Below are 113,446 nucleotides of genomic sequence, written 5' to 3' on the forward strand. Positions count from 1 at the left end.
TTGGTGACAACAGCTGTGTGCAGATCAACAATGGATCATATATCGATTGTGGGAGAGAGTATGAGCGTGCAGCGTTTAAAGCGTGGAAGTACTGACCTTACTTTGAGTTTGATTCCATAAAAAGTGACAAAAACATTAGTGTCCGCTGTGCGTGGGAAGAAAACTTTTTACAGCGAAAAAAACCCCTAAACTTCCGAGCAAGCACCGAGTAGCTATGACGTAATGGGAAACTCACAGAGAAACTCACGGATTCTTCCACTGACCGCGGCACACCTGCACCAGGGTAACCCTCCGCCTACCCCACTCCTGCTTTACAGGTGAAAATAGAGCAACAGGACCGCTGAGTCTTTGACTTTATTTATTTTCTGCTGTGTTTTACTTGCATCTATTTGAAAGAGTGAGTGTAAACACAAAAAATATTTTATTTTATGTGCTGGAATGTGCAGAAAATAGGTTTAAATGTTAAACTAATTTCTTCCAGTCAGAGAATGTTGCAGATAATTAAATTTTTGCTTGATGCATAAAGTTAAAAGATTAAAACTAATAAAACAAGTTAAAAAAAGAGACTTTTCCATCTGATTACATTTTGTATGATGGATTATGCAGAAAAAGTAGAATTGGGCTGAAAGATCTATCGCTTTATCACCTCTTCAGGTTGTAAATCGTGTTTTTAAAAAGTAACTAAGTAATTAATTACTTTTGAAAATAAGTAATCAGTAAAGTAACGGGATTACTTTTTTGGGGAAGTAATCAGTAATTAGTTACTGATTACTTTTTTCAAGTAACTTGACCAACACTGGTTATTATTGGGCGATAACATGTCAAAATGCTCCCTGACAGCTGATATTTTTTGGGGGTGGCTTCCTAATGTGCTTGTGGTGATCCTCAGAACCTCAGATCCAGTTCAAAATTTGAATTCCCGCGTTTTTTCTACAGCTTGAGTAACATAACAAGGCAGTTATGTCATTTATCTGTGGCCATGTGATATTCTTAAACCGATAAGGGTCTCGACACAGGATTCGTTTGGGCACGCCCCCTTTCCTGGGCACAGGCCTTTGGGCATCACTACTGCATCTCTCATCTCCCAGTCCTGCATCTGGGTCCTACGCTGCTTGGCACACAGCTGGACTTGATGTAAATTTGTTTTTCACAATGGTTACAGTTAAAAAACCGGGCATTTTCTTTGAATTACCAAACCTTTTTTCTGTAATTTAACATATTTATTTTTTACAGTTTAAATCATGCTGACACATTTGTTTTCATTTACGACAGCAAATACTGTTGAATTTCACCAGACTCACATTCGGTAAAAATGGGCTGTATTTGGTAAATGACTCTGACATCCCCGCTGTAAGGTAATCATTTTACTTTAAGTCATCTTAGCTAAAGTAAATATGGATGTCCTCCAGTGCTGTCCCTCAGCCTCCTTGTAGAAACACCCATGGTATCGAGTTCACAAGACGCTCAGTAAACCTGACCTCTGACCTTCAGGTTGAGGTCACTCCGATTCCTCTGAGGTTTTTAGTAGATGCACCTATGGTGGAGATCCAAATCCCAGATCTAACCCAGATTGAAGGCCGGGTCCTCAGGTGGAAGCAGCCTCTGAATTTGGACACCCCCGCTGTTTCCGGGCTGGCCAATAATAACTGTCAGGGCTCTGTGTGCGGGCAGGCAGAGATGAGGATCCAAATGCAGGACTCGGAAAACGGAATGCAACTCAAAAACCTCAGCTTTATTGCTGGCAAGGCAAGAAAACAAAACATGAAGTGAGGACTGACCACTGAGACCAAAAAACACACAGGCATAATCTGATGGTACGACGCGACACAGAGCATGGGAAAACACAGGGCTTATATACACAGGGCAGTAATGAGGGAATGGGCAACAGAAGGGAGACACAACTGGGGGAGATCAGGGCTAACGAGACCGGGGGAACAAAGCTGCACACACTGACCTAAGACAAAGACTTTCACAATAAAACAGGAAACTCTAATAATAAACATCACCACAACAAGAGAATGAGAAAACAATCCAAAACACCAAGATAACTGAAACACAAAGTACCAGAGAAACATAAAGGATAATCCATGATGCAAAAGTACCAAAACATAATAAACTCAATTGCTGGGTCCAACGGACCCAGAACCGTGACAATAACGGTGACATTTAACGGATTTTATCCGATAAATAAACACTGTAAAATGTATTTATCACCCCAAAACAGCCCTTTTGAACGTCTCCCTAATTCTGAGGTCTCAAGGTTGGCAAGTATGGCCACAACACCTCACTCTTGGAGCACTTTTTTGCCACATGTATCGCAAACCATGTCTCAGCTGTTTGTGGAGGTAAAATACGTCTGCACAATTACGCTCAGCCATTGTTGTGAGTGCGCACCAAGGGGCTGCGAGACATTTATACAGCCGTATTTCGCACATGACTATGAAAGGCGGAAGAGGAAGTAGTTCCTTTGAATGTAGACAATCCGAATGTTATAGTTTCTTTCCACTGTGTTCCTGTTAATGATAAACTACAAATTTACTCTAAATTACTAAAATATCGATATTTTAATGTGAGAATCGATTCTAGAACATAAATGATTGGTATCGGAGGAATCGATATTTCAGGATCGATCCGCACATCACTAATAATTACACATTGATGTTGTAAATATAACAAAAACATTCTGTTTAATAGTTTACAAAAGTCCACTGTGATTGAAACAGAAAAATTGTGTTTTGGGGTTTACTATTCATTTCTGTAGGAATTTTACATGGTTTTTATGTCAATTTCACTGCCATTTTTTACAGTGTATCCAAAGCACAGTATGCATCTAAATGCATCCATCTATAGTACAGTATGGTTCTTTGCTGGGGTGACAGTCCAAATTTATTGTTTTCATACTATCAATATGTGAGACAATCATTTCATAATCCTCGATTCAAGATTAATCAGTGATTCCTCAAAAAATCAACAGTTTTACTGGTTTGTTCACATCAGGTTTTTTCCCCAGAGGTTTGAATGACAAATCCACAGTTGATGTAAACTTAATGAAAAGATTTGTTTCAGTTTTACAGCTTGACAGTTGTACTTAGCATGTTTAACAAACAAAGCCAAAATGAATAATTTAATCACGTTTGCATTCATGTTCATTTCACAATAATAATGATAAGGTCAAATATATGAGAGACTCATTTCATCCATCGAAGTAGATACAGTTTACACTAGTTTTTTTTGATTATTTTTTTACAGATTAAAACAAAATATTTGATTGGCGTTATTTTTGTTCCACTATTCTGAGCGCATGCAAAAAAAAATATTGCAGGTGCAAGCAGGGCTCTAGAGTGCGACCAATTTGGTCTATGCAACCATATTTTTCAGTGGTGCGACTAAAAAAAATATTTGGTAACAAAAAAAAAAAAAAAAAAATCTCTGCAACTCTGTGTGGTCAACAACAGACACACATTTTGCCCCTATCGTGGACTAAACCAATCAGAGATAGTCAGGGGCGGGACCTCTCTGATTGGCCGTGGTCCAGTTGAAAGTGCAGGTGGAAGTGGGAGGTGAGCAGCTTGAATAAAGCGATATTATTCATTAAATCCTGACTTTTAAATATAACCGTGTTTTGCCAGAAACGCCAGATTCTCAGATTAAAGCTCACAAAACCATTTCAACAACAACCAAACAGCAGATGAGAGCAGGTACACGGACTCCACACAAAGACGTAAACACAGACCCGACGCATCAGAATCAGCTTTGTCTTTCTCGGCTTTCTCACCCGACGGCCCGCAGACGGACAGGCTGTCGGAGCTTAGCGATCCTGATGCGTCCGGTCCGCGCTGTGTTTACATCTTTTTGCGCTGATTCTGAGCTGCAGGTTTTGTCTCTCCAACCAAAATCCACTGAGCCAGCAGCAAAAGAAGCAGCAAACTGCGCTTCACATTTGATCAATGTCGTCATGAATTCCCTCTGGGTTTCGCTGTTTTGCTTCCACCACGATAAAAATCACACTTCATGCACAGCTCTATCTCTCTCGGTACTTCAAGAACAGTTTCCCGTCTCAAATCTGTTTTCTGCATTATTCATTTGCTTATTACCCACCAGTCTACTGTTGTTCACAGCGCTGTCGGCTTTTTTTCATTTAAATGACCTTGGACAAGAAAGCATATTTTTTTCTGTTGTTCAATACTGAAGAAATTTAAACGTTTTAAAATTGCAGAATATCATATGGTTATCTGCTACAAAAAGGCAGGACAGGAAAATCTCCTTCATGTTTTTCTGCTGTGATGTTCACAATTCTGATGAAGTCTCATGTGTATCAGTGCTGATAAATGATCAGAATTATAACATTTCTGACTGTCTGAGGCGAAATTGAATCGAATCAGGACTTTGAGAACCGGAATCGAATGGATTATAGAAATCAGTGATTATACTCAGCCTTAGTGAGCAGCCTAGGCCTGACAGAAGTGGATGTAGCTGTGGGTAATAAGAAAAGATGAAAAGAATGATTGATAACTTTTTTGTAAAGTTAAGGCCTGATCTGTCTGAAATTCATAGCCAGCTCTGGCACGGTGCCATCAATCTCTGAACGCTGAAAAAGCAGCAGTGTATCCAGAAACACATTATATGCTGCAATAAATGCCCAAGTGTCCCCTCTCCCCACGGCCTTTCAGCGGCAGGAAGCAGCAAACAGGTCGTCAGAGGAGCCGATGTGATGATTAAGTTTAACATTTTCTACAATATTGACAAAGCACTTTAAGCACAAGATTGTTACTTAATAATTTAGAAATGAATATTGTCTGTATGGACTGCAACTTCCCCCCAAAAAAGTGCACATGTAAAACTGCGATGTTAAGCGATGCGGTTGAAAAATGTGAGTGCGCCTAACTTTTGTACCGGTACGCCTAACTGGCAAAAAGTTAGTCTAGAGCCCTGGCAAAAATCAGATTTTTTTTGCATCCAAGTCTGTGATTGGCTGGTTTTGTGGCACAAATATAATGGTGTAGAGAAAGAGTTGAGCGCGCACGGGCAGAAATGTTGAGAGCACGAGCAACACATTGCAAGTGAGCGCAAATGCAAAAACTGAGCGAGAGGGGCTGCTGGTGTGTGTGTGTGTGTGTGGATAATAGCAAACACTGAAATACATTTTTGCATGCAGCAGTGAAGTTTGTTCACTCAAATTTGAAGCGAAGGACACTGTCTCAGCTGAACTATGGACACGCATACACATACTGATACTGATAAGCACTCACTGACGCATCACCCGCCCTACCCCGGATCCAACGCCACCTCCAACGCTTGCCTCCCCTCTGATGTGGACATCGGGTCAGCTGGAGGCGCAGTCGAAGATTGCAGCGGTCCCAGATCAGATGTACACACTGGAACGCTTTCCCATGTTGCTGTCTGTGTTTATTGTGCTATGGTGATTGATATCTGTGCATTCCTGTATTATCCTTCTGTGTTACACATTTCAATGTTTTTTTTTTCCTCGCTACCTAGCCTGACCTGTCTCCCCAATGTGATGTTTGTGTATTGTATGTACGGTCGGTAAGGTCTGTCATCTCGGTTGTGGGCAAAAGACCTGCAACTGACAAATAAAGGCCATCATCATCATCTCAAATTTAGCTTTTCTTCGCTCAAAATAAATTTCTCCTCAAAATGCAACACTTGCACCTGCAAACTTTTTTTTACGTGCGCTCAGAATAGTGGCACAAAAATAACGCCATAGCATAGTGGTCGGGAGATTTGGAGTCAACAGCATCCATGACACACAACGTAACGTGCGATAATGTCTCATGCGCAAAAGCATCAGCTCTATTATATTTTCCTTTTTCCTTCGGGATTAATAAAGTATTCTGATTCTGATTCTAAGAGCCGTGCTTACAGAGCGCTTTGTAGTGAGTGAGAGCCGCTCCTCACTTAATTTCCTTTTGCTGCTCAGCTCTCACACAGTGGCTCAGCTATGCTCCAATCCCTCCGTATTGTGGCCAATCACATGCGAGGATATAGGATAATATCATTATCAATATCATACGAAGCAGCATCTGGCTGCAGTTTAAAGACTTTTTTGTCTTGGTCTCGTCTCGACTTTGTCTTGGTCTTGGTCTCAGTATCCTCTGGTCTTGGTCTTGGTTTAGGCGGTGTTGACTACAAGTCTACTGGTCAGCCAGGGCCGGACTGGGACAAAAAATTGGCCCGGGCATTGAGACCGGCCCACCAGGTATTATAGGAAAAACCATAAAGCCTTTGAATGAAAACAAACACTGCTGTGACAGTGATGTACGCTGTCTTGTTGGTATATATGTATGATCTGTATCACCTTCATGTTTCCCTCTCACCACATATCCAAACCGATATCATGACCAGCAGCTTTACAGCTGTGGCTCCAGCAAACATCAGCTGATACTAGAAATTAATATTAAATAAATTCCACCAACAGCTGATCAAGCTTAATAAATTTCTCCTCAAAATGCAACACTTGCACTTGCAAATTTTTTTTACGTGCGCTCAGAATAGTGGCACAAAAATAACACCATAGCTTAGTAGCCATCCTTGTTTCTTGTATTCATGCAACTCATGTGCTTCCTATTTTTCAGAAGTTATTGAATCAGCATGTTCTGTTGTTCAGGTGAGTACGCACATTAATAGCAAAATAGATGTCATTTTTATTACCATCAATTACATAGCATTGTTAAGGTAAAAACATAGATTTATACTTCACAGAAATTGATTGTAAACAGTTTTCCTGATCTGAAAGATGATTAAATGTGCAAAATCAGTGTTTTGTCTATTAAAGACTGATGACCCTGAGCTGAGTTCCTTACCTGACAGCCACCTGATTGATTACTTTGCTATCTCATTAATGTAAAGCGGTGACCTAGGCCCAATTGGAACTGCATAGTTAATATGCATTACATCAAATCAGGAAATCAGTAACTGGATCTTTACAAATCCAGAATCAAACCAGAATCAATTCATGACAGGGCACAGTTATTTCCCATCGTTGTATCACTGAGAGGTATGGTCGACTCATCGATGGTGAAGACCTGTTTTCGGAACTGTTCCCAGTCTGGCCTGCAAAGTGGCAGCTCTGCTTGGAAGTGCTTCCAGAACCTAGAGGCCAAGACGAGGTGATTAAAGTTCATACATTCACAGTAGCACAGTGTCCCTGTGGATGCAGCCTAAGTTACTGTTCTTTAGCTGTAACTGACACGGACCCTAAATACATCACATGCAGGTAATTATGAAGTTAGTCAAAAAAGAGCAGAATCAAGGATTTCCCATTTACAACATTACATGGTTGTGATAGCTAAGCTAAGAGTTATTAGGCTTGAAAATGGCAATGAATATTCTTAACAAAATAAACATGCTGTAACAACATGTGTGTCTGAGTGCTCCTCCTACATAAAGTAAAATACATCAAAATTATATTTTGCTAAATAGTATTGTGTATTTTGATCTGTGTGTATAATCAGATATGTGTATGTATGTGTGTAAATAAATCTGTGTGTATAGATATTTATCAATTCTTCATGTTTAGCTCAAAAACACTGAAAGTGCAGCATAGTTATTCGAACAATTTACAGCATGACAAAGAATCCGTGAGATTAAATGTCTGTACTTGTGGTGGTAGATGTCTGGGTCTCGGCTGACGCGGTTCTGAAAGCCGATGTACAGGTCGTCCCACAGACAGCCGTGCAGCACCACGTACCTCATCACTCCAATCCTGTTTTTAATCTTAGATTAAACGAAGCAGCATGAGCATAACAGCATGTAAATAAAGTATCCAGGCAGAACAGGAGTTTTTCAGATGTTAGATGACAGACGTGATCATTTCCTCACGATTCGTTGGGAGTCAGGAGGAAATCACTATTATTCACATCCTGTTATCTGTTTGTTTAGGGACTCACCTCCAAGTAGGCGTGCTCTCTGTCAGGTCTCTTTGTGGGGAACGATAGATCCAGAAAGTCCACCAGATAGTCATAACCGTCAGTGATGCATTCAAACTCGTCGTCTGTTTCAATGACCTACACGGAGACACACTCTGAGTGAGACAGCAATGCAAAAGAAAAACGAGTGAGAGAAGGAGATCGTTAACAGCTAGAAGGAAGCGAGGTGGTGATGAGGGATCAGAGCAGAGAGCTAGTTGTTTGTTTTTAGATTTCATCATTGCAGGATGTTACCTGCACGCGTATTATCAGCTTCTGCTCAGGTACTACAGAGGCTGCTGTAGCATGAGGGAAAGGGATTATCAAAAAACATATAAAATAAAATTTCTGCTCAGGTGTAAAAAAAACACGTATTTATTGCTTTAAAACACTGGAAGCCCGTCTCTATCATAGCATAGTTACAAGGAAGCTTAGCCTGAAAACGTCTCAGTTCTTTTGATTTTTGTTGAACTTCTACATTTTTCATTGGGTTTTATGGTTTACAAGGTTAACGGAAAGTAAAATGATGCACACATCACTACTATGTGCATGAAAAAAAAAGATTTCATTCATAATCACACTGCTCACTGCTTGGTGGACAAGTTCAGCACGGAAGATCTTTAGTCATACATCTGTCTGCTTCCCAGGTTTTTGGGGCTAATCTCAGCTTCACGTCACTGTCACAGCCTGATTGTGACATCACTGGTCTAGTCCAATCGTCTTTTTTAAGGCCAATCATCCTCCAATCCGCGTACTTTAAATCTCATCTGTTATTTCCCTTGCAGTCGCCTTCATGCAACCCACCTCCTCCCCATCTCAGCCTCTCCCATATTCTCAAGCTCCATCCAAACCTCCACCTTCATCTCCACCCAGACTCCCGGGGTGGTCCTGCCCTAATCCCTGTCACTGCTGGGATTACGTTCTGCTGCGATGGGCCCTCAGACTATGATGGCAAAATATCTTAATTGAATTCTGTACATTGATGAATCATGCTCAGTTCTTTCTAATGATCTCTCCTTATTGAACATCCATCTTATTGTCCAGCTCTTGTTGGCTTTCACGGGCCAGGAGGCAGGGCACATTCTGAGCGGGTTGTCGGTCCAATCTCAAGACGCACAATAGTTTTTATTTTGTTTTTTCTTAATGCTTTCCCCCAACCATATTAAAAAATGGACAAAGTAAATATTTTTACAGTCCTTTTTTGCAGGCTCGTGTGTTTTATTTGGTTTCTGGAAGCAGTAAGCAGAGAAATGCTCTTAGGTAGGAAAAGTCACGAGAACACAGTAAATGCAGACAAAGGTCAGATGTTGAGTGCAGAACAGTTCTTGACAAAAAAAAAAAAAAAAAAGAGTCAAACAGCTCTGCAGGAGAACATTTACCCGCACAACAAGGTTGTAGTTTTGAAAGCCAGCCCACGTGTAATAAAACTGGATCCAGCTCTGATGTTTAAATATGTCCGACTTGATGGCACTGTTCAGCTCATTCACATACAAGTCGAACTCCCAGCTGTCCTTGTAGAGTTTTGCACTGGCTGGTGGATTGATGATGGCCTCACTATGGGTGGTCATAGCAAACACATGTCAGCAGATAACATGGACATGCAGTCAGATCAGATGTTCTGATTGACATGAGCTAATTGAGCAGCTGTAGCTTGTTGTAACTCAGTAAGAATAAAAGTCATTTTATACAGTTACTGCACACATACAAACTATATAAAGATGAAAAAGACAGGCTGAAGCTACTGTCCAAAGCTTTTGAATTTTACATTGGCAGTGCAGACGGTGAGGATTTTTTCCCATCAGACTAATCTGTTTATTCACTGGCCTTTCAGCTACTGACATTACTGTTTAAGTGTCTGTGGTTTATGTAGTTGTATTACACAGATGGAATAAGAGTCTCTTTTCCACAGTGGCAAAGAATGGCAAACACAGATAAACATGTGAGCTGTTCCAACCTGCTGGTGGGGTCTCTCAGAGCGAGGCCCAGGTCCAGCACAGCACCTGGCTGCGGTGTCCAAGTCTTGATTGCTGGTGCCAGCTTATTAATGACTGCATTGAGGTCCTCTGCACTGTTTTTGATATTAGTATCCTTTATGTATCTACACCCAACACACAGTACAAACAGACAGAGAAGTAAAAGGACACATAAAGAACAAGTTAGGTCTCATGTTTGTTTAAATGCTACATCTGTAACTTAACAGTCATTAGCAGTCCCGTCACTGTCCAAAGTTTGGGCCACGACTGTGTCGTACAACCCTGTTTGCAGAAGAGTTGGGATGCTGTGTACGATGTAAATAATACTAGAATCTCAAAATCATGTTAATCTTATCCTTATTTATTAACATCACAAATGTATTGTGTAGAATAAGGAGGGGATGTTTTTCTCATTATCATTTAATATTTTAATATGGCATTATTAGTTCATTAGAAGTATATAACCAGCTTTGCATTAAGCATAAATTGAAGTTTTTGACCTTACATTATTCTTTGCATTACAGTGATGGTGATAACTTTAGTTTGATCTTTCCTTGCAGGTACCAGAATAATAACATGATTTTCCATTGCAGATGTAACCCTGATCATTCCATACACATTGCAGTTTGTTGCTTTTTCTAGAGTTGTGCTCAAGGTAATTAAAGGTTAAAAGCTACAGCCAGCGCGAGTCTGGCTGATCTATGGAGGGCAAAGGCTTTGAGCTTGGAAGGCCGCACGCGCTTACACAGCACTTATAAGATGTTATTCTTGGTGATTTTGTGCTTAGTCATGTTTTAATATGTTTTAAGTAGAAGTAGCTGATCCAGCAATATTCATTTAATATTATAGACTTGATTTAGAGCAATACACACTGATGGTCTTAACAAATGAAAGAGTCCTTGTAGCTGCCATGTTGTGTCTTAGCAGGGTACAGACGGTTCCAGGAGACGGGGGCAGTCAGCGTCTGCCCTCGGGAAGGAGACAATGTTATTCTTTGTGTTAAATAAAATTGTCAACATTGATTGTATTACACCTGTCACTATGCATGAGGGGGCGTTCTAATACCCTGATTTCATAAAACTATGGTGATGTGTTTTTTGAGATGAGATCTGAGACTGTCTGCATACAGTGTCCATCTCCCACGTGTGTGTGTGATCATTAAATCATCGTTTGACTCAACCCGACCGGACCAGTGTTGTTATTGTGGGTTTTTCCTCTGGTGTCCATCCCCAATATTTTGAACCTTAACATTTTGGGGGCTCGTCCTGTGGTATTGGGGTGGAAGTGTGAGGTGTGGACGGTCTGAGGTGGTCGAGCGGACAGGCACGGACCAGGGATCTGATGTGAGTGAGCTTCCCGGGTGCATCTAAAAGGTAAGGCACTGCCTGTTGAGTTGATTCCCAAATTGTGCCAAATTGGGCTGCATTAAATTAAAAGCCTACTCACTGACGTTGCTGGTGGGTGTCTGTTTTGATTTTGATGAGAATCACCGTGTGTTATGCAGTTAAAGTTGTTTAAGAGTATTTAATGAAGTTGAAGAAATATGAAAGTAATAATGTTGGGTTTGAGTCCCTGGATATTGAGCTGAAGGCTCAGGTAGTTTGGTAGGGAAATTAGGACAGAAACTGTTCCCAGAAGTAACAGAGACTGGTTAATAGTTTTACAAATTAGGACAGAAACTGTTCCGAGAAGTAACAGATACTGTTTGATTGATTACAAAAAAGTGAGACTGTCTTCGGTGAGACCCGTTATTTTAAATTTGTCGAAATTTGTTAGGTGCTGAATCTGTCAGGCCTGTCAGTGGTTGTAAATATAAGACGTCTTTGTAATATAAAATAGAGTTTTGTCTGAGCTTTGTGTGAGACTCTGTGTGACGCGCAGCTGCTGCGCTGCGAGCTATTTTTAGACGGTGTGAACATGCAAATGAGCTGCATTTGCAAGGGAGGGAAACGGAGCTTTTCACTTCCTGCCCAGAGTGTGTGTGAGCCTTATAAGCAGAAGGCTTTTTATTGCTGAAAGTTTGTAAATATGCTGCTGGTTTTGATGTTATAACAATGTAAATAGTTTTTGATTTAAAAAGAGTGGTTTAAATAATTTTCAGACACACCTTGCAAATGTGCTTATAATGAGTTGGCACTCGGCCTTTGAAGGTCAGAAGCTTCATTCGGCGTGACTGTCCGGACTGATAAAGTGTAGTAAATGCCTTGAGTGCAGAGGGTTAAATGCAAACAAGCTTACACACACATAGGTTATGATCAGAATAGGTCCCTAGAAGGCAAGGGAAAATTGGGACAGTGTAAAACTGTGACCAAAGCAGAAAAAGCTGCAGGCACTCATTATAATTTGCAAGGTGGTTGCGTGAATTAGGCAGACTAACAGAAGGAGAGGAGCTTGCGATTGGTGATTTTCGCGCCATTTCTGCGCGGTGTATGCTCGGTGGTGGGCTCGCAGATGTAGAGGCCATAGCTCGCACAACTCGCTATGCAAATGATTTGCCTTATCATGAAGTGCAATGTGCTTTGTCTGACGCAGTCCGTGAAAAGTACCCAACCCCTAACACAGGAGCCATACCTAAAATAATTTGGGACCCCCAAAACACACCTAGAGAGTTTTTAGAAAAAGCCAGAGATCAGTGGTTGTTAGAAACAGGTACCCATCCGGGTAGAGAAGGTGAGCATCGGGCGTGGTTTCGCTCAGCGGTGCTGGCAGGGCTGCCAAACCAGGTCATGGAAGATCTACAGAAAAACCCAGATTTTGCCGTAGCAGATTCGGTGCAGTGGGAAAGACATGTCTCGCATCGTTTACAGCTGGAGCAGGACAGGGCGAACAAGCAGAAAAAAAGAGTTGGAGGAGGCACAAGCGTCTCTACTCAAACTACAGTTGGCGGAGGCCAGAAACAAAGCCTGCGAAAAGAAAAAAGAGGAAAAAGAAAAAACAGAAAAAATGATGATAGTTGCGACCCAGCCTGGTCCTGGGCCTGAATGGCCAGACAGTGGCCCGGGTCCCTGCACTAATGACGGATGGCCCGCCAATGCACCAAGGCAGAACCAACCCACAGGGAATTGGGGAACCGGTGGATCGTACAGAGGGCGTGGTGGCTCAGCGGAGGGAGTACTAAGAGCTCGTGACACGGGGAATCTCAGCGGTGTGCCTTGGAATGTCTGTTAGAGGTGTGGAGCAGAGGGTCATTGGAACAGAAATTGCCCAGAACGTCGTCAGAACTATAAAAGACGAAACGACCAATCCCAGGCACGTGGAGCTCCGAGAGCAAGAGATGGCTATAGGGGAGCATATCAGGCCCCAAACCCGAGTGCAGCACCAGCCGCGCAGTATCCAGTGGCTGACTGGAGGGAGGACCAGTACTGAAGGGACCCGGAGGGACCAAACAGCATGGGGATGGCAGATCCCATGCTGTCAATTACTGTAGAAGGGACAGAATTGCCCTTCTTAGTAGACACTGGAGCAACATATTCAACCTTGAGAGCAGCACCAGACAGTGCAAAGTTGTCCTGCCACACAGCGAACGTGGTGTGTATTTCCGGGATCCCAACAACTCTGCCAGTGACTGACCCAGCTTTGACAAAGCTGGGCAAGCAGACTTTGAAACACAACTATGTGGTGTCATCGCAAGCGCCAGTAAATCTCATGGGCAGGGACCTGCTCGTGAAGTTGGGCGCCACAATCACATGTTCAGCAGATGGATTATCTGTGACTCTGCCAGGGGGCCAGCATTTTCCGTGCCTGGGAACAAATTCAAAGACTCAATATCTGCTTCAAGACTGTGAAAGAGCAAAAGCCGATATCTACTGGGGGAGACTAGTGAAAGAGGATGTTCTGAGGCAATTTCAGCTGTGGAGACCCTGGATAATGAGCTTGGCAGTTTACTCCCCTCCGCGCGACCCTTACCACGTTACCCTGTTTTATGAGAATGACGACACTTATCGTGAATTATTTCAATCTGATCTTGAGGGTCAGACGTGGAATGTGCAAACACATGACATCTACATTGGACCAGAAGGTGTAGCCGCGGCTGTGAAATTAACTGATGAACAACTGCCTTGGTACAATGTGGAAGAAAATTCAACCCCTCACATTACATTGGCGGTCCACCAAGGTCATGGTGCAGGTGATCTAGGTCCAATGGTCAAGTGAGCACTGGACGACACAGGGTGGCAAAGAACCCAAATTCCTAACTTATCTTATGCTCCAAATTGTAAAACCTATCGCATAACTTGTGCCTGTGAGGGTACGGTGATTTTGGAACATAAAGAAATTTCAAAAACACATGGTGAGGAGTGTGTAGATCATCCTCACGCAGTTGCTGGACTGTCGAATCTGCCTGACAGTCTATGGTCAAAAGGGCCCACGGATGTTGGCCTAGCTAAGTGTCCTCCTGTCGTGTTCCAGCTGAAATCAAACACACCAATCAATAGACCACAGTATAAACACAAACCTGAAGCAGAGGAAGGAATTACAGAAACAATAGAAGGCCTGCTAAGGGCCGGGGTGTTAGAGCCCTCTCACTCACTGTGGAACACACCAATTCTACCAGTGGAGAAACATGGAACAGGAAAATAGAGCATGACACATGACTTGAGAGCCATTAATGAAATATTACTCTCTACTACTGCACCGGTACCAAATCCGTACAAAGGTTTATCAGCTATCACATGTGACCAAAAGTGGTTCACGTGTATTGACCTGGCAAATGCATTCTTTTGTCTTCCTCTGCATGAGTCATTCAGAGATATTTTTTTCATTCACATACAGAGGCCAACAACTCAGATACACACGGTTGCCACAAGGCTTTGCACTTTCTCCAGGTATTTTCAATAAGGTGCTTAAAGAAGCCCTGTCGTCATGTAATTTGCCTGATGATTATACATTAATACAATATGTTGATGATCTTCTCATTGCAGCCCCGTCAGCAGCGGATTGTACAGCGGCGTCGTTCGTTGTGTTGAATAGGTTGGCGGAATGCGGCTTTAAAGTAAGTAAAGACAAGCTGCAGTTAGTTCGCCCTGAAATGACCTTTTTGGGCCGGGTAATCGCACACAAATTAGTGGGTTTGATGAACACACACAGAGACCAAATTCTGACACACCCAAAACCGCGAACTGTGAGAGAAATGCTTTCTTTTCTTGGTTTAACAGGTTACAGCAGGCAGTTCATTCCGGATTATGCAGGTAAAACTGCCCCTTTAAGGGGCCTAATGAAGCAAGTTGGTGTTCGAAACTTTAAGGCTGAGTTGCCTTGGACGCCTGAAGCTGAAGCCGCATTTATTAGGGTGAAACAGGATTTGTCAAGGGCCTCAGATTTAGCCACACCCAATTATGATGAGCCATTCTATTTGGATGTTTCTGAAACATACTCAGTTGTAAATGGAGTGTTGTTTCAGAAAAAAGGGGGGGGGGGGGGGGTAGAGATGTGCTCATGTATGTAAGTGTAAAACTACATCCAACAGAAGCAAAGCACCCTACATGCACACAACATGCAGCAGGGGTCGCTAGAATTATCCAAAGAACAGCACATGTAGTGAGAGAACACCCACTAAAAATACTCACTACACATAGCATAGTGGCATACGTGAATTCACAAGCATTTTGTATGTCACTAGGGCACAAAAGAGACTGAGCAAAGTCTTAGAGGCCCCAAATTTGACATTTACACATGAAGGAATTAACATGGCAGATTTAATGGGTGTAGGGGAACCACAGGACAACCACAGGCCAAAAGAGCACAGATTGAGGAAAAGATTAGAGAGGACCTGAAGGCCGAACCCATACCGGGAGCTGAGGACTGGTTCACCGATGGATGTTGCCACCGAGACGAAGGAGGACTGAAAGCAGGGTATGCGGTGGTTTGCAGAGTAGAAGGAGATTATCAGGTCAGAGAGTCAGGAAGGATTGAGGGAAAGCAGTCGGCCCAGAGAGCTGAAGTGATAGCCTTAGTTCGAGCTTTGAGACTAGCCAAGAACAGGAGAGTGAACATCTACACCAATTCGGCAGAGAGGAAACCAGAGAGCAGACGAAGCCGCGAAGGAGGCCGCAGGCTACAAAGGACGGAGACAAATGATACAGGTAACTCCAGAAGAGGAGATATCTGTTGATCTGATTGAGGAAGTCAAACAGGCCCAGGAGGAGGCATCCCCAGAGGAAAAGGGGGTGTGGAAAAACAAAGGAGCCTGGCAGGATGGACATTTGTGGAGGGGGCCAGACGGGCGCCCCGTGCTGACAGCCAAAATGGCAGAACAGAAGGTGGATGAAGCCCACGGACTCGCCCACGTGGGGAGAGCCCAGATGGAAAGAAATTTGTGTCATTGGTGGCATCCTGAGCTGCGAGGAATGATAAGAGAGAAGGCCAGGATGAGCTTAATCTGTGGGGCACACAATCCTAAGCCAGCAGTAAAACCGGAAGTGGGTTTTACACGATATGAGCTGCAAACCGGGAGACAGTTTCCGGCACCTTGGACGGTGGGCTCGGTTGAACGGGACAAAAAGGGGAACCGGTCCCACGCAGACTACTGGAACGAGTTAAAGGCGCTTGTGTCCAGTTTCACAAAACAGGCGGCTGGTGAAGGGCCCACAGGAGAAGGAGAGGTCCCAGACGCGAAAACAGTGTGGCTGAGAGTCATCAAACGAAAGTGGAAGGAGCCCCGCTGGACTGGTCCATATGAGGTATCGGCTCGGACGGCGACAGCGGTCCAACTGAAGGGGAAAGGCGACACCTGGTATCACTGGACGCAGTGCGCAGCCGCGCACGAGGGCTTGGTGGGGAAGGATCAATCTCCACCCAACACAGGTGAAATTGAGCGGCAGAATAAACCCTCACACCTGTGCAACGGGCCGACCGGTGGTCTACCCGGAAGGTCGAAGAAAGAAGAGCAGTCAAGGAGGAGATCGCCGCGCCAACGAAAAGGAGCGGTACCACACTGAACACCTAGAACAAGAGAGAGGCTCTGATAAAGGGCTTTGAACTTTTTACTACACCATAACATTCACATACCACCATGCCATCACAACAATTAGACACTGGTGATGAAAGAAGAGTTTCAAAAGCCATCACAATGTTCAAAATTATTATGAGTTTGATGTCAACTATGTTGCTAATCATGGCTATTTGTTTTTTGATTTGTTTGTTGCAGACCGACCCGGGAAACCAGTCTGAGCACGGAGGCCATGCCAGTCCGGCGTTGTTTGATACACCAATTACATCTCGCGTGATCTATAGTGATTTAAAGCTGCGGGCAAGAGTGAAGCGCGAGGTCTCTGGTAAAAAGGATGAGTGTCTCAGCACATATGGTGGTTTAGAATTAGATTATGTTATTGGCCCCACAATTTCTTTTATGTTTGATCTGTGTGATGTTGTTAATTGTAGGGACGTCGGCAGTGCCTGGAGGGGATATAATGTGTGGCTCTGTTGGGATTATTCAGTGAGTACGCACTGCGAGAGGGGAAATCGTCCATATGACAGCTGGTGCCGTAATTGGGACCAGGTAAGGGGTTACACTGGGCAAAATTGGGAACCGTTAGAACTAGGATCAGAAAACGGGCTTAAACTACAGAGGGATTTCAGCCCCTCTGGAAACGCGTTAACCTTATCATTGGGGAATTGGCATCGCAAACAATCTATGTATTTGGTTCTGGGGGTGGAAATAGCGGGGGTTGATCCAAAAGGGTTAAGAACGCAAGAACGTAGATAGGATCAATTATGTTCACTATAATGTACTGAGGCTCTCTAACCTCACCAGAGACGGCATGGAGGGGTTGGCGGAGCAGGTGGGTCCGACCTCGTTAATGGGAGTGCAGAATAGAATGGCCCTTGGTATGTCGTTAGCGGAAAAAAAGGGGGCGTTTGTCCTATATTGGCCGATCAGTGTTGTAATTTTATTCCAAACAAGACTGCTCCAAATGTGTCGGTAACCAAGGCTCTGAAGGGCCTAAAGAGCCTTTCTGAAACTATGCATGATCACTCCGGTGTTGATAGTCCGTTGGAAGGCTGGCTGACCTGAGTGTTCGGACGGTGGAAGGGGGTTATCGCTTCGGTCATGTTTTCTTTGTCTGTTGTGGTGGGTATTATGGTTATTTGTTGTTGTCTCATCCCTTGTGCCAGAAGAATGTTCAAAAGTATGTCTGTGAGGACAGTGGACCCTGGAGTCCTTACTCCAATGTCCATGATGCCAATGATGCATGTAGAACTGAATGTGTAGGCCAAGGAGGGACACAACTGTTTGTGACCTCTGGATTCTCCAGAGGTCAACAGAGGGAATTGTAGAATAAGGAGGGGATGTTTTTCTCATTATCATTTAATATTTTAATATGGCATTATTAGTTCATTAGAAGTATATAACCAGCTTTGCATTAAGCATAAATTGAAGTTTTTGACCTTACATTATTCTTTGCATTACAGTGATGGTGATAACTTTAGTTTGATCTTTCCTTGCAGGTACCAGAATAATAACATGATTTTCCATTGCAGATGTAACCCTGATCATTCCATACACATTGCAGTTTGTTGCTTATTCTAGAGTTGTGCTCAAGGTAATTAAAGGTTAAAAGCTACAGCCAGCGCGAGTCTGGCTGATCTATGGAGGGCAAAGGCTTTGAGCTTGGAAGGCCGCACGCGCTTACACAGCACTTATAAGATGTTATTCTTGGTGATTTTGTGCTTAGTCATGTTTTAATATGTTTTAAGTAGAAGTAGCTGATCCAGCAATATTCATTTAATATTATAGACTTGATTTAGAGCAATACACACTGATGGTCTTAACAAATGAAAGAGTCCTTGTAGCTGCCATGTTGTGTCTTAGCAGGGTACAGACGGTTCCAGGAGACGGGGGCAGTCAGCGTCTGCCCTCGGGAAGGAGACAATGTTATTCTTTGTGTTAAATAAAATTGTCAACATTGATTGTATTACACCTGTCACTATGCATGAGGGGGCGTTCTAATACCCTGATTTCATAAAACTATGGTGATGTGTTTTTTGAGATGAGATCTGAGACTGTCTGCATACAGTGTCCATCTCCCACGTGTGTGATCATTAAATCATCGTTTGACTCAACCCGACCGGACCAGTGTTGTTATTGTGGGTTTTTTCCTCTGGTGTCCATCCCCAATATTTTGAACCTTAACAATTGCATCAAACAGAGAATAAAACTTTAGTTTAAATGTTTTATGCTAACAACACGTTTCAAAAATGTTGGCGCAGTGGCAACAGGAGACTGGAAGAATGCTAAAACAATAAAACACCTGCTAAAACATTTTAAACGAATGATAAACTGAACTACTGTCAGTTAGAAACACAATTCAGTACAACAGGAGCAGCTCATGAAGGTGGAGTCGTGGTTGCAGAGATAGACTGTAGCTCATACAGATAAATAGGCACTAAATACAAAGAGGATCCCAGATATAGACTCTGTTTGATCAGTTATTGGATGGAGTTGCCCAGATGAACTACACATCAGCTTTGACCTTGGTGCTGTGCAAACCTCGTTACTAACTCTACCTGTCTGACGGATGAGCCTCCACAAAGTATCCAGCGAATGGGCAGTAGATCCTGGGCTGCAGGGACTTCGCCAGTGTAGCTTTGTAATTCAGCAGCTTCTTCCTCTCATTCTTGATAAACTCTGCCTTCCAGGAATCTGGAAACAAATCAACATTTGCTTCATCTCAGCAGTTTGGTGCACTTTGACACTGTTGATCACAACATGTGAGTTAAACAAGTCAGTTCCTACGTGGCTAAAAGAGCTACATGTGTCTGTCAAAAGACTGTAACTGAGACACTGCTGTGTGCGTGTGGAGCTAAACGCTAACTAAGCTAACCTAGCTCAGGCTCACCGCTGTATTTCCCTCCATAGAAGGTCATCGGGAATCCAGAAGCTCCTCCAGCGAAGTCGGTCATCATCACATCCACATGCTGTGGCAGCCTGCCGCCGTTTGGTCTGGTGCAGTCCACAGTGTTGAGGATCATGTGACCTGCAATCAAAACTGCGTTTTATATCCTAATCAGACTTATTTTCACAGCATCAGTAATAATATTATTTGAAATGACACCTTTGTAGTCAACAATGATGCAGGTGTCCATTTCAGGATGTACACCATCCATCAGGATCATGAACCTCAGGTGTTCATCAATCTGAGTGAGACAGGAAGAGCCATTTTACTTCATAATCATATTTCCCCCAAAATGAATTGAATTGAATCATTTTACAATTCAACATTTTCCAAACATGCTTATTGTAAATACTCTTGACCACATGATGGAGGTGTGACTTACATTTTGCCAAACACCAAAGGGAATGACTTTAATGTTGGTCAGCTTCACTTGGCTTTGCTTCAAATACCTGTCACAGCAGAAGAACAAACTCACTTTGTACCAGATTTATTTCCTCTGTAATTTATGGGGAAGATTGAGCTCCACGTCATTACTGACCAAAACACAGGCCTGGATGTGTCACCAACATATATGGGGACATCGGGCCTTCTTTCTGCCAAGACCTTCAGTGTGGGATAGCTACAAAGCAAACAACACGTCAGCACGCCACCGTGTCAACATGAACAGTATCCAAGGCTAAAAGTTAAACTCTTTGTAGATTCTGAAGTTTCTAACCAGAAAGAAACTTTTATTTAATATTCCAAAAACTGCTTTTGTTTCTTTTCTAGTCAGAAGTGACATTTACAGTGACTGTGTGGAGTCGTGAGCCACTCCTCTTTCTTCATATGGCTCTTCACAGAATGAGCTTGTTGTTAATTACAAACAATTACAGGAATACAAATCCTGTAATGTTAAAGGTTTGTTATCCTACAAAGTGGAACAAACTGGAAATGTATTTTTGAATCTCAGTGACAGTTGTAATTATATTCTATACTTTTCAATAGAACTATTTGCATGATTTTATTTGTCTTTGCTAATAATATTCTGTTACGTGCACAGTCACTTCTAAGGTTTTACATATCACAACATCATAAAGGAAGTAATCTGGTCTTGGTTTTATTATATATTTCTCCATCCTGAGTCGTTATTACAGTCCTGTATATGTGGAGTCCTTTTACAGCCTTTACTCTAAGAACATTTCCCCTCCCTTTGCCATGATGGTATACAGTGTGTGCTCCTGTCCAGATGAACCGAACAGCTGGAGCAGTTTGTAGATACCATACTGTGTTTTCTCTGAATTGTTTAGTTGCTTCAAATAAAATCAGCAGCAATATTTATTTGTATGTATATTTAGCAGCATTGGCAGAGCTTGCCTGAGGTGGTCTGAGTGCATATGGCTGATGTAGATGAGATCTGCACCACAAAGCCTGTCCAGAGCATCTGCTGGAGGCTCATGGAGAAGCCACCACCCTCTGGCAAACGCGGGACCCTTTAACCAGGGGTCGAACATGAACCTTCTCTCACCAAGCTGTAGCTCCATGCAGGCGTGGGTTAGGTAAGTCACCTGAGAGGAAGGTCAAAGAAAATGTCATCTTTGGAGACAGCTGATGCACTTTTCACTCTTCGTTCATTCACGATTGACAACATTTGAGATGATGATTATTATTACTACTTAGATCATTCAAGTTTTAGATCATTTTGCCAAACAGTTTCATAAGAGTAGCACAGTAGTATGCACGGTGTTGTCTGAAAAACTGGGGTTAAATATTTGTTATCTAAAGCGTAACATCAACGTACTTTGACTTCTCCCTCCTGGAGCTCCAGAGGCTCTCGAGGATCAACCATCCAGGGGTCAACAGGGCTCAGCTCCACCAACTGCAGCCCCCCATCATCCAACACTTCGACCTCTGCGAGTGCAACAACAAGCTCAGGTGTTGACCTCACATGGCATTTATATTATTATCATTCTGTTATTCTCGATGCTTTAAATAGAGCTATTCATACTACTACTACTACCCATAGTAGCAGTATGTAATACAAGCTTCACTGTAGCACCTTTTCCATGTTTCTTATTACTGAGTTACATCATTTAAGTAAGTTACTATTTTATATGATTCAATTAAACAACACGAGGTTTTACTATTAATCCATCCATCCATTCGCTTCCGCTTATCCTTTTCAGGGTCGCGGGGGGCGCTGGAGCCTATCCCAGCTGTCATAGGGCAAGAGGCGGAGGTACACCCTGGACAGGTCGCCAGTCTGTCGCAGGGCCAACACACAGGGACAAACAACCATTCACACTCACATTCACACCTAGTGACAATTTGGATTAATCAATTAACCTATCCCCACAAGCTGCATGTCTTTGGACGGTGGGAGGAAGCCGGAGTACCCGGAGGGAACCCACGCAGACACGGGGTGAACATGCAAACTCCACACAGAAAGACCCCGGCCTGATGGTGGAATTGAACTCAGGAATTTCTTGCTGTGCGGCAACAGTGCTAACCACCGTGCCACCGTGCTGCCCTTTTACTATTAATATTATTATTAATTATATTCTGCTTTATCTTCAAACTGGATCGTTTGTCTTGACAGTGTGTTCACTGCACCACTGTGCTACAAATAAGTGAAGCAGACAAATCTGTGCTGTACCGTGTGCACATGACGTTAGGAGCTGTTTAAGAACAGGTCCTCTGTGAGAGATTTATGAGATCGACTGCAGAGAAGAGAGCTGCTCTGCAGGTGGTTAACACTGTGATGATGACGATGGGCAGATTGGATGATAGTGTATGTGCTGTGAGGAAGAGAGCACTGCTGACTCAGAGACTCCAAACCTGAGAGGAAGATTTCTGTTATCAATAAATGATGAAACTGAACTGTTTGATTCATTTTTTACCAAGTTTGAGAAAGGTGAGAGCAAACCAAACTTTGATTATATTAAACATTCATAAGCAGGTTTGTGTGAGAGAGCAGGAGTGTGGGTGAACCCATGGTCGTGTCCAAATTCATGGGCTGCATCCTCCTGAGGCCGCATTTGTAGACCGATTACGTCACAGCGCCGCGCCGAAGGCTGTCCAAATTCGTAGACTCCTCCGAATGCAGCCGACAAATGTGTCCTCCTTTTCCCCCGAATTTGAAGGATGGGTCGGGTGTGTCCTTCGTGGCCCACCATATCCCAGAATTCATAGCGTGGCCCAGCCAAACTCCAGTTTCCAACAATGGCGGCCGCTACTAAGTTTTAAAATTACTCATACTAATCTTTCTGGGTCACAAAATAAACTTTTAGCATATTTTCAGGCGAGAAAGTAGCTGTGTAAACATCAAATATCTGCTCGGTTTATCAAGATATCGCATATTTGCAAAAGTGCTTCCACGTTTTCGGTGACGTCTGTCACCCACCAGCTCGATAGCTGACCGGCCCAGAATTCATTGCACAGAACTTCATTCACGTAATGATGGCGGCACAAAAAGATAAACCGGGAGACGAATACACTTTTAAAAGTAAGTATATGAAAATCTGGTGGTACAAAAGTTACATTTTTATAGCGGTTATGTTGTTAGGGTTGTGAATTTGCATAGACTTGTAATATTTATTTAAACAATCTTCATAAAAAAGTGTCCGTAAACTAGCTTGTATGGTGGGTCCCGCGGTTTTTCATTGCCGCTTACATTTTTCCCAATCCACTTTTTTGTGATATGTTTATAGGCACCAAAGAGCAAACGGCAGACTTCATTAAAACTAGAGGAGAAAACGATCACCTCTTCACTGGGGTAAAAAATTCAGCGACTGTGGGATGGAGGCACACGAATAAATCAATTTACACATCATATTCATCTGAGTACGGTTTCAACAACCCTCATTCTGTACAGAACCTGTGATGTCCAGACGATATTCCTCTTGTGTTCTGCTGTGAAAACTTTTGGATTTAGGGATTATCAGTTGTCATGGTTTTCTCTCTTCTCTTATTTTTTTTGTGTGCGATCAGTAACAACTAGCCAGCTAACCCTAACTATTCTCGAGAAGATGGGCCTGCAAGGGAAAGTCACCCCCTTGCAGGCCAAAAAGAAGTGGGACAACTTAAAGAAAAGATACAAAGAATGTGTGCTGTCAAGAAGATAATTTAAGAATGAAATTTAATAAATGCACATTTACTAAAAGTTGTATTGTTTATATTTGTCTGTCATTTCTGATTTCCTCTGCCTTTAGGATTGCAAGTGTCCAGGGTCAGGTGAGGGAGTCAGTGCGAAGCCCACTGCTGCTGCTTGGCCCTGGTTTGGCCTCATGGATGAGGTGATGGGACAGAGGCCTTCCATTAGGCCGCCTGTCCTTATTTCCTCTCTCCCCGAGGACACTCCAGGGCCAAGTACAGCAGTGGGTGACCAAAGCACACCATTGTTTTTCTTGTGACATTACCAATAAGTGTGATGTGTCACATGGCCCTCTTCCTATTGGAAAAACAAAAGTTGTATCCAAGATGGCCGACTTCTAAATGGCCACCATGGTCACCGCCCATCTGGGGAAGTTTGCCCCCTCACATATACTAATGTGCCACAAACAGGACTTTAATATCACCAACCATTCCCATGTTATTACGGTGTATCCATATAAATGGCCCACCCTGTACTTTACAGCAATTTATGCCGACTGTTGAATTCCTGGAAACCTGCACAGAAACGATAACTGCGCTGCTGGCTAATGTTTAACTGGGATTTAAAAGGATATATATATATTGTTTACTCAACCGCCACACTCTTAGATAATGCAAGTAAATGGAAGAGAGATACCTTTTTACACAGATTAATCAGAACAAGTGCAGTCACACAGCGATGTTGCTGAGTGCTGAGATGCATAGTGCTGGGCTAAGAGAGCTGTCCCTTTTAACAACTGGTTATATTTACTATTCTTTGAGGGGAAAAATGACCCTGCAGAGAAGAAAATTAGATTATCAAGTTTACACTCCACTCATGTGAAGCATGGAAAAATGTCTGTTGGAAAGAATTAGTTTGACATTGCTTCACAGTTATTGGCACAAATTGTCAAATTATTCATTAGAAGGGGCCCTCTGCCAATTTAGCATTAAAATTAAAAAAAGCACAGAAAGTAGTTGCTATTCTGACTGTTAGCGCCGACTGTGGCAAGAGCTATAGTTACAAGCTAACCACACATCCCATAATGCAGCTTTGTAGTTTGCATATTTAGATTTCAGATCCACATTGCAGGAAGTGGCATATCAATATACAGGAAAAGGCACTGTGCAGACAGAACTTACCGAGCTCATCCTGCAAGAAGCTGTCGGGCGGGTTCACATATTTCATTGTTGACACGTTTAATTTCCAGTTGTGTTTGGTGCATTTTACAGTCCTGAGGGAACAGAGAGTTCTGTCAGCTATAATCAAACGTCGACCACAGATAATCTCTGAAATCTGTTCCTGTTCTTACATTGCATCCAGGTCTTCAACGTCTTTGACGAACAGCCCACCTTGATGCTTGCACTGGTTTTTGCATGCTTTCAAGTCATTGTTGCTCTTAAATATGATGTAACATTTGCCGTCCTCTGGGCTTTTCTTGAAATTGACTCCTTCTTTGAGCGAGCCGACTGCTTCAGCATCCAATGACAACAACACCTTTGCTATTTGAGAGGCCATTGCACCTAAATGTTAAAAATCAAAAAGAAGAGTTTTAACTCACAGTATTTGATGCAAGCACAAAGGATCTTACAATAGCTTTGATTCAAATGACAGACTTCAGACACTGAAAAGGACGTTGCATTAATCCTTACATGCTGTTGGGGTCAAACTTGATAATTAAGTACAAGTAAAAAAGCCCAAATGTCATTATTCAGCCCAGATTTGATTACTTTTCCTAAAGTGACTCAAAAGCTGTACTCATGTGTAGCAGTAGTGTGGAGTAGTCTGCAAGTTTTGTACAGTGAGGCTGTTGGAGGACCAAGTTAACCTACATTTCTATTGAGATGGATTTTTAATCCACCCGTGAGGGTCAAATCAATGAAAATGGGTTGCTAGTATTACTCTGGTTGCTCGTATTACTCTGGTTGCTCGTATTAACTGACTAGTTATTTGTTTGTGAGTTTTCACAGTTTCAAAGGTGTCGTCCAAACTGACCTGGTTTCTGGTAATGTTAACCTTTACCTGACCTTCAGCTGCTTCTTTATGGCAACTACATCTTTATGACACACTCCCATAAACTATATGAGATAGCTAATGGCACTGGCATAACTTCAGGAGGTAAAGAACAATGTACACATGGAGGACAAAAGTCTGGTTTACAATATGAGCTCAGGTCGAAATTCTTCAAATGAATGTAAACATTTATAAATCCCTTTATGCACATTGCTCAACAAATACATCTCATACTCTACTTCAGTTCAGTTATCTGCATTGAGAATTTTCTCTATCACCAACATTAGTCCCTTTCTTTTTCTACGGACACTCAAATTTCTCCTTATCAATAGGAATAAAACTTTAACACAGTTAAAAAGAAAGAAAGAATGAACCCATATTTCAACCAATTTGGGAGCGAAGCTGAAAAACACTTTAATATATGATTCATTTGGTTTTGTATACAGTATGGTTGTTCAAGGAATGTCAACAGAAATAATTCGGTTCAATTTATACAGCAAATCACAACAACAGTCAGTTCAGGGCGCTTTATATTGTAAGGCAGACCCTACAATAATACATACAGAGAAAAACCCAGCAATCATATTCAGGGTCACCTGGTCCAGCCCTAACTATATGCTTTAGCAAAAAGGAAAGTTTGAAGACCTGCAGAGCGAGAGCGAAGTGCTCTAATAGGGTGATATGGTACTACAAGGTCATTAAGATAAGATGGGGCCTGATTATTTAAGAGCTTGGGGGAGTTTTTCCTTCCTACTGTTGCCAAACTGCTTGCTCATAGGGGGTCATATGATTGTCGAGTTTTCTCTGTATGTGTTATTTTAGGGTCTACTTTACAATATAAAGCACCTTGAGGCAACTTTTGTTGTGATTAAATAAAATTTAAAAACATTTAAAAGCCTGCATATTCGGGGGACAGTCCCTTGATCTCTTACATTTATACTTTTTATAATTTCTAATTCAGTGCCTACTTTTCCTGTTATTTGGTCTGTGTTCCTGTACCCTTCATACACACTTTTGATCAAAACATCTCTGTCTATCTTTAACAATCAATCCTTCCTTTATGGTGCTACACTTTGATTCTGTCTCCTTTGCTACACTTGTCTTTATCCCTTGTTAAGGTTCAAAATATTGGGGATGGAGACAAGAGAAAAAACCACAATAACAACACTGGTCCGGCCGGGTTGAGTCAAACGATGATTTAATGATCACACGCGTGGGAGATGGACACTGATGCAGACAGCCTCAAAATCTCAAAATGGTGGAGCATTGCTCAAACTTTTATAGCCTCTGGTGCCTCCACCTTATCATACAAAGCCTAAACATTCACATGCTTTCTCTCACACAGCGCCTAAGCTACGACCTTGGCTCCCTGTTTATCTGCTCCTGCTGAAATGGGGCAGAAAACTCCAGCACACTCTGTTCTCTTCTACTCAGACAAATTAGATTTCTTATAACTCAGCAGTATAATGCATCATAAAACAATATCATTCATTCACAACAACACAGCAGTTTAATGTAATGCAAATCAGTTTAACTAATGCAATAGTTATCAGCTTCTTCTAATTCAGGAGAATAATGCAAACTAAAACTACATAATAATTCACAATCTTTAATTCGGGGTATAACATGGCATAAAATAATATTATAATCTAACAATTCCCCCTGATGAGGTCATTAGAATAATGACCTCACAAACACCCTTCAATTCAGTGTGGCCGGGTTCATCTCTTCTCACTCCTGAGGTCCTTTGTCCCCCTGAGGGGCGAACCATATGTGGGATGACCTCTGTGTTTGCGCAATTCAGATGCAAGAAAAACTATGATTCCAACAGTAGCAGGTCCAGATGACACTCTCCTTGTCTCCCACTGCTTTCAGCCTTTATTCTATTGCTGCAGCTACCAGTGTCGTCCAGTTGGGTGATCCTCTGCTCTTCATTCTTCAACCTTAGGGGTTAGACAACCCTTCAGTCGTGACACAGATCAGGGGATTATTCTGCCCCGATTTCAAACAACGATCTGTGTATCCTCCAGAAAAGAACAGGAAGGTGTCCCCCTTTTTGCCCAAAAGCCTCTCGAACTTCGTTGGTCTGGTGTTCCCGGATTTCCGCCAACCCCTTCATGGTTATTGCTGTGTTTATGGGATCCATCCTTTTGTGGTGACTAGCTGGAGCCCAAACGCCATGACCCTTGGACCCAGTTGATGTCTCGGCAGTCACTGTGTCTGACTCTGCTACGGAGGGTCCTCGCATCTCTGTGACCTCGTCTGGTGTCTGTTCCTTTCTCTGTAAGAGACAGAAAACCAAAACACCTCTCTTCCTAACCCCAATAATCTAATGTTGTTATCTACTGACCTTCTAGTGATTCAGAATTGGTCTAAAACATTCAGAATGTCCCAGGGACTTATTCTAATCATATCTTGTGTGTGTGTAAGCGTGTTTGCATTTAGCCCTCTGCACTCAAGGCGTTTCCTACACTTTATCAGTCCAGACAGTCACGCCGAACGAAGCTTCTGACCTTCAAAAGGCCGAGTGCCAACTCGTTATAAGCACATTTGCAAGGTGTGTCTGAAAATTATTGAAACCCCTCTTTTTAACAAAAGACAAAAAAAAATTAACAAATCTTCTAAACGCTATTCAGTTCATTTCAATGAGTAATGATTAAACATGAAAGTGATAGTTTATGCTTTTTCACTGATTCTCTAAAAGGTCCGTCTTCTCGGACCGCTATTAGCTTAAGCTTTACCATTCCTAAATTATTAAAGACACAAATGAAGTTATAAATTGTTCAAATAATCCTTGTTTGATGTTAAAGCTCAACCTTCCCCCCCTTTTTTGACACATTCCAATGTGTCAAATCAACGGAGCTAGAACATTCAAAAAAAGTTAGGCAGCTACAAAGTTTCCCAGACTCTTAAGGTGATCCGCGTGTAACGTTCTGACTCAGGTATTTAATATTTTAATAAATGTCGTTTAATTAACTGCCACTAATTAAACTAACCTTAAAGACATAATTGAAGCAAAGATCACAAAGAATAACATGATATCAGTGTTTTGTAAGCGCGTGCGGCCCTCCATGCTCGAAGCCTTTTCCCTCAATAGATCAGTCAGACATTCGCGCTGACTGTAGCTTTTAACCCTTATTAACTTGAGCACAACTCTACAATGAGCAACAAGTTGCAATATGTATAAAAACGATCATGGTTACACCTGCAATGAAAAATTATATCATTATCCTAACACCTGTAAATAGAAGATTCATCAGAGGTTATAACAATCACAGGAACACAGATGTTAGTATAAGGTCAAAAGCTTCAATAAATGATCATCGATGCAATGTTTGTTGCATGATTCTCATACAATAATAATGCTGACATTGAAAATAACAGTATAACACCCCCTTTTCTCCCGTTTCACTTGACACCTAAACGTTTATAAATGCCTCTTTTATTCTTGATTTTATTTCCCCCTTTTCTCCCCTTACTGACCACAGCAGGGGGATCTTAGTTTTGAATCAGCCATGAATCCAGCTCACCTGATTCATCAGTGAGCTCCACCATCACTGGCGTCTGACAGGGTGGTGCTGCATACTCTTCCTTTAATGTCACTATTTTCAACCTGTTAATTAGAGTGCTTAAACCTGAAGTCAATACAGCTGTAAATGTGGCCAATTATCAATCTATTACCAATAAATAACAACAGATAACTTCTATTTTATGCATGCTTTTAATCAACCACTCACCCAGAGGATCTCCAATCCCAGGAAATTCCTTCTCCTCCTTTAATGAGTCTGTCCTCCTTACATGCCCTGGTAACTGGTCCATCCAGAGCCATATGATCTCAAATATACATACGACAAGCCAAACCACACCTCGGTCACACCAACCCTCTCCCGCCCCGAAGATGTCCAATGCCATCCTAGTATGGACTGTCAAATGCGGCTTTAACGCTGACTGTCCTGACAATCCATTTTATAACGTTCCTGGTCAGATTTGCCAATCTCTGCACCAGGGTTTTAAACGTTTCGCCATTTTCATTAGGTTTTATTTTTTATTTAGTTTCGACTCCAGATTTTCAATTTTTACCAGTTGTAATTAGTTTTTACCAATTCTTTGCTAGTTTAGTCTAGTTTTTATTTTCTGAAAATCCTTAGTTTCAGTTTAATTTTATTTGTGTTTTACAAAAATTAAGTGTAACAAAATCTCAGTTCCATCATATCAATCATGCTCTTCTGGTTATCCTTGGGTATTGAGACTATTAACTCTTGCCGCACCGAGTGGTCCTAATTTTGGTTGAAGTGAATTGATAATCTTTTGAAGGCGATTGTTTCACACCTTTATTTAGATGTCCCAGTCCTGTTATCTCGGGATGCATCACGCTGCCTTATCTGGGGTTAGCTATTTTCTTGGGATGCGAGTTAAGTGGGGGAGCTCTTCAAGGAGGGGGAGTGTGCTCCCCCTGATGAGGTCTTCTAGGTAAGCTAGGTTAACCTTCTTGTGTGAGCTTTTCAAGTGCACTTTAAGGTTTGTGGGATTTTTCGTGTCATAAATGTCCCTCATAACCCCCTGATGACCCAGTAATTCATTTTTTGCGCACTGTAGTACACATTTAGTTTTTGCTTGTAGCTCTCCTACTCTACTTGCCACTCCTCTAAGTCCTGATGTTTCTTAGAGAGGACAACAGTACCTTTAAAATTATGTCACATGTGTGGGGGTGTGGCCTTGCCAATTGTTTTTCCCACCTTTTCAAAATGGCTGGCGTGCCCACCAGCACATTTTATGGAAGAAAGAAAGGTAAGCTTGATATTTACATTTAAAATGTTTTGTTAAACTCAGATTCTTATTTTATTCAAAAAATAAACATCTGGTAAATAATTTCAGGGGTCTTTAAGAATTAGGCTCATTTACTTTCACAGGGAACATGACTAATTTATTAATGTGTGCTCTACACATTGGGACTTTATATTTATATTTATTTCACTTTTTCCTAATACCCAACTTTTGACCAAGGCGGAGAGAATTCTTAACACAATTATTAAGGGAGATTCAAACATAGATTTTTCAAAATATGAGAGGGTCAGGACCCACTAGAAGCCACACAAAGATTATCGAGATGCAGTGGCAGATGTAATAGAGAAAGACACAGGGCCACCTGAAATCTGTCATCCTATCTGGTGCAAAACCAACATGTAGTAGAATCTGGAATTTTGATTTTGAGTTAAAAATAAAATATGGGTAAAATGCAGAAATCTTTTCCAGTAAAGTAAAAAATAAGAGTCGCAATTATAGTTGAATCCATAACACCTAATTGTTTCTACGAGATCACGTCGTTGCTGAAAGTTATCAGTGATCTCAATGTGTGAAAGGAACTCACAGTATCTGGAGTTTAAGCTCCTCTTGGCTGAGAAACCTGGGACAAACATGTGAACAAGACCTGAATAATACCAGTAATGAAGACTTCTCTCCAAAGATCAATAAAAGGAAGCCCCAATCTGATGAGAGTCTAGCAAAATATGGTTCACTCCACTTGCCTGAAATGGTTAGCAGTCCAAGGCATTTCAGTTGTAGAATGATTGGGTACAACAATGAAACAGATGTGAGATGAGGGAAGTGCCAAATGTTCCTTTGTGTCTCCAAATAAAATCAGTACTTCCTCAGATATCCTAAATAAATTGACTTTTGTGAAATAGAAAGTTCAGTGCCATCACTTATTCCTGAACCAATAGTTTACAGCTAGTGAAGTGTCAGTGACTTCTGGGTTGGTCCCTGATCTTCATCTTATGAGATTGTTATTTTAATAACACTTGATTTATTTAAAAGAAAAAAGGAAAAAAAGAAAAAAGAAAAAACGAAAATATTTTCTCCCTGTTTTTTCTTATTCTCTGGGTCTCAGGAGGACATTACGTCCCTCTCCACTACAAGACTCTTGTTATGTCTACAAAACAGTCATATTAAAATCATCCTCAATTCTATTCTGGCGCTGTCTCCCGACTTTTCCTGACCTGATTCTGCGCGTGGACGGAGCAGCAACACAGACGACTCGACTAACGTACTGCCTTAATTTCACTATAGCAGGGCACGCACACATCAATGCAACCAAACACATTTTGCTATAAATCCAGTTAATTTTAGTTAGTTTTGTGAACATTCAGTACAGTTTTAGTTAGTATTCCTTTTTGTTTTGATTTTATTACCGTTAACGCAAATTTTTCCACTTCTAGTTTTCGTTATTTCATTTGTTGTCTTTAATAATAATAATCTTCTCTGCACCCTTGAATAAACACCATTAACATAATCAACCTTTTGCTGCTTGTTTTTTCACCATCTTATTGAATCAAATACTTCATCCTTATGTGGTTTACGACATTATATTTATCTAAATCTCCACTTTGTCTCTAAATGTTTGAAGAATTTTTCGAGTTCGGGGTCAAATTTTGAGAATTTGACCATAAGTGAAAGTTATGGCGTTATCACCCCCTTTGGGGATTACCTTTTTCCAGTTTTGATGATATTCCTCCCCATTCTTTATTTTTTGCAAGTACCCCTCTTCGGTGGCGAGAAACTGTTGGTGTGATCAAGCGGGTGCTGTAAAAACAAAAGCTCAGGACAGAACAGTCACCAGTCATGTACTTCATTCAAAATTAACAAATATCTAGCTTCATATTGATCCTCTGAGTGTATGGTACATTTTAATTTGCACTTCTAAAAACAATATTTTCTTTATTTTACTCTTGTTCTTGTGCAGCACCACCCCTCAGCACATGCCCCTGTTATTTTATCTTACTTTTAAATTGTTGACTACTTCAAGAGAGCGCCCAAAAGACGGGGACCAGTGTTTATCATTACATATCTCCATTTTGAGTGTGGCTGTCTATCATTCCCCTCTTATTCATAGACCTCGGTGGAGGGTTTTTTGTTTGTTTGTTTTTTTTTCTAAAATTAATTGACTCTCTATAGTGACCCACTATGGTTAATAATAACATGCTCAGTCATGAGTGGGATCAAACCTTTTCTTCACTTTAGCATTTAATATTCCCAACAATATAATGTGATACCTTAATTAAAACACAGCTACTAAAACACAATTTCCTTAATGCAAACATCAGTAGCTCAAAATTAGCAACCAAAGGGTTCAGTCTGCAGTTCACACTGCTGTGAAGCTACAGCTCTTTAGTCTCTGTCATTCTTCTGTTCTTGCAGACAAAACAAAGCAAAACAAAACATCCACCCTTCTTTTACAGGCTGGGTGAATTGTCTGTGGACATTCAATAATCCTAAAGTCAGCACCGTTTTTGTCTCAGTATCAAGTCAGTTAAACTTTTAGTCGTCAGTCATATGCATACATCCACACACATTCATACCAGAAGTTGCTGATAATGGAGTCTCACGCGCAGCCTATTCGAGGCTCCATCACCAGCAAGATGACGTCATCATTTTAAAGGAAACAGTTCCTTGTTTGTTTTTCCTTCTTTGGACTGGATTGACTCGCTGCAATCCTTTTAGGCTTCAGGATCAGTGTCCCATATAGGTGAATTTCTCCCCAGCCCATTATAATCATGGAGAAAAAATACTTTGCGACTGTTTTCAATAAGAATATTTTATAGCGCTTTAAAGTTCAATCTCTCAGGCCTGGATTAAAGAGCTGATTTGTTAAATCAGGAACTCACAAAATACCAAAATATCACCACCGGTGGATCACACCTCTCAGATGTTCTTATCTCAGTGCACTGTAACAAAAGCAAAAACAAACGTAACCAATAAAACACTCATATAATAACACATACTGGGGCCCATTGCAAACATGTCCAAAGTTCAAACCATCTGTCTCTCTCTTAGAGAAAGAGAACAATCCAAACCTCACTGATAGAATCAACCTAGTGTCAAACAAAACCCAAAAATCAACCAAAACTTCACACACTGTATTGTGTAGGCCTACAGGCACCGTAACTCCTTTTTTTTCACTGACAAAGACATGTTGGATTGACTTGATTCAATAGTGGACACTGGTTACACACAAATGTTTTGCTTTGGCGGAAACTTAAACAACTGAGTCAAATCAACACAACCTTTTGATATTCTCTCCGAAATAAAACTCACATCATTCACTCATCATTTTCACTCTGTACCACTGCTCCTTATCAGGCTGTGTGAAGCACAGTACACAATTCAGTGGAGGCCTGAAGCCATAAACAGACATCACGCACAGACATTGTTTTTACAACCAAACTACTTTAAACCTTGTCCCCTAAATCTACACAGATGCCCTCTGTGTGGCATGAAATGCATTTAACCCATAAACAATCAATGGCTTCTTATTGTTGTACCCGACTCCATATTCGGATGTTTGTGTGCAGCATTTGTTAGTAAAGCATTCTTCGTTGCATCAGCGTGTGTGTGTGTATCACTCTTTATTGCACAAGCTTGTAGATGTGTGTGTGTGTGGATCACTTTTCAGTGAAGTGAATCAGCATATTGATTTTTTGCAGGTGTGTGTGTCATTTCTCACTCAATCAACGAGTGCATATGTTCGTATGTGTTTCTCTTCATTCTGAGTCAATGCATGTAGATGTGTGTGTTTGTGTGGGTGTCTGTGTTCATCACTTTCCTGTTCTGGTGTTCTGGGTAAACCACGGCCTGAAGCGTGCCCTGGGGTCCTGCCCTCCTCCTTTTCAGTCCGTTTGCATCTGTTGGTGCTGCTGCTCAAAGTTCTGTCCATACTGGTTCTGGCCCCAATTGAGGCAGTGCTTTTCTCCAGTATCCTGCATCTTCTCCTTATTCCACTCCTCCTTAGCTTGACCCTTTTGCTTCTGTAGCTCCTTTAGGGTTTTAATACGCAGCTCAATCGTCTGGATGTCAGTGTCAAGCTCCAGTCTACGCTGCTGCTCCAGCTCTTCCTCTGTTTCTCCCAGCCAAGTCAAGATTTTGTTCAGGTCAAAGTTCAGCTGCTGTCACTGCTGCTCGTTCTGCTTTGTTCTCATCTCCTTGCTGAGGTCCTGAGCCTGCAGAAGCTCCCAGTGCTCCATCACTCCTGAAGTCTGGGGGTCTGAGCTGCTGGGATCTGCCAGTCCAGACACCGTATCCTCTTCCTCCTCACCGTGTCAATACCTCCACGACACTCGCCCCTCAGTCGCAGATATCACATGTATGAGGAGTCCGTTTCTATGCCTGTACAATTGCAGCTGCTGTCCATTTGTTGCAGGCAGAAACGGCTGACATCCAGAGGGTGTAAATGAGAGTCTGCAGCAGCAACTTCACCAGTGGAAGACCTCAGTGTTTGTTCTGTTAGCTTAACAAAGGCCTCAAGGACGTTTCTGGGATGCTCATCTGGCCCCAGCAAGCTCCGGCCTGACTTCACGTCCAGCGTCTGGGACTGCAAGTCTGATGGGTTCCATTATCAGCCAGCTCCTCTTGAGCCATGCTCAGTTTCTGCTCTGATGTCTTGAGTTCTTACTGAGGGGCAGAAACCTCACAATCTTTTCCGTCCACTTCAGATTGAAGTCCATCGATGTTTTCCTTGCTTTGCTCCTCGGCCTTTTGCGGCTCTGCTGTTCGGCTCTTCTCAGAGGTCAGCTCCTGGCCGAGCCCCGACACCTGTGCCTTCAGCTTATTTTCTCCTGGTGTTTTGTCCATTCTGAGGTGCCTCCTGACCTCAGTTACTCCTCCTGTCTCTGGCACGCCCTTCTTGCTGCCCGATGGTCATTGTTGGTCCGTCACTGTCCTGCACAGTTTTAATGCAGAGTGGTTAAGGTCAGCATGGTTTTGCTCGGCCTCACTTTTCATCTGGGCTTAATGGGCGTCTCGTCACAGCTCTGTCAGCTGAAGCTGTCTTTTTCCATATGGCAAGAGTGTGAAGAGTGTGTGAGAGGGGTGTGTCCGATCAGGCACAATGCTGGTGGCTTTGCGAGTGCCTCGTTTTCCAAATCCAGATGTTTATTTGTCACGTACACAGCAACAGAGAGAACAGTCTGTTGTTGGGATGGCTGAGGTCTTTCACGATCTTCCTGGTCTTGGTCCAGCACCGCCTGCTGTAGATTGCGTGCAGGAATGGTGCGCTCAGCTGATTGCACAACCCTCTGTAGAGCTTGTCTGTCCGGCATGGTGCTGTTCCCGAACCAGACAGTGATATAGCTGCTCAGGATGTTCTCAATAATTCCTTTATATAAGGTGGTCAGAATCGGTGGTGGGAGGCGGGCCTTTCTCAGTCTTCTCAGAAAGAAAAGACGCTGACAGAAATCTCCCCGTGTAGTGAAACGGGCCTTGGATTACCGCTCTCCGTCTCCGCTGCATGAGATCATTTTCCTGCAGCACTGTTGACATTTTCAAGTTGTTGTTGTGGGTTCAGCTGCTTTAGCATTTGGTCAGGGTCACATCAAAGATGGTGGAGGAGAGAGCAAAGATGGTAGAGGGGAGAGCAGGAGTCCAGGGTCAGCTTCGGCTTCCCGGGCCGACAAAGCAGCCTGTAATCAAGCATAAAGAGAAAAAACAAAACAAAACAAAACAAAAACAAACGAACAGGAAAATGATGTTGTATTGGCTGTGTTATTCAGAGGGGGAGAAACAACGGGACCAGGCCCTGTGTCAGCCTTCTCTCCCCCTTTTTTTTGTTTTTTCTCTCCATATAATCCACTCCTGACCCACTAAGCTGACAGGACAACACAGGTACATGTTAAAATTCTTAAGATCATGTTTAAAGCACAAAAATGGAATTTTCTTTCATTCAGTAATCACTTGTATTAATCAATCAGAAGAAAACATGTCACAATTTGACTTTTATTAACCACTAAATTTGTCGTGTTATCACTGGTTGTGATTTTTTTTTTTTTTTGAAGTTAAGTTGTTGTCCTGCAACCCAAAGGGTTTATTTGTTAGTAGTGGATAAACTTTATTATTTAACGGCGGGTGTATGTTAAGTTTCACTGCTTTACTTGCTGGAAAATCTTCACGTGTTCATGGGTGTAAGCTGTTTCTTCATTGCGTGTATGTGCGTTTGTACATGGGCTAATTTAACGTTTTTTCTCAAACGAGGCATTTCTCTAGCACGTGCCTCTCTCTCACATTTCTCTGCTTGTGTGTGTTTTTGTTTCACCTTCTTGTTGTGATGCTCCAGGCGCCTTCCCAACCTCCACAAGTCTGTTGGCCGCAATTTTATGTGTAAAAACTTCTCTTAATTTCTCCTTTAATTCTCTGCTAGCTGCTGTCTTTTCCACAGCTGCTGATTTTTGCTGAGTTTGGTTTCCATTACTATAATTTTGCTTCGGCCGCCGTGCTTGTGGGGGCAGTTGGTCCAGCCCCGTAGCCACCTGTATCAACACACTGAGAGATTTATTTAATATCATTTTCATCACTGTTAAATAGACTAGCAGGCAAGACGCCCACCTTTGCACTGCAGACTACATGCCAGTCTCCCAACACACTCCTCTCTGAGTTTCCGCTTTAAAATCCAACATCATTCACACCCTAGTCATTCAACACCTTATTTGTAGTATCATAATCAGCAAAATCAGCGTTTTACTTACAGGCATGTATCATTGTTTGCAAATCAAAATTATAAAACTCAAAAACACGCTAAACAGCAACAAAAGTCCTCTGTGTGTGTCACCGCTCATTTGCATGTTCACACACCGTCTAAAAATAGCTCGCAGCGCTGCAGCTGCACGTCACACACAGGGTCACACAAAGCTCAGACAAAACTCTTTTATTTTATATTACAAAGACGTCTTATATTTACAATCACTGACAGGCCTGACAGATTCAGCACCTAACAAATTTCGACAAATTTAAAATAACGGGTCTCACCGAAGAAAGTCCAACTTTTTTGTAGTCAATCAAACAGTATCTGTTACTTCTGGGAACAGTTTCTGACCTAACTTCTAAAGAGCGCCTATACAATTTCGACAAATTTAAAATAACGGGTCTCACCGAAGACAGTCTCACTTTTTTGTAATCAATCAAACAGTATCTGTTACTTCTCGGAACAGTTTCTGACCTAACTTCTAAATCCCTAACTCAATTTAACTTTGTCCAAACAAGCACATGACACCGTTTAAAACGGTGAGGAGACTCGGTAACTCCTAGCTTATTTCGGGATGCCCTGTACCCCACAGATAAGCCAAACTGAACTAACCCTGTTCGCCGACAGGTCAAGACCGCGCGTCCACGGCCAGGAGGGGGCGTAACCCCCGGGCTATGTGCTTCTTAGCAGACTTCTGGGCTGCCGTCCTATAATAATTTTCACCTAACCGATTTTGACAAATTTTACCATAACGGGTCTCACCGAAGAAAGATAACTTTTTTACGACCAATTAAACAGTCTCTGTTACTTCTGGGAACAGTTTCTGTCCTAATTTGTAAAACTATTAACCAGTCTCTGTTACTTCTGGGAACAGTTTCTGTCCTAATTTCCCTACCAAACTACCTGAGCCTTCAGCTCAATATCCAGGGACTCAAACCCAACATTATTACGTTCATATTTACTTCAACTTCATTAAATACTCTTAAGCAACTTTAACTGCATAACACACGGTGATTCTCATCAAAATCAAAACAGACACTCTACCAGTAATTTCAGTGAGTAGACTTTAATTTAGTCATATCCAATTTGGCACACTTTGGAAATAATTCAACAGGTAATGCCTTACCTTTAGATAAGCCGGCTTTTGTCCACTCACATCAGACCACTGGCTCGTGCCTGTCCGTTCGACAACCTCGGACCGTCCAAACTTTTAAATTCCACCCCAATACCACAGGACGAGCCCCCAAGCTGTTAAGGTTCAAAATATTGGGGATGGAGACAAGAGAAAAAACCACAATAACAACACTGGTCCGGCCGGGTTGAGTCAAACGATGATTTTAATGAACACACGCGTGGGAGATGGACACTGATGCAGACAGCTTCAAAATCTCAAAATGGTGGAGCATTGCTCAAACTTTTATAGCCTCTGGTGCCTCCACCTTATCATAAAAAGCCTAAACATTCACATGCTTTCTCTCACACAGCGCCTAAGCTACGACCTTGGCTCCCTGTTTATCTGCTCCTGCTGAAATGGGGCAGAAAACTCCAGCACACTCTGTTCTCTTCTACTCAGACAAATTAGATTTCTTATAACTCAGCAGTATAATGCATCATAAAACAATATCATTCATTCACAACAAGTCAGCAGTTTAATGTAATGCAAATCAGTTTAACTAATGTAATAGTTATCAGCTTCTTCTAATTCAGGAGAATAATGCAAACTAAAACTACATAATAATTCACAATCTTTAATTAGGGGTATAACATGGCATAAAATAATATTATAATCTAACACCCTGTATGGCGTGAGTGGTTATATACAGAGTCGTGACGTACAACAAGTTCATCACCTAGTTCTGCTTTTTGTCTATAATTACCAAAATGTGTTAGACGGCAGACAGTGCTACGTTTTGCACTCTACCATAATGCTGCTGCACCTTTTCCTGTAATGCTGTTTTGTGAAAACTATTTGCTCCTGCAGTTACACCGAGGCCTGCTAGCAGTACAGTACCATCTACAGTTCCACAGGCAACCTAGAGATGAAGAACGATATAAGAATGGTAAATAGCCTGTATTTATATAGCGCTTTACTCAGTCCCTATGGACCCCAAAGCGCTTTACACTACATCCAGTCATCCACCCATCCACACACACATTCACACACACATCCACACACACATTCACACACTGGTGACGGCAGCTACGTTGTAGCCACAGCCACCCTGGGGCGCACTGACAGAGGCTGAAAGAAATAAAGGACAGAAGAGGAAGATATTATTTTCAAAGATAAGACTGCTCAGCAAGTCACACTTTGTGAACATTAAATCTTATTTGTCACATCCTAATAATCTGTTTTTAAATCAGGTATTTCATATACACATGATCTGTTGCTGGATTAAGCTTTTGTGGAGCAAAACTACAAAACTGAAGTATACTTCAGCTGGTTTTGTGCTATTATTTATTTATTTTTAATTGACATTAGGAATCACTGTACAATACCACCAACTTCAACAATTTGTCACTACATGTATTTTTCTTTTTTCTGTATTTAACCAACTAAAATATCCATACAAAAGGATGAAAGAATAAAAAAAAAGGAAAGAAAATAGAAATAAGCAAAGCAGAAAAATAAAAAAAATACAAAGGAAAAAAAGGCGTGTAGGGAGTGTGTTTTTGTTTCCATTAATATTGTAACTTATTTTCCACCCTGATTTACGAATTAATTCTTTACAAATCCTACCATGTGGATTCATGGATTTTTTTTTCACATTCTGTCTCTCACAGTTGAAGTGTACCTCTGGTGCAAATTACTGACCTCTGTCATCATTTTAAGTGGGGGAACTTGCACAATCGGTGGCTGACTAAATACTTTTTTGCCCCACTGTAAATGTTTGGAAGAATCTCTAAGAAATATTTGTAGTGAAAGAAAAGATATGTGAATTGAAATAGCAAATGCTGTAGTGTACAGGGAGTGCACATGTGGAGCCTTCAGCTCAATATCCAGGGACTCAAACCCAACATTATTACTTTCATATTTCTTCAACTTCATTAAATACTCTTAAACAACTTTAACTGCATAACACACGGTGATTCTCATCAAAATCAAAACAGACACCCACCAGCAACGTCAGTGAGTACACTGTAATCCCTAACAGTTGTTCTAGCTCATAACTAATAAGCTCATAACACTCAAATGTCGTTTTGTAGTTGAGCAAACTATAAAGTATTGAGCTCTGTTGGCTTTTATGCAGCTTTAATTGAATAGGGCTCAATATTTTTTAGCTAAATTTTTTGGAACGCTCAAAAAGTTTAAAAAGCATATATTAGTGACGTTCTGGTGGGTGGAGTCTTGTCGCTCCCTCAGGAAAGCTTAGTCAGCCATCTTGAATTTACCTTGATACGGGGAAGTTTTGGCCAGCCCGTGTGGATTAAGAGTCCCCAACTTCAACCCACCACGACCACCACCTTATTTTTTTTCATCAACTGCCCTAAATTTGGTAAGTCTAACGTGTTTTTGTTTTGTTTAAATTTAATTTCGATAAACATTCTTTTTTATTTTTTACTGGAAATATATTCGTACTTTGTGCACAGTGAATGTTTGTTATAAATGAATTCGAATCCAAGTAATTGTAATTTTAGAAGTTTTCTAATGTGACAAATACGTAATGTTATTTCAAATTAGAATGATGTAACGTTTTGGCGGTTTTCCGTGGGGGACAACATTTCCCATAATGCATTGTATTCTTGCCCGGGAAGTTGACGGTGGCAGTTCTAGCTCCATGCATTTGAACTTTCTACTAAAACTTTCCACTGGTTGTCGTATTCGCCGGTAATGTACGTGCGTATTGTGAGTATACTTATTTCAATAAGTGTCCGTGTTACACAGTCAGTAGTTTACGCTGTTGAGCTGTGTGTGTGTGCTAGCATGAAGCGAACAATAATAAACAACATGAGTGTGTTATCATGATGGTAATTAGACACGTTTGTATTTTTTCGTAGTCTCAAATGTGTGGTTGTGAGATAATCTCGAAATCCTTTTAACAGTTTAGAGGGGTATTCCACTAAGCGAGCTCTACAAGTCAAGGCTTGCGGAAAAATGCATCGCCTGATTCAGCCTAACATTATACACTGGTCGAACTCGGTGCTACGAACGAAGTTCAGCTAAATTGTTCGCGCTAATTCGACAAGGCTCAACCAGCCAGACTGAGGCGCCTCCTTGACACCTTTAAGCCAGACCCTATCGATCTTTGCTAGATAAATTGAAATGAAATGAAAATAAAGAGCCGCGTTCTGCTCCCAGGCTAAGAAAGAATCATTGATGCAGACTGTGCGGATCACAAATACTCCCTAACCTGTAAGGCTGGGGTGTCCAAACTTTTTTCACTGAGGGCTACTTACTAGAAATTAGGTAAATAACCTTAACTTTAGTGTATTAAAGTGTATTAAAGATCACAAAATCACTTAAAAGTGGTCGAATATGTTATATTGTTGAATATAATTAAAGACAAAACTGCTTTCATCACAGCTTTCCATAAATGGATCTTTATTGATTCATTCAGAAAAAGCTTTGGTAGCTTATTTTCAGAACAGCAGCCTCAGATTTCTTCTTAGACAGAAGATTTACAGCACAGAGAAAAAACAATAAAAGGGAAAATAGGACGGGTAAATTTCAAGTTTGTTATTTAAGTTATTAAGCTTAGCAACACACCTATCAACATTAGTTTGAAACGGTTAACATTAACAGACTGAACTGGACTTAATAACAGGAGTGCATATAATCTTAGTAAATTATTGTAGTGAGTATCAGCTGCGCTGGGTATGTAAATCGGGCCATCCAGCTGCGGTGCTGATTCGACGTCACTCGTGCCAAAAATCCGGACAAATGTCACTTGATCAAGGAGCAGATCTGCATCAGATGAGATCAGCTGACTACTTGTGTGTGTGTGCTGTGCAAAAAATGTTTTTGAACATTAATAAGTCGTCTTTGTGCACATATTGTTTACAGATATCAGACTGCAAAGAGCGCTACAGAGAGTCAACATTTCACCAGTTGTCAGTGGGTGAGTTTTATAATTTGTGTCCCAATTTAAATAAAAAATAAATACAAAGAAACTAGAGAATTTTGCCTTGAATTATTCAAAATTTTTAGATTTTTTTTGGGTTACCCTTCTAGATTGACAGGTTTAGCCCGTTACACAAAAAGTTTGGACACCCCTGATCTATAACAATGACAATCAGAACATGGCTATCCAACACTTTGTTTTTACTCTGCATTTGTGTAAATACTATTCTAATAGATATTGTGTGTTCATCTAGGAACAGCATGATGTAAATACAAGACGGGCCCTCGTCCTTCGTGCACTTCCTGTGTACCTGCGTGAAGATGCCTCCACGTTATTCAGGACTTGTGATGTAAGTGTACTGGCCTCAGCATCAACCATATGACATCGCTCAGAACTCAAGGAGAACCAGGGTGTATATCAGGAAGGATGTTCAACACAGTCCTCATCTGACTTGTTTTCTCCCATATATCAACTATTGTTGAATAAGATTGCAAGAAGATTGTTACGCATAAACCAGAAAACATGAAAATAGTTGAAAGATTATTATACAAAAAAAATCTGCAGATAAAAACTATCTCCCTTTTTAAAATTCAAGTGTTCTATTTTTTTGGAGGTGCCATGTTGTGGTCAGAGAAATGTTTGGTAAATAACAAAAACAAATATCTTGGCATATATTTATTATTGAAAACATTTATTTACACATATGTTTTGAAACCAAACCCAAATTAAGATTATTGTAATGCATCATGATGTATCGCAATATCAAATTAAATCGTTGACATTATAATCCTAAAAGAAACGTGCGACTTATGAAGATTCACACCTCTAATCAATAGCATGATTTGTGTCCTTGTGGGGCTGAACTCATTCTTGTATTATTTTTGTTTTGCAGTCAGCAGATGGTCCAGACCTCACTGACACTCCTGTGGCTCTGCTGACAGTTGTCACGGATGACACTACTGATTCGGCCCTCTTCAGTCCCGAAAGCATCTGCATTGTCGTTGAGGATGAAATACTTGTGAATGGTCCCACAAATCTGGCTGAGTCATTTCTCCTGCTCTTTGGGTACATCTATGCATTAGACCTACAATACCCAAAGAAACTTGAGCTTACATTCACATTTATCCAGAAGGTTGTGATGTGCCTTGAGGACAACAAACCACTGAAAGGGCGTCTACTGATGCTGAAGAATGATTTGTTCAATGAGTGAATCACTCAGAATGGACTACTTGTTAAGCTGAGTATTGAGGAAGCTTTTTTGTTTGTTTTTTTCCTAATCATTTGCCTCTTCTACCTCACATTTAAGATGAATGACTGTTCAGTTCACTATTCATGTTTAATGTTCTGTTGCCTAATACGTAAATGCACTGCCTTGATGTTTGTTCCCTATAAGTACAGCAGTGGAAACCAGTACTGTTTTTTTTATGTATTTTTAAAAAAGAAAGTGAGCTGCAGCTGTCAAGGTACAGTAAGTGTTAAATGCATCAATGTTCTAATAGCTGCAATTGCTGTTAATACTGAAAATGTTATTGAATTTTAGAATTGAGATGGAGACCCTTGGAGTCTTTTTCTCTTGTTTTATTTATGAAGCACTTTTTTATGAGTGAGCTCTGTTGTTTGTGCCTTTTTAAAAGCACATTGTGTTTAATAAAAAGTTGTTAAATTGTTAGTGTTGTTACTTTCATGTTTTCTAACACTTTTAGCTGATTATAATTTACTGGGTAAACAGTTTAGAATTATTTGTAAGTGTATTTCCCACAGTATTTTAAAAAATATTGAAGATTTTAAGTGTTATTTCCCATATTATAAGTTAGAAAATATGAAAAAGTTTGAGTTTATTTCCCACATCGTATGAGTTGCAATATGTAAAATATTTTGAGTGTATTTCCCACCTTAATTAAGTTGAAAAAATTGAACATTTTGAGTTTATTACTCCCTAATTATAAGTTGAGGAATATCAACATTTATGAGTTAACATTGAGGTAATTTAAGGCAACTGCAACTATAATTTTTATTTTAGTTAAACTTAAAACTTTTAAAAACATCACTAAAAAATTGTTGTGTAATCTGTTACACAACAATTTTTGAGTTCTGTGAACTTATTAGGTTTTACAGTGTAGGCTTTTAATTTAATGCAGCCCAATTTGGCACAATTTGGGAATCAACTCAACAGGCAGTGCCTTACCTTTTAGATGCACCCGGGAAGCTCACTCACATCAGATCCCTGGTCCGTGCCTGTCCGCTCGACCACCTCAGACCGTCCACACCTCACACTTCCACCCCAATACCACAGGACGAGCCCCCAAAATGTTAAGGTTCAAAATATTGGGGATGGACACCAGAGGAAAAACCCACAATAACAACACTGGTCCGGTCGGGTTGAGTCAAACGATGATTTAATGATCACACACACACGTGGGAGATGGACACTGATGCAGACAGTCTCAGATCTCATCTCAAAAAACACATCACCATAGTTTTATGAAATCAGGGTATTAGAACGCCCCCTCATGCATAGTGACAGGTGTAATACAATCAATGTTGACAATTTTATTTAACACAAAGAATAACATTGTCTCCTTCCCGAGGGCAGACGCTGACTGCCCCCGTCTCCTGGAACCGTCTGTACCCTGCTAAGACACAACATGGCAGCTACAAGGACTCTTTCATTTGTTAAGACCATCAGTGTGTATTGCTCTAAATCAAGTCTATAATATTAAATGAATATTGCTGGATCAGCTACTTCTACTTAAAACATATTAAAACATGACTAAGCACAAAATCACCAAGAATAACATCTTATAAGTGCTGTGTAAGCGCGTGCGGCCTTCCAAGCTCAAAGCCTTTGCCCTCCATAGATCAGCCAGACTCGCGCTGGCTGTAGCTTTTAACCTTTAATTACCTTGAGCACAACTCTAGAAAAAGCAACAAACTGCAATGTGTATGGAATGATCAGGGTTACATCTGCAATGGAAAATCATGTTATTATTCTGGTACCTGCAAGAAAAGATCAAACTAAAGTTATCACCATCACTGTAATGCAAAGAATAATGTAAGGTCAAAAACTTCAATTTATGCTTAATGCAAAGCTGGTTATATACTTCTAATGAACTAATAATGCCATATTAAAATATTAAATGATAATGAGAAAAACATCCCCTCCTTATTCTACAGCATCTAAATGCATCCATCTATAGTACAGTATGGTTCTTTGCTGGGGTGACAGTCCAAATTTATTGTTTTCATACTATCAATATGTGAGACAATCATTTCATAATCCTCGATTCAAGATTAATCAGTGATTCCTCAAAAAATCAACAGTTTTACTGGTTTGTTCACATCAGGTTTTTTCCCCAGAGGTTTGAATGACAAATCCACAGTTGATGTAAACTTAATGAAAAGATTTGTTTCAGTTTTACAGCTTGACAGTTGTACTTAGCATGTTTAACAAACAAAGCCAAAATGAATAATTTAATCACGTTTGCATTCATGTTCATTTCACAATAATAATGATAAGGTCAAATATATGAGAGACTCATTTCATCCATCGAAGTAGATACAGTTTACACTAGTTTTTTTTGATTATTTTTTTACAGATTAAAACAAAATATTTGATTGGCGTTATTTTTGTTCCACTATTCTGAGCGCATGCAAAAAAAAATATTGCAGGTGCAAGCAGGGCTCTAGAGTGCGACCAATTTGGTCTATGCAACCATATTTTTCAGTGGTGCGACTAAAAAAAATATTTGGTAACAAAAAAAAAAAAAAAAATCTCTGCAACTCTGTGTGGTCAACAACAGACACACATTTTGCCCCTATCGTGGACTAAACCAATCAGAGATAGTCAGGGGCGGGACCTCTCTGATTGGCCGTGGTCCAGTTGAAAGTGCAGGTGGAAGTGGGAGGTGAGCAGCTTGAATAAAGCAATATTATTCATTAAATCCTGACTTTTAAATATAACCGTGTTTTGCCAGAAACGCCAGATTCTCAGATTAAAGCTCACAAAACCATTTCAACAACAACCAAACAGCAGATGAGAGCAGGTACACGGACTCCACACAAAGACGTAAACACAGACCCGACGCATCAGAATCAGCTTTGTCTTTCTCGGCTTTCTCACCCGACGGCCCGCAGACGGACAGGCTGTCGGAGCTTAGCGATCCTGATGCGTCCGGTCCGCGCTGTGTTTACATCTTTTTGCGCTGATTCTGAGCTGCAGGTTTTGTCTCTCCAACCAAAATCCACTGAGCCAGCAGCAAAAGAAGCAGCAAACTGCGCTTCACATTTGATCAATGTCGTCATGAATTCCCTCTGGGTTTCGCTGTTTTGCTTCCACCACGATAAAAATCACACTTCATGCACAGCTCTATCTCTCTCGGTACTTCAAGAACAGTTTCCCGTCTCAAATCTGTTTTCTGCATTATTCATTTGCTTATTACCTGTCACGCCTCAACGGCACGAGGGAACAGGGATGGACACAGGCGCAGAAACCAACCCGGAAGCGAGGTGACAGAAAACAAATGATTTATTTCCGCCCACAGGGAAAACAAAGGTGAAACACAAAGCGACGCCACCACACTAGTGGCGCGTAGGATTCGTCTGTGAAAATGAGGGCGACCTAGACACCTCTAGGAGACGACTGAACAGCGGGGACAGCGGGGAGGTAGAAACAGGACTAGGTAGGGGCCGGGGCATTGGTTTCAGGTGGAGGGGACAGGTGGAGCGGAAAACCCGGAAGCGGTCGAGGCGTGGGGAGGCAGGCAGGTGAGCAGTGGGTCGGCAGGCCACGTTGTGTGAGCAGCTGGCGGCCCAGGTCCAGGAGGACGGGAGCGAGGGGAACAAGATCTCCACTCCGGGTGCTATCGCTGAGGACAAGAAAAGACAGGTCAGTCATCACACGGCGTTAAGACAAGGTTTTAGGATGCTCCACTGAACTAACATGGGAATAGCAGATACTCAGGCGATGAGTGGTTGAGAGCGCAGGTCTGATATACCGCTGGCACGATTGCTCACAGGTGGTCAGCCAGGGAGGGGCAACCGGACTCCGCCTAAAGGAGGGGGAGCCGCTGTCTGAGACCTGCGGGTGCCCAACCAGACCATGACACCACCCCCCCCTCAAGGGTCGCCTCTCGGCGACCGGCCTCTGTAGAATGCCGAAAGCAAGGCGGGGTCGAGAATCCGGGACCGGGGAACCCAGGACCTCTCCTCCGGCCCGTACCCCTCCCAGTCGACCAGGAACTGCCTGCCCCTTCCCCGGCGGCGTACATCCAGGATGCGGCGGACCGTGAAGGCAGGATGCCCACCGATGAGCCGGGCGGGCGGCGGGGCAGCAGGAGGCGGGCACAATGGACTCACAACAACCGGCTTGACTTGGGAGACGTGGAAGGTCGGGTGGACCCGTAACGAGGAGGGCAACTTTAGCCTGACCGCGGAGCGGCCAACCACCCGCTCCACCTCAAAAGGACCGATGAAGCGTGGGGCCAACTTGCGGGAGTCCGTCCTGAGGGGAATGTCTCTGGCGGATAGCCACACCTTCTGTCCCCGGGCGTAGGCAGGTGCCGCCTTGCGGCGGCGATCCGCGTAGCGGCGCTGGCGGGCGACGGACAGGCCCAAGGCCCGGCGGGTGCGCGACCACACCCGTCGGCAGCGTTGCAGATGGTGCTGGACGGAGGGGACCTCAAGGTCGGTCTCGCGCTCCGGAAAAAGGGGTGGCTGGTAGCCGAGAGAGGCCTCAAAAGGCGAGAGACCCGTCGCTGACGAGGTGAGGGAGTTGTGTGCGTACTCCGCCCACGGCAATAACGATGACCAGGAAGCCGGGTTGGAGGCAGCGACGCAGCGGAGAGTGGCCTCCAATTCCTGGTTGAGGCGTTCGGTCTGACCATTAGTCTGAGGGTGGTGTCCAGAGCTCAAACATGGCTTCGCTCCCAGGGACGTACAGAACGCCCTCCAGACCTGCGATGTAAATTGCGGTCCCCTGTCTGAGACAACCTCCGAGGGTATCCCGTGCAGCCTAAACACATGGTCGACTAGCAGATTAGCGGTTTCAGTGGATGTGGGGAGTCTCTCGAGGGCGACAAAGTGAGCTGCTTTGGAAAACCTGTCGACCACAGTGAGGATCGCGGTCTTGCCAGAAGAAACAGGTAGACCAGTAACGAAATCCAAAGAAATATGCGACCAGGGGCGCCGTGGAATAGAGAGAGGCTGCAGCAACCCAGCCGGGCGTTGCGTGTTAGATTTGCCCCTAGCACAAACACAGCAGGCGGCCACATACTCCTTGACATCTTTATCAATAGACCCCCACCAGAAATACCTTTTAATAAGGGCACTCGTCCGCGCGCCTCCTGGATGGCAGGAGAATCTCCCCTTGTGGACCCAGTCGATCACTTTGGAGCGGGCCGCCTTAGGGACAAAGCGGCGGTCAGGGGGCCCTGTGCCGGGGTCCGGCTCGGTCTCTAGTGCCCGACGGATGTCCTCCTCCACCTCCCACGTGAGGGAACCAACCTTGACGCTCGCAGGGAGGATGGTGGGCACGGCGGACGACTCCCCCGCGGCGTCAAACTGCCGGGAAAGGGCATCCGGTTTCACGTTGCGGGACCCTGGGCGGTAAGAGATTGAAAAGTTAAAGCGACTGAAAAACATGGACCAGCGTGCCTGACGTGAGTTCAGTCTCTTGGCTGCACGAATGTATGTCAAGTTCTTGTGATCTGTCCACACTATGAATGGGTGCTCCGCCCCCTCGAGATAGTGCCGCCACTCCTCCAAGGCCAGCTTCACAGCCAACAGTTCCCTATCCCCCACGTCGTAATTCCGCTCAGCAGGTGATAAACGACGGGAGAAAAAGGCGCACGGATGGAGCTTGGACGCCGTGCCGGAGCGCTGGGATAACACCGCCCCCACCCCGATGTCAGATGCATCCACCTCGAGAATAAACTGTCTCCCGGGGTCGGGGTGAACCAAAACCGGCGCCGAGGTAAACAGTGCCTTTAACTTGGTAAACGCTGCTCCGGCCTCCTGGCTCCAAATAAAAGGGAGCTTCGGTGACGTCAGCCGGGTCAGCGGCGCTGCTACCTGGCTGTAGTTCCTGACGAAGCGCCGGTAGAAGTTTGCGAAGCCCAAGAAGCGCTGCAGATGCCGCCGGGACGCAGGTACGGGCCACTGCACGACTGCCATAACCTTAGCCGGGTCAGTCTTCACCTGCCCCCCCGCGAGGACGTAGCCCAGGAAGGAGACGGAAGGTGAGTGGAACACGCATTTCTCCGCCTTTACGTACAATTTGTTTTCCAGCAACCGCTGCAGCACGGCTCTGACGTGCGCCCGATGTTCCACCACGTCTTTGGAAAAAATCAGAATATCGTCGAGATAAACGAAGACGAAGCGGTCCAGGAAATCTCGCAGGACGTCGTTCACCAGGTTTTGAAAGACCGCCGGGGCGTTTGTGAGACCGAAGGGCATCACTAAATATTCGAAGTGCCCCAAGTGAGTGTTAAAAGCGGTTTTCCACTCGTCGCCCTCCCTGATTCTGACGAGGTGATATGCATTCCTGAGGTCTAACTTGGTAAAAATGGTGGCACCGTGAAGCGGCTCAAAGGCGGAACTGATCAGCGGCAATGGGTATTTGTTTTTTACTGTTATGTCATTAAGCCTCCTGTAATCAATACAGGGACGGAGCGAGCCGTCCTTCTTACCGACAAAGAAGAATCCGGCCCCGACAGGCGAAGAGGAGGGTCTGATGATGCCGGCCGCCAGGGAGTCCTTTATGTACTTTTCCATGGCTGCCTTCTCAGGATGAGACAGATTGTAAAGGCGGCTCGTGGGTAGGGGGGAGCCCGGTAACAACGTAATGGAACAGTCATATGGCCTGTGCGGGGGCAGTGCTTGGGCTTTGTCCTTGTTAAACACCTCCCTCAAATCGTGGTACACTGACGGTACGACAGAAAGGTCCACGGCAGCACTCGCGTCACGTGCGGGCTCGGCAACGGCCGACGGCGGGGCTGAGACGAGACAATTGGCATGGCAAAACGGGCTCCAACTTATTACATTTTGCCCAGCCCAATCCAGATGTGGGTTATGTAGCTTTAGCCAGGTGAAACCAAGGACGATGGGGATGCTGGAGGAATGGAACGTCAGGAAGGGGAGCCTTTCCCTATGGTTGCCTGAGGCGACTACAGTAACAGGAGCGGTACGGTGAGTGATGTGGGAGAAAACTTGGTTATCCAGTGCTTTAACTGGGAGGCTAGACTCCAACTCGAACAGGGGAATATTCAGTTGCTTGGCTAGTTTCATATCAATGAGACTCTGCTCAGCGCCCGAATCGATTAACGCCCGGGACGTGTGGGTTGCGGAGCCGAGCAAGAGCGTAACCGGCAACAGGAAGCGGGGCTTAGAATCACTATAGGTACCGCCCACCCGTATCCCCGGACTTACCGGCGGGCGTCCCCTTTTCCCTTCTCCGGACAGGCGGCAATGAAATGCTCCGCGGAACCGCAGTAAAAACACGAACGAGCGCGGCGGCGTCTCTCTCTCTCTTGTGGAGACAACCGGGATCGCCCGAGCTGCATGGGTTCCGGTTCCGGGTCAGCCCTCTCCCCAGCGACTGGGGCTGATGGCCGAACCGGAAGTGGCGACGGGGGAATGTAAACAGGTGACGCACGCCGCCCTGGCCGACGGGTGCTGGAGTTCCTCTCCCGCTCTCGCTCCCGCAGTCTGTTGTCAATGCGAAGCGAGAGTGTGGCTAACTCCTCGAAGGTAACCGGTTCGTCACGGGACGCTAGCTGATCCTTCATGTCCTCGTTAAGCGACTGCGAGTAGACTCCCTGAAGGGCTTTATCGGGCCAGCCGACTGCCGCTGCGGCGGTGCGGAAATCGATCAAGTAGTCCGCGATGCTACGGCGGCCCTGGCGGAGATTTAACAGCCGGCGAACCGCACTGCCCACCGAGACGGGGTGGGCAAAAGTCCTTTTGAATTCGCCGAGAAAAGCATCGTAGCTACAGGACGGCAACGGGTGTGTGCTCAGGTAAGCCTCGGCCCAATTCAGGGCTCGGTCGCGCAGTTTCCCGATTATATAAGAAACTCGAACCGTGTCCGAAACGAAAGAGCGGGGCGAACGTCCGAACGCCAGCTCGCACTGTAACAGAAAACCGCTACAGGCCCCTGGGTCACCCGCATACGGCTCCGGCTCCGGGGAGGCCGCGTCGCGAAACAGGTGACCCCGCTGGGGCTCGGGATCCGCCGCGGGCTGAGGCAACGGCGCGGTCGGGGCGGGCAGCGCTGAGCTACCGGCGGCGGGTTCCGACTCCGCCGAGGGTTGAAGGGACTGAATGTCGGATTGCATTTTAGCCTGCTCGTCTGTGAGTGTGTGCACTTGAGCCAGTAGGTACTGCAGCGTCTGTTCGTGGCTACCGATAATAGCCCCCTGCTTACTGATCGCTACGCGGGCTGGGTCCGCTGTGTCCATATAACTGGCCTGAGTATACTGTCACGCCTCAACGGCACGAGGGAACAGGGATGGACACAGGCGCAGAAACCAACCCGGAAGCGAGGTGACAGAAAACAAATGATTTATTTCCGCCCACAGGGAAAACAAAGGTGAAACACAAAGCGACGCCACCACACTAGTGGCGCGTAGGATTCGTCTGTGAAAATGAGGGCGACCTAGACACCTCTAGGAGACGGCTGAACAGCGGGGACAGCGGGGAGGTAGAAACAGGACTAGGTAGGGGCCGGGGCATTGGTTTCAGGTGGAGGGGACAGGTGGAGCGGAAAACCCGGAAGCGGTCGAGGCGTGGGGAGGCAGGCAGGTGAGCAGTGGGTCGGCAGGCCACGTTGTGTGAGCAGCTGGCGGCCCAGGTCCAGGAGGACGGGAGCGAGGGGAACAAGATCTCCACTCCGGGTGCTATCGCTGAGGACAAGAAAAGACAGGTCAGTCATCACACGGCGTTAAGACAAGGTTTTAGGATGCTCCACTGAACTAACATGGGAATAGCAGATACTCAGGCGATGAGTGGTTGAGAGCGCAGGTCTGATATACCGCTGGCACGATTGCTCACAGGTGGTCAGCCAGGGAGGGGCAACCGGACTCCGCCTAAAGGAGGGGGAGCCGCTGTCTGAGACCTGCGGGTGCCCAACCAGACCATGACAATTACCCACCAGTCTACTGTTGTTCACAGCGCTGTCGGCTTTTTTTCATTTAAATGACCTTGGACAAGAAAGCATATTTTTTTCTGTTGTTCAATACTGAAGAAATTTAAACGTTTTAAAATTGCAGAATATCATATGGTTATCTGCTACAAAAAGGCAGGACAGGAAAATCTCCTTCATGTTTTTCTGCTGTGATGTTCACAATTCTGATGAAGTCTCATGTGTATCAGTGCTGATAAATGATCAGAATTATAACATTTCTGACTGTCTGAGGCGAAATTGAATCGAATCAGGACTTTGAGAACCGGAATCGAATGGATTATAGAAATCAGTGATTATACTCAGCCTTAGTGAGCAGCCTAGGCCTGACAGAAGTGGATGTAGCTGTGGGTAATAAGAAAAGATGAAAAGAATGATTGATAACTTTTTTGTAAAGTTAAGGCCTGATCTGTCTGAAATTCATAGCCAGCTCTGGCACGGTGCCATCAATCTCTGAACGCTGAAAAAGCAGCAGTGTATCCAGAAACACATTATATGCAGCGATAAATGCCCAAGTGTCCCCTCTCCCCACGGCCTTTCAGCGGCAGGAAGCAGCAAACAGGTCGTCAGAGGAGCCGATGTGATGATTAAGTTTAACATTTTCTACAATATTGACAAAGCACTTTAAGCACAAGATTGTTACTTAATAATTTAGAAATGAATATTGTCTGTATGGACTGCAACTTCCCCCCAAAAAAGTGCACATGTAAAACTGCGATGTTAAGCGATGCGGTTGAAAAATGTGAGTGCGCCTAACTTTTGTACCGGTACGCCTAACTGGCAAAAAGTTAGTCTAGAGCCCTGGCAAAAATCAGATTTTTTTTGCATCCAAGTCTGTGATTGGCTGGTTTTGTGGCACAAATATAATGGTGTAGAGAAAGAGTTGAGCGCGCACGGGCAGAAATGTTGAGAGCACGAGCAACACATTGCAAGTGAGCGCAAATGCAAAAACTGAGCGAGAGGGGCTGCTGGTGTGTGTGTGTGTGTGTGGATAATAGCAAACACTGAAATACATTTTTGCATGCAGCAGTGAAGTTTGTTCACTCAAATTTGAAGCGAAGGACACTGTCTCAGCTGAACTATGGACACGCATACACATACTGATACTGATAAGCACTCACTGACGCATCACCCGCCCTACCCCGGATCCAACGCCACCTCCAACGCTTGCCTCCCCTCTGATGTGGACATCGGGTCAGCTGGAGGCGCAGTCGAAGATTGCAGCGGTCCCAGATCAGATGTACACACTGGAACGCTTTCCCATGTTGCTGTCTGTGTTTATTGTGCTATGGTGATTGATATCTGTGCATTCCTGTATTATCCTTCTGTGTTACACATTTCAATGTTTTTTTTTTCCTCGCTACCTAGCCTGACCTGTCTCCCCAATGTGATGTTTGTGTATTGTATGTACGGTCGGTAAGGTCTGTCATCTCGGTTGTGGGCAAAAGACCTGCAACTGACAAATAAAGGCCATCATCATCATCTCAAATTTAGCTTTTCTTCGCTCAAAATAAATTTCTCCTCAAAATGCAACACTTGCACCTGCAAACTTTTTTTTACGTGCGCTCAGAATAGTGGCACAAAAATAACGCCATAGCATAGTGGTCGGGAGATTTGGAGTCAACAGCATCCATGACACACAACGTAACGTGCGATAATGTCTCATGCGCAAAAGCATCAGCTCTATTATATTTTCCTTTTTCCTTCGGGATTAATAAAGTATTCTGATTCTGATTCTAAGAGCCGTGCTTACAGAGCGCTTTGTAGTGAGTGAGAGCCGCTCCTCACTTAATTTCCTTTTGCTGCTCAGCTCTCACACAGTGGCTCAGCTATGCTCCAATCCCTCCGTATTGTGGCCAATCACATGCGAGGATATAGGATAATATCATTATCAATATCATACGAAGCAGCATCTGGCTGCAGTTTAAAGACTTTTTTGTCTTGGTCTCGTCTCGACTTTGTCTTGGTCTTGGTCTCAGTATCCTCTGGTCTTGGTCTTGGTTTAGGCGGTGTTGACTACAAGTCTACTGGTCAGCCAGGGCCGGACTGGGACAAAAAATTGGCCCGGGCATTGAGACCGGCCCACCAGGTATTATAGGAAAAACCATAAAGCCTTTGAATGAAAACAAACACTGCTGTGACAGTGATGTACGCTGTCTTGTTGGTATATATGTATGATCTGTATCACCTTCATGTTTCCCTCTCACCACATATCCAAACCGATATCATGACCAGCAGCTTTACAGCTGTGGCTCCAGCAAACATCAGCTGATACTAGAAATTAATATTAAATAAATTCCACCAACAGCTGATCAAGCTTAATAAATTTCTCCTCAAAATGCAACACTTGCACTTGCAAATTTTTTTTTACGTGCGCTCAGAATAGTGGCACAAAAATAACACCATAGCTTAGTAGCCATCCTTGTTTCTTGTATTCATGCAACTGATGTGCTTCCTATTTTTCAGAAGTTATTGAATCAGCATGTTCTGTTGTTCAGGTGAGTACGCACATTAATAGCAAAATAGATGTCATTTTTATTACCATCAATTACATAGCATTGTTAAGGTAAAAACATAGATTTATACTTCACAGAAATTGATTGTAAACAGTTTTCCTGATCTGAAAGATGATTAAATGTGCAAAATCAGTGTTTTGTCTATTAAAGACTGATGACCCTGAGCTGAGTTCCTTACCTGACAGCCACCTGATTGATTACTTTGCTATCTCATTAATGTAAAGCGGTGACCTAGGCCCAATTGGAACTGCATAGTTAATATGCATTACATCAAATCAGGAAATCAGTAACTGGATCTTTACAAATCCAGAATCAAACCAGAATCAATTCATGACAGGGCACAGTTATTTCCCATCGTTGTATCACTGAGAGGTATGGTCGACTCATCGATGGTGAAGACCTGTTTTCGGAACTGTTCCCAGTCTGGCCTGCAAAGTGGCAGCTCTGCTTGGAAGTGCTTCCAGAACCTAGAGGCCAAGACGAGGTGATTAAAGTTCATACATTCACAGTAGCACAGTGTCCCTGTGGATGCAGCCTAAGTTACTGTTCTTTAGCTGTAACTGACACGGACCCTAAATACATCACATGCAGGTAATTATGAAGTTAGTCAAAAAAGAGCAGAATCAAGGATTTCCCATTTACAACATTACATGGTTGTGATAGCTAAGCTAAGAGTTATTAGGCTTGAAAATGGCAATGAATATTCTTAACAAAATAAACATGCTGTAACAACATGTGTGTCTGAGTGCTCCTCCTACATAAAGTAAAATACATCAAAATTATATTTTGCTAAATAGTATTGTGTATTTTGATCTGTGTGTATAATCAGATATGTGTATGTATGTGTGTAAATAAATCTGTGTGTATAGATATTTATCAATTCTTCATGTTTAGCTCAAAAACACTGAAAGTGCAGCATAGTTATTCGAACAATTTACAGCATGACAAAGAATCCGTGAGATTAAATGTCTGTACTTGTGGTGGTAGATGTCTGGGTCTCGGCTGACGCGGTTCTGAAAGCCGATGTACAGGTCGTCCCACAGACAGCCGTGCAGCACCACGTACCTCATCACTCCAATCCTGTTTTTAATCTTAGATTAAACGAAGCAGCATGAGCATAACAGCATGTAAATAAAGTATCCAGGCAGAACAGGAGTTTTTCAGATGTTAGATGACAGACGTGATCATTTCCTCACGATTCGTTGGGAGTCAGGAGGAAATCACTATTATTCACATCCTGTTATCTGTTTGTTTAGGGACTCACCTCCAAGTAGGCGTGCTCTCTGTCAGGTCTCTTTGTGGGGAACGATAGATCCAGAAAGTCCACCAGATAGTCATAACCGTCAGTGATGCATTCAAACTCGTCGTCTGTTTCAATGACCTACACGGAGACACACTCTGAGTGAGACAGCAATGCAAAAGAAAAACGAGTGAGAGAAGGAGATCGTTAACAGCTAGAAGGAAGCGAGGTGGTGATGAGGGATCAGAGCAGAGAGCTAGTTGTTTGTTTTTAGATTTCATCATTGCAGGATGTTACCTGCACGCGTATTATCAGCTTCTGCTCAGGTACTACAGAGGCTGCTGTAGCATGAGGGAAAGGGATTATCAAAAAACATATAAAATAAAATTTCTGCTCAGGTGTAAAAAAAACACGTATTTATTGCTTTAAAACACTGGAAGCCCGTCTCTATCATAGCATAGTTACAAGGAAGCTTAGCCTGAAAACGTCTCAGTTCTTTTGATTTTTGTTGAACTTCTACATTTTTCATTGGGTTTTATGGTTTACAAGGTTAACGGAAAGTAAAATGATGCACACATCACTACTATGTGCATGAAAAAAAAGATTTCATTCATAATCACACTGCTCACTGCTTGGTGGACAAGTTCAGCACGGAAGATCTTTAGTCATACATCTGTCTGCTTCCCAGGTTTTTGGGGCTAATCTCAGCTTCACGTCACTGTCACAGCCTGATTGTGACATCACTGGTCTAGTCCAATCGTCTTTTTTAAGGCCAATCATCCTCCAATCCGCGTACTTTAAATCTCATCTGTTATTTCCCTTGCAGTCGCCTTCATGCAACCCACCTCCTCCCCATCTCAGCCTCTCCCATATTACTCAAGCTCCATCCAAACCTCCACCCAGACTCCCGGGGTGGTCCTGCCCTAATCCCTGTCACTGCTGGGATTACGTTCTGCTGCGATGGGCCCTCAGACTATGATGGCAAAATATCTTAATTGAATTCTGTACATTGATGAATCATGCTCAGTTCTTTCTAATGATCTCTCCTTATTGAACATCCATCTTATTGTCCAGCTCTTGTTGGCTTTCACGGGCCAGGAGGCAGGGCACATTCTGAGCGGGTTGTCGGTCCAATCTCAAGACGCACAATAGTTTTTATTTTGTTTTTTCTTAATGCTTTCCCCCAACCATATTAAAAAATGGACAAAGTAAATATTTTTACAGTCCTTTTTTGCAGGCTCGTGTGTTTTATTTGGTTTCTGGAAGCAGTAAGCAGAGAAATGCTCTTAGGTAGGAAAAGTCACGAGAACACAGTAAATGCAGACAAAGGTCAGATGTTGAGTGCAGAACAGTTCTTGACAAAAAAAAAAAAAAAAAAGAGTCAAACAGCTCTGCAGGAGAACATTTACCCGCACAACAAGGTTGTAGTTTTGAAAGCCAGCCCACGTGTAATAAAACTGGATCCAGCTCTGATGTTTAAATATGTCCGACTTGATGGCACTGTTCAGCTCATTCACATACAAGTCGAACTCCCAGCTGTCCTTGTAGAGTTTTGCACTGGCTGGTGGATTGATGATGGCCTCACTATGGGTGGTCATAGCAAACACATGTCAGCAGATAACATGGACATGCAGTCAGATCAGATGTTCTGATTGACATGAGCTAATTGAGCAGCTGTAGCTTGTTGTAACTCAGTAAGAATAAAAGTCATTTTATACAGTTACTGCACACATACAAACTATATAAAGATGAAAAAGACAGGCTGAAGCTACTGTCCAAAGCTTTTGAATTTTACATTGGCAGTGCAGACGGTGAGGATTTTTTCCCATCAGACTAATCTGTTTATTCACTGGCCTTTCAGCTACTGACATTACTGTTTAAGTGTCTGTGGTTTATGTAGTTGTATTACACAGATGGAATAAGAGTCTCTTTTCCACAGTGGCAAAGAATGGCAAACACAGATAAACATGTGAGCTGTTCCAACCTGCTGGTGGGGTCTCTCAGAGCGAGGCCCAGGTCCAGCACAGCACCTGGCTGCGGTGTCCAAGTCTTGATTGCTGGTGCCAGCTTATTAATGACTGCATTGAGGTCCTCTGCACTGTTTTTGATATTAGTATCCTTTATGTATCTACACCCAACACACAGTACAAACAGACAGAGAAGTAAAAGGACACATAAAGAACAAGTTAGGTCTCATGTTTGTTTAAATGCTACATCTGTAACTTAACAGTCATTAGCAGTCCCGTCACTGTCCAAAGTTTGGGCCACGACTGTGTCGTACAACCCTGTTTGCAGAAGAGTTGGGATGCTGTGTATGATGTAAATAATACTAGAATCTCAAAATCATGTTAATCTTATCCTTATTTATTAACATCACAAATGTATTGTGTAGAATAAGGAGGGGATGTTTTTCTCATTATCATTTAATATTTTAATATGGCATTATTAGTTCATTAGAAGTATATAACCAGCTTTGCATTAAGCATAAATTGAAGTTTTTGACCTTACATTATTCTTTGCATTACAGTGATGGTGATAACTTTAGTTTGATCTTTCCTTGCAGGTACCAGAATAATAACATGATTTTCCATTGCAGATGTAACCCTGATCATTCCATACACATTGCAGTTTGTTGCTTTTTCTAGAGTTGTGCTCAAGGTAATTAAAGGTTAAAAGCTACAGCCAGCGCGAGTCTGGCTGATCTATGGAGGGCAAAGGCTTTGAGCTTGGAAGGCCGCACGCGCTTACACAGCACTTATAAGATGTTATTCTTGGTGATTTTGTGCTTAGTCATGTTTTAATATGTTTTAAGTAGAAGTAGCTGATCCAGCAATATTCATTTAATATTATAGACTTGATTTAGAGCAATACACACTGATGGTCTTAACAAATGAAAGAGTCCTTGTAGCTGCCATGTTGTGTCTTAGCAGGGTACAGACGGTTCCAGGAGACGGGGGCAGTCAGCGTCTGCCCTCGGGAAGGAGACAATGTTATTCTTTGTGTTAAATAAAATTGTCAACATTGATTGTATTACACCTGTCACTATGCATGAGGGGGCGTTCTAATACCCTGATTTCATAAAACTATGGTGATGTGTTTTTTGAGATGAGATCTGAGACTGTCTGCATACAGTGTCCATCTCCCACGTGTGTGATCATTAAATCATCGTTTGACTCAACCCGACCGGACCAGTGTTGTTATTGTGGGTTTTTCCTCTGGTGTCCATCCCCAATATTTTGAACCTTAACATTTTGGGGGCTCGTCCTGTGGTATTGGGGTGGAAGTGTGAGGTGTGGACGGTCTGAGGTGGTCGAGCGGACAGGCACGGACCAGGGATCTGATGTGAGTGAGCTTCCCGGGTGCATCTAAAAGGTAAGGCACTGCCTGTTGAGTTGATTCCCAAATTGTGCCAAATTGGGCTGCATTAAATTAAAAGCCTACTCACTGACGTTGCTGGTGGGTGTCTGTTTTGATTTTGATGAGAATCACCGTGTGTTATGCAGTTAAAGTTGTTTAAGAGTATTTAATGAAGTTGAAGAAATATGAAAGTAATAATGTTGGGTTTGAGTCCCTGGATATTGAGCTGAAGGCTCAGGTAGTTTGGTAGGGAAATTAGGACAGAAACTGTTCCCAGAAGTAACAGAGACTGGTTAATAGTTTTACAAATTAGGACAGAAACTGTTCCCAGAAGTAACAGAGACTGGTTAATAGTTTTACAAATTAGGACAGAAACTGTTCCCAGAAGTAACAGAGACTGGTTAATAGTTTTACAAATTAGGACAGAAACTGTTCCGAGAAGTAACAGAGACTGTTTGATTGATTACAAAAAAGTGAGACTGTCTTCGGTGAGACCCGTTATTTTAAATTTGTCGAAATTTGTTAGGTGCTGAATCTGTCAGGCCTGTCAGTGGTTGTAAATATAAGACGTCTTTGTAATATAAAATAGAGTTTTGTCTGAGCTTTGTGTGAGACTCTGTGTGACGCGCAGCTGCTGCGCTGCGAGCTATTTTTAGACGGTGTGAACATGCAAATGAGCTGCATTTGCAAGGGAGGGAAACGGAGCTTTTCACTTCCTGCCCAGAGTGTGTGTGAGCCTTATAAGCAGAAGGCTTTTTATTGCTGAAAGTTTGTAAATATGCTGCTGGTTTTGATGTTATAACAATGTAAATAGTTTTTGATTTAAAAAGAGTGGTTTAAATAATTTTCAGACACACCTTGCAAATGTGCTTATAATGAGTTGGCACTCGGCCTTTGAAGGTCAGAAGCTTCATTCGGCGTGACTGTCCGGACTGATAAAGTGTAGTAAATGCCTTGAGTGCAGAGGGTTAAATGCAAACAAGCTTACACACACATAGGTTATGATCAGAATAGGTCCCTAGAAGGCAAGGGAAAATTGGGACAGTGTAAAACTGTGACCAAAGCAGAAAAAGCTGCAGGCACTCATTATAATTTGCAAGGTGGTTGCGTGAATTAGGCAGACTAACAGAAGGAGAGGAGCTTGCGATTGGTGATTTTCGCGCCATTTCTGCGCGGTGTATGCTCGGTGGTGGGCTCGCAGATGTAGAGGCCATAGCTCGCACAACTCGCTATGCAAATGATTTGCCTTATCATGAAGTGCAATGTGCTTTGTCTGACGCAGTCCGTGAAAAGTACCCAACCCCTAACACAGGAGCCATACCTAAAATAATTTGGGACCCCCAAAACACACCTAGAGAGTTTTTAGAAAAAGCCAGAGATCAGTGGTTGTTAGAAACAGGTACCCATCCGGGTAGAGAAGGTGAGCATCGGGCGTGGTTTCGCTCAGCGGTGCTGGCAGGGCTGCCAAACCAGGTCATGGAAGATCTACAGAAAAACCCAGATTTTGCCGTAGCAGATTCGGTGCAGTGGGAAAGACATGTCTCGCATCGTTTACAGCTGGAGCAGGACAGGGCGAACAAGCAGAAAAAAAGAGTTGGAGGAGGCACAAGCGTCTCTACTCAAACTACAGTTGGCGGAGGCCAGAAACAAAGCCTGCGAAAAGAAAAAAGAGGAAAAAGAAAAAACAGAAAAAATGATGATAGTTGCGACCCAGCCTGGTCCTGGGCCTGAATGGCCAGACAGTGGCCCGGGTCCCTGCACTAATGACGGATGGCCCGCCAATGCACCAAGGCAGAACCAACCCACAGGGAATTGGGGAACCGGTGGATCGTACAGAGGGCGTGGTGGCTCAGCGGAGGGAGTACTAAGAGCTCGTGACACGGGGAATCTCAGCGGTGTGCCTTGGAATGTCTGTTAGAGGTGTGGAGCAGAGGGTCATTGGAACAGAAATTGCCCAGAACGTCGTCAGAACTATAAAAGACGAAACGACCAATCCCAGGCACGTGGAGCTCCGAGAGCAAGAGATGGCTATAGGGGAGCATATCAGGCCCCAAACCCGAGTGCAGCACCAGCCGCGCAGTATCCAGTGGCTGACTGGAGGGAGGACCAGTACTGAAGGGACCCGGAGGGACCAAACAGCATGGGGATGGCAGATCCCATGCTGTCAATTACTGTAGAAGGGACAGAATTGCCCTTCTTAGTAGACACTGGAGCAACATATTCAACCTTGAGAGCAGCACCAGACAGTGCAAAGTTGTCCTGCCACACAGCGAACGTGGTGTGTATTTCCGGGATCCCAACAACTCTGCCAGTGACTGACCCAGCTTTGACAAAGCTGGGCAAGCAGACTTTGAAACACAACTATGTGGTGTCATCGCAAGCGCCAGTAAATCTCATGGGCAGGGACCTGCTCGTGAAGTTGGGCGCCACAATCACATGTTCAGCAGATGGATTATCTGTGACTCTGCCAGGGGGCCAGCATTTTCCGTGCCTGGGAACAAATTCAAAGACTCAATATCTGCTTCAAGACTGTGAAAGAGCAAAAGCCGATATCTACTGGGGGAGACTAGTGAAAGAGGATGTTCTGAGGCAATTTCAGCTGTGGAGACCCTGGATAATGAGCTTGGCAGTTTACTCCCCTCCGCGCGACCCTTACCACGTTACCCTGTTTTATGAGAATGACGACACTTATCGTGAATTATTTCAATCTGATCTTGAGGGTCAGACGTGGAATGTGCAAACACATGACATCTACATTGGACCAGAAGGTGTAGCCGCGGCTGTGAAATTAACTGATGAACAACTGCCTTGGTACAATGTGGAAGAAAATTCAACCCCTCACATTACATTGGCGGTCCACCAAGGTCATGGTGCAGGTGATCTAGGTCCAATGGTCAAGTGAGCACTGGACGACACAGGGTGGCAAAGAACCCAAATTCCTAACTTATCTTATGCTCCAAATTGTAAAACCTATCGCATAACTTGTGCCTGTGAGGGTACGGTGATTTTGGAACATAAAGAAATTTCAAAAACACATGGTGAGGAGTGTGTAGATCATCCTCACGCAGTTGCTGGACTGTCGAATCTGCCTGACAGTCTATGGTCAAAAGGGCCCACGGATGTTGGCCTAGCTAAGTGTCCTCCTGTCGTGTTCCAGCTGAAATCAAACACACCAATCAATAGACCACAGTATAAACACAAACCTGAAGCAGAGGAAGGAATTACAGAAACAATAGAAGGCCTGCTAAGGGCCGGGGTGTTAGAGCCCTCTCACTCACTGTGGAACACACCAATTCTACCAGTGGAGAAACATGGAACAGGAAAATAGAGCATGACACATGACTTGAGAGCCATTAATGAAATATTACTCTCTACTACTGCACCGGTACCAAATCCGTACAAAGGTTTATCAGCTATCACATGTGACCAAAAGTGGTTCACGTGTATTGACCTGGCAAATGCATTCTTTTGTCTTCCTCTGCATGAGTCATTCAGAGATATTTTTTTCATTCACATACAGAGGCCAACAACTCAGATACACACGGTTGCCACAAGGCTTTGCACTTTCTCCAGGTATTTTCAATAAGGTGCTTAAAGAAGCCCTGTCGTCATGTAATTTGCCTGATGATTATACATTAATACAATATGTTGATGATCTTCTCATTGCAGCCCCGTCAGCAGCGGATTGTACAGCGGCGTCGTTCGTTGTGTTGAATAGGTTGGCGGAATGCGGCTTTAAAGTAAGTAAAGACAAGCTGCAGTTAGTTCGCCCTGAAATGACCTTTTTGGGCCGGGTAATCGCACACAAATTAGTGGGTTTGATGAACACACACAGAGACCAAATTCTGACACACCCAAAACCGCGAACTGTGAGAGAAATGCTTTCTTTTCTTGGTTTAACAGGTTACAGCAGGCAGTTCATTCCGGATTATGCAGGTAAAACTGCCCCTTTAAGGGGCCTAATGAAGCAAGTTGGTGTTCGAAACTTTAAGGCTGAGTTGCCTTGGACGCCTGAAGCTGAAGCCGCATTTATTAGGGTGAAACAGGATTTGTCAAGGGCCTCAGATTTAGCCACACCCAATTATGATGAGCCATTCTATTTGGATGTTTCTGAAACATACTCAGTTGTAAATGGAGTGTTGTTTCAGAAAAAGGGGGGGGGGGGGGGGGTAGAGATGTGCTCATGTATGTAAGTGTAAAACTACATCCAACAGAAGCAAAGCACCCTACATGCACACAACATGCAGCAGGGGTCGCTAGAATTATCCAAAGAACAGCACATGTAGTGAGAGAACACCCACTAAAAATACTCACTACACATAGCATAGTGGCATACGTGAATTCACAAGCATTTTGTATGTCACTAGGGCACAAAAGAGACTGAGCAAAGTCTTAGAGGCCCCAAATTTGACATTTACACATGAAGGAATTAACATGGCAGATTTAATGGGTGTAGGGGAACCACAGGACAACCACAGGCCAAAAGAGCACAGATTGAGGAAAAGATTAGAGAGGACCTGAAGGCCGAACCCATACCGGGAGCTGAGGACTGGTTCACCGATGGATGTTGCCACCGAGACGAAGGAGGACTGAAAGCAGGGTATGCGGTGGTTTGCAGAGTAGAAGGAGATTATCAGGTCAGAGAGTCAGGAAGGATTGAGGGAAAGCAGTCGGCCCAGAGAGCTGAAGTGATAGCCTTAGTTCGAGCTTTGAGACTAGCCAAGAACAGGAGAGTGAACATCTACACCAATTCGGCAGAGAGGAAACCAGAGAGCAGACGAAGCCGCGAAGGAGGCCGCAGGCTACAAAGGACGGAGACAAATGATACAGGTAACTCCAGAAGAGGAGATATCTGTTGATCTGATTGAGGAAGTCAAACAGGCCCAGGAGGAGGCATCCCCAGAGGAAAAGGGGGTGTGGAAAAACAAAGGAGCCTGGCAGGATGGACATTTGTGGAGGGGGCCAGACGGGCGCCCCGTGCTGACAGCCAAAATGGCAGAACAGAAGGTGGATGAAGCCCACGGACTCGCCCACGTGGGGAGAGCCCAGATGGAAAGAAATTTGTGTCATTGGTGGCATCCTGAGCTGCGAGGAATGATAAGAGAGAAGGCCAGGATGAGCTTAATCTGTGGGGCACACAATCCTAAGCCAGCAGTAAAACCGGAAGTGGGTTTTACACGATATGAGCTGCAAACCGGGAGACAGTTTCCGGCACCTTGGACGGTGGGCTCGGTTGAACGGGACAAAAAGGGGAACCGGTCCCACGCAGACTACTGGAACGAGTTAAAGGCGCTTGTGTCCAGTTTCACAAAACAGGCGGCTGGTGAAGGGCCCACAGGAGAAGGAGAGGTCCCAGACGCGAAAACAGTGTGGCTGAGAGTCATCAAACGAAAGTGGAAGGAGCCCCGCTGGACTGGTCCATATGAGGTATCGGCTCGGACGGCGACAGCGGTCCAACTGAAGGGGAAAGGCGACACCTGGTATCACTGGACGCAGTGCGCAGCCGCGCACGAGGGCTTGGTGGGGAAGGATCAATCTCCACCCAACACAGGTGAAATTGAGCGGCAGAATAAACCCTCACACCTGTGCAACGGGCCGACCGGTGGTCTACCCGGAAGGTCGAAGAAAGAAGAGCAGTCAAGGAGGAGATCGCCGCGCCAACGAAAAGGAGCGGTACCACACTGAACACCTAGAACAAGAGAGAGGCTCTGATAAAGGGCTTTGAACTTTTTACTACACCATAACATTCACATACCACCATGCCATCACAACAATTAGACACTGGTGATGAAAGAAGAGTTTCAAAAGCCATCACAATGTTCAAAATTATTATGAGTTTGATGTCAACTATGTTGCTAATCATGGCTATTTGTTTTTTGATTTGTTTGTTGCAGACCGACCCGGGAAACCAGTCTGAGCACGGAGGCCATGCCAGTCCGGCGTTGTTTGATACACCAATTACATCTCGCGTGATCTATAGTGATTTAAAGCTGCGGGCAAGAGTGAAGCGCGAGGTCTCTGGTAAAAAGGATGAGTGTCTCAGCACATATGGTGGTTTAGAATTAGATTATGTTATTGGCCCCACAATTTCTTTTATGTTTGATCTGTGTGATGTTGTTAATTGTAGGGACGTCGGCAGTGCCTGGAGGGGATATAATGTGTGGCTCTGTTGGGATTATTCAGTGAGTACGCACTGCGAGAGGGGAAATCGTCCATATGACAGCTGGTGCCGTAATTGGGACCAGGTAAGGGGTTACACTGGGCAAAATTGGGAACCGTTAGAACTAGGATCAGAAAACGGGCTTAAACTACAGAGGGATTTCAGCCCCTCTGGAAACGCGTTAACCTTATCATTGGGGAATTGGCATCGCAAACAATCTATGTATTTGGTTCTGGGGGTGGAAATAGCGGGGGTTGATCCAAAAGGGTTAAGAACGCAAGAACGTAGATAGGATCAATTATGTTCACTATAATGTACTGAGGCTCTCTAACCTCACCAGAGACGGCATGGAGGGGTTGGCGGAGCAGGTGGGTCCGACCTCGTTAATGGGAGTGCAGAATAGAATGGCCCTTGGTATGTCGTTAGCGGAAAAAAAGGGGGCGTTTGTCCTATATTGGCCGATCAGTGTTGTAATTTTATTCCAAACAAGACTGCTCCAAATGTGTCGGTAACCAAGGCTCTGAAGGGCCTAAAGAGCCTTTCTGAAACTATGCATGATCACTCCGGTGTTGATAGTCCGTTGGAAGGCTGGCTGACCTGAGTGTTCGGACGGTGGAAGGGGGTTATCGCTTCGGTCATGTTTTCTTTGTCTGTTGTGGTGGGTATTATGGTTATTTGTTGTTGTCTCATCCCTTGTGCCAGAAGAATGTTCAAAAGTATGTCTGTGAGGACAGTGGACCCTGGAGTCCTTACTCCAATGTCCATGATGCCAATGATGCATGTAGAACTGAATGTGTAGGCCAAGGAGGGACACAACTGTTTGTGACCTCTGGATTCTCCAGAGGTCAACAGAGGGAATTGTAGAATAAGGAGGGGATGTTTTTCTCATTATCATTTAATATTTTAATATGGCATTATTAGTTCATTAGAAGTATATAACCAGCTTTGCATTAAGCATAAATTGAAGTTTTTGACCTTACATTATTCTTTGCATTACAGTGATGGTGATAACTTTAGTTTGATCTTTCCTTGCAGGTACCAGAATAATAACATGATTTTCCATTGCAGATGTAACCCTGATCATTCCATACACATTGCAGTTTGTTGCTTATTCTAGAGTTGTGCTCAAGGTAATTAAAGGTTAAAAGCTACAGCCAGCGCGAGTCTGGCTGATCTATGGAGGGCAAAGGCTTTGAGCTTGGAAGGCCGCACGCGCTTACACAGCACTTATAAGATGTTATTCTTGGTGATTTTGTGCTTAGTCATGTTTTAATATGTTTTAAGTAGAAGTAGCTGATCCAGCAATATTCATTTAATATTATAGACTTGATTTAGAGCAATACACACTGATGGTCTTAACAAATGAAAGAGTCCTTGTAGCTGCCATGTTGTGTCTTAGCAGGGTACAGACGGTTCCAGGAGACGGGGGCAGTCAGCGTCTGCCCTCGGGAAGGAGACAATGTTATTCTTTGTGTTAAATAAAATTGTCAACATTGATTGTATTACACCTGTCACTATGCATGAGGGGGCGTTCTAATACCCTGATTTCATAAAACTATGGTGATGTGTTTTTTGAGATGAGATCTGAGACTGTCTGCATACAGTGTCCATCTCCCACGTGTGTGATCATTAAATCATCGTTTGACTCAACCCGACCGGACCAGTGTTGTTATTGTGGGTTTTTTCCTCTGGTGTCCATCCCCAATATTTTGAACCTTAACAATTGCATCAAACAGAGAATAAAACTTTAGTTTAAATGTTTTATGCTAACAACACGTTTCAAAAATGTTGGCGCAGTGGCAACAGGAGACTGGAAGAATGCTAAAACAATAAAACACCTGCTAAAACATTTTAAACGAATGATAAACTGAACTACTGTCAGTTAGAAACACAATTCAGTACAACAGGAGCAGCTCATGAAGGTGGAGTCGTGGTTGCAGAGATAGACTGTAGCTCATACAGATAAATAGGCACTAAATACAAAGAGGATCCCAGATATAGACTCTGTTTGATCAGTTATTGGATGGAGTTGCCCAGATGAACTACACATCAGCTTTGACCTTGGTGCTGTGCAAACCTCGTTACTAACTCTACCTGTCTGACGGATGAGCCTCCACAAAGTATCCAGCGAATGGGCAGTAGATCCTGGGCTGCAGGGACTTCGCCAGTGTAGCTTTGTAATTCAGCAGCTTCTTCCTCTCATTCTTGATAAACTCTGCCTTCCAGGAATCTGGAAACAAATCAACATTTGCTTCATCTCAGCAGTTTGGTGCACTTTGACACTGTTGATCACAACATGTGAGTTAAACAAGTCAGTTCCTACGTGGCTAAAAGAGCTACATGTGTCTGTCAAAAGACTGTAACTGAGACACTGCTGTGTGCGTGTGGAGCTAAACGCTAACTAAGCTAACCTAGCTCAGGCTCACCGCTGTATTTCCCTCCATAGAAGGTCATCGGGAATCCAGAAGCTCCTCCAGCGAAGTCGGTCATCATCACATCCACATGCTGTGGCAGCCTGCCGCCGTTTGGTCTGGTGCAGTCCACAGTGTTGAGGATCATGTGACCTGCAATCAAAACTGCGTTTTATATCCTAATCAGACTTATTTTCACAGCATCAGTAATAATATTATTTGAAATGACACCTTTGTAGTCAACAATGATGCAGGTGTCCATTTCAGGATGTACACCATCCATCAGGATCATGAACCTCAGGTGTTCATCAATCTGAGTGAGACAGGAAGAGCCATTTTACTTCATAATCATATTTCCCCCAAAATGAATTGAATTGAATCATTTTACAATTCAACATTTTCCAAACATGCTTATTGTAAATACTCTTGACCACATGATGGAGGTGTGACTTACATTTTGCCAAACACCAAAGGGAATGACTTTAATGTTGGTCAGCTTCACTTGGCTTTGCTTCAAATACCTGTCACAGCAGAAGAACAAACTCACTTTGTACCAGATTTATTTCCTCTGTAATTTATGGGGAAGATTGAGCTCCACGTCATTACTGACCAAAACACAGGCCTGGATGTGTCACCAACATATATGGGGACATCGGGCCTTCTTTCTGCCAAGACCTTCAGTGTGGGATAGCTACAAAGCAAACAACACGTCAGCACGCCACCGTGTCAACATGAACAGTATCCAAGGCTAAAAGTTAAACTCTTTGTAGATTCTGAAGTTTCTAACCAGAAAGAAACTTTTATTTAATATTCCAAAAACTGCTTTTGTTTCTTTTCTAGTCAGAAGTGACATTTACAGTGACTGTGTGGAGTCGTGAGCCACTCCTCTTTCTTCATATGGCTCTTCACAGAATGAGCTTGTTGTTAATTACAAACAATTACAGGAATACAAATCCTGTAATGTTAAAGGTTTGTTATCCTACAAAGTGGAACAAACTGGAAATGTATTTTTGAATCTCAGTGACAGTTGTAATTATATTCTATACTTTTCAATAGAACTATTTGCATGATTTTATTTGTCTTTGCTAATAATATTCTGTTACGTGCACAGTCACTTCTAAGGTTTTACATATCACAACATCATAAAGGAAGTAATCTGGTCTTGGTTTTATTATATATTTCTCCATCCTGAGTCGTTATTACAGTCCTGTATATGTGGAGTCCTTTTACAGCCTTTACTCTAAGAACATTTCCCCTCCCTTTGCCATGATGGTATACAGTGTGTGCTCCTGTCCAGATGAACCGAACAGCTGGAGCAGTTTGTAGATACCATACTGTGTTTTCTCTGAATTGTTTAGTTGCTTCAAATAAAATCAGCAGCAATATTTATTTGTATGTATATTTAGCAGCATTGGCAGAGCTTGCCTGAGGTGGTCTGAGTGCATATGGCTGATGTAGATGAGATCTGCACCACAAAGCCTGTCCAGAGCATCTGCTGGAGGCTCATGGAGAAGCCACCACCCTCTGGCAAACGCGGGACCCTTTAACCAGGGGTCGAACATGAACCTTCTCTCACCAAGCTGTAGCTCCATGCAGGCGTGGGTTAGGTAAGTCACCTGAGAGGAAGGTCAAAGAAAATGTCATCTTTGGAGACAGCTGATGCACTTTTCACTCTTCGTTCATTCACGATTGACAACATTTGAGATGATGATTATTATTACTACTTAGATCATTCAAGTTTTAGATCATTTTGCCAAACAGTTTCATAAGAGTAGCACAGTAGTATGCACGGTGTTGTCTGAAAAACTGGGGTTAAATATTTGTTATCTAAAGCGTAACATCATCGTACTTTGACTTCTCCCTCCTGGAGCTCCAGAGGCTCTCGAGGATCAACCATCCAGGGGTCAACAGGGCTCAGCTCCACCAACTGCAGCCCCCCATCATCCAACACTTCGACCTCTGCGAGTGCAACAACAAGCTCAGGTGTTGACCTCACATGGCATTTATATTATTATCATTCTGTTATTCTCGATGCTTTAAATAGAGCTATTCATACTACTACTACTACCCATAGTAGCAGTATGTAATACAAGCTTCACTGTAGCACCTTTTCCATGTTTCTTATTACTGAGTTACATCATTTAAGTAAGTTACTATTTTATATGATTCAATTAAACAACACGAGGTTTTACTATTAATCCATCCATCCATTCGCTTCCGCTTATCCTTTTCAGGGTCGCGGGGGGCGCTGGAGCCTATCCCAGCTGTCATAGGGCAAGAGGCGGAGGTACACCCTGGACAGGTCGCCAGTCTGTCGCAGGGCCAACACACAGGGACAAACAACCATTCACACTCACATTCACACCTAGTGACAATTTGGATTAATCAATTAACCTATCCCCACAAGCTGCATGTCTTTGGACGGTGGGAGGAAGCCGGAGTACCCGGAGGGAACCCACGCAGACACGGGGTGAACATGCAAACTCCACACAGAAAGACCCCGGCCTGATGGTGGAATTGAACTCAGGAATTTCTTGCTGTGCGGCAACAGTGCTAACCACCGTGCCACCGTGCTGCCCTTTTACTATTAATATTATTATTAATTATATTCTGCTTTATCTTCAAACTGGATCGTTTGTCTTGACAGTGTGTTCACTGCACCACTGTGCTACAAATAAGTGAAGCAGACAAATCTGTGCTGTACCGTGTGCACATGACGTTAGGAGCTGTTTAAGAACAGGTCCTCTGTGAGAGATTTATGAGATCGACTGCAGAGAAGAGAGCTGCACTGCAGGTGGTTAACACTGTGATGATGACGATGGGCAGATTGGATGATAGTGTATGTGCTGTGAGGAAGAGAGCACTGCTGACTCAGAGACTCCAAACCTGAGAGGAAGATTTCTGTTATCAATAAATGATGAAACTGAACTGTTTGATTCATTTTTTACCAAGTTTGAGAAAGGTGAGAGCAAACCAAACTTTGATTATATTAAACATTCATAAGCAGGTTTGTGTGAGAGAGCAGGAGTGTGGGTGAACCCATGGTCGTGTCCAAATTCATGGGCTGCATCCTCCTGAGGCCGCATTTGTAGACCGATTACGTCACAGCGCCGCGCCGAAGGCTGTCCAAATTCGTAGACTCCTCCGAATGCAGCCGACAAATGTGTCCTCCTTTTCCCCCGAATTTGAAGGATGGGTCGGGTGTGTCCTTCGTGGCCCACCATATCCCAGAATTCATAGCGTGGCCCAGCCAAACTCCAGTTTCCAACAATGGCGGCCGCTACTAAGTTTTAAAATTACTCATACTAATCTTTCTGGGTCACAAAATAAACTTTTAGCATATTTTCAGGCGAGAAAGTAGCTGTGTAAACATCAAATATCTGCTCGGTTTATCAAGATATCGCATATTTGCAAAAGTGCTTCCACGTTTTCGGTGACGTCTGTCACCCACCAGCTCGATAGCTGACCGGCCCAGAATTCATTGCACAGAACTTCATTCACGTAATGATGGCGGCACAAAAAGATAAACCGGGAGACGAATACACTTTTAAAAGTAAGTATATGAAAATCTGGTGGTACAAAAGTTACATTTTTATAGCGGTTATGTTGTTAGGGTTGTGAATTTGCATAGACTTGTAATATTTATTTAAACAATCTTCATAAAAAAGTGTCCGTAAACTAGCTTGTATGGTGGGTCCCGCGGTTTTTCATTGCCGCTTACATTTTTCCCAATCCACTTTTTTGTGATATGTTTATAGGCACCAAAGAGCAAACGGCAGACTTCATTAAAACTAGAGGAGAAAACGATCACCTCTTCACTGGGGTAAAAAATTCAGCGACTGTGGGATGGAGGCACACGAATAAATCAATTTACACATCATATTCATCTGAGTACGGTTTCAACAACCCTCATTCTGTACAGAACCTGTGATGTCCAGACGATATTCCTCTTGTGTTCTGCTGTGAAAACTTTTGGATTTAGGGATTATCAGTTGTCATGGTTTTCTCTCTTCTCTTATTTTTTTTGTGTGCGATCAGTAACAACTAGCCAGCTAACCCTAACTATTCTCGAGAAGATGGGCCTGCAAGGGAAAGTCACCCCCTTGCAGGCCAAAAAGAAGTGGGACAACTTAAAGAAAAGATACAAAGAATGTGTGCTGTCAAGAAGATAATTTAAGAATGAAATTTAATAAATGCACATTTACTAAAAGTTGTATTGTTTATATTTGTCTGTCATTTCTGATTTCCTCTGCCTTTAGGATTGCAAGTGTCCAGGGTCAGGTGAGGGAGTCAGTGCGAAGCCCACTGCTGCTGCTTGGCCCTGGTTTGGCCTCATGGATGAGGTGATGGGACAGAGGCCTTCCATTAGGCCGCCTGTCCTTATTTCCTCTCTCCCCGAGGACACTCCAGGGCCAAGTACAGCAGTGGGTGACCAAAGCACACCATTGTTTTTCTTGTGACATTACCAATAAGTGTGATGTGTCACATGGCCCTCTTCCTATTGGAAAAACAAAAGTTGTATCCAAGATGGCCGACTTCTAAATGGCCACCATGGTCACCGCCCATCTGGGGAAGTTTGCCCCCTCACATATACTAATGTGCCACAAACAGGACTTTAATATCACCAACCATTCCCATGTTATTACGGTGTATCCATATAAATGGCCCACCCTGTACTTTACAGCAATTTATGCCGACTGTTGAATTCCTGGAAACCTGCACAGAAACGATAACTGCGCTGCTGGCTAATGTTTAACTGGGATTTAAAAGGATATATATATATTGTTTACTCAACCGCCACACTCTTAGATAATGCAAGTAAATGGAAGAGAGATACCTTTTTACACAGATTAATCAGAACAAGTGCAGTCACACAGCGATGTTGCTGAGTGCTGAGATGCATAGTGCTGGGCTAAGAGAGCTGTCCCTTTTAACAACTGGTTATATTTACTATTCTTTGAGGGGAAAAATGACCCTGCAGAGAAGAAAATTAGATTATCAAGTTTACACTCCACTCATGTGAAGCATGGAAAAATGTCTGTTGGAAAGAATTAGTTTGACATTGCTTCACAGTTATTGGCACAAATTGTCAAATTATTCATTAGAAGGGGCCCTCTGCCAATTTAGCATTAAAATTAAAAAAAGCACAGAAAGTAGTTGCTATTCTGACTGTTAGCGCCGACTGTGGCAAGAGCTATAGTTACAAGCTAACCACACATCCCATAATGCAGCTTTGTAGTTTGCATATTTAGATTTCAGATCCACATTGCAGGAAGTGGCATATCAATATACAGGAAAAGGCACTGTGCAGACAGAACTTACCGAGCTCATCCTGCAAGAAGCTGTCGGGCGGGTTCACATATTTCATTGTTGACACGTTTAATTTCCAGTTGTGTTTGGTGCATTTTACAGTCCTGAGGGAACAGAGAGTTCTGTCAGCTATAATCAAACGTCGACCACAGATAATCTCTGAAATCTGTTCCTGTTCTTACATTGCATCCAGGTCTTCAACGTCTTTGACGAACAGCCCACCTTGATGCTTGCACTGGTTTTTGCATGCTTTCAAGTCATTGTTGCTCTTAAATATGATGTAACATTTGCCGTCCTCTGGGCTTTTCTTGAAATTGACTCCTTCTTTGAGCGAGCCGACTGCTTCAGCATCCAATGACAACAACACCTTTGCTATTTGAGAGGCCATTGCACCTAAATGTTAAAAATCAAAAAGAAGAGTTTTAACTCACAGTATTTGATGCAAGCACAAAGGATCTTACAATAGCTTTGATTCAAATGACAGACTTCAGACACTGAAAAGGACGTTGCATTAATCCTTACATGCTGTTGGGGTCAAACTTGATAATTAAGTACAAGTAAAAAAGCCCAAATGTCATTATTCAGCCCAGATTTGATTACTTTTCCTAAAGTGACTCAAAAGCTGTACTCATGTGTAGCAGTAGTGTGGAGTAGTCTGCAAGTTTTGTACAGTGAGGCTGTTGGAGGACCAAGTTAACCTACATTTCTATTGAGATGGATTTTTAATCCACCCGTGAGGGTCAAATCAATGAAAATGGGTTGCTAGTATTACTCTGGTTGCTCGTATTACTCTGGTTGCTCGTATTAACTGACTAGTTATTTGTTTGTGAGTTTTCACAGTTTCAAAGGTGTCGTCCAAACTGACCTGGTTTCTGGTAATGTTAACCTTTACCTGACCTTCAGCTGCTTCTTTATGGCAACTACATCTTTATGACACACTCCCATAAACTATATGAGATAGCTAATGGCACTGGCATAACTTCAGGAGGTAAAGAACAATGTACACATGGAGGACAAAAGTCTGGTTTACAATATGAGCTCAGGTCGAAATTCTTCAAATGAATGTAAACATTTATAAATCCCTTTATGCACATTGCTCAACAAATACATCTCATACTCTACTTCAGTTCAGTTATCTGCATTGAGAATTTTCTCTATCACCAACATTAGTCCCTTTCTTTTTCTACGGACACTCAAATTTCTCCTTATCAATAGGAATAAAACTTTAACACAGTTAAAAAGAAAGAAAGAATGAACCCATATTTCAACCAATTTGGGAGCGAAGCTGAAAAACACTTTAATATATGATTCATTTGGTTTTGTATACAGTATGGTTGTTCAAGGAATGTCAACAGAAATAATTCGGTTCAATTTATACAGCAAATCACAACAACAGTCAGTTCAGGGCGCTTTATATTGTAAGGCAGACCCTACAATAATACATACAGAGAAAAACCCAGCAATCATATTCAGGGTCACCTGGTCCAGCCCTAACTATATGCTTTAGCAAAAAGCAAAGTTTGAAGACCTGCAGAGCGAGAGCGAAGTGCTCTAATAGGGTGATATGGTACTACAAGGTCATTAAGATAAGATGGGGCCTGATTATTTAAGAGCTTGGGGGAGTTTTTCCTTCCTACTGTTGCCAAACTGCTTGCTCATAGGGGGTCATATGATTGTCGAGTTTTCTCTGTATGTGTTATTTTAGGGTCTACTTTACAATATAAAGCACCTTGAGGCAACTTTTGTTGTGATTAAATAAAATTTAAAAACATTTAAAAGCCTGCATATTCGGGGGACAGTCCCTTGATCTCTTACATTTATACTTTTTATAATTTCTAATTCAGTGCCTACTTTTCCTGTTATTTGGTCTGTGTTCCTGTACCCTTCATACACACTTTTGATCAAAACATCTCTGTCTATCTTTAACAATCAATCCTTCCTTTATGGTGCTACACTTTGATTCTGTCTCCTTTGCTACACTTGTCTTTATCCCTTGTTAAGGTTCAAAATATTGGGGATGGAGACAAGAGAAAAAACCACAATAACAACACTGGTCCGGCCGGGTTGAGTCAAACGATGATTTAATGATCACACGCGTGGGAGATGGACACTGATGCAGACAGCCTCAAAATCTCAAAATGGTGGAGCATTGCTCAAACTTTTATAGCCTCTGGTGCCTCCACCTTATCATACAAAGCCTAAACATTCACATGCTTTCTCTCACACAGCGCCTAAGCTACGACCTTGGCTCCCTGTTTATCTGCTCCTGCTGAAATGGGGCAGAAAACTCCAGCACACTCTGTTCTCTTCTACTCAGACAAATTAGATTTCTTATAACTCAGCAGTATAATGCATCATAAAACAATATCATTCATTCACAACAACACAGCAGTTTAATGTAATGCAAATCAGTTTAACTAATGCAATAGTTATCAGCTTCTTCTAATTCAGGAGAATAATGCAAACTAAAACTACATAATAATTCACAATCTTTAATTCGGGGTATAACATGGCATAAAATAATATTATAATCTAACAATTCCCCCTGATGAGGTCATTAGAATAATGACCTCACAAACACCCTTCAATTCAGTGTGGCCGGGTTCATCTCTTCTCACTCCTGAGGTCCTTTGTCCCCCTGAGGGGCGAACCATATGTGGGATGACCTCTGTGTTTGCGCAATTCAGATGCAAGAAAAACTATGATTCCAACAGTAGCAGGTCCAGATGACACTCTCCTTGTCTCCCACTGCTTTCAGCCTTTATTCTATTGCTGCAGCTACCAGTGTCGTCCAGTTGGGTGATCCTCTGCTCTTCATTCTTCAACCTTAGGGGTTAGACAACCCTTCAGTCGTGACACAGATCAGGGGATTATTCTGCCCCGATTTCAAACAACGATCTGTGTATCCTCCAGAAAAGAACAGGAAGGTGTCCCCCTTTTTGCCCAAAAGCCTCTCGAACTTCGTTGGTCTGGTGTTCCCGGATTTCCGCCAACCCCTTCATGGTTATTGCTGTGTTTATGGGATCCATCCTTTTGTGGTGACTAGCTGGAGCCCAAACGCCATGACCCTTGGACCCAGTTGATGTCTCGGCAGTCACTGTGTCTGACTCTGCTACGGAGGATCCTCGCATCTCTGTGACCTCGTCTGGTGTCTGTTCCTTTCTCTGTAAGAGACAGAAAACCAAAACACCTCTCTTCCTAACCCCAATAATCTAATGTTGTTATCTACTGACCTTCTAGTGATTCAGAATTGGTCTAAAACATTCAGAATGTCCCAGGGACTTATTCTAATCATATCTTGTGTGTGTGTAAGCGTGTTTGCATTTAGCCCTCTGCACTCAAGGCGTTTCCTACACTTTATCAGTCCAGACAGTCACGCCGAACGAAGCTTCTGACCTTCAAAAGGCCGAGTGCCAACTCGTTATAAGCACATTTGCAAGGTGTGTCTGAAAATTATTGAAACCCCTCTTTTTAACAAAAGACAAAAAAAAATTAACAAATCTTCTAAACGCTATTCAGTTCATTTCAATGAGTAATGATTAAACATGAAAGTGATAGTTTATGCTTTTTCACTGATTCTCTAAAAGGTCCGTCTTCTCGGACCGCTATTAGCTTAAGCTTTACCATTCCTAAATTATTAAAGACACAAATGAAGTTATAAATTGTTCAAATAATCCTTGTTTGATGTTAAAGCTCAACCTTCCCCCCCTTTTTTGACACATTCCAATGTGTCAAATCAACGGAGCTAGAACATTCAAAAAAAGTTAGGCAGCTACAAAGTTTCCCAGACTCTTAAGGTGATCCGCGTGTAACGTTCTGACTCAGGTATTTAATATTTTAATAAATGTCGTTTAATTAACTGCCACTAATTAAACTAACCTTAAAGACATAATTGAAGCAAAGATCACAAAGAATAACATGATATCAGTGTTTTGTAAGCGCGTGCGGCCCTCCATGCTCGAAGCCTTTTCCCTCAATAGATCAGTCAGACATTCGTGCTGACTGTAGCTTTTAACCCTTATTAACTTGAGCACAACTCTACAATGAGCAACAAGTTGCAATATGTATAAAAACGATCATGGTTACACCTGCAATGAAAAATTATATCATTATCCTAACACCTGTAAATAGAAGATTCATCAGAGGTTATAACAATCACAGGAACACAGATGTTAGTATAAGGTCAAAAGCTTCAATAAATGATCATCGATGCAATGTTTGTTGCATGATTCTCATACAATAATAATGCTGACATTGAAAATAACAGTATAACACCCCCTTTTCTCCCGTTTCACTTGACACCTAAACGTTTATAAATGCCTCTTTTATTCTTGATTTTATTTCCCCCTTTTCTCCCCTTACTGACCACAGCAGGGGGATCTTAGTTTTGAATCAGCCATGAATCCAGCTCACCTGATTCATCAGTGAGCTCCACCATCACTGGCGTCTGACAGGGTGGTGCTGCATACTCTTCCTTTAATGTCACTATTTTCAACCTGTTAATTAGAGTGCTTAAACCTGAAGTCAATACAGCTGTAAATGTGGCCAATTATCAATCTATTACCAATAAATAACAACAGATAACTTCTATTTTATGCATGCTTTTAATCAACCACTCACCCAGAGGATCTCCAATCCCAGGAAATTCCTTCTCCTCCTTTAATGAGTCTGTCCTCCTTCCATGCCCTGGTAACTGGTCCATCCAGAGCCATATGATCTCAAATATACATACGACAAGCCAAACCACACCTCGGTCACACCAACCCTCTCCCGCCCCGAAGATGTCCAATGCCATCCTAGTATGGACTGTCAAATGCGGCTTTAACGCTGACTGTCCTGACAATCCATTTTATAACGTTCCTGGTCAGATTTGCCAATCTCTGCACCAGGGTTTTAAACGTTTCGCCATTTTCATTAGGTTTTATTTTTTATTTAGTTTCGACTCCAGATTTTCAATTTTTACCAGTTGTAATTAGTTTTTACCAATTCTTTGCTAGTTTAGTCTAGTTTTTATTTTCTGAAAATCCTTAGTTTCAGTTTAATTTTATTTGTGTTTTACAAAAATTAAGTGTAACAAAATCTCAGTTCCATCATATCAATCATGCTCTTCTGGTTATCCTTGGGTATTGAGACTATTAACTCTTGCCGCACCGAGTGGTCCTAATTTTGGTTGAAGTGAATTGATAACCTTTTGAAGGCGATTGTTTCACACCTTTATTTAGATGTCCCAGTCCTGTTATCTCGGGATGCATCACGCTGCCTTATCTGGGGTTAGCTATTTTCTTGGGATGCGAGTTAAGTGGGGGAGCTCTTCAAGGAGGGGGAGTGTGCTCCCCCTGATGAGGTCTTCTAGGTAAGCTAGGTTAACCTTCTTGTGTGAGCTTTTCAAGTGCACTTTAAGGTTTGTGGGATTTTTCGTGTCATAAATGTCCCTCATAACCCCCTGATGACCCAGTAATTCATTTTTTGCGCACTGTAGTACACATTTAGTTTTTGCTTGTAGCTCTCCTACTCTACTTGCCACTCCTCTAAGTCCTGATGTTTCTTAGAGAGGACAACAGTACCTTTAAAATTATGTCACATGTGTGGGGGTGTGGCCTTGCCAATTGTTTTTCCCACCTTTTCAAAATGGCTGGCGTGCCCACCAGCACATTTTATGGAAGAAAGAAAGGTAAGCTTGATATTTACATTTAAAATGTTTTGTTAAACTCAGATTCTTATTTTATTCAAAAAATAAACATCTGGTAAATAATTTCAGGGGTCTTTAAGAATTAGGCTCATTTACTTTCACAGGGAACATGACTAATTTATTAATGTGTGCTCTACACATTGGGACTTTATATTTATATTTATTTCACTTTTTCCTAATACCCAACTTTTGACCAAGGCGGAGAGAATTCTTAACACAATTATTAAGGGAGATTCAAACATAGATTTTTCAAAATATGAGAGGGTCAGGACCCACTAGAAGCCACACAAAGATTATCGAGATGCAGTGGCAGATGTAATAGAGAAAGACACAGGGCCACCTGAAATCTGTCATCCTATCTGGTGCAAAACCAACATGTAGTAGAATCTGGAATTTTGATTTTGAGTTAAAAATAAAATATGGGTAAAATGCAGAAATCTTTTCCAGTAAAGTAAAAAATAAGAGTCGCAATTATAGTTGAATCCATAACACCTAATTGTTTCTACGAGATCACGTCGTTGCTGAAAGTTATCAGTGATCTCAATGTGTGAAAGGAACTCACAGTATCTGGAGTTTAAGCTCCTCTTGGCTGAGAAACCTGGGACAAACATGTGAACAAGACCTGAATAATACCAGTAATGAAGACTTCTCTCCAAAGATCAATAAAAGGAAGCCCCAATCTGATGAGAGTCTAGCAAAATATGGTTCACTCCACTTGCCTGAAATGGTTAACAGTCCAAGGCATTTCAGTTGTAGAATGATTGGGTACAACAATGAAACAGATGTGAGATGAGGGGAGTGCCAAATGTTCCTTTGTGTCTCCAAATAAAATCAGTACTTCCTCAGATATCCTAAATAAATTGACTTTTGTGAAATAGAAAGTTCAGTGCCATCACTTATTCCTGAACCAATAGTTTACAGCTAGTGAAGTGTCAGTGACTTCTGGGTTGGTCCCTGATCTTCATCTTATGAGATTGTTATTTTAATAACACTTGATTTATTTAAAAGAAAAAAGGAAAAAAAGAAAAAAGAAAAAACGAAAATATTTTCTCCCTGTTTTTTCTTATTCTCTGGGTCTCAGGAGGACATTACGTCCCTCTCCACTACAAGACTCTTGTTATGTCTACAAAGCAGTCATATTAAAATCATCCTCAATTCTATTCTGGCGCTGTCTCCCGACTTTTCCTGACCTGATTCTGCGCGTGGACGGAGCAGCAACACAGACGACTCGACTAACGTACTGCCTTAATTTCACTACAGCAGGGCACGCACACATCAATGCAACCAAACACATTTTGCTATAAATCCAGTTAATTTTAGTTAGTTTTGTGAACATTCAGTACAGTTTTAGTTAGTATTCCTTTTTGTTTTGATTTTATTACCGTTAACGCAAATTTTTCCACTTCTAGTTTTCGTTATTTCATTTGTTGTCTTTAATAATAATAATCTTCTCTGCACCCTTGAATAAACACCATTAACATAATCAACCTTTTGCTGCTTGTTTTTTCACCATCTTATTGAATCAAATACTTCATCCTTATGTGGTTTACGACATTATATTTATCTAAATCTCCACTTTGTCTCTAAATGTTTGAAGAATTTTTCGAGTTCGGGGTCAAATTTTGAGAATTTGACCATAAGTGAAAGTTATGGCGTTATCACCCCCTTTGGGGATTACCTTTTTCCAGTTTTGATGATATTCCTCCCCATTCTTTATTTTTTGCAAGTACCCCTCTTCGGTGGCGAGAAACTGTTGGTGTGATCAAGCGGGTGCTGTAAAAACAAAAGCTCAGGACAGAACAGTCACCAGTCATGTACTTCATTCAAAATTAACAAATATCTAGCTTCATATTGATCCTCTGAGTGTATGGTACATTTTAATTTGCACTTCTAAAAACAATATTTTCTTTATTTTACTCTTGTTCTTGTGCAGCACCACCCCTCAGCACATGCCCCTGTTATTTTATCTTACTTTTAAATTGTTGACTACTTCAAGAGAGCGCCCAAAAGACGGGGACCAGTGTTTATCATTACATATCTCCATTTTGAGTGTGGCTGTCTATCATTCCCCTCTTATTCATAGACCTCGGTGGAGGGTTTTTTGTTTGTTTGTTTTTTTTTCTAAAATTAATTGACTCTCTATAGTGACCCACTATGGTTAATAATAACATGCTCAGTCATGAGTGGGATCAAACCTTTTCTTCACTTTAGCATTTAATATTCCCAACAATATAATGTGATACCTTAATTAAAACACAGCTACTAAAACACAATTTCCTTAATGCAAACATCAGTAGCTCAAAATTAGCAACCAAAGGGTTCAGTCTGCAGTTCACACTGCTGTGAAGCTACAGCTCTTTAGTCTCTGTCATTCTTCTGTTCTTGCAGACAAAACAAAGCAAAACAAAACATCCACCCTTCTTTTACAGGCTGGGTGAATTGTCTGTGGACATTCAATAATCCTAAAGTCAGCACCGTTTTTGTCTCAGTATCAAGTCAGTTAAACTTTTAGTCGTCAGTCATATGCATACATCCACACACATTCATACCAGAAGTTGCTGATAATGGAGTCTCACGCGCAGCCTATTCGAGGCTCCATCACCAGCAAGATGACGTCATCATTTTAAAGGAAACAGTTCCTTGTTTGTTTTTCCTTCTTTGGACTGGATTGACTCGCTGCAATCCTTTTAGGCTTCAGGATCAGTGTCCCATATAGGTGAATTTCTCCCCAGCCCATTATAATCATGGAGAAAAAATACTTTGCGACTGTTTTCAATAAGAATATTTTATAGCGCTTTAAAGTTCAATCTCTCAGGCCTGGATTAAAGAGCTGATTTGTTAAATCAGGAACTCACAAAATACCAAAATATCACCACCGGTGGATCACACCTCTCAGATGTTCTTATCTCAGTGCACTGTAACAAAAGCAAAAACAAACGTAACCAATAAAACACTCATATAATAACACATACTGGGGCCCATTGCAAACATGTCCAAAGTTCAAACCATCTGTCTCTCTCTTAGAGAAAGAGAACAATCCAAACCTCACTGATAGAATCAACCTAGTGTCAAACAAAACCCAAAAATCAACCAAAACTTCACACACTGTATTGTGTAGGCCTACAGGCACCGTAACTCCTTTTTTTTCACTGACAAAGACATGTTGGATTGACTTGATTCAATAGTGGACACTGGTTACACACAAATGTTTTGCTTTGGCGGAAACTTAAACAACTGAGTCAAATCAACACAACCTTTTGATATTCTCTCCGAAATAAAACTCACATCATTCACTCATCATTTTCACTCTGTACCACTGCTCCTTATCAGGCTGTGTGAAGCACAGTACACAATTCAGTGGAGGCCTGAAGCCATAAACAGACATCACGCACAGACATTGTTTTTACAACCAAACTACTTTAAACCTTGTCCCCTAAATCTACACAGATGCCCTCTGTGTGGCATGAAATGCATTTAACCCATAAACAATCAATGGCTTCTTATTGTTGTACCCGACTCCATATTCGGATGTTTGTGTGCAGCATTTGTTAGTAAAGCATTCTTCGTTGCATCAGCGTGTGTGTGTGTATCACTCTTTATTGCACAAGCTTGTAGATGTGTGTGTGTGTGGATCACTTTTCAGTGAAGTGAATCAGCATATTGATTTTTTGCAGGTGTGTGTGTCATTTCTCACTCAATCAACGAGTGCATATGTTCGTATGTGTTTCTCTTCATTCTGAGTCAATGCATGTAGATGTGTGTGTTTGTGTGGGTGTCTGTGTTCATCACTTTCCTGTTCTGGTGTTCTGGGTAAACCACGGCCTGAAGCGTGCCCTGGGGTCCTGCCCTCCTCCTTTTCAGTCCGTTTGCATCTGTTGGTGCTGCTGCTCAAAGTTCTGTCCATACTGGTTCTGGCCCCAATTGAGGCAGTGCTTTTCTCCAGTATCCTGCATCTTCTCCTTATTCCACTCCTCCTTAGCTTGACCCTTTTGCTTCTGTAGCTCCTTTAGGGTTTTAATACGCAGCTCAATCGTCTGGATGTCAGTGTCAAGCTCCAGTCTACGCTGCTGCTCCAGCTCTTCCTCTGTTTCTCCCAGCCAAGTCAAGATTTTGTTCAGGTCAAAGTTCAGCTGCTGTCACTGCTGCTCGTTCTGCTTTGTTCTCATCTCCTTGCTGAGGTCCTGAGCCTGCAGAAGCTCCCAGTGCTCCATCACTCCTGAAGTCTGGGGGTCTGAGCTGCTGGGATCTGCCAGTCCAGACACCGTATCCTCTTCCTCCTCACCGTGTCAATACCTCCACGACACTCGCCCCTCAGTCGCAGATATCACATGTATGAGGAGTCCGTTTCTATGCCTGTACAATTGCAGCTGCTGTCCATTTGTTGCAGGCAGAAACGGCTGACATCCAGAGGGTGTAAATGAGAGTCTGCAGCAGCAACTTCACCAGTGGAAGACCTCAGTGTTTGTTCTGTTAGCTTAACAAAGGCCTCAAGGACGTTTCTGGGATGCTCATCTGGCCCCAGCAAGCTCCGGCCTGACTTCACGTCCAGCGTCTGGGACTGCAAGTCTGATGGGTTCCATTATCAGCCAGCTCCTCTTGAGCCATGCTCAGTTTCTGCTCTGATGTCTTGAGTTCTTACTGAGGGGCAGAAACCTCACAATCTTTTCCGTCCACTTCAGATTGAAGTCCATCGATGTTTTCCTTGCTTTGCTCCTCGGCCTTTTGCGGCTCTGCTGTTCGGCTCTTCTCAGAGGTCAGCTCCTGGCCGAGCCCCGACACCTGTGCCTTCAGCTTATTTTCTCCTGGTGTTTTGTCCATTCTGAGGTGCCTCCTGACCTCAGTTACTCCTCCTGTCTCTGGCACGCCCTTCTTGCTGCCCGATGGTCATTGTTGGTCCGTCACTGTCCTGCACAGTTTTAATGCAGAGTGGTTAAGGTCAGCATGGTTTTGCTCGGCCTCACTTTTCATCTGGGCTTAATGGGCGTCTCGTCACAGCTCTGTCAGCTGAAGCTGTCTTTTTCCATATGGCAAGAGTGTGAAGAGTGTGTGAGAGGGGTGTGTCCGATCAGGCACAATGCTGGTGGCTTTGCGAGTGCCTCGTTTTCCAAATCCAGATGTTTATTTGTCACGTACACAGCAACAGAGAGAACAGTCTGTTGTTGGGATGGCTGAGGTCTTTCACGATCTTCCTGGTCTTGGTCCAGCACCGCCTGCTGTAGATTGCGTGCAGGAATGGTGCGCTCAGCTGATTGCACAACCCTCTGTAGAGCTTGTCTGTCCGGCATGGTGCTGTTCCCGAACCAGACAGTGATATAGCTGCTCAGGATGTTCTCAATAATTCCTTTATATAAGGTGGTCAGAATCGGTGGTGGGAGGCGGGCCTTTCTCAGTCTTCTCAGAAAGAAAAGACGCTGACAGAAATCTCCCCGTGTAGTGAAACGGGCCTTGGATTACCGCTCTCCGTCTCCGCTGCATGAGATCATTTTCCTGCAGCACTGTTGACATTTTCAAGTTGTTGTTGTGGGTTCAGCTGCTTTAGCATTTGGTCAGGGTCACATCAAAGATGGTAGAGGGGAGAGCAGGAGTCCAGGGTCAGCTTCGGCTTCCCGGGCCGACAAAGCAGCCTGTAATCAAGCATAAAGAGAAAAAACAAAACAAAACAAAACAAAAACAAACGAACAGGAAAATGATGTTGTATTGGCTGTGTTATTCAGAGGGGGAGAAACAACGGGACCAGGCCCTGTGTCAGCCTTCTCTCCCCCTTTTTTTTGTTTTTTCTCTGCATATAATCCACTCCTGACCCACTAAGCTGACAGGACAACACAGGTACATGTTAAAATTCTTAAGATCATGTTTAAAGCACAAAAATGGAATTTTCTTTCATTCAGTAATCACTTGTATTAATCAATCAGAAGAAAACATGTCACAATTTGACTTTTATTAACCACTAAATTTGTCGTGTTATCACTGGTTGTGATTTTTTTTTTTTTTTGAAGTTAAGTTGTTGTCCTGCAACCCAAAGGGTTTATTTGTTAGTAGTGGATAAACTTTATTATTTAACGGCGGGTGTATGTTAAGTTTCACTGCTTTACTTGCTGGAAAATCTTCACGTGTTCATGGGTGTAAGCTGTTTCTTCATTGCGTGTATGTGCGTTTGTACATGGGCTAATTTAACGTTTTTTCTCAAACGAGGCATTTCTCTAGCACGTGCCTCTCTCTCACATTTCTCTGCTTGTGTGTGTTTTTGTTTCACCTTCTTGTTGTGATGCTCCAGGCGCCTTCCCAACCTCCACAAGTCTGTTGGCCGCAATTTTATGTGTAAAAACTTCTCTTAATTTCTCCTTTAATTCTCTGCTAGCTGCTGTCTTTTCCACAGCTGCTGATTTTTGCTGAGTTTGGTTTCCATTACTATAATTTTGCTTCGGCCGCCGTGCTTGTGGGGGCAGTTGGTCCAGCCCCGTAGCCACCTGTATCAACACACTGAGAGATTTATTTAATATCATTTTCATCACTGTTAAATAGACTAGCAGGCAAGACGCCCACCTTTGCACTGCAGACTACATGCCAGTCTCCCAACACACTCCTCTCTGAGTTTCCGCTTTAAAATCCAACATCATTCACACCCTAGTCATTCAACACCTTATTTGTAGTATCATAATCAGCAAAATCAGCGTTTTACTTACAGGCATGTATCATTGTTTGCAAATCAAAATTATAAAACTCAAAAACACGCTAAACAGCAACAAAAGTCCTCTGTGCGTGTCACCGCTCATTTGCATGTTCACACACCGTCTAAAAATAGCTCGCAGCGCTGCAGCTGCACGTCACACACAGGGTCACACAAAGCTCAGGCAAAACTCTTTTATTTTATATTACAAAGACGTCTTATATTTACAATCACTGACAGGCCTGACAGATTCAGCACCTAACAAATTTCGACAAATTTAAAATAACGGGTCTCACCGAAGAAAGTCCAACTTTTTTGTAGTCAATCAAACAGTATCTGTTACTTCTGGGAACAGTTTCTGACCTAACTTCTAAAGAGCGCCTATACAATTTCGACAAATTTAAAATAACAGGTCTCACCGAAGACAGTCTCACTTTTTTGTAATCAATCAAACAGTATCTGTTACTTCTCGGAACAGTTTCTGACCTAACTTCTAAATCCCTAACTCAATTTAACTTTGTCCAAACAAGCACATGACACCGTTTAAAACGGTGAGGAGACTCGGTAACTCCTAGCTTATTTCGGGATGCCCTGTACCCCACAGATAAGCCAAACTGAACTAACCCTGTTCGCCGACAGGTCAAGACCGCGCGTCCACGGCCAGGAGGGGGCGTAACCCCCGGGCTATGTGCTTCTTAGCAGACTTCTGGGCTGCCGTCCTATAATAATTTTCACCTAACCGATTTTGACAAATTTTACCATAACGGGTCTCACCGAAGAAAGATAACTTTTTTACGACCAATTAAACAGTCTCTGTTACTTCTGGGAACAGTTTCTGTCCTAATTTGTAAAACTATTAACCAGTCTCTGTTACTTCTGGGAACAGTTTCTGTCCTAATTTCCCTACCAAACTACCTGAGCCTTCAGCTCAATATCCAGGGACTCAAACCCAACATTATTACGTTCATATTTACTTCAACTTCATTAAATACTCTTAAGCAACTTTAACTGCATAACACACGGTGATTCTCATCAAAATCAAAACAGACACTCTACCAGTAATTTCAGTGAGTAGACTTTAATTTAGTCATATCCAATTTGGCACACTTTGGAAATAATTCAACAGGTAATGCCTTACCTTTAGATAAGCCGGCTTTTGTCCACTCACATCAGACCACTGGCTCGTGCCTGTCCGTTCGACAACCTCGGACCGTCCAAACTTTTAAATTCCACCCCAATACCACAGGACGAGCCCCCAAGCTGTTAAGGTTCAAAATATTGGGGATGGAGACAAGAGAAAAAACCACAATAACAACACTGGTCCGGCCGGGTTGAGTCAAACGATGATTTTAATGAACACACGCGTGGGAGATGGACACTGATGCAGACAGCTTCAAAATCTCAAAATGGTGGAGCATTGCTCAAACTTTTATAGCCTCTGGTGCCTCCACCTTATCATAAAAAGCCTAAACATTCACATGCTTTCTCTCACACAGCGCCTAAGCTACGACCTTGGCTCCCTGTTTATCTGCTCCTGCTGAAATGGGGCAGAAAACTCCAGCACACTCTGTTCTCTTCTACTCAGACAAATTAGATTTCTTATAACTCAGCAGTATAATGCATCATAAAACAATATCATTCATTCACAACAAGTCAGCAGTTTAATGTAATGCAAATCAGTTTAACTAATGTAATAGTTATCAGCTTCTTCTAATTCAGGAGAATAATGCAAACTAAAACTACATAATAATTCACAATCTTTAATTAGGGGTATAACATGGCATAAAATAATATTATAATCTAACACCCTGTATGGCGTGAGTGGTTATATACAGAGTCGTGACGTACAACAAGTTCATCACCTAGTTCTGCTTTTTGTCTATAATTACCAAAATGTGTTAGACGGCAGACAGTGCTACGTTTTGCACTCTACCATAATGCTGCTGCACCTTTTCCTGTAATGCTGTTTTGTGAAAACTATTTGCTCCTGCAGTTACACCGAGGCCTGCTAGCAGTACAGTACCATCTACAGTTCCACAGGCAACCTAGAGATGAAGAACGATATAAGAATGGTAAATAGCCTGTATTTATATAGCGCTTTACTCAGTCCCTATGGACCCCAAAGCGCTTTACACTACATCCAGTCATCCACCCATCCACACACACATTCACACACACATTCACACACACATTCACACACTGGTGACGGCAGCTACGTTGTAGCCACAGCCACCCTGGGGCGCACTGACAGAGGCTGAAAGAAATAAAGGACAGAAGAGGAAGATATTATTTTCAAAGATAAGACTGCTCAGCAAGTCACACTTTGTGAACATTAAATCTTATTTGTCACATCCTAATAATCTGTTTTTAAATCAGGTATTTCATATACACATGATCTGTTGCTGGATTAAGCTTTTGTGGAGCAAAACTACAAAACTGAAGTATACTTCAGCTGGTTTTGTGCTATTATTTATTTATTTTTAATTGACATTAGGAATCACTGTACAATACCACCAACTTCAACAATTTGTCACTACATGTATTTTTCTTTTTTCTGTATTTAACCAACTAAAATATCCATACAAAAGGATGAAAGAATAAAAAAAAAGGAAAGAAAATAGAAATAAGCAAAGCAGAAAAATAAAAAAAATACAAAGGAAAAAAAGGCGTGTAGGGAGTGTGTTTTTGTTTCCATTAATATTGTAACTTATTTTCCACCCTGATTTACGAATTAATTCTTTACAAATCCTACCATGTGGATTCATGGATTTTTTTTTCACATTCTGTCTCTCACAGTTGAAGTGTACCTCTGGTGCAAATTACTGACCTCTGTCATCATTTTAAGTGGGGGAACTTGCACAATCGGTGGCTGACTAAATACTTTTTTGCCCCACTGTAAATGTTTGGAAGAATCTCTAAGAAATATTTGTAGTGAAAGAAAAGATATGTGAATTGAAATAGCAAATGCTGTAGTGTACAGGGAGTGCACATGTGGAGCCTTCAGCTCAATATCCAGGGACTCAAACCCAACATTATTACTTTCATATTTCTTCAACTTCATTAAATACTCTTAAACAACTTTAACTGCATAACACACGGTGATTCTCATCAAAATCAAAACAGACACCCACCAGCAACGTCAGTGAGTAGGCTTTTAATTTAATGCAGCCCAATTTGGCACAATTTGGGAATCAACTCAACAGGCAGTGCCTTACCTTTTAGATGCACCCGGGAAGCTCACTCACATCAGATCCCTGGTCCGTGCCTGTCCGCTCGACCACCTCAGACCGTCCACACCTCACACTTCCACCCCAATACCACAGGACGAGCCCCCAAAATGTTAAGGTTCAAAATATTGGGGATGGACACCAGAGGAAAAACCCACAATAACAACACTGGTCCGGTCGGGTTGAGTCAAACGATGATTTAATGATCACACACACACGTGGGAGATGGACACTGTATGCAGACAGTCTCAGATCTCATCTCAAAAAACACATCACCATAGTTTTATGAAATCAGGGTATTAGAACGCCCCCTCATGCATAGTGACAGGTGTAATACAATCAATGTTGACAATTTTATTTAACACAAAGAATAACATTGTCTCCTTCCCGAGGGCAGACGCTGACTGCCCCCGTCTCCTGGAACCGTCTGTACCCTGCTAAGACACAACATGGCAGCTACAAGGACTCTTTCATTTGTTAAGACCATCAGTGTGTATTGCTCTAAATCAAGTCTATAATATTAAATGAATATTGCTGGATCAGCTACTTCTACTTAAAACATATTAAAACATGACTAAGCACAAAATCACCAAGAATAACATCTTATAAGTGCTGTGTAAGCGCGTGCGGCCTTCCAAGCTCAAAGCCTTTGCCCTCCATAGATCAGCCAGACTCGCGCTGGCTGTAGCTTTTAACCTTTAATTACCTTGAGCACAACTCTAGAAAAAGCAACAAACTGCAATGTGTATGGAATGATCAGGGTTACATCTGCAATGGAAAATCATGTTATTATTCTGGTACCTGCAAGGAAAGATCAAACTAAAGTTATCACCATCACTGTAATGCAAAGAATAATGTAAGGTCAAAAACTTCAATTTATGCTTAATGCAAAGCTGGTTATATACTTCTAATGAACTAATAATGCCATATTAAAATATTAAATGATAATGAGAAAAACATCCCCTCCTTATTCTACAGCATCTAAATGCATCCATCTATAGTACAGTATGGTTCTTTGCTGGGGTGACAGTCCAAATTTATTGTTTTCATACTATCAATATGTGAGACAATCATTTCATAATCCTCGATTCAAGATTAATCAGTGATTCCTCAAAAAATCAACAGTTTTACTGGTTTGTTCACATCAGGTTTTTTCCCCAGAGGTTTGAATGACAAATCCACAGTTGATGTAAACTTAATGAAAAGATTTGTTTCAGTTTTACAGCTTGACAGTTGTACTTAGCATGTTTAACAAACAAAGCCAAAATGAATAATTTAATCACGTTTGCATTCATGTTCATTTCACAATAATAATGATAAGGTCAAATATATGAGAGACTCATTTCATCCATCGAAGTAGATACAGTTTACACTAGTTTTTTTTGATTATTTTTTTACAGATTAAAACAAAATATTTGATTGGCGTTATTTTTGTTCCACTATTCTGAGCGCATGCAAAAAAAAATATTGCAGGTGCAAGCAGGGCTCTAGAGTGCGACCAATTTGGTCTATGCAACCATATTTTTCAGTGGTGCGACTAAAAAAAATATTTGGTAACAAAAAAAAAAAAAAAAATCTCTGCAACTCTGTGTGGTCAACAACAGACACACATTTTGCCCCTATCGTGGACTAAACCAATCAGAGATAGTCAGGGGCGGGACCTCTCTGATTGGCCGTGGTCCAGTTGAAAGTGCAGGTGGAAGTGGGAGGTGAGCAGCTTGAATAAAGCAATATTATTCATTAAATCCTGACTTTTAAATATAACCGTGTTTTGCCAGAAACGCCAGATTCTCAGATTAAAGCTCACAAAACCATTTCAACAACAACCAAACAGCAGATGAGAGCAGGTACACGGACTCCACACAAAGACGTAAACACAGACCCGACGCATCAGAATCAGCTTTGTCTTTCTCGGCTTTCTCACCCAACGGCCCGCAGACGGACAGGCTGTCGGAGCTTAGCGATCCTGATGCGTCCGGTCCGCGCTGTGTTTACATCTTTTTGCGCTGATTCTGAGCTGCAGGTTTTGTCTCTCCAACCAAAATCCACTGAGCCAGCAGCAAAAGAAGCAGCAAACTGCGCTTCACATTTGATCAATGTCGTCATGAATTCCCTCTGGGTTTCGCTGTTTTGCTTCCACCACGATAAAAATCACACTTCATGCACAGCTCTATCTCTCTCGGTACTTCAAGAACAGTTTCCCGTCTCAAATCTGTTTTCTGCATTATTCATTTGCTTATTACCCACCAGTCTACTGTTGTTCACAGCGCTGTCGGCTTTTTTTCATTTAAATGACCTTGGACAAGAAAGCATATTTTTTTCTGTTGTTCAATACTGAAGAAATTTAAACGTTTTAAAATTGCAGAATATCATATGGTTATCTGCTACAAAAAGGCAGGACAGGAAAATCTCCTTCATGTTTTTCTGCTGTGATGTTCACAATTCTGATGAAGTCTCATGTGTATCAGTGCTGATAAATGATCAGAATTATAACATTTCTGACTGTCTGAGGCGAAATTGAATCGAATCAGGACTTTGAGAACCGGAATCGAATGGATTATAGAAATCAGTGATTATACTCAGCCTTAGTGAGCAGCCTAGGCCTGACAGAAGTGGATGTAGCTGTGGGTAATAAGAAAAGATGAAAAGAATGATTGATAACTTTTTTGTAAAGTTAAGGCCTGATCTGTCTGAAATTCATAGCCAGCTCTGGCACGGTGCCATCAATCTCTGAACGCTGAAAAAGCAGCAGTGTATCCAGAAACACATTATATGCAGCGATAAATGCCCAAGTGTCCCCTCTCCCCACGGCCTTTCAGCGGCAGGAAGCAGCAAACAGGTCGTCAGAGGAGCCGATGTGATGATTAAGTTTAACATTTTCTACAATATTGACAAAGCACTTTAAGCACAAGATTGTTACTTAATAATTTAGAAATGAATATTGTCTGTATGGACTGCAACTTCCCCCCAAAAAAGTGCACATGTAAAACTGCGATGTTAAGCGATGCGGTTGAAAAATGTGAGTGCGCCTAACTTTTGTACCGGTACGCCTAACTGGCAAAAAGTTAGTCTAGAGCCCTGGCAAAAATCAGATTTTTTTTGCATCCAAGTCTGTGATTGGCTGGTTTTGTGGCACAAATATAATGGTGTAGAGAAAGAGTTGAGCGCGCACGGGCAGAAATGTTGAGAGCACGAGCAACACATTGCAAGTGAGCGCAAATGCAAAAACTGAGCGAGAGGGGCTGCTGGTGTGTGTGTGTGTGTGTGTGTGGATAATAGCAAACACTGAAATACATTTTTGCATGCAGCAGTGAAGTTTGTTCACTCAAATTTGAAGCGAAGGACACTGTCTCAGCTGAACTATGGACACGCATACACATACTGATACTGATAAGCACTCACTGACGCATCACCCGCCCTACCCCGGATCCAACGCCACCTCCAACGCTTGCCTCCCCTCTGATGTGGACATCGGGTCAGCTGGAGGCGCAGTCGAAGATTGCAGCGGTCCCAGATCAGATGTACACACTGGAACGCTTTCCCATGTTGCTGTCTGTGTTTATTGTGCTATGGTGATTGATATCTGTGCATTCCTGTATTATCCTTCTGTGTTACACATTTCAATGTTTTTTTTTTCCTCGCTACCTAGCCTGACCTGTCTCCCCAATGTGATGTTTGTGTATTGTATGTACGGTCGGTAAGGTCTGTCATCTCGGTTGTGGGCAAAAGACCTGCAACTGACAAATAAAGGCCATCATCATCATCTCAAATTTAGCTTTTCTTCGCTCAAAATAAATTTCTCCTCAAAATGCAACACTTGCACCTGCAAACTTTTTTTTACGTGCGCTCAGAATAGTGGCACAAAAATAACGCCATAGCATAGTGGTCGGGAGATTTGGAGTCAACAGCATCCATGACACACAACGTAACGTGCGATAATGTCTCATGCGCAAAAGCATCAGCTCTATTATATTTTCCTTTTTCCTTCGGGATTAATAAAGTATTCTGATTCTGATTCTAAGAGCCGTGCTTACAGAGCGCTTTGTAGTGAGTGAGAGCCGCTCCTCACTTAATTTCCTTTTGCTGCTCAGCTCTCACACAGTGGCTCAGCTATGCTCCAATCCCTCCGTATTGTGGCCAATCACATGCGAGGATATAGGATAATATCATTATCAATATCATACGAAGCAGCATCTGGCTGCAGTTTAAAGACTTTTTTGTCTTGGTCTCGTCTCGACTTTGTCTTGGTCTTGGTCTCAGTATCCTCTGGTCTTGGTCTTGGTTTAGGCGGTGTTGACTACAAGTCTACTGGTCAGCCAGGGCCGGACTGGGACAAAAAATTGGCCCGGGCATTGAGACCGGCCCACCAGGTATTATAGGAAAAACCATAAAGCCTTTGAATGAAAACAAACACTGCTGTGACAGTGATGTACGCTGTCTTGTTGGTATATATGTATGATCTGTATCACCTTCATGTTTCCCTCTCACCACATATCCAAACCGATATCATGACCAGCAGCTTTACAGCTGTGGCTCCAGCAAACATCAGCTGATACTAGAAATTAATATTAAATAAATTCCACCAACAGCTGATCAAGCTTAATAAATTTCTCCTCAAAATGCAACACTTGCACTTGCAAATTTTTTTTTACGTGCGCTCAGAATAGTGGCACAAAAATAACACCATAGCTTAGTAGCCATCCTTGTTTCTTGTATTCATGCAACTGATGTGCTTCCTATTTTTCAGAAGTTATTGAATCAGCATGTTCTGTTGTTCAGGTGAGTACACACATTAATAGCAAAATAGATGTCATTTTTATTACCATCAATTACATAGCATTGTTAAGGTAAAAACATAGATTTATACTTCACAGAAATTGATTGTAAACAGTTTTCCTGATCTGAAAGATGATTAAATGTGCAAAATCAGTGTTTTGTCTATTAAAGACTGATGACCCTGAGCTGAGTTCCTTACCTGACAGCCACCTGATTGATTACTTTGCTATCTCATTAATGTAAAGCGGTGACCTAGGCCCAATTGGAACTGCATAGTTAATATGCATTACATCAAATCAGGAAATCAGTAACTGGATCTTTACAAATCCAGAATCAAACCAGAATCAATTCATGACAGGGCACAGTTATTTCCCATCGTTGTATCACTGAGAGGTATGGTCGACTCATCGATGGTGAAGACCTGTTTTCGGAACTGTTCCCAGTCTGGCCTGCAAAGTGGCAGCTCTGCTTGGAAGTGCTTCCAGAACCTAGAGGCCAAGACGAGGTGATTAAAGTTCATACATTCACAGTAGCACAGTGTCCCTGTGGATGCAGCCTAAGTTACTGTTCTTTAGCTGTAACTGACACGGACCCTAAATACATCACATGCAGGTAATTATGAAGTTAGTCAAAAAAGAGCAGAATCAAGGATTTCCCATTTACAACATTACATGGTTGTGATAGCTAAGCTAAGAGTTATTAGGCTTGAAAATGGCAATGAATATTCTTAACAAAATAAACATGCTGTAACAACATGTGTGTCTGAGTGCTCCTCCTACATAAAGTAAAATACATCAAAATTATATTTTGCTAAATAGTATTGTGTATTTTGATCTGTGTGTATAATCAGATATGTGTATGTATGTGTGTAAATAAATCTGTGTGTATAGATATTTATCAATTCTTCATGTTTAGCTCAAAAACACTGAAAGTGCAGCATAGTTATTCGAACAATTTACAGCATGACAAAGAATCCGTGAGATTAAATGTCTGTACTTGTGGTGGTAGATGTCTGGGTCTCGGCTGACGCGGTTCTGAAAGCCGATGTACAGGTCGTCCCACAGACAGCCGTGCAGCACCACGTACCTCATCACTCCAATCCTGTTTTTAATCTTAGATTAAACGAAGCAGCATGAGCATAACAGCATGTAAATAAAGTATCCAGGCAGAACAGGAGTTTTTCAGATGTTAGATGACAGACGTGATCATTTCCTCACGATTCGTTGGGAGTCAGGAGGAAATCACTATTATTCACATCCTGTTATCTGTTTGTTTAGGGACTCACCTCCAAGTAGGCGTGCTCTCTGTCAGGTCTCTTTGTGGGGAACGATAGATCCAGAAAGTCCACCAGATAGTCATAACCGTCAGTGATGCATTCAAACTCGTCGTCTGTTTCAATGACCTACACGGAGACACACTCTGAGTGAGACAGCAATGCAAAAGAAAAACGAGTGAGAGAAGGAGATCGTTAACAGCTAGAAGGAAGCGAGGTGGTGATGAGGGATCAGAGCAGAGAGCTAGTTGTTTGTTTTTAGATTTCATCATTGCAGGATGTTACCTGCACGCGTATTATCAGCTTCTGCTCAGGTACTACAGAGGCTGCTGTAGCATGAGGGAAAGGGATTATCAAAAAACATATAAAATAAAATTTCTGCTCAGGTGTAAAAAAAACACGTATTTATTGCTTTAAAACACTGGAAGCCCGTCTCTATCATAGCATAGTTACAAGGAAGCTTAGCCTGAAAACGTCTCAGTTCTTTTGATTTTTGTTGAACTTCTACATTTTTCATTGGGTTTTATGGTTTACAAGGTTAACGGAAAGTAAAATGATGCACACATCACTACTATGTGCATGAAAAAAAAGATTTCATTCATAATCACACTGCTCACTGCTTGGTGGACAAGTTCAGCACGGAAGATCTTTAGTCATACATCTGTCTGCTTCCCAGGTTTTTGGGGCTAATCTCAGCTTCACGTCACTGTCACAGCCTGATTGTGACATCACTGGTCTAGTCCAATCGTCTTTTTTAAGGCCAATCATCCTCCAATCCGCGTACTTTAAATCTCATCTGTTATTTCCCTTGCAGTCGCCTTCATGCAACCCACCTCCTCCCCATCTCAGCCTCTCCCATATTACTCAAGCTCCATCCAAACCTCCACCCAGACTCCCGGGGTGGTCCTGCCCTAATCCCTGTCACTGCTGGGATTACGTTCTGCTGCGATGGGCCCTCAGACTATGATGGCAAAATATCTTAATTGAATTCTGTACATTGATGAATCATGCTCAGTTCTTTCTAATGATCTCTCCTTATTGAACATCCATCTTATTGTCCAGCTCTTGTTGGCTTTCACGGGCCAGGAGGCAGGGCACATTCTGAGCGGGTTGTCGGTCCAATCTCAAGACGCACAATAGTTTTTATTTTGTTTTTTCTTAATGCTTTCCCCCAACCATATTAAAAAATGGACAAAGTAAATATTTTTACAGTCCTTTTTTGCAGGCTCGTGTGTTTTATTTGGTTTCTGGAAGCAGTAAGCAGAGAAATGCTCTTAGGTAGGAAAAGTCACGAGAACACAGTAAATGCAGACAAAGGTCAGATGTTGAGTGCAGAACAGTTCTTGACAAAAAAAAAAAAAAAAAAAAAAGAGTCAAACAGCTCTGCAGGAGAACATTTACCCGCACAACAAGGTTGTAGTTTTGAAAGCCAGCCCACGTGTAATAAAACTGGATCCAGCTCTGATGTTTAAATATGTCCGACTTGATGGCACTGTTCAGCTCATTCACATACAAGTCGAACTCCCAGCTGTCCTTGTAGAGTTTTGCACTGGCTGGTGGATTGATGATGGCCTCACTATGGGTGGTCATAGCAAACACATGTCAGCAGATAACATGGACATGCAGTCAGATCAGATGTTCTGATTGACATGAGCTAATTGAGCAGCTGTAGCTTGTTGTAACTCAGTAAGAATAAAAGTCATTTTATACAGTTACTGCACACATACAAACTATATAAAGATGAAAAAGACAGGCTGAAGCTACTGTCCAAAGCTTTTGAATTTTACATTGGCAGTGCAGACGGTGAGGATTTTTTCCCATCAGACTAATCTGTTTATTCACTGGCCTTTCAGCTACTGACATTACTGTTTAAGTGTCTGTGGTTTATGTAGTTGTATTACACAGATGGAATAAGAGTCTCTTTTCCACAGTGGCAAAGAATGGCAAACACAGATAAACATGTGAGCTGTTCCAACCTGCTGGTGGGGTCTCTCAGAGCGAGGCCCAGGTCCAGCACAGCACCTGGCTGCGGTGTCCAAGTCTTGATTGCTGGTGCCAGCTTATTAATGACTGCATTGAGGTCCTCTGCACTGTTTTTGATATTAGTATCCTTTATGTATCTACACCCAACACACAGTACAAACAGACAGAGAAGTAAAAGGACACATAAAGAACAAGTTAGGTCTCATGTTTGTTTAAATGCTACATCTGTAACTTAACAGTCATTAGCAGTCCCGTCACTGTCCAAAGTTTGGGCCACGACTGTGTCGTACAACCCTGTTTGCAGAAGAGTTGGGATGCTGTGTATGATGTAAATAATACTAGAATCTCAAAATCATGTTAATCTTATCCTTATTTATTAACATCACAAATGTATTGTGTAGAATAAGGAGGGGATGTTTTTCTCATTATCATTTAATATTTTAATATGGCATTATTAGTTCATTAGAAGTATATAACCAGCTTTGTATTAAGCATAAATTGAAGTTTTTGACCTTACATTATTCTTTGCATTACAGTGATGGTGATAACTTTAGTTTGATCTTTCCTTGCAGGTACCAGAATAATAACATGATTTTCCATTGCAGATGTAACCCTGATCATTCCATACACATTGCAGTTTGTTGCTTTTTCTAGAGTTGTGCTCAAGGTAATTAAAGGTTAAAAGCTACAGCCAGCGCGAGTCTGGCTGATCTATGGAGGGCAAAGGCTTTGAGCTTGGAAGGCCGCACGCGCTTACACAGCACTTATAAGATGTTATTCTTGGTGATTTTGTGCTTAGTCATGTTTTAATATGTTTTAAGTAGAAGTAGCTGATCCAGCAATATTCATTTAATATTATAGACTTGATTTAGAGCAATACACACTGATGGTCTTAACAAATGAAAGAGTCCTTGTAGCTGCCATGTTGTGTCTTAGCAGGGTACAGACGGTTCCAGGAGACGGGGGCAGTCAGCGTCTGCCCTCGGGAAGGAGACAATGTTATTCTTTGTGTTAAATAAAATTGTCAACATTGATTGTATTACACCTGTCACTATGCATGAGGGGGCGTTCTAATACCCTGATTTCATAAAACTATGGTGATGTGTTTTTTGAGATGAGATCTGAGACTGTCTGCATACAGTGTCCATCTCCCACGTGTGTGTGTGATCATTAAATCATCGTTTGACTCAACCCGACCGGACCAGTGTTGTTATTGTGGGTTTTTCCTCTGGTGTCCATCCCCAATATTTTGAACCTTAACATTTTGGGGGCTCGTCCTGTGGTATTGGGGTGGAAGTGTGAGGTGTGGACGGTCTGAGGTGGTCGAGCGGACAGGCACGGACCAGGGATCTGATGTGAGTGAGCTTCCCGGGTGCATCTAAAAGGTAAGGCACTGCCTGTTGAGTTGATTCCCAAATTGTGCCAAATTGGGCTGCATTAAATTAAAAGCCTACTCACTGACGTTGCTGGTGGGTGTCTGTTTTGATTTTGATGAGAATCACCGTGTGTTATGCAGTTAAAGTTGTTTAAGAGTATTTAATGAAGTTGAAGAAATATGAAAGTAATAATGTTGGGTTTGAGTCCCTGGATATTGAGCTGAAGGCTCAGGTAGTTTGGTAGGGAAATTAGGACAGAAACTGTTCCCAGAAGTAACAGAGACTGGTTAATAGTTTTACAAATTAGGACAGAAACTGTTCCCAGAAGTAACAGAGACTGGTTAATAGTTTTACAAATTAGGACAGAAACTGTTCCCAGAAGTAACAGAGACTGGTTAATAGTTTTACAAATTAGGACAGAAACTGTTCCGAGAAGTAACAGAGACTGTTTGATTGATTACAAAAAAGTGAGACTGTCTTCGGTGAGACCCGTTATTTTAAATTTGTCGAAATTTGTTAGGTGCTGAATCTGTCAGGCCTGTCAGTGGTTGTAAATATAAGACGTCTTTGTAATATAAAATAGAGTTTTGTCTGAGCTTTGTGTGAGACTCTGTGTGACGCGCAGCTGCTGCGCTGCGAGCTATTTTTAGACGGTGTGAACATGCAAATGAGCTGCATTTGCAAGGGAGGGAAACGGAGCTTTTCACTTCCTGCCCAGAGTGTGTGTGAGCCTTATAAGCAGAAGGCTTTTTATTGCTGAAAGTTTGTAAATATGCTGCTGGTTTTGATGTTATAACAATGTAAATAGTTTTTGATTTAAAAAGAGTGGTTTAAATAATTTTCAGACACACCTTGCAAATGTGCTTATAATGAGTTGGCACTCGGCCTTTGAAGGTCAGAAGCTTCATTCGGCGTGACTGTCCGGACTGATAAAGTGTAGTAAATGCCTTGAGTGCAGAGGGTTAAATGCAAACAAGCTTACACACACATAGGTTATGATCAGAATAGGTCCCTAGAAGGCAAGGGAAAATTGGGACAGTGTAAAACTGTGACCAAAGCAGAAAAAGCTGCAGGCACTCATTATAATTTGCAAGGTGGTTGCGTGAATTAGGCAGACTAACAGAAGGAGAGGAGCTTGCGATTGGTGATTTTCGCGCCATTTCTGCGCGGTGTATGCTCGGTGGTGGGCTCGCAGATGTAGAGGCCATAGCTCGCACAACTCGCTATGCAAATGATTTGCCTTATCATGAAGTGCAATGTGCTTTGTCTGACGCAGTCCGTGAAAAGTACCCAACCCCTAACACAGGAGCCATACCTAAAATAATTTGGGACCCCCAAAACACACCTAGAGAGTTTTTAGAAAAAGCCAGAGATCAGTGGTTGTTAGAAACAGGTACCCATCCGGGTAGAGAAGGTGAGCATCGGGCGTGGTTTCGCTCAGCGGTGCTGGCAGGGCTGCCAAACCAGGTCATGGAAGATCTACAGAAAAACCCAGATTTTGCCGTAGCAGATTCGGTGCAGTGGGAAAGACATGTCTCGCATCGTTTACAGCTGGAGCAGGACAGGGCGAACAAGCAGAAAAAAAGAGTTGGAGGAGGCACAAGCGTCTCTACTCAAACTACAGTTGGCGGAGGCCAGAAACAAAGCCTGCGAAAAGAAAAAAGAGGAAAAAGAAAAAACAGAAAAAATGATGATAGTTGCGACCCAGCCTGGTCCTGGGCCTGAATGGCCAGACAGTGGCCCGGGTCCCTGCACTAATGACGGATGGCCCGCCAATGCACCAAGGCAGAACCAACCCACAGGGAATTGGGGAACCGGTGGATCGTACAGAGGGCGTGGTGGCTCAGCGGAGGGAGTACTAAGAGCTCGTGACACGGGGAATCTCAGCGGTGTGCCTTGGAATGTCTGTTAGAGGTGTGGAGCAGAGGGTCATTGGAACAGAAATTGCCCAGAACGTCGTCAGAACTATAAAAGACGAAACGACCAATCCCAGGCACGTGGAGCTCCGAGAGCAAGAGATGGCTATAGGGGAGCATATCAGGCCCCAAACCCGAGTGCAGCACCAGCCGCGCAGTATCCAGTGGCTGACTGGAGGGAGGACCAGTACTGAAGGGACCCGGAGGGACCAAACAGCATGGGGATGGCAGATCCCATGCTGTCAATTACTGTAGAAGGGACAGAATTGCCCTTCTTAGTAGACACTGGAGCAACATATTCAACCTTGAGAGCAGCACCAGACAGTGCAAAGTTGTCCTGCCACACAGCGAACGTGGTGTGTATTTCCGGGATCCCAACAACTCTGCCAGTGACTGACCCAGCTTTGACAAAGCTGGGCAAGCAGACTTTGAAACACAACTATGTGGTGTCATCGCAAGCGCCAGTAAATCTCATGGGCAGGGACCTGCTCGTGAAGTTGGGCGCCACAATCACATGTTCAGCAGATGGATTATCTGTGACTCTGCCAGGGGGCCAGCATTTTCCGTGCCTGGGAACAAATTCAAAGACTCAATATCTGCTTCAAGACTGTGAAAGAGCAAAAGCCGATATCTACTGGGGGAGACTAGTGAAAGAGGATGTTCTGAGGCAATTTCAGCTGTGGAGACCCTGGATAATGAGCTTGGCAGTTTACTCCCCTCCGCGCGACCCTTACCACGTTACCCTGTTTTATGAGAATGACGACACTTATCGTGAATTATTTCAATCTGATCTTGAGGGTCAGACGTGGAATGTGCAAACACATGACATCTACATTGGACCAGAAGGTGTAGCCGCGGCTGTGAAATTAACTGATGAACAACTGCCTTGGTACAATGTGGAAGAAAATTCAACCCCTCACATTACATTGGCGGTCCACCAAGGTCATGGTGCAGGTGATCTAGGTCCAATGGTCAAGTGAGCACTGGACGACACAGGGTGGCAAAGAACCCAAATTCCTAACTTATCTTATGCTCCAAATTGTAAAACCTATCGCATAACTTGTGCCTGTGAGGGTACGGTGATTTTGGAACATAAAGAAATTTCAAAAACACATGGTGAGGAGTGTGTAGATCATCCTCACGCAGTTGCTGGACTGTCGAATCTGCCTGACAGTCTATGGTCAAAAGGGCCCACGGATGTTGGCCTAGCTAAGTGTCCTCCTGTCGTGTTCCAGCTGAAATCAAACACACCAATCAATAGACCACAGTATAAACACAAACCTGAAGCAGAGGAAGGAATTACAGAAACAATAGAAGGCCTGCTAAGGGCCGGGGTGTTAGAGCCCTCTCACTCACTGTGGAACACACCAATTCTACCAGTGGAGAAACATGGAACAGGAAAATAGAGCATGACACATGACTTGAGAGCCATTAATGAAATATTACTCTCTACTACTGCACCGGTACCAAATCCGTACAAAGGTTTATCAGCTATCACATGTGACCAAAAGTGGTTCACGTGTATTGACCTGGCAAATGCATTCTTTTGTCTTCCTCTGCATGAGTCATTCAGAGATATTTTTTTCATTCACATACAGAGGCCAACAACTCAGATACACACGGTTGCCACAAGGCTTTGCACTTTCTCCAGGTATTTTCAATAAGGTGCTTAAAGAAGCCCTGTCGTCATGTAATTTGCCTGATGATTATACATTAATACAATATGTTGATGATCTTCTCATTGCAGCCCCGTCAGCAGCGGATTGTACAGCGGCGTCGTTCGTTGTGTTGAATAGGTTGGCGGAATGCGGCTTTAAAGTAAGTAAAGACAAGCTGCAGTTAGTTCGCCCTGAAATGACCTTTTTGGGCCGGGTAATCGCACACAAATTAGTGGGTTTGATGAACACACACAGAGACCAAATTCTGACACACCCAAAACCGCGAACTGTGAGAGAAATGCTTTCTTTTCTTGGTTTAACAGGTTACAGCAGGCAGTTCATTCCGGATTATGCAGGTAAAACTGCCCCTTTAAGGGGCCTAATGAAGCAAGTTGGTGTTCGAAACTTTAAGGCTGAGTTGCCTTGGACGCCTGAAGCTGAAGCCGCATTTATTAGGGTGAAACAGGATTTGTCAAGGGCCTCAGATTTAGCCACACCCAATTATGATGAGCCATTCTATTTGGATGTTTCTGAAACATACTCAGTTGTAAATGGAGTGTTGTTTCAGAAAAAAGGGGGGGGGGGGGGGGTAGAGATGTGCTCATGTATGTAAGTGTAAAACTACATCCAACAGAAGCAAAGCACCCTACATGCACACAACATGCAGCAGGGGTCGCTAGAATTATCCAAAGAACAGCACATGTAGTGAGAGAACACCCACTAAAAATACTCACTACACATAGCATAGTGGCATACGTGAATTCACAAGCATTTTGTATGTCACTAGGGCACAAAAGAGACTGAGCAAAGTCTTAGAGGCCCCAAATTTGACATTTACACATGAAGGAATTAACATGGCAGATTTAATGGGTGTAGGGGAACCACAGGACAACCACAGGCCAAAAGAGCACAGATTGAGGAAAAGATTAGAGAGGACCTGAAGGCCGAACCCATACCGGGAGCTGAGGACTGGTTCACCGATGGATGTTGCCACCGAGACGAAGGAGGACTGAAAGCAGGGTATGCGGTGGTTTGCAGAGTAGAAGGAGATTATCAGGTCAGAGAGTCAGGAAGGATTGAGGGAAAGCAGTCGGCCCAGAGAGCTGAAGTGATAGCCTTAGTTCGAGCTTTGAGACTAGCCAAGAACAGGAGAGTGAACATCTACACCAATTCGGCAGAGAGGAAACCAGAGAGCAGACGAAGCCGCGAAGGAGGCCGCAGGCTACAAAGGACGGAGACAAATGATACAGGTAACTCCAGAAGAGGAGATATCTGTTGATCTGATTGAGGAAGTCAAACAGGCCCAGGAGGAGGCATCCCCAGAGGAAAAGGGGGTGTGGAAAAACAAAGGAGCCTGGCAGGATGGACATTTGTGGAGGGGGCCAGACGGGCGCCCCGTGCTGACAGCCAAAATGGCAGAACAGAAGGTGGATGAAGCCCACGGACTCGCCCACGTGGGGAGAGCCCAGATGGAAAGAAATTTGTGTCATTGGTGGCATCCTGAGCTGCGAGGAATGATAAGAGAGAAGGCCAGGATGAGCTTAATCTGTGGGGCACACAATCCTAAGCCAGCAGTAAAACCGGAAGTGGGTTTTACACGATATGAGCTGCAAACCGGGAGACAGTTTCCGGCACCTTGGACGGTGGGCTCGGTTGAACGGGACAAAAAGGGGAACCGGTCCCACGCAGACTACTGGAACGAGTTAAAGGCGCTTGTGTCCAGTTTCACAAAACAGGCGGCTGGTGAAGGGCCCACAGGAGAAGGAGAGGTCCCAGACGCGAAAACAGTGTGGCTGAGAGTCATCAAACGAAAGTGGAAGGAGCCCCGCTGGACTGGTCCATATGAGGTATCGGCTCGGACGGCGACAGCGGTCCAACTGAAGGGGAAAGGCGACACCTGGTATCACTGGACGCAGTGCGCAGCCGCGCACGAGGGCTTGGTGGGGAAGGATCAATCTCCACCCAACACAGGTGAAATTGAGCGGCAGAATAAACCCTCACACCTGTGCAACGGGCCGACCGGTGGTCTACCCGGAAGGTCGAAGAAAGAAGAGCAGTCAAGGAGGAGATCGCCGCGCCAACGAAAAGGAGCGGTACCACACTGAACACCTAGAACAAGAGAGAGGCTCTGATAAAGGGCTTTGAACTTTTTACTACACCATAACATTCACATACCACCATGCCATCACAACAATTAGACACTGGTGATGAAAGAAGAGTTTCAAAAGCCATCACAATGTTCAAAATTATTATGAGTTTGATGTCAACTATGTTGCTAATCATGGCTATTTGTTTTTTGATTTGTTTGTTGCAGACCGACCCGGGAAACCAGTCTGAGCACGGAGGCCATGCCAGTCCGGCGTTGTTTGATACACCAATTACATCTCGCGTGATCTATAGTGATTTAAAGCTGCGGGCAAGAGTGAAGCGCGAGGTCTCTGGTAAAAAGGATGAGTGTCTCAGCACATATGGTGGTTTAGAATTAGATTATGTTATTGGCCCCACAATTTCTTTTATGTTTGATCTGTGTGATGTTGTTAATTGTAGGGACGTCGGCAGTGCCTGGAGGGGATATAATGTGTGGCTCTGTTGGGATTATTCAGTGAGTACGCACTGCGAGAGGGGAAATCGTCCATATGACAGCTGGTGCCGTAATTGGGACCAGGTAAGGGGTTACACTGGGCAAAATTGGGAACCGTTAGAACTAGGATCAGAAAACGGGCTTAAACTACAGAGGGATTTCAGCCCCTCTGGAAACGCGTTAACCTTATCATTGGGGAATTGGCATCGCAAACAATCTATGTATTTGGTTCTGGGGGTGGAAATAGCGGGGGTTGATCCAAAAGGGTTAAGAACGCAAGAACGTAGATAGGATCAATTATGTTCACTATAATGTACTGAGGCTCTCTAACCTCACCAGAGACGGCATGGAGGGGTTGGCGGAGCAGGTGGGTCCGACCTCGTTAATGGGAGTGCAGAATAGAATGGCCCTTGGTATGTCGTTAGCGGAAAAAAAGGGGGCGTTTGTCCTATATTGGCCGATCAGTGTTGTAATTTTATTCCAAACAAGACTGCTCCAAATGTGTCGGTAACCAAGGCTCTGAAGGGCCTAAAGAGCCTTTCTGAAACTATGCATGATCACTCCGGTGTTGATAGTCCGTTGGAAGGCTGGCTGACCTGAGTGTTCGGACGGTGGAAGGGGGTTATCGCTTCGGTCATGTTTTCTTTGTCTGTTGTGGTGGGTATTATGGTTATTTGTTGTTGTCTCATCCCTTGTGCCAGAAGAATGTTCAAAAGTATGTCTGTGAGGACAGTGGACCCTGGAGTCCTTACTCCAATGTCCATGATGCCAATGATGCATGTAGAACTGAATGTGTAGGCCAAGGAGGGACACAACTGTTTGTGACCTCTGGATTCTCCAGAGGTCAACAGAGGGAATTGTAGAATAAGGAGGGGATGTTTTTCTCATTATCATTTAATATTTTAATATGGCATTATTAGTTCATTAGAAGTATATAACCAGCTTTGCATTAAGCATAAATTGAAGTTTTTGACCTTACATTATTCTTTGCATTACAGTGATGGTGATAACTTTAGTTTGATCTTTCCTTGCAGGTACCAGAATAATAACATGATTTTCCATTGCAGATGTAACCCTGATCATTCCATACACATTGCAGTTTGTTGCTTATTCTAGAGTTGTGCTCAAGGTAATTAAAGGTTAAAAGCTACAGCCAGCGCGAGTCTGGCTGATCTATGGAGGGCAAAGGCTTTGAGCTTGGAAGGCCGCACGCGCTTACACAGCACTTATAAGATGTTATTCTTGGTGATTTTGTGCTTAGTCATGTTTTAATATGTTTTAAGTAGAAGTAGCTGATCCAGCAATATTCATTTAATATTATAGACTTGATTTAGAGCAATACACACTGATGGTCTTAACAAATGAAAGAGTCCTTGTAGCTGCCATGTTGTGTCTTAGCAGGGTACAGACGGTTCCAGGAGACGGGGGCAGTCAGCGTCTGCCCTCGGGAAGGAGACAATGTTATTCTTTGTGTTAAATAAAATTGTCAACATTGATTGTATTACACCTGTCACTATGCATGAGGGGGCGTTCTAATACCCTGATTTCATAAAACTATGGTGATGTGTTTTTTGAGATGAGATCTGAGACTGTCTGCATACAGTGTCCATCTCCCACGTGTGTGATCATTAAATCATCGTTTGACTCAACCCGACCGGACCAGTGTTGTTATTGTGGGTTTTTTCCTCTGGTGTCCATCCCCAATATTTTGAACCTTAACAATTGCATCAAACAGAGAATAAAACTTTAGTTTAAATGTTTTATGCTAACAACACGTTTCAAAAATGTTGGCGCAGTGGCAACAGGAGACTGGAAGAATGCTAAAACAATAAAACACCTGCTAAAACATTTTAAACGAATGATAAACTGAACTACTGTCAGTTAGAAACACAATTCAGTACAACAGGAGCAGCTCATGAAGGTGGAGTCGTGGTTGCAGAGATAGACTGTAGCTCATACAGATAAATAGGCACTAAATACAAAGAGGATCCCAGATATAGACTCTGTTTGATCAGTTATTGGATGGAGTTGCCCAGATGAACTACACATCAGCTTTGACCTTGGTGCTGTGCAAACCTCGTTACTAACTCTACCTGTCTGACGGATGAGCCTCCACAAAGTATCCAGCGAATGGGCAGTAGATCCTGGGCTGCAGGGACTTCGCCAGTGTAGCTTTGTAATTCAGCAGCTTCTTCCTCTCATTCTTGATAAACTCTGCCTTCCAGGAATCTGGAAACAAATCAACATTTGCTTCATCTCAGCAGTTTGGTGCACTTTGACACTGTTGATCACAACATGTGAGTTAAACAAGTCAGTTCCTACGTGGCTAAAAGAGCTACATGTGTCTGTCAAAAGACTGTAACTGAGACACTGCTGTGTGCGTGTGGAGCTAAACGCTAACTAAGCTAACCTAGCTCAGGCTCACCGCTGTATTTCCCTCCATAGAAGGTCATCGGGAATCCAGAAGCTCCTCCAGCGAAGTCGGTCATCATCACATCCACATGCTGTGGCAGCCTGCCGCCGTTTGGTCTGGTGCAGTCCACAGTGTTGAGGATCATGTGACCTGCAATCAAAACTGCGTTTTATATCCTAATCAGACTTATTTTCACAGCATCAGTAATAATATTATTTGAAATGACACCTTTGTAGTCAACAATGATGCAGGTGTCCATTTCAGGATGTACACCATCCATCAGGATCATGAACCTCAGGTGTTCATCAATCTGAGTGAGACAGGAAGAGCCATTTTACTTCATAATCATATTTCCCCCAAAATGAATTGAATTGAATCATTTTACAATTCAACATTTTCCAAACATGCTTATTGTAAATACTCTTGACCACATGATGGAGGTGTGACTTACATTTTGCCAAACACCAAAGGGAATGACTTTAATGTTGGTCAGCTTCACTTGGCTTTGCTTCAAATACCTGTCACAGCAGAAGAACAAACTCACTTTGTACCAGATTTATTTCCTCTGTAATTTATGGGGAAGATTGAGCTCCACGTCATTACTGACCAAAACACAGGCCTGGATGTGTCACCAACATATATGGGGACATCGGGCCTTCTTTCTGCCAAGACCTTCAGTGTGGGATAGCTACAAAGCAAACAACACGTCAGCACGCCACCGTGTCAACATGAACAGTATCCAAGGCTAAAAGTTAAACTCTTTGTAGATTCTGAAGTTTCTAACCAGAAAGAAACTTTTATTTAATATTCCAAAAACTGCTTTTGTTTCTTTTCTAGTCAGAAGTGACATTTACAGTGACTGTGTGGAGTCGTGAGCCACTCCTCTTTCTTCATATGGCTCTTCACAGAATGAGCTTGTTGTTAATTACAAACAATTACAGGAATACAAATCCTGTAATGTTAAAGGTTTGTTATCCTACAAAGTGGAACAAACTGGAAATGTATTTTTGAATCTCAGTGACAGTTGTAATTATATTCTATACTTTTCAATAGAACTATTTGCATGATTTTATTTGTCTTTGCTAATAATATTCTGTTACGTGCACAGTCACTTCTAAGGTTTTACATATCACAACATCATAAAGGAAGTAATCTGGTCTTGGTTTTATTATATATTTCTCCATCCTGAGTCGTTATTACAGTCCTGTATATGTGGAGTCCTTTTACAGCCTTTACTCTAAGAACATTTCCCCTCCCTTTGCCATGATGGTATACAGTGTGTGCTCCTGTCCAGATGAACCGAACAGCTGGAGCAGTTTGTAGATACCATACTGTGTTTTCTCTGAATTGTTTAGTTGCTTCAAATAAAATCAGCAGCAATATTTATTTGTATGTATATTTAGCAGCATTGGCAGAGCTTGCCTGAGGTGGTCTGAGTGCATATGGCTGATGTAGATGAGATCTGCACCACAAAGCCTGTCCAGAGCATCTGCTGGAGGCTCATGGAGAAGCCACCACCCTCTGGCAAACGCGGGACCCTTTAACCAGGGGTCGAACATGAACCTTCTCTCACCAAGCTGTAGCTCCATGCAGGCGTGGGTTAGGTAAGTCACCTGAGAGGAAGGTCAAAGAAAATGTCATCTTTGGAGACAGCTGATGCACTTTTCACTCTTCGTTCATTCACGATTGACAACATTTGAGATGATGATTATTATTACTACTTAGATCATTCAAGTTTTAGATAATTTTGCCAAACAGTTTCATAAGAGTAGCACAGTAGTATGCACGGTGTTGTCTGAAAAACTGGGGTTAAATATTTGTTATCTAAAGCGTAACATCAACGTACTTTGACTTCTCCCTCCTGGAGCTCCAGAGGCTCTCGAGGATCAACCATCCAGGGGTCAACAGGGCTCAGCTCCACCAACTGCAGCCCCCCATCATCCAACACTTCGACCTCTGCGAGTGCAACAACAAGCTCAGGTGTTGACCTCACATGGCATTTATATTATTATCATTCTGTTATTCTCGATGCTTTAAATAGAGCTATTCATACTACTACTACTACCCATAGTAGCAGTATGTAATACAAGCTTCACTGTAGCACCTTTTCCATGTTTCTTATTACTGAGTTACATCATTTAAGTAAGTTACTATTTTATATGATTCAATTAAACAACACGAGGTTTTACTATTAATCCATCCATCCATTCGCTTCCGCTTATCCTTTTCAGGGTCGCGGGGGGCGCTGGAGCCTATCCCAGCTGTCATAGGGCAAGAGGCGGAGGTACACCCTGGACAGGTCGCCAGTCTGTCGCAGGGCCAACACACAGGGACAAACAACCATTCACACTCACATTCACACCTAGTGACAATTTGGATTAATCAATTAACCTATCCCCACAAGCTGCATGTCTTTGGACGGTGGGAGGAAGCCGGAGTACCCGGAGGGAACCCACGCAGACACGGGGTGAACATGCAAACTCCACACAGAAAGACCCCGGCCTGATGGTGGAATTGAACTCAGGAATTTCTTGCTGTGCGGCAACAGTGCTAACCACCGTGCCACCGTGCTGCCCTTTTACTATTAATATTATTATTAATTATATTCTGCTTTATCTTCAAACTGGATCGTTTGTCTTGACAGTGTGTTCACTGCACCACTGTGCTACAAATAAGTGAAGCAGACAAATCTGTGCTGTACCGTGTGCACATGACGTTAGGAGCTGTTTAAGAACAGGTCCTCTGTGAGAGATTTATGAGATCGACTGCAGAGAAGAGAGCTGCACTGCAGGTGGTTAACACTGTGATGATGACGATGGGCAGATTGGATGATAGTGTATGTGCTGTGAGGAAGAGAGCACTGCTGACTCAGAGACTCCAAACCTGAGAGGAAGATTTCTGTTATCAATAAATGATGAAACTGAACTGTTTGATTCATTTTTTACCAAGTTTGAGAAAGGTGAGAGCAAACCAAACTTTGATTATATTAAACATTCATAAGCAGGTTTGTGTGAGAGAGCAGGAGTGTGGGTGAACCCATGGTCGTGTCCAAATTCATGGGCTGCATCCTCCTGAGGCCGCATTTGTAGACCGATTACGTCACAGCGCCGCGCCGAAGGCTGTCCAAATTCGTAGACTCCTCCGAATGCAGCCGACAAATGTGTCCTCCTTTTCCCCCGAATTTGAAGGATGGGTCGGGTGTGTCCTTCGTGGCCCACCATATCCCAGAATTCATAGCGTGGCCCAGCCAAACTCCAGTTTCCAACAATGGCGGCCGCTACTAAGTTTTAAAATTACTCATACTAATCTTTCTGGGTCACAAAATAAACTTTTAGCATATTTTCAGGCGAGAAAGTAGCTGTGTAAACATCAAATATCTGCTCGGTTTATCAAGATATCGCATATTTGCAAAAGTGCTTCCACGTTTTCGGTGACGTCTGTCACCCACCAGCTCGATAGCTGACCGGCCCAGAATTCATTGCACAGAACTTCATTCACGTAATGATGGCGGCACAAAAAGATAAACCGGGAGACGAATACACTTTTAAAAGTAAGTATATGAAAATCTGGTGGTACAAAAGTTACATTTTTATAGCGGTTATGTTGTTAGGGTTGTGAATTTGCATAGACTTGTAATATTTATTTAAACAATCTTCATAAAAAAGTGTCCGTAAACTAGCTTGTATGGTGGGTCCCGCGGTTTTTCATTGCCGCTTACATTTTTCCCAATCCACTTTTTTGTGATATGTTTATAGGCACCAAAGAGCAAACGGCAGACTTCATTAAAACTAGAGGAGAAAACGATCACCTCTTCACTGGGGTAAAAAATTCAGCGACTGTGGGATGGAGGCACACGAATAAATCAATTTACACATCATATTCATCTGAGTACGGTTTCAACAACCCTCATTCTGTACAGAACCTGTGATGTCCAGACGATATTCCTCTTGTGTTCTGCTGTGAAAACTTTTGGATTTAGGGATTATCAGTTGTCATGGTTTTCTCTCTTCTCTTATTTTTTTTGTGTGCGATCAGTAACAACTAGCCAGCTAACCCTAACTATTCTCGAGAAGATGGGCCTGCAAGGGAAAGTCACCCCCTTGCAGGCCAAAAAGAAGTGGGACAACTTAAAGAAAAGATACAAAGAATGTGTGCTGTCAAGAAGATAATTTAAGAATGAAATTTAATAAATGCACATTTACTAAAAGTTGTATTGTTTATATTTGTCTGTCATTTCTGATTTCCTCTGCCTTTAGGATTGCAAGTGTCCAGGGTCAGGTGAGGGAGTCAGTGCGAAGCACACTGCTGCTGCTTGGCCCTGGTTTGGCCTCATGGATGAGGTGATGGGACAGAGGCCTTCCATTAGGCCGCCTGTCCTTATTTCCTCTCTCCCCGAGGACACTCCAGGGCCAAGTACAGCAGTGGGTGACCAAAGCACACCATTGTTTTTCTTGTGACATTACCAATAAGTGTGATGTGTCACATGGCCCTCTTCCTATTGGAAAAACAAAAGTTGTATCCAAGATGGCCGACTTCTAAATGGCCACCATGGTCACCGCCCATCTGGGGAAGTTTGCCCCCTCACATATACTAATGTGCCACAAACAGGACTTTAATATCACCAACCATTCCCATGTTATTACGGTGTATCCATATAAATGGCCCACCCTGTACTTTACAGCAATTTATGCCGACTGTTGAATTCCTGGAAACCTGCACAGAAACGATAACTGCGCTGCTGGCTAATGTTTAACTGGGATTTAAAAGGATATATATATATTGTTTACTCAACCGCCACACTCTTAGATAATGCAAGTAAATGGAAGAGAGATACCTTTTTACACAGATTAATCAGAACAAGTGCAGTCACACAGCGATGTTGCTGAGTGCTGAGATGCATAGTGCTGGGCTAAGAGAGCTGTCCCTTTTAACAACTGGTTATATTTACTATTCTTTGAGGGGAAAAATGACCCTGCAGAGAAGAAAATTAGATTATCAAGTTTACACTCCACTCATGTGAAGCATGGAAAAATGTCTGTTGGAAAGAATTAGTTTGACATTGCTTCACAGTTATTGGCACAAATTGTCAAATTATTCATTAGAAGGGGCCCTCTGCCAATTTAGCATTAAAATTAAAAAAAGCACAGAAAGTAGTTGCTATTCTGACTGTTAGCGCCGACTGTGGCAAGAGCTATAGTTACAAGCTAACCACACATCCCATAATGCAGCTTTGTAGTTTGCATATTTAGATTTCAGATCCACATTGCAGGAAGTGGCATATCAATATACAGGAAAAGGCACTGTGCAGACAGAACTTACCGAGCTCATCCTGCAAGAAGCTGTCGGGCGGGTTCACATATTTCATTGTTGACACGTTTAATTTCCAGTTGTGTTTGGTGCATTTTACAGTCCTGAGGGAACAGAGAGTTCTGTCAGCTATAATCAAACGTCGACCACAGATAATCTCTGAAATCTGTTCCTGTTCTTACATTGCATCCAGGTCTTCAACGTCTTTGACGAACAGCCCACCTTGATGCTTGCACTGGTTTTTGCATGCTTTCAAGTCATTGTTGCTCTTAAATATGATGTAACATTTGCCGTCCTCTGGGCTTTTCTTGAAATTGACTCCTTCTTTGAGCGAGCCGACTGCTTCAGCATCCAATGACAACAACACCTTTGCTATTTGAGAGGCCATTGCACCTAAATGTTAAAAATCAAAAAGAAGAGTTTTAACTCACAGTATTTGATGCAAGCACAAAGGATCTTACAATAGCTTTGATTCAAATGACAGACTTCAGACACTGAAAAGGACGTTGCATTAATCCTTACATGCTGTTGGGGTCAAACTTGATAATTAAGTACAAGTAAAAAAGCCCAAATGTCATTATTCAGCCCAGATTTGATTACTTTTCCTAAAGTGACTCAAAAGCTGTACTCATGTGTAGCAGTAGTGTGGAGTAGTCTGCAAGTTTTGTACAGTGAGGCTGTTGGAGGACCAAGTTAACCTACATTTCTATTGAGATGGATTTTTAATCCACCCGTGAGGGTCAAATCAATGAAAATGGGTTGCTAGTATTACTCTGGTTGCTCGTATTACTCTGGTTGCTCGTATTAACTGACTAGTTATTTGTTTGTGAGTTTTCACAGTTTCAAAGGTGTCGTCCAAACTGACCTGGTTTCTGGTAATGTTAACCTTTACCTGACCTTCAGCTGCTTCTTTATGGCAACTACATCT

At 42.8% G+C, this 113,446-nt stretch overlaps 4 protein-coding genes across 9 annotated transcripts; 1 reads left to right on the top strand and 3 right to left on the bottom strand.

The window, feature by feature from the left end:
* Positions 1–4,644: 4,644 nt before the first annotated feature.
* Positions 4,645–25,441, bottom strand: LOC308399549 (cytidine monophosphate-N-acetylneuraminic acid hydroxylase-like). Its single transcript, XM_080886869.1, has 14 exons — positions 25,212–25,441; positions 25,042–25,133; positions 21,569–21,678; positions 21,145–21,335; positions 20,330–20,410; positions 20,174–20,240; positions 19,951–20,032; positions 19,735–19,872; positions 19,403–19,538; positions 9,880–10,023; positions 9,305–9,479; positions 7,908–8,024; positions 7,619–7,734; positions 4,645–7,110 (listed from the first exon to the last, which is right to left on the bottom strand). The coding sequence occupies exons 1-14, from the start codon at positions 25,415–25,417 to the stop codon at positions 6,972–6,974; spliced, it is 1,794 nt and encodes a 597-aa protein (XP_080742995.1). The 5' UTR covers positions 25,418–25,441; the 3' UTR covers positions 4,645–6,971.
* Positions 25,442–40,780: 15,339 nt separating this feature from the next.
* Positions 40,781–44,150, top strand: LOC308399877 (uncharacterized protein). 6 transcript variants are annotated; one of them, XR_013972261.1, is made up of 4 exons: positions 40,781–40,915; positions 42,424–42,474; positions 42,735–42,830; positions 43,374–44,150. XR_013972261.1 is itself a non-coding variant. In XM_080887286.1 (4 exons), the coding sequence occupies exons 1-4, from the start codon at positions 41,251–41,253 to the stop codon at positions 43,689–43,691; spliced, it is 480 nt and encodes a 159-aa protein (XP_080743412.1). In that variant the 5' UTR covers positions 40,946–41,250; the 3' UTR covers positions 43,692–44,150. The 6 variants fall into 6 exon arrangements, 1 of the variants encoding a protein (XP_080743412.1); XR_013972262.1 differs by having other exon boundaries at positions 40,799–40,915; positions 42,424–42,478; XR_013972263.1 differs by lacking the exon at positions 40,781–40,915 and adding an exon at positions 40,941–41,252.
* Positions 44,151–52,624: 8,474 nt separating this feature from the next.
* On the bottom strand, positions 52,625–74,064 carry LOC308399550 (cytidine monophosphate-N-acetylneuraminic acid hydroxylase-like). Its single transcript, XM_080886870.1, has 14 exons — positions 73,835–74,064; positions 73,665–73,756; positions 70,192–70,301; positions 69,768–69,958; positions 68,953–69,033; positions 68,797–68,863; positions 68,574–68,655; positions 68,358–68,495; positions 68,026–68,161; positions 58,399–58,542; positions 57,824–57,998; positions 56,439–56,555; positions 56,150–56,265; positions 52,625–55,641 (listed from the first exon to the last, which is right to left on the bottom strand). The coding sequence occupies exons 1-14, from the start codon at positions 74,038–74,040 to the stop codon at positions 55,503–55,505; spliced, it is 1,794 nt and encodes a 597-aa protein (XP_080742996.1). The 5' UTR covers positions 74,041–74,064; the 3' UTR covers positions 52,625–55,502.
* Positions 74,065–94,033: 19,969 nt separating this feature from the next.
* LOC308399746 (cytidine monophosphate-N-acetylneuraminic acid hydroxylase-like) lies at positions 94,034–112,932 on the bottom strand. The gene is made up of 14 exons (XM_080887180.1): positions 112,701–112,932; positions 112,531–112,622; positions 109,058–109,167; positions 108,634–108,824; positions 107,819–107,899; positions 107,663–107,729; positions 107,440–107,521; positions 107,224–107,361; positions 106,892–107,027; positions 97,261–97,404; positions 96,686–96,860; positions 95,297–95,413; positions 95,008–95,123; positions 94,034–94,499 (listed from the first exon to the last, which is right to left on the bottom strand). The coding sequence occupies exons 1-14, from the start codon at positions 112,904–112,906 to the stop codon at positions 94,361–94,363; spliced, it is 1,794 nt and encodes a 597-aa protein (XP_080743306.1). The 5' UTR covers positions 112,907–112,932; the 3' UTR covers positions 94,034–94,360.
* Positions 112,933–113,446: the final 514 nt, after the last annotated feature.

This window comes from Rhamphochromis sp. 'chilingali' (assembly GCF_963969265.1).
Source record: "Rhamphochromis sp. 'chilingali' genome assembly, chromosome: 7".
Taxonomy (NCBI): Eukaryota; Metazoa; Chordata; class Actinopteri; order Cichliformes; family Cichlidae; genus Rhamphochromis; species Rhamphochromis sp. 'chilingali'.

Coding starts and splice junctions, on each gene's coding strand:
- LOC308399550 (XM_080886870.1), bottom strand. CDS start 74,040: ATGGCCTCTCAAATAGCAAAGGTGTTGTTGTCATTGGATGCTGAAGCA. Junction 68,864..68,952: donor ACATCCAGGCCTGTGTTTTG/GTCAGTAATGAC, acceptor CTGCTGTGACAG/GTATTTGAAGCAAAGCCAAG. Junction 68,162..68,357: donor CTATGGAGGGAAATACAGCG/GTGAGCCTGAGC, acceptor ATTTGTTTCCAG/ATTCCTGGAAGGCAGAGTTT.
- LOC308399549 (XM_080886869.1), bottom strand. CDS start 25,417: ATGGCCTCTCAAATAGCAAAGGTGTTGTTGTCATTGGATGCTGAAGCA. Junction 8,025..9,304: donor ACTACAACCTTGTTGTGCGG/GTAAATGTTCTC, acceptor GTCTCCGTGTAG/GTCATTGAAACAGACGACGA. Junction 7,735..7,907: donor GAGAGCACGCCTACTTGGAG/GTGAGTCCCTAA, acceptor GTTTAATCTAAG/ATTAAAAACAGGATTGGAGT.
- LOC308399746 (XM_080887180.1), bottom strand. CDS start 112,906: ATGGCCTCTCAAATAGCAAAGGTGTTGTTGTCATTGGATGCTGAAGCA. Junction 107,730..107,818: donor ACATCCAGGCCTGTGTTTTG/GTCAGTAATGAC, acceptor CTGCTGTGACAG/GTATTTGAAGCAAAGCCAAG. Junction 94,500..95,007: donor CCAGACATCTACCACCACAA/GTACAGACATTT, acceptor CTTGGCCTCTAG/GTTCTGGAAGCACTTCCAAG.
- LOC308399877 (XM_080887286.1), top strand. Junction 42,475..42,734: donor CAACATTTCACCAGTTGTCA/GTGGGTGAGTTT, acceptor GTGTTCATCTAG/GAACAGCATGATGTAAATAC. Junction 42,831..43,373: donor CGTTATTCAGGACTTGTGAT/GTAAGTGTACTG, acceptor TTTGTTTTGCAG/TCAGCAGATGGTCCAGACCT.